Here is a 144,179-nt window from a genome sequence, read left to right as displayed (position 1 = left end):
ATGGGCATTGATGGACCCATTCAGTTTCTTAATTCTGATTTGTATTAACGACCTCACTGCCTTAATCCATTCGGATAGAGTGTCTACGTCTTCCTTTTCACGTTTAGCCCATTGCCTGGCATAATCCTCGACTGAATCCATCAATATTTTAAAGTTGTATTTCCAATTGATGGATTTAGGCTCACGATATTGTGGACCTTTCGATAACACATTTCGTAGAGAAGTGTTATTAACAATGTTAAGGTCACCGGTAATAACGTGGCCAGCAGGATTATATTTGAATTGGGAACTAGCACAAGTGCAATCAGGAGGTTTAGACTTGAAGTCGTCAATATCGAGATTCTGCAAAACGCGTTTGTAATTGAAAATTTTAGTTGCAATAGGTTTGGTATAGGTATAAGAAATTATTGGTACAGACTGGTCTTTGAAATAAGGAGGTATTTTCGATTGAACTAATTTATGATGAAGGATATTGTCTAGGTTGACGCCATCGAGACCTTTGTTGGCAAAGGAAAGATTTAGAAAAGATCTTTTCTCTTTTTCATCTTTTCCAATGCGAACTGGCTTGAAAAGTCTGTGACTTGCAATATCCGAAATTATAGCTAGAAGTTTGTATTGGTTTGAATGAGGGTTTGTAACAGTGGATTCCAAACATAAATTGAACAGAGAATGAAGTTTTGAAAGGGGTAATGAATAAAGTTTCGTGCGAATGTGATGAATACCTAACGGCTTTTGTATGAATGGCAGCAAGTCATTAATAGAGACATCATGCAGAGAAGGTGATGTATAATGACGATGACCATAACTGCGTCTACGTCGAGGAGTCGAGTTAAAAATATTCATCACATTCACCGAGTTACACGAAGGACTAGATAGAATACCTATACCATCAATTTTGTCATTGCAGCCATACGGTGTTGCAGTTCCCAATTGTCTAATCCAGTAGTCTTTTTTTTTGTCTACGGAGAGTCGTTGGAAGATTAGGATTGTTAGAGCTATGGTATATCTTTTCGATAATGCGAACTGTCATAGAAACGATGGAATGATCGGGCTGATTGAAATGCTGGTATAGAATGTCGTTAGCATTGAGGTTAATGTCTGATCTATGACCGCACATACGTTTGTTTAGCCTTCCTTTTGTTTCACCGACGTATACCAATCCGCAAAGGTTGCACTCTAATCCGTAGACTACATTTATCGATTTACAATTCAGATCATCGTACCTTCTGGTAAAATATGACTTCTTGGTCAAATTGCTAGTGAATTCAGCACCTGTAATTAAAATAGCACAAGTTTTGCAGCCTTTGGTCTCACATTTTGAAATGCGACAGTGTTGTACTGTGTCATCAAAAACCAAAATGTCTTTAAGGAGAACTGAACATGGCTGTATATGTGTAATATTGCTATTGTCACTAGGACGATGATCTGAATGAGTCGTGTTTGAGATATTTGTCATGTCTGGTGATGAGGGGACACCTGCCATATCAGACGACACCGTGTCCATGGTGACGTCTGTTTCGGACCTTTTTATACTGGGCGACGTCCGAGCCAGTTTCCTGTTTGATTTTCGTAAGTTCATGCAATTGTAGTTTTGCTACTGGGCGGATGATGTCCTCGGGGACAAAATGTCCACCAGCAGAGACATCGACCCAGTGGTAATAAAAGAGGGACGAAAGATACCAAAGGAACAGTCAAACTCATAAATCTAAAACAAACTGACAACGCCATGGCTAAAAATGAAAAAAGACCAACAGAAAAACAATAGTACACATGACACAACATAGAAAACTAAAGAATAAACAACACGAACCCCAACAAAAACTAGGGGTGATCTCAGGTGCTCCGGAAGGGTAAGCAGATCCTGCTCCACATGTGGCACCCGTTGTGTTGCTTATGTGATTACAAATCCGGTAAATAGTCTAATTCGGTAGGTCACATTCAGGAAAGGGAAGGGGATTGTAGTTACGACGTAAGGAACATATCCGATATCATTTGTGAAACGGTTATTCCATAACGGTCAACCAACTCGTGATGGCGTCCGTAAAATTTACGAAGGGATGATTTCAACTTCACCACTTGAAACTCTTGGTTTAATAGCTTCCTTGTGAGCAGTAACCCTCTATCACGAAAATCATGATAGGAAATGCAAGCACGGGAATATCGTATCAATTGGGAGATATATACCCCGTATGCAGGTGCTGCTGGAATGTTGCTACTTAGAAATGGAAAGTTCACAATTGGAAAGCTGAAATCATCTCTTTTGTCGTAAAGTTTTGTTTTCAACCGACCCTAATTGTCAATTTCTAGATGTAAGTCAAGATATGAAGCCGACTTAACTGTATCTATAGTATCCTTTATCTCCAATTTGATGGGATAGATGCGTTCCACATAGTCACCAAATTTTGAATTGCATATATTAGATCTGGTATTTAGTAAGTTTTAGTAATGATTTTGTACATATATTAGATCTGAAACAGAGACAATTCACACGGCCAGTACAGTTGATCTGGTATTTAGTAAGTTTTAGTAATGATTTTGTACATATATTAGATCTGAAACAGAGACAATTCACACCTGTACAGTTGATCTGGTATTTAGTAAGTTTTAGTAATGATTTTGTTCATATATTAGATCTGAAACAGAGACAATTCACACCAGTATAGTTGATCAGTTGATCTGGTATTTAGTAAGTTTTAGTAATGATTTTGTACATATATTAGATCTGAAACAGAGACAATTCACACCTGTACAGTTGATCTGGTATTTAGTAAGTTTTAGTAATGATTTTGTACATATATTAGATCTGAAACAGAGACAATTCACACCTGTACAGTTTATCTGGTATTTAGTAAGTTTTAGTAATGATTTTGTACATATATTAGATCTGAAACAGAGCCAATTCACACCAGTACAGTTGATCTGGTATTTAGTAAGATTCAGTAATGATTTTGTACATATATTAGATCTGAAACAGAGACAATTCACACCAGTACAGTTGATCTGGTATTTAGTAAGTTTTAGTAATGATTTTGTACATATATTAGATCTGAAACAGAGACAATTCACACCAGTACAGTTGATCTGGTATTTAGTAAGTTTTAGAAATGATTTTGTACATATATTAGATCTGAAAGAGAGACAATTCACACCAGTACAGTTGATCTGGTATTTAGTAATTTTGAGTAATGATTTTGTACATATATTAGATCTGGTATTTAGTAAGTTTTAGTGAATGATTTTGTACATATATTAGATCTGAAACAGAGACAATTCCTGCATGTCTGATTTTAAAATACCTGTTCTAATTAAACTCGTTTGTCCGACCCTCTTAAAATGGAAATGTTGCTAAACGGCGGAAATGGAAAACGGAACGGAAAGAGAAACGGAAAGGAAAACGGAAAGAAATATTTCTATGGACGGAATATAAGGGGGGGGGGGGGAATGGAAAGAACTACGAAAATCAATAACGACTGAATTAACGAAATCACACAAAAAATATGTTGACATTTCATCTAGGTCTGTGTGCATCTAAACAATGGGAACTCTCCAACATTATAGACTTGAATAAACCATGACAAAAATCACTCTATCTTTACTTTTTAACCCAAAACACAAGAGATGATTAAAAACGTGGACATTTAAGGGCACTCAGTTCTTGAAAAAGTCTACTTTACTATAACAAAACTTTGACTAGTATGTAGATCTTATCTTGTTGATCATTGGAATAACACCCGTCATCAACACCGGCGTAATACCTGAGCAGATATTTGTGCATTTGCGCTAATTATCTCAAACATGCATTACCTGTGATCATAAAGTATGATCCAACATAATGCGTAATCAGATAGATTATTATTAATGCTTTTCTTAAATATCCCAGTTGCAATTATGTGGCGTCATTAATGATTGCGCCAAAACATCGATAAGGACACGTTACAGACATATTAATGTTATGTTTTGAAAAAGCCCCATATAAACTGAAATTAAACAGTTACAGGAAACCAGATAAAACTCAATGTTGTGTTTATTCATTCTTATGCGTCCGCAAGCACAGAGTCGTGGTAAATTGGACAACATCAAACAGGTCCAACAGGACGTTGCTTCTGTGGAATCTCAAGGAACTGTTCTGGGTCCGGTGTTTTAAGTAAAAAGTAAAATCACAAAAATGTTGAACTCAGAGGAGAATCCAATCGGAAAGTCCATAATCACATGACAAAATCAAATGACAAAACACATCAAAAACGAATGGACATGAACTGTCATATTCCTGACTTGGAACAGGCATCTTTAAATGTAGAAAATGGTGGATTAAACCTGGTTTTAAAGCGCTAAACCTCTCACTTTGATGACAGTATCATCAAATTCCGTCATAATTACAATGATGCGTGAAATGAATAGACATAATAAATATAACAGTCAACATATGGATACAGCAGTCATCATCGTGTAACAAATTTAAAAGGAACACAAAAAAACATCTATCTACAAACAAATTCATTCATTCGCGTGTCTGACGTCAGAAAATTTAATACGTCTCATATATTTGTAGTTCAATGTATATATATACAAACAATTTAAAAATTTCACATGGGCAATGTTAGCATACAGGGTTTAAAAATCAAATTATGTAAGAATTAATTTCAAAAATAGAGCGAGATTTAAAATAGTCCAAAAGTTATATAGAATTTATAAGAATCCACAAATATTTCATCCCACTACGTGATTGAATAATTTTGACGTTTGTGGTTCAACGTATTTTCTAATTCATAATAGAAACATATCATAACAAGAAGTTATTGTAACAGGATGCTGTTACGAAGTCTCCCAAACAAAGCTCCCATAACTCGCCATTCATATGGTCCCATGTTCATTTGATTTGATTTTTTGTCCCACACAGGAATATATATGGATTACGAGTAGTGATCTCCACCATTTACAAGTATTCAAACAGGAGGGGGTGGTGGTGACCCCCAGGGAATTTACCTACATTTCATTTCATTTGTTTTATTGTCCTTTACAAGAATGTATATGGTTTAAGGGTGGGGATCTGGACCGTTTACAAGATAATAGCACATTCTCAAATTGAACGGGGTGGGGCAACCCCCAGGAACTTCCCTTTAATTTCATTTGATTAGCTTTATTGTCCCATACAAGAATATATATGGTTTAGGGGTGGGGATGTTGACCGTTTACAAGTTTTCAAACAAGAGGGGGTGGGGTGACACCCTAGGGACTTCCCTCTTATTTCATTTCATTTGTTTTATTGTCCCCTACAAGAATATATATGGTTTAGGGGTGGGGATGTTGACCGTTTACAAGTTTTCAAACAAGAGGGGGCGGGGTGACCCCCTAGGGACTTCCCTCTTATTTCATTTCATTTGTTTTATTGTCCCCTACAAGAATATATATAGTTTAGGGGTGGGGATGTTGACCGTTTACAAGTTTTCAAACAAGAGGGGGTGGGGTGACCCCCTACGGAATTGCCTTTTATTTCATTTCATTTGTTTTATTGTCCCCTACAAGAATATATATGGTTTAGGGGTAGGGATGTTGACCGTTTACAAGTTTTCAAATAAGAGGGGGTGGGGTGACCCCCTAGGAACTTCCCTTTAATTTCATTTCATTTGTTTTATTGTCCCCTACAAGAATATATATGGTTTAGGGGTGGGGATGTTGACCGTTTACAAGTTTTCAAACAAGAGGGGGTGGGGATGACCCCCTAGGGACTTCCCTTTAATTTAATTTAATTTATTTTATTGTCCCCTACAAGAATATATGTAGTTTAGGGGTGGGGATCTGGACTGTTTACAAGATAATAACACATTCTCAAATTGACTGGGGTGGGGATGACCCCCTGGGACCTCCCCATTAATTTCATTTGATTTGTTTTATCGTCCCATTCAAGAATATATATGGTTTAGGGGTGGGGATGTTGACCGTTTACAAAATATAAGCATATTCTCAAATTGAAGGGGGTGGGGATGAACTCCCAGGGACTCCCCCTATATTTCATGTGATTTGTTTTATTGTCCTATAATCAATTCTGAAGACTGCATGTATCTATCACTTACAATTTTCAAGTTATATTCATTTGAAAATTTTAGAAAATAAAATCCCATAGGGTTCTATAGTAAACCCCTTCCTCCTTTCAACCCCCCAAAATACCCCTTAATAGACCCCAATGCACAAACGAAAGATTGATGGCTCACCTAGACATATTAGTCTACCATTTTATGAAATTCTAAGTCAATCTGACAAGCGGTTTTGGAGAAACGCTGCGGACAAGTTCATTTTTTAAAGTGGCGGAAGAAGAAGAAGAAGAAGAATAACTAGAATTGCCATTGCAAGCAATAGCGGATGTCACCCTTCCCCCCAATTGCCACTAAGCGGCAGCCATTTCAAAAACTTTTAACAGTGAATGCACATATTTGCATGGCTATGCATTTTTCTGTAAATTTTCAGTACATTTAGATCATTTTTAAAAACATGACATTTTTGCTGTTTCCATGGCAACGGCAGCCATTTTGAAATTTTCAAAGTCAAAAGTCTCATCTATACATGCCATTTTACAATAATATTAAGTTTCATTAAGTTTGGAGCATTTTGAAAATATTTGACAAATTTTCCAGTTTCCATGGCAACGGTAGCCATCTTAGAAATTCCAACTTCAAAAGTCTCATCCAGACTTGCCAGTCTACAATCGTATGAAGTTTCATCAATTTTGGAGCATTTTGAAACTTTTGAAATTTTTGACATTTTGATTGGTTCCTATGGCAACAGAGACCATTCCCAAAATCTAATGGCATATACCACATTGGTACATGGGAGGGACCATACCATCAAAGTTTCGATCCATTTGACCTACCATATTAAGAAAGTTAATGCCACTTTAAGGTTTTTGGACCATTTTGACCTGTTTTGCATTGTTTCCATGGTAACGGCAGACATTTTCAAAATTCCAACGCCAAATTCCACAATTTACAATGTTGCTCATCGTTACTGTGAAGTTTCATAAAATTTGGAGCATTTCCATATTTTGGAAATTTTTGGTGTAGTATCCATGGCAACATAGCAGTTCCAATGATTGCCAAAATCATCCCAAAGCAGTATATAGTGGGCACCTACATTGTATTAAAATCTAAAGATTTTAAGGTTAAGCATTCTCAAACAATTCACCTAACTCTAAAATTATATTTTTTCACCATTTTTCAGTTTCCATGGTGATGGCAGCCATTTTTTTAGTGCCAATATTAAAAAGCAACAGGAAAGTCAGGGTTCCTTGTTATAGTGCACCATCATTCAGATTGGTTCCTTTGGCTCTGAGAAAGCGGGCGGACAAAATTAGGTGGAAGAAAAATAATAATAATAATAATACGGAAAAAGAAACAGAGGAAAAGCAATATGTCACCCGACATTGTCGATCGGGTGACATAATAACTAGAATTGCCATTGCAAGCAATAGCGGATGTCACCCTTCCCCCTATTGCCACTAAGCGGCAGCCATTTCAAACTTGTTTAACAGTAAATGCACAAATATGCATGGCTATTCATCTTTCTGTAAATTTTCAGTATATTTTGAGCATTTAAAAGTATTTCACATTTCTGCCGTTTCCATGGCAACGGCAGCCATTTTGAAAATTTCAAAGTCAAAAGCCTCATTATTACTTGTCAGTTAACAATAATATCAAGTTTTATTAAGTTCAAAGCATTTTGAGAATTTTGACTTTTTTGCAGTTTCCATGGCAACGGTGGCCATTTTGGAAATTCCAAAGTCAAAAGTCTCATCCAGACTTGGTAGTTAACAATAATATTAAAGTTCATCAATTTTGCAGCATTTTGAAATTTTTGAAATATTTGATCCTGTATCCATGGTAACAGAGTAGTTCCAATGATTGTCATAATCATTCAAAACCTGTATATAGTGGACAACTATATTGTACAAAAATTTGATGATTTTAAGTTAAAGCATACCAAAGTTATTCACCAAACCCTGAAGTTTTTGGAGCATTTTGACCTTTTTGCATTGTTTCCATGGAAACGGCAGACATTTTGGAAATTCCAACGCCAAATTCCACATCTACCAAAGTTGCTCATCGTTATGCTAGAATTTCAAAAAATTTGGAGCATTTTCATATTTTTGAAATTTTTGGTGTAGTATCCATGGCAACATAGCAGTTCCAATGATTGCCAAAATCATCCCAAAGCAGTATATAGTGGGCACCTACATTGTATTAAAATCTAAAGATTTTAAGGTTAAGCATTCTCAAACAATTCAAGGAACTCCAAAATTATATTTTTTCACCATTTTTCGGTTTCCATGGTGATGGCAGCCATTTTTTAGTTCCAAAGTTTCACAGACTCTGGGGAGTCAGGGTTCCTTGTTATAGTGCACCACCATTTGGATTGGTACTTTTGGCTCTGAGAAAGCTGGCGGACAAAATTAGGTGGAAGTATAATAATAATAATAATACAGAAAAAGAAACAGAGGAAAAGCAATATGTCACCCGACATTGTCGATCGGGTGACATAAAAATAATAAGAACTGAGCAAAAACAATAAGTCTCCAAACTTTGTTTGGGAGACTTAATGACATATAATACAACAATATCATATTGACGGGATCTTTTAAAGTAAAGAGTCACGTTATAAGAACCAAAGAAACAAAACACACCAGCAAAAAATGAAAGATAATACAAACACATTGACGGGATGTTTAAGTACCGAGCCACGTTAAATGGATATCACATAAAACAATCCAACAGTAAAAGTAATATTAATAATAGAACAAAGACAAATGAAAGAACAATATAACACGTTGTTAAGATGATAAACAACATCAGTAAATGATAAATGATATCAGTGATATCTTCAATATTACCGGTGTTTGGCCAGTAGAAACATCCAAACGTTCAGATGCATAGTGTAAATTAAAGTATTATTTCCGTCAACAAAAAAAGAACAGAGAAGAATGGGTTTTCAGTTGTCTTGACATAGCATCCAAATCTTTTAAAACTACCAATATAATAAAAGTGAATTTCAAATTTCAACTTTCCTCTAGTGTGAATGAATATATATCCATGTCTATGTTGGAAGGCGTCACATGTGAAGCTGGATATGTTTATCTTTCCGGAGCCACTGAGATTTCCCCCAATTTTGGTGGGATTCGTGTTGATCAGCCTTAAGTTTTTATGTTGTGTTTTGTGTAGACTAAGTATTGTTTGTCTGGTTGTCTTTTAGTCTTTCTGTCTTTTTTGTCTTTTTATTAATCATGGCGTTGTCAGTTTAGAATGAAATTCAAAACAGTGTGGCTGTGGCCATTGATTGACACATAAAATTCATCCAGGTCAGGGTAAGTCTTGCATCTTCTTCGCCTTTGTTCCAACGATTTCTATTATAAGTAATTGAGCATCTTGCTAATTATAAGTTATACTTGCTTACACTTAATCATAGTGTTTATTTATTCATCTCATTCGTTCTGGGCCATCTCTAATAAATGTCTGTTTGTTACCCTAAATTCATGTTGGTGGTGTTTTCTTCCACAAATTCAATAAATTGTGTTTCGCGTGAACGTTTAGAACGAAAGTCGTCACGGTTGTTATGGGTAGAGAATTTGGTAGCTTTCTGCATGGTTCATGCTGTGGCTTGTGTTTAGAAGTTTGCAGTAGATGCAGGTCAAATATATTGATCGATAGTTCTCTACTCTATACCTCTCTTCTTTCATGAATACGTGATACCACTCTTCTTACATGAATACTTGACTAATGTTGGCATTGTTGCAGTCAGGTTTCAATCGATATTTTAAAAAAAATGATTGTAAGAAATTGAGCTTTTTCTATTGATAATTCTTTCTGTAATCATGGTCTGATATTGTCTATTCCAGGTACTTTAAAATGAATTTTGAATTTATGCTATGGAACACTAGTTGAATTGAATGTATGAAAAGCCAATAAATGAAAAATGTAAAAAAATCTGAAAATAAGCTTAAATTTGAAAATGTTTTATCTATTTCTATTTTATCTATTACTCATGATGTAAATTAGTTCTTAAAAATACCATGTATACATTTCTAACGACTTCTTTTGACCCCATGTGTAATGGTTTTTCTTCAACGACAACTCTAAATAAGATTTCCATATGGAACGCCACGACTGCCTTATGTTAATAATCAGCATTATACGCAGTGTTCACAGCATTATAAATAAATTAAGTGTTTTTACTGTCTTCTGATTGGTTAAAATTATTAGTTTTATTTTCAATGTTGTCAATTTTGATGGCGACACGCCCACTCTGACGTTTAGTATTCATACGCCAACATGTGTGTACGTTGTTATTGTTAATATAAATAATATAAAAAGTTCTTTGAGCCCTAATTTTTGATAGAAATTTATTTATAATGAATGGCAATAATTTATTTTGATTTTATTGAACCATAAAACTAATTTTTGACTCTTCACATTTTACATAATCCGCTTCGCGGATTATTCAATGTGAAGAGTCAAAAATTAGTTTTATGGTTCAATAAAATCAAAATAAATAATAGCCATTCATTAAATATGAAGTGATCACAGCATTATATGTAGTGCTCACAACATTATATGAAGTGATCACAGCATTATATGCAGTGCTCACAGCATTATATGCAGTGTTCACAACATTATATGAAGTGCTCACAACATTATATTAAGTGCTCACAACATTATATTAAGTGCTCACAACAGTATATTAAGTGCTCACAACATTATATTAAGTGTTCACAACATTATACGTTTTTTGTTGTATGATGAGATTGATGTATGATGAGATTTATGAATGATGAGATCATTCGGTAAACTTCGTTTTTTAGCGGAAATTACCGAATCCATAATTGGTATATTACGGTAATGCCCAGCAAACAAATTTAAAAAGTTATTAAAATCATGTTATCATAAGGTAGTATACAATATTTAAAACTGATTGAAATAAGTAAGGAAAAGATGAAACTGAGAGGTGAATGATTGAAGTAGTTCTGTTCGTCGTAAGAAATACGAATGGCAAAATGTAAGTTAAATAATAAAAAGTTTATTTAATGAACTATCGTAGGAAAATTTGTATGATATATTCTCGAGTTCATTTCCTACTGAAGAAATTTAGCAAGGTGCCACTTTATAGTCCGTACTCAGTTTTAAAAAGCTTAATTACCTTTTAAATAAAACAGTCAGCTTTCTATAACACATAGGTGCCATATTACGCTAGCTTATATATGTCATGATAGAGTCATTTTTGGCATCGATTTTCAGAATTTGGCATTTTTACATGAATAAGTATCTAACAGATATGGAAAATGCAGTTTAAAGCATTTCACTGTAGGTGTTAAACATAACTTTACATCAATTATTCCATTTTGTTACAAGCTTTTTAGCACGGCAAGTACTAAAATTGTCTTCTAAATATGATCAGCAGTCTTATATAGAAATTTAAACTTTCATAGAAAAAGTTACCCTTTCAAGACCCTGTTTAACATTTTCATTTAAAGTTATCATATCTTATGAAAATTCAGTTTGTGGGGGTGAATAAAACGTTTACTACGTTTGTTCGTCAGTTTGCACGGTACATACATGTATATATATAAAAGTGGTATGCTTGCCAATGAAACAACTTTCCACAAGAGACAAAATGACATCACAGAAATTTTAAACAGCTAAACGGCCACAGTACGACCTTCAACAATGAGGAAAGCCCATACCGGATAGTCAGCTATAGAAGGCCCCGAAATGATAAACGAAAAATATTCCTAATTTATGTACAAACAAACGATCGAAAAACTAACATGTATATAACACATTAATTAACAAACGACAACCACTGAAATAAAGGCTCCTCCTGACTTGGGACGGCCACATATATGCAAAATGTGGCGGGTTTTAACATGTTAGCGGGATGTTGGTATCCTCCCTCTAGCCTGGGACAGTGGCGTAACAGAACAACATAAGAACGAACTATGAAAATCAGTTGTAAAAGGCTTGTTAGTTTTCTCGTTTGAATTGTTTTACATGGTCGTATCGGGGCCTTTTATAGCTGACTATGCGGTATGGGCTTTGCTCATTGTTGAAGGCCGTACAGTGACCTATAGTTGTTAATGTTTGTGTCATTTTGGTATTTTGTGGATAGTTGTCTCATTGGCAATCATACCACATCTTCTTTTTTATATTAACTCATTAGATGGGTACAAATATAAATACATATGATCTAACAAGAAAATAGAGTGAACGTGCATGTGGGCGGGTACTTGTATATCCCAACAATAAAAAGACACTATAAGTACTGATCTGAGAGTATATATAACTAATATAGTACCATGCTGTTGATTAAAAATAACATCACTCCAGACCCTTTTGTTTTCCACATAATTAATATTGCCCATAATTAAGAAGTTCCGGGTCGAATCGATACCAATAATATATTCACCTGTTAACTATTACATTATCTGTACGTTCCGCATCAGTTTCAACAAGAATGCTTTGCATTTGTTGCCGAATCACCTAAAACTTTATGCTATCGTATTTTTAAAAATAATTTTCAATTGGAAAAATATTCTTTTATGTTTGAAAGAAAGAAATTTTCACCTACATACATAGTGGTCTAACCCTAATATCTATAAGTTTGATCAACTGTTTAATTCATGTAATATTGTAATATTAGAAAAACTATGTAAATTTATCAAAGTTATAAATGTGAAAGTCAGTCCTCCAAGTTAATTTCATTGTATTGTTCACACATGCTTGTGAAAATTGTACCTTATAGTTATATTTATGTATGTTCTCTATAACTATGTAATTGTAGTTTTATGAGAAATAAAGTATTCGTATTCGCATCTGACAGGAGTACCACGCAACGCTGTATTTAAGATTTTGCTATATACACGGGTCGTAATCACAGGGTTGAAACTACTTAATTCAATCATTGTCACATTGTTCCCGATTGTAGTACTTTAATCAGTATGATTTTCTAAGATGACAATACGAATAATAAAAATCTGGACTTAAAATAAGGTGTATAGGTACAGCATGTACAGTTTTCAATTTGTTAGACGTAAAACAGCGAATCAAAGATTCAATTTTATTCATAACTCATATAGGACAAAACTGTTGATTAAAAAATACTCCTTTCCAGAGACTTTTGTTTTCCAAACAAAATCAATAATACCAATATTAAATTGACAAGTTCCAGGTCGAAGGGTTCAAACAGAAAGATGTTAAAAGCAGAGAAAACTTCATCTTATAATCGGCATGACTTTATCAGATGACAATACCAATACTAAAATAAGGCTTACGCATAGTTATATTCTTTAATTCAGTCACAGACCCGCGATATCACGGATGTGTTCTAGTAAATATATATACATATTAAGTTGTGAATATGGTGAAACTAATCCTCAAAATAAGTTTAAAATGCCCTGGTGTGGAATAAACTTGGGTTAAATTGATCATACTTCTTAATTTACTTATTTCAATCCGTTTTAAATATTGTATACTGCCTTAATGATCACATATATAAATTTGTTTGCTGGGCATTAATTTACCGTAATTTACCAATTATCGATTCGGTAATTTCCGCTAAAAAACGAAGTTTACCGAATGATCTCATCATTCATAAATCTCATCATACATCAATCTCATCATACAACAAAAAACGTATAATGTTGTGAACACTTAATATAATGTTGTGAGCACTTAATATAATGTTGTGAGCACTTAATATAATGTTGTGAGCACTTAATATAATGTTGTGAGCACTTAATATAATGTTGTGAACACTGCATATAATGCTGTGAGCACTGCATATAATGCTGTGATCACTTCATATAATGTTGTGAGCACTACATATAATGCTGTGATCACTTCATATAATGCTGTGAACACTGCGTATAATGCTGATTATTAACATAAGGCAGTCGTGGCGTTCCATACTTCCACCTTCTACGAGTTTGTGTCAGAACTATACTAGTTAAACATCGGAGGTTAAGAGAAACATATTTCAATTGTTTCATAATTCCACTACGTTCCAGATATTATTACTCTAGAACAATTGAAGTCAAAATCATTTAGTACTAACAAAATAATCATGCATTCACAGTTTTGCGTTAAGTCAACTCAATCGATGGCATGGGTAATACTAAAAGTCTATTGTAAGTGGTTCCCCTAGTAATGGACTTCTGGTAATACTGACTGAGCAAATCAATCATAACAGAATAAGGGATATTACATAATTCAAATTTCCAAAGTATATCACAAATACAAATATAAGAAATGATTTTTAAAAGAACGTTTTGGGTATTTTAATAAAAAATCACAAAAAAACTCCGAGGACAATTCAAAACGGAAAGTCCCTAATAAAATGGCAAAATCAAAAGCTCAAACAAATCAAACGAATGGATAACAACTGTCATATTCCTGACTTGATACCGGCATTTTCTTATTAAGATAATGGTGAATTAAACCTGGTTTTATAGCTAGCTAAACCTCTCACTTATATGACAGTCGCATCAAATTCCATTATATTGACAACGATATGTGAAGAAAACAAACCGACACAATCAGTGGCGGATTCAGAACTTTTCATATGGGGGGGAGGGGGGCTGACTGACCTAAGGGAGGTCCGCTCTAGTCATGCTTCATTGATCATGATTCCCTATATAATCAACTAAATATTTCCCACGTAAGAGGGGCCCGGGCCCCCCAACCGCCCCTGGACCTGCCTATGATAATAGACATAATAACTCTCTCCAGAAAAGATACTTTATCTAGTTCAGGGAATTTTTCAAAAACCAATTGAACAATGACTGGCTCTTCAACATCATGAATTCGATTGCTACATAACTTTCTATATCTCAGGCAAATGTCTTACGTAGTGCACTTTTAAACTTCATATTTCTATATTTTACATTTAGATAATTGGATCTTACATCATTATAACACCCACACGACGAAATACCTCTTTTTCTTCTAGTGTATAAGCTTCCTGGTCGTCTTAAAATACTTGTATTCATACGACAACTTGAATACATTTTACGGTTAAGTATGTAATAGCTTTGAAGCATGTATATTTAAGAGACAGTCTCATAAAGTGTTGAGCTGTTTGATTTAGCTGTGCACAATGTAGGAGAAAAATGTAGGGTTATCTTTGTCTGCAATAGTGAACAAAATGGTTAATCAAGATTTGTCAACTCGTACAAGATCGTGATTTTGAAGGCAAAAAAACCCGATGCCGTTACGAATGAACATAATGTGCATGGCTTACTTCAATGAACCAGTTCTAATTAGGACCAGTTCAACATTTCATTCCAAATGATATACTTGAGTTAATAATAAATTTGGTATGCAGAAAACGCAGAGTTTAGTTATTTTGTTTATCAGTTGATTCAGTAATCACTCTTTTTTTTTTTTTTTAACCTTTTTCCATTTTGTATTTCCAATTTTAGCAACCCTTTATTCTGTATTCTTTATTTTTGCCCACTTTTCTTTATATCCTCTCTTTTTTTTTGGGAAGGACATGGTTCTCTATTCTGTACACCCCATCCACAATCTCATATATCTTGGGTTATTTCAAATAAATATCTGACACTCAAACTCCCATTAGTGGGATAGGATGCATAATACGATAAGAGTATCTACAAGGAGATTTTTGGTGGTCTCTTTTAAAAGTCGGTGAGAATAATATGATACAACCAACCAACAATGCACCGAATATAGAGAAACCGGGACCACTGAAGATAATACATAATGTACTGCAAATAATAATCAATCTACTGAACATTATGAAAAATGCACTGCATAGAACGTCAGGATGACCGAACATAAACTAAATACCACTGCATATGATAATAAATAAATTTTGTGTTTTTACTGTCTTCTGATTGGTTAAAATTATTAGTTTTATTTTCAATGTTGTCAATTTTGATGGCGACACGCCCACTCTGACGTTGTGTATTCATACGCTAACACGTGTGTACGTTGTAATTGTTAATATGAATATTATAAAAAGTTCTTTGAGCCTTATTTTTGATAGAAATTTATTTATAATGAATGGCAATAATTTATTTTGATTTTTATTGAACCATAAAACTAATTTTTGACTCTTCACATTTGACATAATAAGATTTAAAATCTAAATTTTAAATCAGTTATCGGTTGTGCTCAGGCACCATGTCCGTTATACTACTTCGTCAATTATTATTAATATTTGGTTTTTAATTGGATTATCGATCTTCCCAAGTGATTGATTTACCCATAATCCTCCTTTTACCGTCGACATTTGGCAAAAGAAGACGCTTTTTAGAGCAAGAAGCAAATCTGCACAAATCTGACACATAAGTTGTTAAAAACGTTATTTATTTTTAAAGTATTTCAAGCAATTTTGTTCATGGAATTGATTATCGTTTATTTTGACTCGATTGATACAATTGTCGAAGCGCCAGGGCGAAACAAAAATTTTCATGCAGCAGACGGCATGGCATGGTTTTGAAAATTTTGACTTTTTGAACAAGTTTATGTCTAGCAGAAGTTTAATTTTTTTAAACATTATATTGGATAGATACAGTGAACACATCAAATATTGGAGATAGCAGAATTCCAATATTATTTGTTTGAGGTGGATGCAAATCTAATTTTTTTTTCATCGATCGGCCAAAGCAGAATCGGGCAATTGTCTTTCTTTTACATTGTCTCATATCATATATTATCTGTTATATAATCAAATATTTACATAAGTTAACATATTGTGTCTTTTTCAGTTTAAAATGCTTAGAGCTTCTAAAAGAAAAAGGGTGGTGCCCAAGGGAAGAGGAGATAGCGTGGCTCCGGTCGCTAAGAGAAGTGTCTCGCGTCGAAAAGTTGGAGATGTCCATGAAATCAGATCAACAGGGAGTCCAGTGGTAACCAATACACTAGATACAGAAGTGATGACTATGGCTCCGGTCCCAACAACCGCTACTGAACCCATTACGCATTCAGGTAATTGTCCAGTATTTCAAAACCCAATTCCTTGCATTAAGGCCAGTGATGACCTTGCTAGAAATATCACTGTAAGCTTGAGGCAAAAAATTATTGCTGGAGAGTATATTGACCTGGCCTTACTGTTAGTAAATTCACAAGCCTCTGCAGGGGATAAACAAAAAGTAGTTATTTCGCAGGGAGAAATTTTGCTACAACCACGGCAGCAACAACAAAAAATTGACTCCATCGATACCTGGACAGACGCATATTTAGTGTATATAAGTATATATTGTACTGCTCACCCGCATGTATTTCAAGAATGACTAAAGTACATGCATAGTATTCGGTTAGGTGCTAAGCGGTGCTCACTAGGGTGGAAATCGTATGACGAACAATTCCGCCTCAGAATGTCACAGGATCCAGCAGGGTCTTGGGCTGTTGTTGACCCTGAGCTATGGCTGCTTTATATATATCCTCCGTCTTCTAATAGTAATGCGCCAGTAAGCACGGGGCGCTTTAAATGTTACGCATTCAATTACCAGGGCAATTGCGTGAATCAATCATGTCCTTATAATCATTCTTGTTTAAGATGTTCTGATTAGCACCCACTTATACAGTGCCAAAGACAAAACGTTTTTCCTAATAGGGTAGGTGGAAATGCAAGATATTAGCAACCTAGGCCTCAATTTAGACCGAGATTTCAAGCACGTGGTGGCAACCCAGTGCAGTATCCCAACAATACGAAATCGTATTCTGGTCACTATATGAAGTGATTCTTTAGCAGAATGTAATTAAAGTTGTGGCACATTTTTTTTTATGGTTCTATGTTAAAGAGATGTGTAAGAATTTATGACATTGTTCATATTGTTAATTTTGTATAGAATTAAGATTGTATTACTTTCAGAGTCCAAACTATTGCGCCACCTATGGGATAAAGGGTGGACTCCAATAAACATACTTGAATTAAACACGTATCTAGGTGATTATGCAAATAGGGTGGATGCTCAGCTCCTGCTTGAGGGGTTTACTTTTGGATTTAGGATACAATATGAAGGTCCACGTATTTCTACTACCGGTTTCTGCAGAAATACAAGTTCGAAACATTAGCAAAGTTGCACGACGAGGTCAAACTGGGTAGAATTTTGGGTCCATTTTCTAAAAAACCTATATCGACACTGCGAATTTCTCCAATTGGACTTGTTCAGAAACCAGATAAAGGTTGGCGTCTCATATCTCATTTGTCTTATCCAAGTGGAGGTAGCATTAATGATTTTATACCCGAAGATTACTGTAGTGTGAAGTACTCATCATTTGACAATGTTTTAAATATGATTGCAGCTCTCGGAGAGCGTGCAAAAATCGGTAAAATCGATATTCGCCAAGCATTTAGGCTTTTAATCATAAATCCTGCAGATTTTGATCTTATGGGTATCAAATTTCAGGATAAGTTTTACATAAATAAATTTCTACCCTTAGGATTAAGTAGTTCATGCCAGCTTTTTGAACGATTTTCGACCTTTTTACACTGTGTTGTTCAGTCAAAGACCGGTCTGGACACTTTGGATCATTATTTGGATGATTTTATATTTGCTGGACATGAGTCAAATAATAATTGTGAGTTGTTAATGGACACTTTTATGAAAGTTTGTAAGGATTTATGCGTGCCATTGGCAGACAACAAAACAATTGGTCCTACAACAACCTTGACATTTCTTGGTCTTGAAATTGATACTTTACTTATGTTGGTAAGAATTCCGGAAAAAAACAAGGTCATAAAGTTAAGGTCTGGTATTCTATACATGGTTGGTCGAAAAAAGATAAAATTGAAGGAACTAGAGTCAATCATTGGGCTAATGGCATTTTAATTTGCTCACGTGCAATTCCGTCATCAAGGGCTTTTACTAGAAGGTTTTATATTATTTCAAACCTCCAACACGGAAAGTCGTATTATTATGTAAAAAATTAATCAAGAGCTGAGATCTGATGCTTTAGTCTGGTTCGAGTTTTTAGAAAATTTTAATGGCGAATGCTTTATTTCGGAAAGTCTCAATCAAGTGAGACGCTTGAGCTGTTTACTGATAGTTCTGGAAATGCTGCTCTTGGTTGTGGGGCTTATTTTGACAAGCAATGGACTCAGTTTCGATGGCCTGTCGAGTGGAGGGATAAAGAGTTCATGTCCGATATATCTTTTTTAGAGCTGGTGCCTATATTATTGGCCATGTTAATTTGATCCCCTCAATTTTGCAACAAGAAAATTTTATGAAGAATAGATAACCAAGCACTAGTTTTGATAATTAACAAGCGAACATCAAAATCGAAGTACGTAATGAAGTTAATTCGTCCTCTAGTTTTGTTATTAATGAGAAAAAATATTCAGGTACGAGCGTTGCATATTCCAGGCGAAAGTAATGCAATTGCAGATTCTCTGTCTCGTTTTCAGGTGGTCCGTTTCCGTATATTGGCCCCGGAAGCAGATCAAACTCCATCAGACACTCCTGTGGAGTTTCACATGGTCATTTCGGAACTGAAGTAGAATTTTTAATAAACAATTCGGTAGCTCCTAGTACAGCAAAGTTGTACACCAGGGCTTTAAATTTTTTTTAACAGTTTCAGGAAAGATATCGGTCTTGCTAATGTATGGCCTGTGTCACTGCACGACATTGTTGCTTTTATTGCATATATGTATAAATCTGGATGCGCTCATTCAACAATTAATTCGTACACATCAGGCCTAAGTTTCTACAACAAACTAAATGATTATGAAGACTATACACCAAAATTTATTATAAGGAAATGATCGATGGTGTAAAGCGTACAAGGTCGCCTCAGATGGACACTAGACTGCCTATTTCAAGAGAGTTATTGGGTCGTATTTTGTCCATATTATCTTGTATCTGCAGTTTTGCATACGAGGTAAGGCTATTCAAGGCAGTTTTTTCCTTGGCCTTTCATGGTCTTTTTAGGGTTGGGGAGTTGACAGTTCAAACTATGAGTAATACATGTTATTCAAATCATGCTTTAAACATGAATGATGTACAAATTTACAAAAAATATTTAGACATTCGTTTGGTTTCGTCTAAGACCGATCAGTTTGGTAGGGGCGTAACCATACACATTCCGGAGCAATTAGACAAATGTATTTGTCCGGTGGTTTTATTGCCTTGCTATTTGCGAGACAGACCTGTAGTAGAGGGACCGCTATTTTGTCAATTTGACGGTAAACCATTGACTAAATACCAGTTTTCTGCAATACTCAAAAAGTCACTACATGTTTTAGGTATTGATAACGCTCGTTGGTCGTCTCACTCCTTCAGAATAGGTATGGCTACAGCCTGTGCCATTGAAGGGTTATCCGTCGAAAAGATTAAAAGTTTAGGTCGTTGGAAATCAGGTGCATATTTGCGTTACATACGAACTCCCGTTTAATTGTTTATTTATATTGCTGTTAGTTTCAGATTCTCCTATAAGGGTTTGGATTGTTGGGTCGTCAATTATTAAGAATGTGGAATCAAGGCAACGCCCGGGAGGAGCTAATTTGGCTTTGAATAGGTTGGGAGTAAATATCTGGTGGCAAGGAACCGGTGGACTAACTCTCTCTAAGATGAAAAATCGCATTAGATTAATGCTGAGATTTGAAGATCCTCCCAGCTATATTATAGTGCACATTGGGGGAAATGATATAGGTAACGCGGATTATTCAATGTGAAGAGTCAAAAATTAGTTTTATGGTTCAATAAATTCAAAATAGATAATAGCCATTCATTAAATGAAACTACTGAACGTAATAACCAAAGCACCGAACATAATGTCGAAACTACTGAACATGATATAAATACTACTGAACATAATGCATAAATCACAAAACATATTAAACAATGAACATGAGAAAACAGTCATGGCTTTCCATAGAAGTACGTACGTTTTTTTTTAGTAAGTTAGTGTTCTTAATGAATGTGGTTTGATTTTATCGACATAATATTGTGGTATTCTTTAACAGGTCGGGACCACTACCTTATATGGAAATGCATAAATTAGCATACTTATGTTCTCGCACATGTAATTATTTATTTACATGTGACGCAATTTGTTTTTACCTAGGTTTTTGACCAATCCACTAAATGAGTCACAATGCATGATGGACTACTACGTGTTTACAATCAACCAAGAACACGTGTTATTTACTGAAATACAACACATTTTTCGTGCAATGCGGGATTCACAATTTCGCTTAATTTTTCATTTGGTGTATCCTCATTTATAGTTCGTGATATAAAGTATTACTTCCATGCTCAGATTAACGAAGAGTTGTTTCTATGCGAAGAAAAAATGGTTTGAATTACCCGATATATAGCCATTAACATGTTTGATGATGGCACAGAGATTTCATGTATTTGTCCACCAGAAGCAACGAAACAACAGCGAAAAAACACAATTATCCATGAGACAAACTTACTGGTGTAAAGTAAGCCGTCGATAACAGCCGGTGCTGATATTCAAGAGTACAGCAATGTTCGTATAGATGAATCATAGATAATTAAAGGCAAATGTGAGATCCTTGAATTTTGTGTTCGTAAAAAAGGTGAAGAAATATTTACATACATGGCAGTGTTAACAAAATCTATAAGTATTTTTGTTGGTCACATTTCAGTATATGGGACTTCCAAACTGTTCCCTTTTTTTTTTAAGGTAGTGAAGTCAGCAACTGTAGTTTCAGTTTGTTCTTTTTTTAATGGGCTCGGACATTTGCCAAACTGAATAAAATCATTACAGCTGATTTCTTAAACCTACAAAGTAAAACTTTGGTTGGCTTGCTTGCTTTGTTTGTATAGTTGTTTATACAAGCTTTGAAAATAAGATTGACATCTTTAAACAATATATATATAGGCATAGTTTAACTTGTATATTTTATATTTTGTACAATATACAAACAAAGCAAGTAAGCTAACCAAAGTTTTGCTCCACATGCATTAGGAAATAAGCTGTAATGATTTTATCCATATGTATGTGCGACAAGGTGGAAAATTTGATATGTTTTGTGAAAATTGCAGCGTTGGATCTATAACAAAAAAGAAGATGTGGTATGATTTCCAATGAGACAGCTGTCCACAAGAGACCAACATGACACAGAAATTAACATTTATAGATCACCGTACGGCCTTCAACAATGAGCAAAGCCCATACCGCATAGTCAGCTATAAAAGTCCCCGATATGACAATGTAAAACAATTCAAACGAGAAAATTAACAACCTTAATTATATAAAAAAAAAAATGAACGAAAAACAAATATGTAACACATAAACAAACGACAACCACTGAAATACAGGCTCCTATACAATATATTTTTTTTTATGGGATAGATTTCTTGTCCTTTTATATATTTAATTGGGTCGTTTTTTGTTGTTGTTTGGATTGTTTTACACAAGTAAATTTTGGGTCATTAATAGCTTACTTTTCAGCATTGGACCTATGACTGCTTACTTTACTAAATTATGTCTTTGTTGGATAGATGTCCCATTTGGCACTCATACCTCATCTTCTTATTTCTATATACAAAGCACGTTTTAGAAAAAAAATAATAGGTAATATGGCACCCACTATGATCCAGAGACTTTTAATATTGGAGATATTTTACATGTCAACAGGACAGCAGCCGAACGATAAAAAAAACTCTGAGGTATATTTTGTGATAAAATTAGCAACAAACGGATATTATCGATGGATGAAACTATAAAAAATGTATTGAGCTATATACCGTACCCGCTCGGTGGCGGATCCAGGGGCGGGGGTTCCGTGGGATGGACCCCCTTTTTTGGACGATCAGTGCATTTGGATGGGAACGTGTAGTTGGAACCCCCTCCCCTTTTGTCCAGGGTTAGGACCCCCCTTTTTAAATGACTGGACCCGCCCCTGCCGCTTGCATAACACTTCTTTTTAGCATACTGAATATTATGATGTTCTTACTATTAGTTCAGGTCCTGATAAAAAAAATACACATTCAGTACAGAAAGAAGTGTTTCAATGAAAGTTTCGTGTTTTTCTAGGCAGAAATGATTTTGCAATGACATTATACAGGTTTAAAAGAGCTCAAATGATTTTCTTACTGGACAATGGTCACTTCATTGGATATTTCACTGTGTCATGTCGTGAAATTAATGCAGGTTCAATTCATAACAATGCACAAAACCGGTTCAACTACTTTTGCAAGGCGAAAAAGAAAGTCGAATCGTGAAGCCAATAAACAATATTTTTTTAATCGGAGCATGCAAATTGAAGATTACGTTATATATTTTACATTAAATATATTTGCAGAATAAAAACTGGTAATGAGAGTCCCAGACAATATATTAATTGACTGTTTTCCCACTAATTCCACGTGTTTTAAGTAGTAGTTTACTCGTAGTAGCCCACAATGCATTGTAGTTCATTGAGTCGATTGGTCAGTTTTTCAAGGCCATATTGGCCTTGTGTTTTGGAAATTACTATGCAAATATATTCTGACGTCAGAAAATCTAGAGTTCTCGACCTGTTTAATTCATAGGTTGTCGTTTGTTGTTGTATATCGGCAAATTTGTTTTCGTTTATTGGTTTGTACAATGAAATCCCAGGCCTTAGATTTATTTTTCGTTTGCATAGACCTCCTTCAATAGTCTGATGTTTTTTGGAAGCCTTCTAATTGTCTTTGCTATAAATACACGGCCGACACTCGGCTAACCGAGAGATTGGTCGGTTAATCTATATTGAGTATGCGGCTATATGGGCGATTGGTCTGTTAATCGGGTTGGTTATACGTCTGTTAAGAGTAAAACGCTTTATTTAATGTTAAACTCTATCAAATATACAGATTTTTGGCATGTTATAAGAACCAAATCAAAAAAAGAAAAGTGTCTGACAAAATGATATCTATCATAGAACATTTTGCACTTGTAAAAACATTTCTTAGTCTGCGCAGTTTTCAGTAAAACTAAAAGGCGTCGCGCAAGTATGTAGTATTTATGCTTATACGCATAGCAATTTTGTTAATAAAAGGCGAAACAAACAAATTTAGATATCATTTGAGGGACAAAAAATAGTACTGTGGTTCTAAAAAATAAATTTACATTAGTTAATATTTTTTAATTGTAAAATAACGTGAACAATACCACGTTTTAGTGAAAATTATGGGAATAAAGTCTGTTAATGGGTTGGACAATTGAAATTGTGTCAGTTAAGAGTTATTTAGTCACGACAATAATTTTGCTACCTTTATATTTTCCCCTTGAAAAATTTAAGAATGAGATGTTCCTGTGTAAACAAAAATGATAATACGGTGCCATAGTATCGGCATAGAAAGAGCATTTTAATTTTGACTTTCTTTGCATTTTTTTATTTACAAAAGTTATACAATGAAACATGCTTATGTTCTTTTTCACAGGTTCAACCGAACATAAAGCATTTCTTTTCTATACAAGGCTTAATAACACAAAACTTCATAGAAATTGATCCAATATCCACCCATTTAGGTGCGAATCATATCTCTGGCCTTACATTGATACTGTGCTATGTACGCAATGTTTCGGGTTATTTCGGAAATGTTTTTATTCCAGGGAAACCTTCATCAGAGACCACCCCTATTGTTTTTGTTTTGATTTGTTTTGATTTGTTTATTTTTGATTTTTGATTTATTTCTTTTTTATTACTATTTTACTTTAATTTATTTATTTTTTTTTTAATTCTAAATATTTTAAACCGTTTCTGAATTGTGTTTTTAATAATTCCACTTTTTGATTTGTTTTTTGTTTTTCTTAACTTTTTCAACCAATGTTGAATTAATTAATTAAGCGTTTCAGAGTACGAATTTGTCCTCAGAAGAATATCATTTTACATGTGTTGTTTACATGATGGTCATTAATTAGTTCCGCACAGTTAAATGTTTAGTAGGAACTGTGAGGTTTAGATAAATTATTTTATAGTTCGTTTAACTAATTCACCAATGTTTCTGTTTCTTTTGAAACCTATTGATAGGTTTTTATGGAATTTAGCACCTATTGTAGAATCCGTTTTAATAAGATGCCAGTATTTCCTGAATACTTTTTGAAGTTTTTCTGCTTGAGGATGATAATTTGTAATGAATGATACATTGTATTTATTTTCAACTTTGTTCTTTTTCTTTAATTTAATTTGCCTGTCTTGGAATTTGATTTTTGATAGAATTTGTTCTACCAATTTCCGTTTATATCCTCTTATTAACAGTTTTTCAATAAAAAGATTTTTTCTGGTTTGAAATTCACTTTCATTGTTGGTGTTTCTAAGTATGCGAATGCCTTCGCCTTTAATAAAAGATTTAAAGTTTGAGATGGGATGGTTTGAGTTTTTATGAAGATATTGGAATTTTTCAGTTTTCTTTGTAAAACATTTCAGGTCTAAAACACCAGTATTTTTGAAGCGTTCGCCCTTGAAGATTTCTAGGTCTAGAAATTTTATGGACTGTTTATTGCATTCGTAAGTGAACTTTAGCAGGTCATGTTGTTTATTTGCATTTTCAAACATAAAGTCAATTTCAGACTCTTTTGCTTTCACCATTAGAAGTCCATCATCTCTCATTCTTTTATGAAAAATTATTTTTTCAGAGATTGGAGAGTTTTTAAGGATTGAGTTTATGTGATTGTAAATAGCAATGTCACATATTTCAGGGGAAGCTGTTGCTCCCATTGATGCTCCAATGATTTGGCGATATGACTTTCCATGAAAGGTAAATTCATTATTGGAAAGGATGAGTTTTGTTATTTCAATCAAATAATTGTTGGTAGGTTTTGTTATAGAATATTCAATTTTGTCATGTTCATCAAGCGCTTTTTGTAATGCTTCTGTGATTTCTTCAAATCTGAGATTGGTATATAGTGATGTTATATCATATGTAACAAGTAGTACATTATTATCAAATGTACAGTTTTCAATATTTCTGATTAAGTCACCTGTATCAGATATGTATGTTTTTTGTGTTTTCACTAAGGGAAGCAAGAAATAATCTAAGTATCTTCCTAACCTTTCAAGTGGTCCATTACACTGTGATATTATTGGTCTACCAGGGACATTTATAGTTTTTATTTGATTGTTCTCGTTTTCAATGTTTTGTAAAACTTCACGGTCTAGTTTGTGAATTTTAGGGAGGAAGTATGCAAAAGGTGTTTTTATATAATTTTGTTCATTTTTAATGTATTTGAAAGATATTTCATCAATACAGTTTTCTTCTTTCATTTTGTAGATTATTTCATATACCTTTTTCTGAGTGTTTTTAAGATTTATATCTTGGATTTGTTCATAATGTATGTTATCATTCAATTGTTTTTCACCTTCTTCTAGGTAGTCAGAAAGATTTTGAATGACTGTTACATTGTTTTTATCTGCTTTATGAATGATGATATTTTCATCGTGTTTTAGATTCTTCAGACAATTCCTTTCTTGTAGTGAAAGGTTAAATTGAGTTTTAGGGACATATTTAGATAATTCCATTTTGGTATAGAAAATATATTTTTCAATAGGGTTGTCGGCAAATGCCGGCACCGAAAATTTTGATTTCTCCTTGAAAGGATGAATTTTACTGTGTATATTTCGATTTTCAAGGAAAAAGTATGAGAGTCTCAAATTTCTTTCCGTTTTTTTAAAGTCTATCATTATTTGTTTTGTGGATGTTTTTGTTGTTGGAACAAAGTTTAGTCCTTTAGCAAGAACTAATGTTTCTGGTTGTGATAATGTTTTAGAGGATAGGTTCAGCACAAATTGTTTTGCAATTTTAAGCTTGATTTCTTTTTTATGTAGTTTTATTTTATTTTTAACTGCTTTGAATTTTTCAATGTTTTTATACTTTTTCTTGTTTTTATTAAGTCTTCTATGTTTTCCCATGCTTTTCTTTTTGCATTGGTAATAATTTTATTTTGTAGTATTTCATATACTTAAATATGATTCTGTATCACTATTCTCATTGGATGTTTTTAATTGTGTAATGACCACAAGGGGTGTGTCCTTCTTCATTATTATTTGGTCAGTATCTATAATTGCTATCTAGATCAATCGTGGATACGCAGTAGGCAATAAATAAACAAACCTAGGGATAAAATATTCCCAGGTTTATTGGTTTACTGTCATTAATTTGCAATATATCAACAATCCAAGTAAAAGCAAAAGTAGAGTTTAGACATAATTTCATAGAAATTGATCCAATATCCACCCATTTAGGTGCGAATCATACCTCTGGCCTAGACATAATTTCATAGAAATTGATCTAGACATAATTTCATAGAAATTGATCCAATATCCACCCATTTAGGTGCGAATCATATCTCTGGCCTTACATTGATACTGTGCTATGTACGCAATGTTTCGGGTTATTTCGGAAATGTTTTTATTCCAGGGAAACCTTCATCAGAGACCACCCCTATTGTTTTTGTTTTGATTTGTTTTGATTTGTTTATTTTTGATTTTTGATTTATTTCTTTTTTATTACTATTTTACTTTAATTTATTTATTTTTTTTTTAATTCTAAATATTTTAAACCGTTTCTGAATTGTGTTTTTAATAATTCCACTTTTTGATTTGTTTTTTGTTTTTCTTAACTTTTTCAACCAATGTTGAATTAATTAATTAAGCGTTTCAGAGTACGAATTTGTCCTCAGAAGAATATCATTTTACATGTGTTGTTTACATGATGGTCATTAATTAGTTCCGCACAGTTAAATGTTTAGTAGGAACTGTGAGGTTTAGATAAATTATTTTATAGTTCGTTTAACTAATTCACCAATGTTTCTGTTTCTTTTGAAACCTATTGATAGGTTTTTATGGAATTTAGCACCTATTGTAGAATCCGTTTTAATAAGATGCCAGTATTTCCTGAATACTTTTTGAAGTTTTTCTGCTTGAGGATGATAATTTGTAATGAATGATACATTGTATTTATTTTCAACTTTGTTCTTTTTCTTTAATTTAATTTGCCTGTCTTGGAATTTGATTTTTGATAGAATTTGTTCTACCAATTTCCGTTTATATCCTCTTATTAACAGTTTTTCAATAAAAAGATTTTTTCTGGTTTGAAATTCACTTTCATTGTTGGTGTTTCTAAGTATGCGAATGCCTTCGCCTTTAATAAAAGATTTAAAGTTTGAGATGGGATGGTTTGAGTTTTTATGAAGATATTGGAATTTTTCAGTTTTCTTTGTAAAACATTTCAGGTCTAAAACACCAGTATTTTTGAAGCGTTCGCCCTTGAAGATTTCTAGGTCTAGAAATTTTATGGACTGTTTATTGCATTCGTAAGTGAACTTTAGCAGGTCATGTTGTTTATTTGCATTTTCAAACATAAAGTCAATTTCAGACTCTTTTGCTTTCACCATTAGAAGTCCATCATCTCTCATTCTTTTATGAAAAATTATTTTTTCAGAGATTGGAGAGTTTTTAAGGATTGAGTTTATGTGATTGTAAATAGCAATGTCACATATTTCAGGGGAAGCTGTTGCTCCCATTGATGCTCCAATGATTTGGCGATATGACTTTCCATGAAAGGTAAATTCATTATTGGAAAGGATGAGTTTTGTTATTTCAATCAAATAATTGTTGGTAGGTTTTGTTATAGAATATTCAATTTTGTCATGTTCATCAAGCGCTTTTTGTAATGCTTCTGTGATTTCTTCAAATCTGAGATTGGTATATAGTGATGTTATATCATATGTAACAAGTAGTACATTATTATCAAATGTACAGTTTTCAATATTTCTGATTAAGTCACCTGTATCAGATATGTATGTTTTTTGTGTTTTCACTAAGGGAAGCAAGAAATAATCTAAGTATCTTCCTAACCTTTCAAGTGGTCCATTACACTGTGATATTATTGGTCTACCAGGGACATTTATAGTTTTTATTTGATTGTTCTCGTTTTCAATGTTTTGTAAAACTTCACGGTCTAGTTTGTGAATTTTAGGGAGGAAGTATGCAAAAGGTGTTTTTATATAATTTTGTTCATTTTTAATGTATTTGAAAGATATTTCATCAATACAGTTTTCTTCTTTCATTTTGTAGATTATTTCATATACCTTTTTCTGAGTGTTTTTAAGATTTATATCTTGGATTTGTTCATAATGTATGTTATCATTCAATTGTTTTTCACCTTCTTCTAGGTAGTCAGAAAGATTTTGAATGACTGTTACATTGTTTTTATCTGCTTTATGAATGATGATATTTTCATCGTGTTTTAGATTCTTCAGACAATTCCTTTCTTGTAGTGAAAGGTTAAATTGAGTTTTAGGGACATATTTAGATAATTCCATTTTGGTATAGAAAATATATTTTTCAATAGGGTTGTCGGCAAATGCCGGCACCGAAAATTTTGATTTCTCCTTGAAAGGATGAATTTTACTGTGTATATTTCGATTTTCAAGGAAAAAGTATGAGAGTCTCAAATTTCTTTCCGTTTTTTTAAAGTCTATCATTATTTGTTTTGTGGATGTTTTTGTTGTTGGAACAAAGTTTAGTCCTTTAGCAAGAACTAATGTTTCTGGTTGTGATAATGTTTTAGAGGATAGGTTCAGCACAAATTGTTTTGCAATTTTAAGCTTGATTTCTTTTTTATGTAGTTTTATTTTATTTTTAACTGCTTTGAATTTTTCAATGTTTTTATACTTTTTCTTGTTTTTATTAAGTCTTCTATGTTTTCCCATGCTTTTCTTTTTGCATTGGTAATAATTTTATTTTGTAGTATTTCATATACTTAAATATGATTCTGTATCACTATTCTCATTGGATGTTTTTAATTGTGTAATGACCACAAGGGGTGTGTCCTTCTTCATTATTATTTGGTCAGTATCTATAATTGCTATCTAGATCAATCGTGGATACGCAGTAGGCAATAAATAAACAAACCTAGGGATAAAATATTCCCAGGTTTATTGGTTTACTGTCATTAATTTGCAATATATCAACAATCCAAGTAAAAGCAAAAGTAGAGTTTAGGTATTTTAGTAATCATTTGATAAAAGACAAAAGTTTGATATAGATTCTATATGGTTTAATTAGTAATGATTACCGATTTATCTCACATGAAATAATTATGAAATTTGTAATTACTGTTCGTTTTAATCCATATGGATAGGAATGAGATATTTCCTTGTTTATTCATAATTACTTTTCACTATATGCATGTAATCCGTTATTTGTGTTTGGCTAACAGTTTGGCTAGTTCATTCAATACTTTTTCATTTCCATTCTTCTTTGTTTCTGGTTTCCTTCTGCTAGGAGTATTCTTTCTGGTTTCATATTTTAAGCTTTTTGAATAGTTTCTTAAGCGTTTTTCGAACTCATCATTTATTTCCCTAGACTTTCTATTTAACATATTTCTTGCGTCACCACTTTTTTCCGTAGTTACTCCAATGGATTCTATTGTTTCAGTATATGTATCACTTAGCATCACATTCAGTTTATTAATATGTTCGTTCAGCACTTGTATTATAGAATCCTGAAGATTGTCTATTGCAGGTTTCAATGTTTTGTTGATATCTGCGTTGACCTCATTGTTGGTCTTCGGTCCTACGTTTCCATTGAAATGCACGGATATTATTCCAGATTTAATGGAGTGTTTCTTTTGGAACTCCAACAAAGTTTTCATTGTCAAAAGAGGATATCTTCTCTTACTGAGTTCTGTAATAGTTTGCACTCCCTCCTCAGCGATTTCGATTTCATCTTTAGGTTTTTGACTGTTTGGGATTTGACTGCAAGGTATGGTGAAGTCATCGTTTAAATCCAGATTTTCATCAGAGTACAGATTTTCTGTGGAAATACTAAAATCCATATTTTCAGCCATGGTGTCTTGCTTTGCGTTGGTTATACTTGAACTAGTGAAGTTTACAAAAGTTTTAAGCTTTAAAATTTGCAGCAACCTTAAATAGTGTCCTTGACCATTGTTATTTAGATGGGCGTGGTTTAGTATTACACATGATTTAATTGGTTAAGTCTATAAATGACTTTTGACCAGTTTTTTATTTTCAATATGGTTTTAATGTTAATAAGTGTTTTAATTTCAATTAAAATAATTATTAGGTTTTATTTTAGGATTTGTATTTTGTTTTTGATTTTGAGGATGAATTTTGATGTTTAAATTTAATTTTTCAATATTTGTTTGTATGTAGCACAGTATCAAGCTCAGAGATACAATTTTTAGCAGCCACAAACAGGGACCATGATCACAAGTGATCAGATGCACGGATGAGATCAATAAGATATAGACATAATTTCATAGAAATTGATCCAATATCCACCCATTTAGGTGCGAATCATATCTCTGGCCTAATTTCATAGAAATTGATCCAATATCCACCCATTTAGGTGCGAATCATACCTCTGGCCTTACATTGATACTGTGCTATGTACGCAATGTTTCGGGTTATTTCGGAAATGTTTTTATTCCAGGGAAACCTTCATCAGAGACCACCCCTATTGTTTTTGTTTTGATTTGTTTTGATTTGTTTTGATTTGTTTATTTTTTTTTTTTTTTTTTTTTTTTTTTTTTTTTTTTTTTTTTTTTTTTAATTCTAAATATTTTACACCGTTTATGAATTGTGTTTTAAATAATTCCACTGTTTGATTTGTTTTTTGTTTTTCTTAACTTTTTCAACCAATGTTGAATTAATTAATTAAGCGTTTCAGAGTACGAACTTGTCCTCAGAAGAATATCAGTTTACATGTGTTGTTTACATGATGGTCATTAATTAGTTCCGCACAGTTAGATGTTTAGTAGGAACTGTGAGGTTTAGATAAATTATTTTATAGTTCGTTTAACTAATTCACCAATGTTTCTGTTTCTTTTGAAACCTATTGATAGGTTTTTATGGAATTTAGCACCTATTGTAGAATCCGTTTTAATAAGATGCCAGTATTTCCTGAATACTTTTTGAAGTTTTTCTGCTTGAGGATGATAATTTGTAATGAATGATACATTGTATTTATTTTCAACTTTGTTCTTTTTCTTTAATTTAATTTGTCTGTCTTGGAATTTGATTTTTAATAGAGTTTGTTCTACCAATTTCCGTTTATATCCTCTTACTAACAGTTTTTCAATAAAGAGATTTTTTCTGGTTTGAAATTCACTTTCATTGTTGGTGTTTCTAAGTATACGAATGCCTTCACCTTTAATAAAAGATTTAAAGTTTGAGATGGGATGGTTTGAGTTTTTATGAAGATATTGGAATTTTTCAGTTTTCTTTGTAAAACATTTCAGGTCTAAAACACCAGTATTTTTGAAGCGTTCGCCCTTGAAGATTTCTAGGTCTAGAAATTTTATGGACTGTTTATTGCATTCGTAAGTGAACTTTAGCAGGTCATGTTGTTTATTTGCATTTTCAAACATAAAGTCAATTTCAGACTCTTTTGCTTTCACCATTAGAAGTCCATCATCTCTCATTCTTTTATGAAAAATTATTTTTTCAGAGATTGGAGAGTTTTTAAGGATTGAGTTTATGTGATTGTAAATAGCAATGTCACATATTTCAGGGGAAGCTGTTGCTCCCATTGATGCTCCAATGATTTGGCGATATGAATTTCCATGAAAGGTAAATTCATTATTGGAAAGGATGAGTTTTGTTATTTCAATCAAAAAATTGTTGGTAGGTTTTGTTATAGAATATTCAATTTTGTCATGTTCATCAAGCGCTTTTTGTAATGCTTCTGTGCATAATTTCATAGAAATTGATCCAATATCCACCCATTTAGGTGCGAATCATATCTCTGGCCTTACATTGATACTGTGCTATGTAATTTCATAATTTCATAGAAATTTCTATGAAATCAATGTAAGGCCAGAGATATGATTCGCACCTAAATGGGTGGATATTGGATCAATTTCTATGAAATTATGGATATTGGATCAATTTCTATGAAATTATGTCTTGAAAAATTCAAAGCAGTTAAAAATAAAATAAAACTACATAAAAAAGAAATCAAGCTTAAAATTGCAAAACAATTTGTGCTGAACCTATCCTCTAAAACATTATCACAACCAGAAACATTAGTTCTTGCTAAAGGACTAAACTTTGTTCCAACAACAAAAACATCCACAAAACAAATAATGATAGACTTTAAAAAAACGGAAAGAAATTTGAGACTCTCATACTTTTTCCTTGAAAATCGAAATATACACAGTAAAATTCATCCTTTCAAGGAGAAATCAAAATTTTCGGTGCCGGCATTTGCCGACAACCCTATTGAAAAATATATTTTCTATACCAAAATGGAATTATCTAAATATGTCCCTAAAACTCAATTTAACCTTTCACTACAAGAAAGGAATTGTCTGAAGAATCTAAAACACGATGAAAATATCATCATTCATAAAGCAGATAAAAACAATGTAACAGTCATTCAAAATCTTTCTGACTACCTAGAAGAAGGTGAAAAACAATTGAATGATAACATACATTATGAACAAATCCAAGATATAAATCTTAAAAACACTCAGAAAAAGGTATATGAAATAATCTACAAAATGAAAGAAGAAAACTGTATTGATGAAATATCTTTCAAATACATTAAAAATGAACAAAATTATATAAAAACACCTTTTGCATACTTCCTCCCTAAAATTCACAAACTAGACCGTGAAGTTTTACAAAACATTGAAAACGAGAACAATCAAATAAAAACTATAAATGTCCCTGGTAGACCAATAATATCACAGTGTAATGGACCACTTGAAAGGTTAGGAAGATACTTAGATTATTTCTTGCTTCCCTTAGTGAAAACACAAAAAACATACATATCTGATACAGGTGACTTAATCAGAAATATTGAAAACTGTACATTTGATAATAATGTACTACTTGTTACATATGATATAACATCACTATATACCAATCTCAGATTTGAAGAAATCACAGAAGCATTACAAAAAGCGCTTGATGAACATGACAAAATTGAATATTCTATAACAAAACCTACCAACAATTATTTGATTGAAATAACAAAACTCATCCTTTCCAATAATGAATTTACCTTTCATGGAAAGTCATATCGCCAAATCATTGGAGCATCAATGGGAGCAACAGCTTCCCCTGAAATATGTGACATTGCTATTTACAATCACATAAACTCAATCCTTAAAAACTCTCCAATCTCTGAAAAAATAATTTTTCATAAAAGAATGAGAGATGATGGACTTCTAATGGTGAAAGCAAAAGAGTCTGAAATTGACTTTATGTTTGAAAATGCAAATAAACAACATGACCTGCTAAAGTTCACTTACGAATGCAATAAACAGTCCATAAAATTTCTAGACCTAGAAATCTTCAAGGGCGAACGCTTCAAAAATACTGGTGTTTTAGACCTGAAATGTTTTACAAAGAAAACTGAAAAATTCCAATATCTTCATAAAAACTCAAACCATCCCATCTCAAACTTTAAATCTTTTATTAAAGGCGAAGGCATTCGCATACTTAGAAACACCAACAATGAAAGTGAATTTCAAACCAGAAAAAATCTTTTTATTGAAAAACTGTTAATAAGAGGATATAAACGGAAATTGGTAGAACAAATTCTATCAAAAATCAAATTCCAAGACAGGCAAATTAAATTAAAGAAAAAGAACAAAGTTGAAAATAAATACAATGTATCATTCATTACAAATTATCATCCTCAAGCAGAAAAACTTCAAAAAGTATTCAGGAAATACTGGCATCTTATTAAAACGGATTCTACAATAGGTGCTAAATTCCATAAAAACCTATCAATAGGTTTCAAAAGAAACAGAAACATTGGTGAATTAGTTAAACGAACTATAAAATAATTTATCTAAACCTCACAGTTCCTACTAAACATTTAACTGTGCGGAACTAATTAATGACCATCATGTAAACAACACATGTAAAATGATATTCTTCTGAGGACAAATTCGTACTCTGAAACGCTTAATTAATTAATTCAACATTGGTTGAAAAAGTTAAGAAAAACAAAAAACAAATCAAAAAGTGGAATTATTAAAAACACAATTCAGAAACGGTTTAAAATATTTAGAATTAAAAAAAAAAAATAAATAAATTAAAGTAAAATAGTAATAAAAAAGAAATAAATCAAAAATCAAAAATAAACAAATCAAAACAAATCAAAACAAAAACAATAGGGGTGGTCTCTGATGAAGGTTTCCCTGGAATAAAAACATTTCCGAAATAACCCGAAACATTGCGTACATAGCACAGTATCAATGTAAGGCCAGAGATATGATTCGCACCTAAATGGGTGGATATTGGATCAATTTCTATGAAATTCAATTTCTATGAAATTATGTCTACATAGCACAGTATCAATGTAAGGCCAGAGGTATGATTCGCACCTAAATGGGTGGATATTGGATCAATTTCTATGAAATTATGTCTAGATCTTATCTTATTGATCTCATCCGTGCATCTGATCACTTGTGATCATGGTCCCTGTTTGTGGCTGCTAAAAATTGTATCTCTGAGCTTGATACTGTGCTACATACAAACAAATATTGAACAAATTAAATTTAAACATAAAAATTCATCCTGAAAATCAAAAACAAAATCCTAAAATAAAAACATTAAAACCATATTGAAAATAAAAAACTGGTCAAAAGTCATTTATAGACTTAACCAATTAAATCATGTGTAATACTAAACCACGCCCATCTAAATAACAATGGTCAAGGACACTATTTAAGGTTGCTGCAAATTTTAAAACTTAAAACTTTTGTAAACTTCACTAGTTCAAGTATAACCAACGCAAAGCAACACACCATGGCTGAAAATATGGATTTTAGTATTTCCACAGAAAATCTGTACTCTGATGAAAATCTGGATTTAAACGATGACTTCACCATACCTTGCAGTCAAATCCCAAACAGTCAAAAGCCTAAAGATGAAGTTGAAATCGCTGAGGAGGGAGTGCAAACTATTACAGAACTCAGTAAGAGAAGATATCCTCTTTTGACAATGAAAACTTTGTTGGAGTTCCAAAAGAAACACTCCATTAAATCTGGAATAGTATCCGTGCATTTCAATGGAAACGTAGGACCGAAGACCAACAATGAGGTCAACGCAGATATCAACAAAACATTGAAACCTGCAATAGACAATCTTCAGGATTCTATAATACAAGTGCTGAACGAACATATTAATAAACTGAATGTGATGCTAAGTGAAGCATATACTGAAACAATAGAATCTATTGGAGTAACTACGGAAAAAAGTGGTGACGCAAGAAATATGTTGAATAGAAAGTCTAGGGAAATAAATGATGAGTTCGAAAAACGCTTAAGAAACTATTCAAAAAGCTTAAAATATGAAACCAGAAAGAATACTCCTAGCAGAAGGAAACCAGAAACTAAGAAGAATGGAAATGAAAAAGTATTGAATGAACTAGCCAAACTGTTAGCCAAACACAAATAATGGATTACATGCTTGAAGTGAAAAGTAATTATGAATAAACAAGGAAATATCTCATTCCTATCCATATGGATTAAAACGAACAGTAATTACAAATTTCATAATTATTTCATGTGAGATAAATCTGTAATCATTACTAATTAAACCATATAGAATCTATGTCAAACTTTTGTCTTTTATCAAATGATTACTAAAATACCTAAACTCTACTTTTGCTTTTACTTGAATTGTTGATATATTGCAAATTAATGACAGTAAACCAATAAACCTGGGAATATTTTATCCCTAGGTTTGTTTATTTATTGCCTACTGCGTATCCACGATTGATCTAGATAGCAATTATAGATACTGACCAAACTATAATGAAGAAGGACACACCCCTTGTGGTCATTACACAATTAAAAACATCCAATGAGAATAGTGATACAGAATCATATTTAAGTATATGAAATACTACAAAATAAAATTATTACCAATGCAAAAAGAAAAGCATGGGAAAACATAGAAGACTTAATAAAAACAAGAAAAAGTATAAAAACATTGAAAAATTCAAAGCAGTTAAAAATAAAATAAAACTACATCAAAAAGAAATCAAGCTTAAAATTGCAAAACAATTTGTGCTGAACCTATCCTCTAAAACATTATCACAACCAGAAACATTAGTTCTTGCTAAAGGACTAAACTTTGTTCCAACAACAAAAACATCCACAAAACAAATAATGAAAGATTTTAAAAAAAACGGAAAGAAATTTGAGACTCTCATACTTTTTCCTTGAAAATCGAAATATACACAGTAAAATTCATCCTTTTAAGGAGAAATCAAAATTTTCGGTGCCGGCATTTGCCGACAACCCTATTGAAAAATATATTTTCTATACGAAAATGGAATTATCTAAATATGTCCCTAAAACTGAATTTAACCTTTCACTACAAGAAAGGATTTGTCTGAAGAATCTAAAACACGATGAAAATATCATCATTCATAAAGCAGATAAAAACAATGTAACAGTCATTCAAAATCTTTCTGACTACCTAGAAGAAGGTGAAAAACAATTGAATGATAACATACATTATGAACAAATCCAAGATATAAATCTTAAAAACACTCAGATAAAGGTATATGAAATAATCTACAAAATGAAAGAAGAAAACTGTATTGATGAAATATCTTTCAAATACATTAAAAATGAACAAAATTATATAAAAACACCTTTTGCATACTTCCTCCCTAAAATTCACAAACTAGAACGTGAAGTTTTACAAAACATTGAAAACGAGAAAAATCAAATAAAAACTATAAATGTCCCTGGTAGACCAATAATATCACAGTGTAATGGACCACTTGAAAGGTTAGGGAGATACTTAGATTATTTCTTGCTTCCCTTAGTGAAAACACAAAAAACATACATATCTGATACAGGTGACTTAATCAGAAATATTGAAAACTGTACATTTGATAATAATGTACTACTTGTTACATATGATATAACATCACTATATACCAATCTCAGATTTGAAGAAATCACAGAAGCATTACAAAAAGCGCTTGATGAACATGACAAAATTGAATATTCTATAACAAAACCTACCAACAATTTTTTGATTGAAATAACAAAACTCATCCTTTCCAATAATGAATTTACCTTTCATGGAAATTCATATCGCCAAATCATTGGAGCATCAATGGGAGCAACAGCTTCCCCTGAAATATGTGACATTGCTATTTACAATCACATAAACTCAATCCTTAAAAACTCTCCAATCTCTGAAAAAATAATTTTTCATAAAAGAATGAGAGATGATGGACTTCTAATGGTGAAAGCAAAAGAGTCTGAAATTGACTTTATGTTTGAAAATGCAAATAAACAACATGACCTGCTAAAGTTCACTTACGAATGCAATAAACAGTCCATAAAATTTCTAGACCTAGAAATCTTCAAGGGCGAACGCTTCAAAAATACTGGTGTTTTAGACCTGAAATGTTTTACAAAGAAAACTGAAAAATTCCAATATCTTCATAAAAACTCAAACCATCCCATCTCAAACTTTAAATCTTTTATTAAAGGTGAAGGCATTCGTATACTTAGAAACACCAACAATGAAAGTGAATTTCAAACCAGAAAAAATCTCTTTATTGAAAAACTGTTAGTAAGAGGATATAAACGGAAATTGGTAGAACAAACTCTATTAAAAATCAAATTCCAAGACAGACAAATTAAATTAAAGAAAAAGAACAAAGTTGAAAATAAATACAATGTATCATTCATTACAAATTATCATCCTCAAGCAGAAAAACTTCAAAAAGTATTCAGGAAATACTGGCATCTTATTAAAACGGATTCTACAATAGGTGCTAAATTCCATAAAAACCTATCAATAGGTTTCAAAAGAAACAGAAACATTGGTGAATTAGTTAAACGAACTATAAAATAATTTATCTAAACCTCACAGTTCCTACTAAACATCTAACTGTGCGGAACTAATTAATGACCATCATGTAAACAACACATGTAAACTGATATTCTTCTGAGGACAAGTTCGTACTCTGAAACGCTTAATTAATTAATTCAACATTGGTTGAAAAAGTTAAGAAAAACAAAAAACAAATCAAACAGTGGAATTATTTAAAACACAATTCATAAACGGTGTAAAATATTTAGAATTAAAAAAAAAAAAAAAAAAAAAAAAAAAAAAAAAAAAAAAAAAAAAAAATAAACAAATCAAAACAAATCAAAACAAATCAAAACAAAAACAATAGGGGTGGTCTCTGATGAAGGTTTCCCTGGAATAAAAACATTTCCGAAATAACCCGAAACATTGCGTACATAGCACAGTATCAATGTAAGGCCAGAGGTATGATTCGCACCTAAATGGGTGGATATTGGATCAATTTCTATGAAATTAGGCCAGAGATATGATTCGCACCTAAATGGGTGGATATTGGATCAATTTCTATGAAATTATGTCTATATCTTATTGATCTCATCCGTGCATCTGATCACTTGTGATCATGGTCCCTGTTTGTGGCTGCTAAAAATTGTATCTCTGAGCTTGATACTGTGCTACATACAAACAAATATTGAAAAATTAAATTTAAACATCAAAATTCATCCTCAAAATCAAAAACAAAATACAAATCCTAAAATAAAACCTAATAATTATTTTAATTGAAATTAAAACACTTATTAACATTAAAACCATATTGAAAATAAAAAACTGGTCAAAAGTCATTTATAGACTTAACCAATTAAATCATGTGTAATACTAAACCACGCCCATCTAAATAACAATGGTCAAGGACACTATTTAAGGTTGCTGCAAATTTTAAAGCTTAAAACTTTTGTAAACTTCACTAGTTCAAGTATAACCAACGCAAAGCAAGACACCATGGCTGAAAATATGGATTTTAGTATTTCCACAGAAAATCTGTACTCTGATGAAAATCTGGATTTAAACGATGACTTCACCATACCTTGCAGTCAAATCCCAAACAGTCAAAAACCTAAAGATGAAATCGAAATCGCTGAGGAGGGAGTGCAAACTATTACAGAACTCAGTAAGAGAAGATATCCTCTTTTGACAATGAAAACTTTGTTGGAGTTCCAAAAGAAACACTCCATTAAATCTGGAATAATATCCGTGCATTTCAATGGAAACGTAGGACCGAAGACCAACAATGAGGTCAACGCAGATATCAACAAAACATTGAAACCTGCAATAGACAATCTTCAGGATTCTATAATACAAGTGCTGAACGAACATATTAATAAACTGAATGTGATGCTAAGTGATACATATACTGAAACAATAGAATCCATTGGAGTAACTACGGAAAAAAGTGGTGACGCAAGAAATATGTTAAATAGAAAGTCTAGGGAAATAAATGATGAGTTCGAAAAACGCTTAAGAAACTATTCAAAAAGCTTAAAATATGAAACCAGAAAGAATACTCCTAGCAGAAGGAAACCAGAAACAAAGAAGAATGGAAATGAAAAAGTATTGAATGAACTAGCCAAACTGTTAGCCAAACACAAATAACGGATTACATGCATATAGTGAAAAGTAATTATGAATAAACAAGGAAATATCTCATTCCTATCCATATGGATTAAAACGAACAGTAATTACAAATTTCATAATTATTTCATGTGAGATAAATCGGTAATCATTACTAATTAAACCATATAGAATCTATATCAAACTTTTGTCTTTTATCAAATGATTACTAAAATACCTAAACTCTACTTTTGCTTTTACTTGGATTGTTGATATATTGCAAATTAATGACAGTAAACCAATAAACCTGGGAATATTTTATCCCTAGGTTTGTTTATTTATTGCCTACTGCGTATCCACGATTGATCTAGATAGCAATTATAGATACTGACCAAATAATAATGAAGAAGGACACACCCCTTGTGGTCATTACACAATTAAAAACATCCAATGAGAATAGTGATACAGAATCATATTTAAGTATATGAAATACTACAAAATAAAATTATTACCAATGCAAAAAGAAAAGCATGGGAAAACATAGAAGACTTAATAAAAACAAGAAAAAGTATAAAAACATTGAAAAATTCAAAGCAGTTAAAAATAAAATAAAACTACATAAAAAAGAAATCAAGCTTAAAATTGCAAAACAATTTGTGCTGAACCTATCCTCTAAAACATTATCACAACCAGAAACATTAGTTCTTGCTAAAGGACTAAACTTTGTTCCAACAACAAAAACATCCACAAAACAAATAATGATAGACTTTAAAAAAACGGAAAGAAATTTGAGACTCTCATACTTTTTCCTTGAAAATCGAAATATACACAGTAAAATTCATCCTTTCAAGGAGAAATCAAAATTTTCGGTGCCGGCATTTGCCGACAACCCTATTGAAAAATATATTTTCTATACCAAAATGGAATTATCTAAATATGTCCCTAAAACTCAATTTAACCTTTCACTACAAGAAAGGAATTGTCTGAAGAATCTAAAACACGATGAAAATATCATCATTCATAAAGCAGATAAAAACAATGTAACAGTCATTCAAAATCTTTCTGAATACCTAGAAGAAGGTGAAAAACAATTGAATGATAACATACATTATGAACAAATCCAAGATATAAATCTTAAAAACACTCAGAAAAAGGTATATGAAATAATCTACAAAATGAAAGAAGAAAACTGTATTGATGAAATATCTTTCAAATACATTAAAAATGAACAAAATTATATAAAAACACCTTTTGCATACTTCCTCCCTAAAATTCACAAACTAGACCGTGAAGTTTTACAAAACATTGAAAACGAGAACAATCAAATAAAAACTATAAATGTCCCTGGTAGACCAATAATATCACAGTGTAATGGACCACTTGAAAGGTTAGGAAGATACTTAGATTATTTCTTGCTTCCCTTAGTGAAAACACAAAAAACATACATATCTGCTACAGGTGACTTAATCAGAAATATTGAAAACTGTACATTTGATAATAATGTACTACTTGTTACATATGATATAACATCACTATATACCAATCTCAGATTTGAAGAAATCACAGAAGCATTACAAAAAGCGCTTGATGAACATGACAAAATTGAATATTCTATAACAAAACCTACCAACAATTATTTGATTGAAATAACAAAACTCATCCTTTCCAATAATGAATTTACCTTTCATGGAAAGTCATATCGCCAAATCATTGGAGCATCAATGGGAGCAACAGCTTCCCCTGAAATATGTGACATTGCTATTTACAATCACATAAACTCAATCCTTAAAAACTCTCCAATCTCTGAAAAAATAATTTTTCATAAAAGAATGAGAGATGATGGACTTCTAATGGTGAAAGCAAAAGAGTCTGAAATTGACTTTATGTTTGAAAATGCAAATAAACAACATGACCTGCTAAAGTTCACTTACGAATGCAATAAACAGTCCATAAAATTTCTAGACCTAGAAATCTTCAAGGGCGAACGCTTCAAAAATACTGGTGTTTTAGACCTGAAATGTTTTACAAAGAAAACTGAAAAATTCCAATATCTTCATAAAAACTCAAACCATCCCATCTCAAACTTTAAATCTTTTATTAAAGGCGAAGGCATTCGCATACTTAGAAACACCAACAATGAAAGTGAATTTCAAACCAGAAAAAATCTTTTTATTGAAAAACTGTTAATAAGAGGATATAAACGGAAATTGGTAGAACAAATTCTATCAAAAATCAAATTCCAAGACAGGCAAATTAAATTAAAGAAAAAGAACAAAGTTGAAAATAAATACAATGTATCATTCATTACAAATTATCATCCTCAAGCAGAAAAACTTCAAAAAGTATTCAGGAAATACTGGCATCTTATTAAAACGGATTCTACAATAGGTGCTAAATTCCATAAAAACCTATCAATAGGTTTCAAAAGAAACAGAAACATTGGTGAATTAGTTAAACGAACTATAAAATAATTTATCTAAACCTCACAGTTCCTACTAAACATTTAACTGTGCGGAACTAATTAATGACCATCATGTAAACAACACATGTAAAATGATATTCTTCTGAGGACAAATTCGTACTCTGAAACGCTTAATTAATTAATTCAACATTGGTTGAAAAAGTTAAGAAAAACAAAAAACAAATCAAAAAGTGGAATTATTAAAAACACAATTCAGAAACGGTTTAAAATATTTAGAATTAAAAAAAAAAATAAATAAATTAAAGTAAAATAGTAATAAAAAAGAAATAAATCAAAAATCAAAAATAAACAAATCAAAACAAATCAAAACAAAAACAATAGGGGTGGTCTCTGATGAAGGTTTCCCTGGAATAAAAACATTTCCGAAATAACCCGAAACATTGCGTACATAGCACAGTATCAATGTAAGGCCAGAGATATGATTCGCACCTAAATGGGTGGATATTGGATCAATTTCTATGAAAAACAATTGAATGATAACATACATTATGAACAAATCCAAGATATAAATCTTAAAAACACTCAGATAAAGGTATATGAAATAATCTACAAAATGAAAGAAGAAAACTGTATTGATGAAATATCTTTCAAATACATTAAAAATGAACAAAATTATATAAAAACACCTTTTGCATACTTCCTCCCTAAAATTCACAAACTAGAACGTGAAGTTTTACAAAACATTGAAAACGAGAAAAATCAAATAAAAACTATAAATGTCCCTGGTAGACCAATAATATCACAGTGTAATGGACCACTTGAAAGGTTAGGGAGATACTTAGATTATTTCTTGCTTCCCTTAGTGAAAACACAAAAAACATACATATCTGATACAGGTGACTTAATCAGAAATATTGAAAACTGTACATTTGATAATAATGTACTACTTGTTACATATGATATAACATCACTATATACCAATCTCAGATTTGAAGAAATCACAGAAGCATTACAAAAAGCGCTTGATGAACATGACAAAATTGAATATTCTATAACAAAACCTACCAACAATTTTTTGATTGAAATAACAAAACTCATCCTTTCCAATAATGAATTTACCTTTCATGGAAATTCATATCGCCAAATCATTGGAGCATCAATGGGAGCAACAGCTTCCCCTGAAATATGTGACATTGCTATTTACAATCACATAAACTCAATCCTTAAAAACTCTCCAATCTCTGAAAAAATAATTTTTCATAAAAGAATGAGAGATGATGGACTTCTAATGGTGAAAGCAAAAGAGTCTGAAATTGACTTTATGTTTGAAAATGCAAATAAACAACATGACCTGCTAAAGTTCACTTACGAATGCAATAAACAGTCCATAAAATTTCTAGACCTAGAAATCTTCAAGGGCGAACGCTTCAAAAATACTGGTGTTTTAGACCTGAAATGTTTTACAAAGAAAACTGAAAAATTCCAATATCTTCATAAAAACTCAAACCATCCCATCTCAAACTTTAAATCTTTTATTAAAGGTGAAGGCATTCGTATACTTAGAAACACCAACAATGAAAGTGAATTTCAAACCAGAAAAAATCTCTTTATTGAAAAACTGTTAGTAAGAGGATATAAACGGAAATTGGTAGAACAAACTCTATTAAAAATCAAATTCCAAGACAGACAAATTAAATTAAAGAAAAAGAACAAAGTTGAAAATAAATACAATGTATCATTCATTACAAATTATCATCCTCAAGCAGAAAAACTTCAAAAAGTATTCAGGAAATACTGGCATCTTATTAAAACGGATTCTACAATAGGTGCTAAATTCCATAAAAACCTATCAATAGGTTTCAAAAGAAACAGAAACATTGGTGAATTAGTTAAACGAACTATAAAATAATTTATCTAAACCTCACAGTTCCTACTAAACATCTAACTGTGCGGAACTAATTAATGACCATCATGTAAACAACACATGTAAACTGATATTCTTCTGAGGACAAGTTCGTACTCTGAAACGCTTAATTAATTAATTCAACATTGGTTGAAAAAGTTAAGAAAAACAAAAAACAAATCAAACAGTGGAATTATTTAAAACACAATTCATAAACGGTGTAAAATATTTAGAATTAAAAAAAAAAAAAAAAAAAAAAAAAAAAAAAAAAAAAAAAAAAAAAAAAAATAAACAAATCAAAACAAATCAAAACAAATCAAAACAAAAACAATAGGGGTGGTCTCTGATGAAGGTTTCCCTGGAATAAAAACATTTCCGAAATAACCCGAAACATTGCGTACATAGCACAGTATCAATGTAAGGCCAGAGGTATGATTCGCACCTAAATGGGTGGATATTGGATCAATTTCTATGAAATTATTTTAATTGAAATTAAAACACTTATTAACATTAAAACCATATTGAAAATAAAAAACTGGTCAAAAGTCATTTATAGACTTAACCAATTAAATCATGTGTAATACTAAACCACGCCCATCTAAATAACAATGGTCAAGGACACTATTTAAGGTTGCTGCAAATTTTAAAGCTTAAAACTTTTGTAAACTTCACTAGTTCAAGTATAACCAACGCAAAGCAAGACACCATGGCTGAAAATATGGATTTTAGTATTTCCACAGAAAATCTGTACTCTGATGAAAATCTGGATTTAAACGATGACTTCACCATACCTTGCAGTCAAATCCCAAACAGTCAAAAACCTAAAGATGAAATCGAAATCGCTGAGGAGGGAGTGCAAACTATTACAGAACTCAGTAAGAGAAGATATCCTCTTTTGACAATGAAAACTTTGTTGGAGTTCCAAAAGAAACACTCCATTAAATCTGGAATAATATCCGTGCATTTCAATGGAAACGTAGGACCGAAGACCAACAATGAGGTCAACGCAGATATCAACAAAACATTGAAACCTGCAATAGACAATCTTCAGGATTCTATAATACAAGTGCTGAACGAACATATTAATAAACTGAATGTGATGCTAAGTGATACATATACTGAAACAATAGAATCCATTGGAGTAACTACGGAAAAAAGTGGTGACGCAAGAAATATGTTAAATAGAAAGTCTAGGGAAATAAATGATGAGTTCGAAAAACGCTTAAGAAACTATTCAAAAAGCTTAAAATATGAAACCAGAAAGAATACTCCTAGCAGAAGGAAACCAGAAACAAAGAAGAATGGAAATGAAAAAGTATTGAATGAACTAGCCAAACTGTTAGCCAAACACAAATAACGGATTACATGCATATAGTGAAAAGTAATTATGAATAAACAAGGAAATATCTCATTCCTATCCATATGGATTAAAACGAACAGTAATTACAAATTTCATAATTATTTCATGTGAGATAAATCGGTAATCATTACTAATTAAACCATATAGAATCTATATCAAACTTTTGTCTTTTATCAAATGATTACTAAAATACCTAAACTCTACTTTTGCTTTTACTTGGATTGTTGATATATTGCAAATTAATGACAGTAAACCAATAAACCTGGGAATATTTTATCCCTAGGTTTGTTTATTTATTGCCTACTGCGTATCCACGATTGATCTAGATAGCAATTATAGATACTGACCAAATAATAATGAAGAAGGACACACCCCTTGTGGTCATTACACAATTAAAAACATCCAATGAGAATAGTGATACAGAATCATATTTAAGTATATGAAATACTACAAAATAAAATTATTACCAATGCAAAAAGAAAAGCATGGGAAAACATAGAAGACTTAATAAAAACAAGAAAAAGTATAAAAACATTGAAAAATTCAAAGCAGTTAAAAATAAAATAAAACTACATAAAAAAGAAATCAAGCTTAAAATTGCAAAACAATTTGTGCTGAACCTATCCTCTAAAACATTATCACAACCAGAAACATTAGTTCTTGCTAAAGGACTAAACTTTGTTCCAACAACAAAAACATCCACAAAACAAATAATGATAGACTTTAAAAAAACGGAAAGAAATTTGAGACTCTCATACTTTTTCCTTGAAAATCGAAATATACACAGTAAAATTCATCCTTTCAAGGAGAAATCAAAATTTTCGGTGCCGGCATTTGCCGACAACCCTATTGAAAAATATATTTTCTATACCAAAATGGAATTATCTAAATATGTCCCTAAAACTCAATTTAACCTTTCACTACAAGAAAGGAATTGTCTGAAGAATCTAAAACACGATGAAAATATCATCATTCATAAAGCAGATAAAAACAATGTAACAGTCATTCAAAATCTTTCTGACTACCTAGAAGAAGGTGAAAAACAATTGAATGATAACATACATTATGAACAAATCCAAGATATAAATCTTAAAAACACTCAGAAAAAGGTATATGAAATAATCTACAAAATGAAAGAAGAAAACTGTATTGATGAAATATCTTTCAAATACATTAAAAATGAACAAAATTATATAAAAACACCTTTTGCATACTTCCTCCCTAAAATTCACAAACTAGACCGTGAAGTTTTACAAAACATTGAAAACGAGAACAATCAAATAAAAACTATAAATGTCCCTGGTAGACCAATAATATCACAGTGTAATGGACCACTTGAAAGGTTAGGAAGATACTTAGATTATTTCTTGCTTCCCTTAGTGAAAACACAAAAAACATACATATCTGATACAGGTGACTTAATCAGAAATATTGAAAACTGTACATTTGATAATAATGTACTACTTGTTACATATGATATAACATCACTATATACCAATCTCAGATTTGAAGAAATCACAGAAGCATTACAAAAAGCGCTTGATGAACATGACAAAATTGAATATTCTATAACAAAACCTACCAACAATTATTTGATTGAAATAACAAAACTCATCCTTTCCAATAATGAATTTACCTTTCATGGAAAGTCATATCGCCAAATCATTGGAGCATCAATGGGAGCAACAGCTTCCCCTGAAATATGTGACATTGCTATTTACAATCACATAAACTCAATCCTTAAAAACTCTCCAATCTCTGAAAAAATAATTTTTCATAAAAGAATGAGAGATGATGGACTTCTAATGGTGAAAGCAAAAGAGTCTGAAATTGACTTTATGTTTGAAAATGCAAATAAACAACATGACCTGCTAAAGTTCACTTACGAATGCAATAAACAGTCCATAAAATTTCTAGACCTAGAAATCTTCAAGGGCGAACGCTTCAAAAATACTGGTGTTTTAGACCTGAAATGTTTTACAAAGAAAACTGAAAAATTCCAATATCTTCATAAAAACTCAAACCATCCCATCTCAAACTTTAAATCTTTTATTAAAGGCGAAGGCATTCGCATACTTAGAAACACCAACAATGAAAGTGAATTTCAAACCAGAAAAAATCTTTTTATTGAAAAACTGTTAATAAGAGGATATAAACGGAAATTGGTAGAACAAATTCTATCAAAAATCAAATTCCAAGACAGGCAAATTAAATTAAAGAAAAAGAACAAAGTTGAAAATAAATACAATGTATCATTCATTACAAATTATCATCCTCAAGCAGAAAAACTTCAAAAAGTATTCAGGAAATACTGGCATCTTATTAAAACGGATTCTACAATAGGTGCTAAATTCCATAAAAACCTATCAATAGGTTTCAAAAGAAACAGAAACATTGGTGAATTAGTTAAACGAACTATAAAATAATTTATCTAAACCTCACAGTTCCTACTAAACATTTAACTGTGCGGAACTAATTAATGACCATCATGTAAACAACACATGTAAAATGATATTCTTCTGAGGACAAATTCGTACTCTGAAACGCTTAATTAATTAATTCAACATTGGTTGAAAAAGTTAAGAAAAACAAAAAACAAATCAAAAAGTGGAATTATTAAAAACACAATTCAGAAACGGTTTAAAATATTTAGAATTAAAAAAAAAATAAATAAATTAAAGTAAAATAGTAATAAAAAAGAAATAAATCAAAAATCAAAAATAAACAAATCAAAACAAATCAAAACAAAAACAATAGGGGTGGTCTCTGATGAAGGTTTCCCTGGAATAAAAACATTTCCGAAATAACCCGAAACATTGCGTACATAGCACAGTATCAATGTAAGGCCAGAGATATGATTCGCACCTAAATGGGTGGATATTGGATCAATTTCTATGAAATTAGGCCAGAGATATGATTCGCACCTAAATGGGTGGATATTGGATCAATTTCTATGAAATTATGTCTAAATGGGTGGATATTGGATCAATTTCTATGAAAAAATAGTACTGTGGTTCTAAAAAATAAATTTACATTAGTTAATATTTTTTAATTGTAAAATAACGTGAACAATACCACGTTTTAGTGAAAATTATGGGAATAAAGTCTGTTAATGGGTTGGACAATTGAAATTGTGTCAGTTAAGAGTTATTTAGTCACGACAATAATTTTGCTACCTTTATATTTTCCCCTTGAAAAATTTAAGAATGAGATGTTCCTGTGTAAACAAAAATGATAATACGGTGCCATAGTATCGGCATAGAAAGAGCATTTTAATTTTGACTTTCTTTGCATTTTTTTATTTACAAAAGTTATACAATGAAACATGCTTATGTTCTTTTTCACAGGTTCAACCGAACATAAAGCATTTCTTTTCTATACAAGGCTTAATAACACAAAACACAAATATACTATGGGATGTAGGTTTGCAGCATCCAGTCTTTTATTAATACATTCGGAACATAATAACATGTGGAAAATAAATTAGAATGGCAGGTGTTACGCCAAAAACGGTCCTTATCACATTCTCTTCCCTGGAGTATGATCAACAGCCTGAACAATCTACAAAATATGATTACAAAAATTAGAAACAATTCACAACTACATGTAAATGAGTCAGTACTGTAACTTTGGACAGTATACATGTGCATCTATTGAATTGTACAATTCTATAAGAATAATCTTAATATACGTGTGAAAGACAGTACCTATAGAACAACAAGTGTTTTTTAAACAAAAACAAAATAAAAGTCAAACAGACCTTCACAGCAATTGAATTAAACGTGTAGACTGATTGAATGCAAACCGTCGAATGATTTAATTCCCGCTTAGATATGCACGGGTGAATTTACCCGTGCAAATTACTACTCATAACGGTATTCGTTAAGCCTTATAACGAAAAGAAATTTATTGAACTTTCAATGATTTTCTCGATAACACCTGATTAACAGACTTTAGCCAACCCGATTAACAGACCAACCGCCGATATAGCCGCATACTCAATATAGATTAACCGACCAATCTCTCGGTTAGCCGAGTTTCGGCCGTGAAATACGAAAGCTATTGTGATAGTCTACTTTTTTGATAGATCGCGTCATTCGTAATCTACTGGTTTCTTTGACAGCAACAAATTCACATCAACATTGACCATGCATGTTTGTCATTGAATTGGATTTATACATTTTCCGGTCCGAATAGACTGTTTATCGCTCATTCAATTGTCAACACTTTTATATATGGATGTTTTGACCGTGTTTTTCGAAAATATCAGAAACAAGTTTTATAATAAGGTATAAGGACAGCATTCGTAAATATAGCTCAACATGCAGACTTCTTATACGTTCAGGTATTTCACATCCAATATTTTATGGAAATATTCTTTATAAAGCACAAAGGTGTCAGTATTCACCTCAAAAACTAACAAAACCTTTGAATAGACTTATTAAGAAGGGATATAGTTACGATACTGTTGTCAGGTCATTAAAGATTGCATATTTTGGCGTTAATATTGATTCACTTATAGGGTCTTTGCATCGGAACTAAACACGTTTATTCAAAAACCAGTTGTTGGCATGACACGGGTTATGTTCTTCTCGTATATGTTATGATGGTATGATACTTGACCTCTAACGGGAAGGATTGTCCTCGATATTCATATGATAAAATCATAATCTTTCAGTCAGTTTAATTGAAGTCTGGAGCTGGCATGTCAGTTAACTGCTAGTAGTCTGTTGTTATTTATGTATTATTGTCATTTTGTTTATTTTCTTTGGTTACATCTTCTGACATCAGACTCGGACTTCTCTTGAACTGAATTTTAATGTGCGTATTGTTATGCGTTTACTTTTCTACATTGGCTAGAGCTATAGGGGGAGGGTTGAGATCTCACAAACATGTTTAACCCCGCCGCATTTTTGCGCCTGTCCCAAGTCGGGAGTCTCTGGCCTTTGTTAGTCTTGTATTATTTTAATTTTAGTTTCTTGTGTACAATTTGGAAATTAGTATGGCGTTCATTATCACTGAACTAGTATATATTTGTTTAGGGGCCAGTTGAAGGACGCCTCCGGGTGCAGGAATTTCTCGCTACATTGAAGACATGTTGGTGACCTTCTGCTGTTGTTTTTTTCTATGGTCGGGTTGTTGTCTATTTGGCACATTCCCCATTTCCATTCTCAATTTTATTTAAGATGCTAATTCACATAAATATTACCTGCATTAGGCAGCAACCGTTTGATTTTCTGGGAGGGGGGGGGGGGGTCTATGGTTTTTTTTGGAAAAAAAAAGTTTGTTTTTAGTTTTTGGAGAAAAAAATAATTTGTTTTTGATTCTGAGAAAAAAAAATTGTTTGTTTCACCCTCAGCTGCCACTATATGTAATGCTTAAATTGAAAGAAAAAAATTGTTTTCGACTTGTCGCGAAAAAAATAGATTGTTTTTCGCCAAAGGCGAAAAAAAAAATTGTCCAGAAAGAAAAACCATACCCCCCCCCCCCCCCCAGAAAATCAAATGGTTGCTGCCTTAGTACTTTTCACCCAACAGTCCAATATCGCTTTCAGTAATGATAGTTTAGATTAACCTTCAGACAAAGAAAATGATTTCAGGTTTCAACTTTGTAGCAACATTCCAACAGAGCATAGTATGAAATTCAAAACAGTGTAGCTGTGGCCATTGATTGACACATTAAAATCATTCATTGACTGGGACAATTTAGGTGAACGTTTGTATGTAACGACCAATGCTCACTATGTACTTTTAAAGACACTTAAACTATGGGGTCACCAAAGGTTCTCAACACCTAATTAAGTAATTCGAAAAATTAATCAGAAATAACACGATATTTTGATTTATATCAATTATATAAATCAAAACACAAAGGTTATTCCTGATTAATTTTTCGAATTATTTTATAATTAAAGGCGTTAAGAAACCTTTGGTGACCCCACAGTTTAAATGTCTATCGTAGGTACGTCATGAACAGTGGTTGTTACAGACAAACGTTCACGTAAATTGTCCCAGTCAATGGATGATTTTGATGGGTCAATCAATGGCCACAGCTACACTGTTTTGAATTTCATACTATGTGTTACCTCTTATTTCACGACAGCGTTTCCTGGTTCGATTTAAGTTTACAAAGATTTGCTGCTAATCAAAAAACTATTTAACTATAATTTCTATTTTAACAATAAACAAATATTAACCTTTAGTGGTTCATTCTATACTTAGATATATCTACACTCGGATGTCATAATTGTGATCATTCGTATTTTACACCATTTAAATCTTAAAATAGTTCAGACAGATCAGATTTTATCAGGTATTTTTTGGTAGCTGATATCAAAACAGCTGCCCTTTCGAGCATGAAATTTCTTGTTATGCATTGTCATATTAAACTTCCATTCATGTGACTTCCACGAAAACTATAAAAGAAACCAAACAGACGTGTTTTGCCATTTTGTTTTATACGAAATAGCTTCTTACACAACAGTTTTTAAAAGCTGGAATTATACTGTGAATTTCGAAAACTTTGGTAAGTATTGAAATAGAAACATAATGCTTAATTTTATTTTATTTTGATACAATTTTCGATGAAACTATTCATTCACTAGATAACATATACTAGTGAAGGGGGCGAACATTTGATATTCCGGGGATGAACAACGCAGCTAGCTTGTGTTTTGTTGTGAAAGCGAATGAAAAGAAATTATCATGAGGTACAGGTTTTACAATACATTATGAATCCGACTCGAGTCCGATACTTAAAGAGATATGTCTCTTGGAAATCAAATTTTCTAGAAAATAGAACCTGGTTTTATGGCTAGCCAAACCTCCGCGCTAAATGGCAATGTTAAATATACCACTAAAATGACATCACTACATGACGGGAACAAAGTACAAATAAATGCAAAAAACACCAAAGTCAGAGAAATACATATTAAATATAAATATAATAGTACATTTCGACATGTTAACCACAAAGTAACAACGAGTAACTAAACTAATTTAGGACAGTACATAAAAACAGCTTAATAGAATTACGAAGTGTGTGTCTGTAACACGAATGGATTAACGCCACAAAAAGTAATGTCACAGGTAATTTTGTTTGAATTTGGATATAAATCATGATTAGGTTTCTAATTATGTTATTTGATGCATTTTATGATAATAATTACAAGAATATTAATATAGAATAGTATAAGTAATAGTTCAGCTACCTTTATCGGCATTTCTTCAAAATCAAACTGTATAAAACAAATAGAATGAAATTCAAAACAGTGTGGCTGTGGCCATTGATTGACACATTAAATTCATCCATTGACTGGGACAATTTACATGAACGTTTGTCTGTAACGACCACTGTTCACGACGTACCTACAATAGACATTTAAACTGTGAGGTCACCAAAGGTTTCTTAACGCCTTTAATTATAAAATAATTCAAAAAATTAATCAGGAATAACCTTTATGTTTTGATTTATATAATTGATATAAATCAAAACATCGTGTTATTTCTGATTAGTTTTTCGAATTACTTTATTAAGGTGGTGAGAACCGTTGGTGACCCCATAGTTTAAGTGTCTTTAAAAAGTACATAGTGAGCAGTGGTCGTTACATACAAACGTTCACCTAAATTGTCCCAGTCAATGGATGAATTTAATGTGTCAATCAATGGCCACAGCCACACTGTTTTGAATTTCATTCTAAATATTGTGCACATGGTTGCTTTAAACTAAAATCATACAAATGAATTGGGTGATTAATTATCTTTACTTTTACATACGAATAGAAAATATAAGGGAAAACGGTACTATTTATTCTACCAAATGCGACAATACTAACATTTTCTAAATTTACCACTTTTTTTAATAATAACCTGGATAAAACAGTTATGTGTGGTGTTAGTAATCTAGTATTCTGTTTTAAAAATTGAAGCCAAATAGTATCATGACCAACTTCAAACAGAGCTTGTTTATGTTATCCATGCCCACCGTAATTTTACACCAAATTTATTAAAATTTGGAAGTCTTTTCGAATAATTCTCTAGAAAATATATCAAAAGGTTTCAAAAATTATATTGTAAATAAACAGACCGGTTATTCATGGATAAATATTTTTTTTTTATTGTACCCTTACAACCAATCACAGCGCCCCCCAAAAACTGTCGGCTTTAGGGCTGATATCATGACCTACCTAGGGCTGCTAAGGGGTCTGATATGAAAAATGGCATGTTAATCTATATATATCATATGTAATGGAGCCTGTAATTTAGTGATGGCCGCTTTTTGCTTTATTAAATAAAAACAATGGTTCATAGTTATGTTTATAGATCAGTGTTTCTAGTTTGAAATATTTCACATTCATCACTGTGATAATATATCCCAATCATTGTCACATTTACTTATTCTGTCTTTTTTTTGTTGCTCACACTTAATTTGTTTGAATTTAATGCAACTGTCATACAAGTTTGAGGTTTAGCTAGCTATGAAGCCAGAATTAACCCACCAAACCATGAATATGACGGTTGTTTTCCAGTCATTCTGTTAATTTATGTGTTCGAGCATTTGGTTTTGCCAGTTGTTTATGGACTTTCCCCTATTTTTGGATTTCCCCCGGAGTTCGGTATTTATGGTACATGTATCTCCTTTTTTTCTCTATACCTTGTTATGACAAAAACGAGCTTTTGAAGTGCATTGAAGACCGTATGATTACCTATACTAGTTGCTTGTATCGAATTAAAAAAAAAACATGATGTCAATCATACCCTCCATTCTTAAACATTTGTTGATGAAGTACAAACTTATACCTCTAATGAAGCAAGCTTTTAATATACTTTTTATTAATCTTAAATTTTGGTAATACTCAAACATTATACAAATTTTTGAATCTGATCGTTGCTGATGAGAATGAAAATCCCGGAAAGCGCTTCGAAAGCAATGAAATTTACGTATTGACCATAGTGTTTATTATTTCATTTTGCCTTATATTTCAGATGTAGCCATGTCAAACGACGACTCGAAAGAAATATCAAAACTTGTAAGCAAAGCATTGTGCATTGATGGCATTAATGGCATTAGTGAGAAGTTAACACGCCTTTCGAAGTCTTCGACACAAGTCATTGAGTTTATGAACAAACACAGGATTGATACAATATATGCTGGTAGTCGGGCAGAAGGCACTGAAACGAAAGAGAGTGACTTTGATCAAATGACGGTAGTACCTGATATAACTGTTTGTATGTCGAAAGAAAAAACAACACTTGTTCATGGCCATGTTTTTGAATTGAATGCGAATGTTAGCCAACCTGGATATTGCAGACTTAAAGTAAACCACTTGGCAGATGAAGAATGCGTTTTTTTACAAGCGTGTCAGGGCAGTATTAAAAATTTACTTGAGGAACAAAACGATGGTATATTTCTTTCCAGCGACAAGTTTGTAAAATTTTTTGTCAACTTACCGAAACGTCTTGGTTTTTGTGTGCCTCCGAATGTACGACATGGCCCATGCACAATGTTCGAGGTACATTCTTCGTTAGGAAGATATATAGGAAAGCTTAAAGAGGAGAAGGACCATGTTTATGGCCTCCAATGTGAAGAGTGGCCTCATGAGGCCAAAGAGTGGTTCAGAAGAAAACGCCTTCATGATTGGCCGAAAACTGAAATGATAGATACAATTAAAACGCAAAGTTGTCACGCGGTTCCCGTGGGAGATAGAATTTCTTCTAATTTTTCTCGGGAGTGGCGAATATCTTTTCTCCTGCAAGAAAGAGAATTGGTGTGGAGCTTCAATGACACACAACTCCATTGTTATATTTTAATGAAAAAAATGTTGAAAAAATACATTGAGCCGACTATCTCTGATGAGCTGAGTTCTTATCAACTAAAAACTAACTTGTTTTGGCTATTAGAAGAACAAGGCATATCTTTATGGAAACAAGAAAATCTTTTGCAGTGTATGACCATCTGCTTTGAAAGACTTTTATGGTGCATAGAGAATGAGGCGTTAGAACATTATTTTCATAGAAAAAGAAACTTGTTTGCAAATAAATTAAAAATTGAAGAAGACAAAAAATTTGCTCTAGATACAATAAGAGAAATAATGAAAAATATAGAAAACAGTGTGCTTGAATGTTTGAATGATATAAAAGATCTTGCAGACATATGGGAAACCAGTGAAAAAGATACAACAGTTTTTTTGCAACGATGTAAACTTCTCCCTCGTCTGAATGAATTGTATTTTGCAATTGAAGAAATGTATCAAGATATTCATTTGCACGTGTTTGAATTTGATATATGTTTAAGTAGTTTTCAATACGACGAAAAGGAAATAGCAGGACTGATAGTAAAGGATTTCTTTACATTGGATAAAAAACTGTCATTTCAAGGAATTACATCAGAGGAGAAGATGTTCATACCGGCATGGTATTTTTATAGTATCAGAGTTGGAATGCTTTATTATAGATATGTCAAAAGTCCAATAAATTACGATAGATATCGGGAGTGTATCGATGAAAGTTGTTTCACGGTAGAGGCAGCTATTCATAGTATTGGACGTGGATGTCCCATTGATCATATGTCCGGAATGCTTTATATTGCCTCGGTTCACCTAAACGAAGGTCATGTTGCCATTGCAAACAAACAGGTTCTGGAAATCCTGAAAGTCGACAACGTCTTAATGTATGTTGGACGTTGTTCTGAGAAAAGATGTATACAGCTGACAATAGAAGGAATTCCGGAACAACGACAAAATCTAAAAAAAAAGATGAAAAAAGAGATGCCCCATACTTTTGATGTTGTATTTTCTCCAAATGATATACACTGTGTTCCAATACCTGTTGGATACGAATGCTATGTTACACAATTAAACCAAGACAAAAAATATAAGGATACCATTTTATTTCATCCATGTGTTTACGCACAATTTTTACTTTGTTTTGGATACTATAAAATCGGAAATAGAAAGGAATTAGAAAATACATTAGAACAATTACAGTCAACTATTGAAAGCATTAAGGGCGGATATCAAAGGTATCGTGCTCTTAATCTTCTTGGGAACTGTTATTATTTGAATGGAAAATATCAACAGGCTTTTAGTTGCTTTCAGGAGTCAATTTCTTTAGCGGACAATAGAGTACAAAATGCAGCAACTTACCACATATGTATAATGCTTATGCATATTCTGTCCGTCTTTGAAGAAATAAGTCGTGAGCTTAAAATTTATTGAGATGAATAATGACTCGTCTGGTTTGGGTTGTTACTGATTGAGACTCTGACTTAGAATTAGAAACATTAGAGTAAAGACGAAATAACGCATATTAAGCTTTTTCTGTTTCATAATGTTTTAATGGGATGACATCTACATACTTATACTTTAAACTCATTTTGGATTACACCAATTTTCAATAAGGCTCTCTTAATACAATAATAATTACATTACAAATAAACAATGCATCAATAATAATGGTAAATAAAGATTATGTACAATTCAAAATACAATAAACAATTATGATATGGCATTACAGTAAAAATATGATGGTAATGTTAAAAGTACATAAATTTGTATTTATGTTTAAATTCGGATACTGTATTTGATTTTTTTTTATTGAATTAGGAACAGCATTCCACACTTTTGGTCCATTGTACGAGAAACTAGACTTATACAACTCTGTATTTGGTTTTGGAATAATAAAATTATCTGAGGATGAAAATCTCGTATTATATTTTTGGTTTTCAGAAGCTGATACAATAAGACTGGACATATATTCTGGAGCTAAGCCATGTTTTGCCTTATACATTAGTAATGATTTGTGATAAAGTATTCTTTGTGTGATTGGCACAATGTTACATTCGTGAAATAATTCTCTTGAAGGTTTGGTGTTTAAATCATGTTCGTCTAAAATTATTCTTGCTGCCCTTTTTTGCAGTTTTAGTAAACTATCTAATAGAAAGTTATTACAGTTTCCCCATATTGAACAACAATAATCTAAGTGAGGTAAAACGTAAGCGTTATAGTACATTTGTCTAGCTTTATGATTTAAATAATTCTTTATCCTTTTTAGTAAAGCTAAAGAAGAGTTAACTTTTTTGATTATATAATCGATATGAGAAGACCAAGATAGAGATGCATCAATAAAAACACCTAGAACTTTTTCACATGTACTTTCTATAATTTGTTGTCCATTTAAAGCAAGATTAATGTTTTCATTTGATGTAACGGAAAGCTTTTGTTTAGATCCAATGCATATAGCTTTCGTTTTAGATACATTTACAGCCATTTTATTGTCATCACACCAGCGAAAAATATCTTGTAAAACCGTATTAAGTTTTTGACTGATGCAACTTTTGTTTTGTCCAATGACTGATATGGTGCTATCATCAGCAAATAAATCGGTGTTATGATTAGGATTAGACAAAGGAAGATCATTAATAAAAATCAAAAACAACACCGGTCCTCATACGGATCCTTGAGGTACACCCGTTTTTTGTTTTTGTACGTCTGATAATGTATTTGAAATAGATACTTTCTGATATCTGTCAGCCAAATATGATGTAAACCAACGTAATGAAGTATAAGCTAATTTGTAGTTGTTTAATTTTTGAATAAGCAGTTCATGATTGAGAAGATCAAAGGCTTTTGCTAGATCTAGAAATACTGCTCCAACAAGATCGCCATCATCAATGGCTCATGGCTTTAAGCCATTTATCTATTAAAGCTGTTAAAGCAGTTTGACAAGAATGGTTTGCACGAAAGCCTGACTGCATTCTATACAATAACTTGTATTTATTGAGATATTTTACTAAGTGTGTTTTCACATGTTTTTCAAGGATTTTAGAAATGAGTGGTAAAATTGCAATTGGTCTATTATAATTAAAAACATCCTGTTTTGAGCCTTTGTTCTTATAAACTGGTATGACTTTTGTCAGTTTAAATGAGGATGGAAAAATACATTTTTTTGATACTCAAATTAAAAATATGACAAAGTGGTAGTGAAATAGCATGAGAAGACATCTTTAAAAATTTTGCACTTATGGTAATAAGGCCTGTTGCTTTTGATTCATCTAGTGCTTTTAGTTGTAAACACACAAAATCATAACTCCTAAGTGGTATAGAAAAATACACGTCATCTGGTACATGACCCGTTATAAAATCACCAAGTTTGTTAAAACAACTACTAGAATTGTTGATGTTTTGATCTATATTAAGATTATCTGTGATATTTGTGAAATAAGCATTAAAAACATCAGCAATGCCTTTTGGTTCTAAAATTTCCTTTTTGTTACAATCACTTATGATTTTTATACTGGTATGATCGTCGGTACCGCTGACAGTATGTAGGTGCTTCCATAATTTACTGCTGTTGCTCTTTTTTTGTTCTATGATATTGGTATAATAATTTTAATTAGAGTTTTCGATGAGATATTTGACTTTATTTCTCCAAAGTCTATAACTATACATATCTTTTTTCTTATGATAAAAATCACGTTTTCTCATGCTATCTAGAATTTCATCATTCATCCACTCATTTTGATACAAACGTTTTACTCTCTTTTTAATGAGTGGAGCATGATGATTTAATACTTTAGTAAAAATATTCAAAAAAGACAACAGTGCTTCTTCGGGGTCATCAATTTCTAATACACAATTAAATGAATACTGTGATATGTGATTGACAAAATCATTTTCATTAAAATGTTTAGAAGATCTGAACGTAATATATTCATGAATTTTCTTTTTCGATTTTAACCCTCTTTTGTGAGAAATGCATACTGGATAATGGTCACTGATAGAATACTTCGGAACCGATATAAAATGAATATTATGTGGTTCATTGCTATAAATATGGTCTACCAAAGAGGAAGATGTTTGTGTGACTCGAGTAGGAACTGAGACTATTTGAGACAAGTTAAAAATGTTTTTTAAATGTGACTATTTAGCTGGAATCTTTCTCGACGACAAATTAATATTAAAGTCACCCAAAATAATCATTTCCTTATCTTCAATATCGACATTTGTTAACATTAATTCAAATTTTGTAACCCACTCTGCATTACTTTTTGGTGGTCTATAAATGTTACCAATTAATATAGGTTTTTGATGAACAAAAATAATTTCGATCCACATTGATTCTAAATCATCATTTTCCAAATTATATCGTCTTATTGTGGTTAACATGTTAGAAATATGAATTAAAAACCCACCGCCAGATTTTCCAATTCTGTCTTTTCTGTTTGTATCATAACCCTTAATATCTATTTCTTTGTTTTGGACAGAATCTGACAAAAATGTTTCACTTAAACACAGCACATCTGTGTTAGATTTTGATAGCAAATATTTAATTTCAGAAAACTTTGGCAATATATGATTTATGTTTAAGTGACATATATTAAGTGACTTGTGTGGAAATATAAAAGGGTTTGTAAATGGAGATGATTTGGAATTAGATGATAGAATATGTGTTGCAGTACATAAATACAAAATAACAATACTGACAATATTTCCTAAAAATAGAATTACATGTTCTGGTAGTAGAAAAGTTATTGGTTAAATTTACCTCCAGTACGTTTGACTGGACACACTTTGTTCTTGAGTTGTTGTGTTGTTGAATGGTATAAATCTCCTCCCTGTTGACCTAACCGATTGAAAATTTGATTCAGTTTCTGATGTACAATTTGAGAATTGAAACAAATTGTTGACGCAGGAGATAATGTTGTGGCTTAAAACTTTGGCACCAGCAACATTTGTGTGAACATGGTCTGCAAATAAAGTAAGATTGGGCTGGTCTCCATATAGAAAGTCTAAAGTATTGTCCAAAATTTCCACATGTTGTTCCTTTAGAGAGAACAGATGATTATTGACATTGTAAATTGTACGATTAGCTTGAGAATTGGTTGGCCTTGGTAGAATTGAGGAAATTACCAGCTTAGTTCTTGGTAAGCTTTGCCTGACTGTCCATAATAGCATGAACAGAGTCTCCATCTGATACATTGTTAGTGCCCACATGAATAACAATAACATCAACACAATCAAGTCTGCCTTCTGATATGTACTGAATTAGGCAATCTTCAATGTCTCTGATCCGTCCTCCCCGGATAGTCTTTATTTTGGTATTGATTTGTTGAGTTGACATTTTCCTAGGAGACATCTTTTTAAGAGTTGAACTCCCAATAAGAAATAAGTTTTTCTTGTCAAAAGACCGATGAAAATGTGGATAAGTAGAGTTGACTTCACGGTCCGTGTATTTTGTATTTATTGGTGACCTTTGTTTTTCCACATAAGTAGGACTTTGAGCATTATGCTTGTTACCTAGATTTGTTCTATTTAAAGAAACTGGCTTATTAGAGCTGCTTGGTAAACCACTTCTTACAGCGTTGCTGTATGTTCCAGGTGTTGGTTTATTTGAAGCTGAAATTCTTTCCTCTCTTTTGCGATTTGGTGTTTCTGTCACAGTTTTTGTTAAATCGTTGACGTGAGATGATTTTAAATTTACAGATTTAATCTCATTTGAAACGGCATTTAATTTGTCCCACAAACTGTTGGATTTATTTAGTATGAAATTCAAAACAGTGTAGCTGTGGCCATTGATTGACCCATCAAAATCATCCATTGACTGGGACTATTTACGTGAACGTTTGTCTGTAACAACCACTGTTCATGACGTACCTACGATAGACATTTAAACTGTGGGGTCACCAAAGGTTTCTTAACGCCTTTAATTATAAAATAATTCGAAAAATTAATCAGGAATAACCTTTGTGTTTTGATTTATATAATTGATATAAATCAAAATATCGTGTTATTTCTGATTAATTTTTCGAATTACTTAATTAGGTGTTGAGAACCTTTGGTGACCCCATAGTTTAAGTGTCTTTAAAAGTACATAGTGAGCATTGGTCGTTACATACAAACGTTCACCTAAATTGTCCCAGTCAATGAATAATTTTAATGTGTCAATCAATGGCCACAGCTACACTGTTTTGAATTTCATACTATAAATGCCTTATTGTTTACATTTATATCCGATTTAATGACCTGTGTTTGTGTAAAAACTTCTTGGACGGAGGTTAAAGCTGAATTGGTTTGAACTTTAACCGTATTTGTTAGTGATACAAACTTGTCTTTCATCTCTTGAAATTGATTGTTTGACGAGTCAATATGACAGTTAAGGGCATCATTTAAATTTAAAACTTCCTCAGAAGTTGACAATAAAAGACTTTCAATTCTCCTGAGTGTTGACATGGTACAGAAAGTCGGAGAGTTTGCCTTATTATTATTTTTGCGAAATTTATTGGTGGAGATACTTCGACGCGGGGTTGTAAACTTCATCGGTATAGTTTCCTCTTCATCGTCGGTCCATTCAATGTTGTTACACACATTCACGATACTATGATTTTTTGCTTGAACGGTATTTCCAGACGTTTGACCGATTTCAGAATCACGAGCAACGTGCGCCCACGTTACTTTTATATTTGATAACAAATGATCTATCTCTGACCAGAGTTCTTTGTTTTTCACATAAAGCATAAAAGATTTATTTAAAGTCGGTTATACATATAACAATACAACATAAGCTCTGTAGAGCTTTTATCCGACATACATATAAGACAAGCACAATACATAAAACACATAAAACATGCAAAATAAATAATGTTATCAAGCACAACAATTAATTAGCACAATTAAAGCATATAAGCAAACATAAAATGCAGATAAACTAACATTCATGCAATAGCAATTATAAAGCACTAAAAGTAATTCAAGCATTAAGAACACATATAAAAAAAAATTATGCCAAATAATTTAAAAGCCAGAGTATACATGATAAATAAATAAACTGATCTACAGCTCATTGAGATCTGCAGGAGGAACACTGACACGAACTGCCCTCCCAATTACCAACCAAACTTTTGAACTGACCCAATGGCATTTCGTCCCTCATTTTATTTGGCAGTTCGTTCAAGAGTTTGGCTCCTGCATATCTAAATGAGTGTAGCCCATGGGTAGTTGTCCTTACCCTGGGAACATCTGCTATGTTGTTATTTCTAAAAGAGTAATTACATTTTTTAATTTCAATAAGTTCATGTAGATATAATGGACATTGTTTATTAATAATTTTATATACCTCTATTGCTATCATTCTAATTCTTCTGATTTCTAAGCTTGGTAATTTTGATTTAATTAATAGTTGTTCATAGGTACTACAATAGTCTTCATATATAAATCTAAGGGCACGCTCCTGTATTTTCTCTATTTTTCTGGTGTTACACTCACCACAGAAGTGCCATATTACAGGACAATAATTAAAGTTTGACATTATAAATGAATAATATATAGTAAGTCTACCTAATTTTGTTAAATTTTTACCAATACGTTTAAGTACATGTAATTGTCTTGATGCCTTTTTACAAATATTGGAAATATGGGCATCAAACTTAAGTTGATAATCAATTGTTACACCCAATAATTTTACTTCTTTTTCACAATGTATAATATTACCATCTAAATTAAATGAAATGTTTTTATTTTCAGTTTTCTTGCCTATGGCTATTGCATCATTTCCGGAAGATTTAAGTTTCCAGGTGTTGCTTTTCCAATAAACAATGTCATTTGTTATACCTCTAACTAAATATTCACTGTCGGTTTTAATGATAATGTTTGATAATTGATTTTCGTGTATTTGTAGAAGGCATTTTACGGCAGCATACAGTTCCCCCGTATTGTTTGTTTGCTTGTAAGATTCAGGAACTGGACCATTTATATTTTTGATGTATATACATCTCTAAAAAATCTAAAATTTTGGTTTCATGGTGCCCCCCAGACATCAAGGTTCTGGATCCGCCCCTGTTGTCTGCAACTCGTCTCAAATGTAGAATACACTATAGGAGTGTCCAGTAATAACAAATAACTTCGAACAATGTTAAACGATGCTTCAGAAAATAATTTCAACACTTTAAAAGTCCTGTGATCAACGGAAATAGATAATAATCCTGCATTGAATGATCGTGTATTTTTTAGGCAGCCATTAGACCTTCGTGACTCACAACTCGTCCTATTACTTATAATTTGTCAATTATTAGAGGTTTTAAATATAAACAGGTATACAGCATGCGCGTAGCTACGTTTACGTCAAAACGCCCGGGCAATATAATAATGCAATAATATCTTTAATTAAGGACAAAATGTATTTCTTTCTGCAATTAATAAGTGGTCGCAGTTTGGGCTTACATTTTGTTATTTTTCAATTACATTAACTACTTGTCGAACCTTCATCGAATTTTATGAAAATGCCGAAGAAGCTTTTTCTATGACTATTTAATGTCTAAAGCTAAAATTTTGAAAGCATTTGTTTTCGTTCATTTTTCTGTTCTTTTCTGATAGACAGATAGCTATAGCCGGACTCTTCTTTACGCAATTAATTGTTTTACATGCTCAATTTATAAACCTTCATAAATGTTCCAGATTAAGAAAAATTATCAAAAGAAAATTTTAGATTTTTTTTTTTAAATCCCTATAAAGGAATGATAAATTGATTCACTCTTTGTGGGAAGAAATCCTAGGTGTTCCAGAATTTTTTTTATATTGCACCTCTTAGAAATATTTTTTTTCTCGTGTTCATTACAAGGTGCTTTTGTCGATTGTATGCTCACTCACGGCACCCTTTAAACTTATTTAAAAGTAATATTTGTTTGGACGTTTTCTCTAAAACCAATGACCATTAGGCTAGCTTCCAGTTTAACACGATGAATAAGTTAACATATTACAAAATTTAAGTAAAACAAATAAACCATTTAGATTCAAAAGTATGTTGCTATCAATGATTTTTTACTGACAGGAATCATTACGGTATTTCATTCTCGATAGCTTTCAGGGGCTTCGTCCCTTTCGAACCCACTACCAGCAGGTGATTTAACATTGAGCGGTTGGCTACTCTCATATTCCTCGCCAAGGTTCGGGCGTACACTTAAAAATGACCCAGCTATGCCACTGAGTGTCATTGTCTTATACTCTAGTTATTGTCTGGAAATCAGAAAATATTTGACCCTAATTCCTAAACAGTTAGGACATAACCCTCAAAATCAATCCCAACCTTCCATTTTTGGAATGGAACCTTGCAGTACCAAATGCCTTAGACTTATAAATACTGAAGTAATCATCTGGAAACCAAATTTCTTCGGACAACAAAGATCACATTTAAAGGCCTTAAATTTTGGGAAAAATTATCATAAAGAGCAGTAACTTTGAAGAAGTTGACTACCATAACAATTTTGGTCATAATGACTTATTAATAGATCTAGTCTTGCCAATCATATTTGCTTCTAAAGTTCTATTCCTTGTAACAATTTTAAAGATATTAGGCAAAAATGCCCCTAAAATTGTGAAAATTTATCATTAAAAAGCATTTCTTCAATAAGTAGTTGATTAAAGATTGTATTCATGTTAACACTTACCTACATGGGCCGTATTATTATGTCTGTACCCAAACCACTGTCATTTGGCTCAAATGACTTTAAATACTTTTTGAGATCAACTTTATGACATTTCTTTAGAAGTGTATGCATATAACATCAATCTTACATTAATTTTGTCATGTAATACAGTACAAAAGTAATGCACCTGACACAGACAGACATACACATATAACTATATTAGGTACATGTAAGCTGTACAGTAGACATTATGATCCATTATAATATCCTCCAAATATGTGACTGTTGTGTGGGACCATTATCAGAGTTCTTTGAATACATGTAGTTATTTCCATTATTGGAACAAAGTAGTAATTGGTTCCATGCAATAAAGTAATCTTATATAAACTTGATGCACCTCATGATGACGTTGGTCAATTTCTAATTCATCCTGCAGTTTAGAATTTCTTATTAAGAAGAAAAGAAGATGTTTGGCATGTGTTATAGAGATAATTTATTCTTATTACCTAAGTTTCTTGTTAAAACAAAATTTTATTTTCATCCATAAAAAGTGAAAAGCGAAAATTTAAGATTCGCCCTCTGTGACTCACACTGACATACTTTTTATTTCAAAATTTGGACAAAATTTCTTATGAAATCCATCTCTGACAAGGATAACCATAGACATACATTCAGATATAAATTTCAAAATGTAGCTTATTTAGAGCCTCACTAATACTTGAGCAACAGGCACAGTTGAACTCAATTTGAAGAAATTTCTTGTTCTTATTATATAATCACATTTATAACTTAGACATCTGTTGAAGATCATATCAACATCTCTTAACAATGTTTTTGTGTTGTTATGATGTGTCTCATTGTCATATATTCTACATCTTTTTTTAAATTTCTTGATTCAAGCTATTATTTCAATTTTGAAACTAAAAGAATCGTAGTGAGCATGCTTACATACCCCATGCCCCCACATTGTCACTGGGCAAACAAAATCTCACCAGAATCCAAAATTCAAGGACTCATAACTCCTACAAAAGATGTGTTATAAAAGTTTCTTGTGGTTATGCACCACATATTATGTCCTATTTAACTACAAAGTTTCATGAAATTCTGTGTTATGTAGTTGCTATAACTAACTGTTGCATTAGTATATTTCGACCAAAATTCTAAGTTCAAAGGGGCATAACTATAGAAGAATAAAATTGAATCATAATTTCCTGTCATTAATCGATATACACATCTATTTAGTATGTCCTTATTATCTATAAAGTTTAATTTTGGTATGATTTCAGAGGGGTTGGATGACAAGAACAGGACTGATAAATAGACAGACAGACACACTTTCAATATTATTATTTTCTTTGCATTTTCGCCTAAACATCAATTGTTTTGTGTCTTTTTTTCCACACAGTGTTGAAAAATGCATGAATTTTGTATTGATAATTGGTAGAAGGCATAATAGTGACAATTAACAGAATGATGAAATATTTATTATCTAAAGCATTTTTGGTGGTTGAATTCTGTATTCTTGTTTTCCCCCAATTCTCTTTCCTCTGAAAGCCTTAATATTAGGCAACAATGCTGGTTCTCTTAAATATAGACCTCTAGCTCCTGGTGTGTAGGCTCTTAATCGTACATCATTGTTTTCACTCTTAGTAACAGAAACCCAGCCTGTAAATAGAAATAATAAACAAGGTGAAATTTCATTTTATATTTCTAGAGAGTGCATACCGGTAGTTAAAGGGAGTACTGTAAACCAACTTATTTTCATGGATACTTTATTTTGCGTTTCGGTGTTTCAAGCTCACTTTGGGCGATTAATGTTTTAGCGTTTTTCACATTTTCTTGATGTATGTGAATAAGGCATGCTCCCAACTTTTATATATTCAGGACAATTTATTTTCACATTATTTTTCTATGTATGTGCACAGATGAACTTGAGATAAAATGGCCATTTCATAATAGGAAAATTAAAAAATAGCTTACATGTTGCTTTTTTACAAAGAAAAACAATTGTGATGTGATCTTTATTCTATTAAACCTTTACACAACAGTAAACTTGACTTGGACGGGCCAAATAATCTCCATGAAAATGAGATGTGCCAATGCTTATACAACAGCATACTAAATATCATTGACCTACCACTATAAACTGACCTAATCACAAACTAATACATGAAAACTAAGCAAAAATTTCAGTCAATAATAGACCATAACTGAGGGGGCGTGGCCAAATTATCTCCATGGCAATGCTATGTGCCAATACTAATACAACTACATACCAAATATCTTTGACCTACGACTAGTGGTTCACCATAAACTAGACCTAATCACAAACTAATACATTGTTAATGCCTTTGCCGCCGCCACCGCTGCTTGAAACAGCATACCTATGTCCCTCTTTTTGACTCCATCAAGCAAAACAAAAATCAATGTAGTTTGCCTGATAAATTCTTTATTCATTAATATTACAAAGTAACGTTTCTTCAACATTCTCTTATTAGCCAAACATGTCAAGTTCACTAAACAGTTACTTTGTGGTAGTTAGCAGGTGCTTTTTAATAATTGTAATAAAGATTTTACAGATTGCAAATAGAATCTGTCCTGTGGCAATTTTCACAAAAAAACACCATGACCAAAATATTTCTGCCATTAAAATAAATCTCTTGAAAAAAATTTCTCAATGGGTGAGACCCTCCTTTTAAAAGTATGAAAAAAATCTTGATATTAACTGAAACAAAATCCACATGTGTCTGGTTTCAGTTTTTGAACACAAAATGACAAGAAACTGGTATGAACTAGATTCACCCTAAACACATTTCAAAAATTGATTACTTGCAAGTACAGCAAAAATATAGAAAACCTGTTTGGATCATGTTTAAACCAGTCAGACTTACTGTGATTGGTTGAAGAAAAAAGACTTACCTAGTGATGAAAGCTGAATGTCTGCAATGGCATGGTCATTAGACACAAAGTTTGTCAAATGGTACTCTCTTCCAACTAGTGATGGTATACTGTCAAGTCTTTCTTCATCAATAGGTACCTTAAAAAAATAGCTAAATGATATATTTAAGCAATAAGTAAAAAAAGTCTACATTTTTACAGGGAAATTTACATTCAAACTGCTAAATAGGATCAACAATAATGTAGGTCAAAATATGATCAGAATATAGAATATAACTTTTATTTTACTAATTCTAAATGAAAAAGCTGGAGTGAAAAAAGGAACTAAAATTCTTACAACAGAAAAATAAGCTATGAATTTTAAAAGCTTTTTGGAGTAACCAGCTTTTATAATCTTCAGGCATGGAATGTTTATTGAAAATAAACACAGCAGAATTCATTTGACACATGTTTTTCTCTGTAAATCTGGTATGAGTCTTTTTGTATTTCATCATCAATATAATTCTTAAGATTCAAATTTTTACTGGAAAGGTAACAAATGTATTTTATTCCAAAATAAGACTCATGGTGTATTATTTCATAATGAAACAAATACCCTCAAACATTATATTATACCTGCATGCATGTACAAGAAATCAAAAACATACAAGAATGACAAAAATTAAAGTCTCATTCATATTTTTTGCTAAACACCTCTATCCCATGCATGCTGGAGGTTAGGTGTCCACATACATGTTAAGCCCCACCTCCTTCAGGTTTTGTTTGTCCCAAATAAGGAGCCAGTAATTCAGTGGTTGTCATTTATTGTTGTATACTATGTATTATATTTATTTATTGTTTTTTGGATAAATCAGGCTATTAGATTCAATGTTTAGTGAATTGTTTTACATTTGTCATGTCAGACCTAAATTCTATAGCTTACTATGCAGTATGGGTTTAGCTCAAAGTTGAAGGCCATCTGGTGACCTTCTGTTGCTTAGAATTCTACATCATTTGGTTTCTGTGGAAACTTGTCTCATTTGGAAATCATAAACAGTGAGTACATATATTTGAGAATATTTTTTATCTTGGATTTGCCCAAACCTGCATTGTCTACAGAAAATTTGCACTTATTTGAATACAATATATAAGTACTTATATATTGTATTCAAATAAGTACACATTTTCGGCAGACAATGCTGATTTGGGCAAACCCAAGATAAAAAATATCCTCAAAATAACATTTTTTTTTTTAATCCACAAAAATTAGTATTCACCAAAATAAATGAATCCACAGTATTATTTTTTTCTTATTTTTATATAACAACAATCCAGATATTTACATTTAAAATAAATTGCTTCAACGAGCGCAGCTGGATAAGACTGCAGAGGTACAATTACCCTGAACCGTTGGGGCAAAAAATGAACACAATATGTTCGCTTGATACAGGTCTGAATTTGGATTGTAATTAAATATTTGACACATAAGAGGTTTCTAACACAGAATAACTGTAGTCAAAGAACAAAGAATTGGTTATATGATTTGAATTGATACTTATTTTTTTGCTTTAGCACTTCGCTGTTGTGAATTGCCCCCCCCCCCCTCCCCTGTTTTTTATTTTGTGCAATACAGTATGCTGTTGCAAATTGACCCCAACCACAAAAAGAAAAAAGAAATTGTATACCCACCCCCTTTTTTTTTGCAAAAAATAAATAATATGCAGAAATTTTCTTTTTATTTCTAAAATATGTAATGAGAAAACAATTTCTTTATACGTTAAAGTTATTGACCAAGCAAGTCAGTATATAGAATTTAATCTGCACAGCTCAGGTGACCCTTATTAACCAGAACGACGTAGGAGTTCGGGTTAAAGGGTCATCCTGAGCGCGTGCAGATTAAATTCTATATACCGATTTGATTGGCCAATAACTGTTTTAACACATGACGTCATTAATTTATGTGATTGTTTTAGATGTGGACGATATTCCGCAATCTACGGATCCTAGGAAAGTTTATTGTAGGGTAAAGAAAGGGGGAAATACGACTTTCATTGGTAAGTTTTAAATTGATAACTTTTTTTATAGGTTTAGACTTATTGTAAAATTGCAATTTAATGGTAGATTTTTTTTTTAATGTTTCTATTCTATCTATTCCCATTTATTTTTTAATAAATGACGATTAAGACTTTGACAAATTGAGTACTTTCAAATCGTTGTATTAAAAAAAATCATAACTGAAAGGGTTATTGAGTTTAGATTAATTGCTTTTGAATTTCTTTCCACCAATGATATGCTTTAATAGAGAAAGATAAACCGAGGAAGAATTAGATGTTATATTTTAAATTTTAAATGTTGAATATACAGAAAATACGTTTCTCTTTCCAATCTTTTATTCCCCCCTCCCCCAAATTTCTTTGTATCTACTGACACGTCCATCTAAATGAAGTCTGATTGATCTCTAGCTAATCTCCCTGTTTTAAAACAAACTTAAATATGACCCCCTTTAAATTCGATCCAAAAATATGGGGAATAGATATTCAAGAAGTCGTTATAAATTCCATTGAATCTAAAACTAGTCCAAATCAGATTTCTTTTATTCGGATATTCTTAGATACATTTCTTTTTTGGCGGAAGTTACCAAAAATTGTTTTAACTTTCTTTCTGACTTTAAAACACTGATTTAAGATTTATGTTGTACGCAAAAAATAATACTGAAACATTTTATGTTCAAGCTAAGATGAAACTAGAGGCTCTAAAGAGCCTGTGTCGCTCACCTTGGTCTTGTGCATATTAAACAATGGACACAGATAAATTCATGACATAATTGTGTTTTGGTGATAGTGATGTGTTTGTAGATCTTACTTTACTGAACATTCTTGTTGCTACAATTATCTCTATCTATAATGAACTTGGCCCAGTAATTAAAGTGGAAAATATTTTCTAAAAATTAACAAAAATTTATGAAAAATGTTAACTAGAGGCTATAAAGAGCCTGTGTCGCTCACCTTGGTCTTGTGCATATTAAATAATTGACACGGATAAATTCATGACATAATTGTGTTTTGGTGATAGTGATGTGTTTGTAGATCTTACTTTACTGAACATTCTTGTTGCTACAATTATCTCTGTCTATAATGAACTTGGCCCAGTAATTACAGTGGAAAATATTTTCTACAAATTTACAAAAATTTATGAAAAATGTTAAAAATTAACTATAAAGGACAATAACTCCTTAAGGGGTCAATTGACCATTTTGGTCATGCTGACTTATTTGTAAATCTTACTTTGCTGAACATTATTGCTGTTTACAGTTTATCTCTATCTATAATAATATTCAAGATAATAACCAAAAACAGCAAAATTTCCTTAAAATTACCAATTCAGGGGCAGCAACCAAACAACAGGTTGTCCAATTCATCTGAAAATTTCAGGACAGATAGATCTTGACCTTATAAACACTTTAACTGCATGTCAGATTTGCTTTAAATGCTTTGGTTTTTGAGTTATAAGCTAAAAACTGCATTTTACCCCTATGTTCTATTTTTAGCCATGGAGGCCATCTTGGTTGGTTGGCCGGGTCATGCCACACATTTTTTAAACTAGATATCCCAAAGATGATTGTGGCCAAGTTTGGATTAATTTGGCCCAGTAGTTTCAGAGGAGAAGATTTTTGTAAAAGATTACTAAGATTTACGAAAAATGGTTAAAAATTGACTATAAAGGTCAATAACTCCTAAAGGGGTCAACTGACCATTTTGGTCATGTTGACTTATATGTAAATCTTACTTTGCTGAACATTATTGCTGTTTACAGTTTATCTCTATCTATAATAATATTCAAGATAATAGCCAAAAACAGCAAAAATTCCCTAAAATTACCAGTTCAGGGGCAGCAACCCAATAACGGGTTGTCGGATTCATCTGAAAATTTCAGGGCAGATAGATCTTCACCTGATAAACAATTTTACCCTATGTCAGATTTGCTCTAAATGCATTTTACCCCTATGTTCTATTTTTAGCCATGGCGGCCATCTTGGTTGGTTGGCCGGGTCACACCACACATTTTTTAAACTAGATACCCCAATGATGATTGTGGCCAAGTTTGGTTTAATTTGGCCCAGTAGTTTCAGAGGAGAAGACTTTTGTAAAAGTTAACGACGACGGACGACGGACGACGACGCCGACGCCGGACGCCGGACGCCAAGTGATGGGAAAAGCTCACTTGGCCCTTCGGGCCAGGTGAGCTAAAAATTAACTATAATGGGCAATAACTCCTTAAGGGGTCAATTGACTATTTTGGTCATGTAAACTTATTTGTAGATCTTATTTTGCTGAACATTATTGCTGTATACAGTTTATCTCTATCTATAATAATATTCAAGATAATAACAAACAAGAGGCTCTCAAGAGCCTGAATCGCTCACCTGAATTTTTTTGGTTTAATCTCTCATCAATGATTATTTTGGCTTTTCAATTTATTTAAATGTTCTTTGAATCGTCCTATTTTCTTCAAAAGCCAAAAAAAAAATCATTTTCTCCTATGTTCTATTTTAGCCATAGGAGCTATGTTTCTTGACATACAAGGAAATGAAATATAAAATTTATACTAGATACTCTGAAACTCTAAAACTCATTTAGCCTAAGTTTGGCTGAAATTGATACAGCAGTTTCAAAGGAGAAGATTTTTTAAAGTAAGTCAACATGATGAACAAATTGTGAAAAAAGTCTTTAAAGGGCAATAACTCCTTAAGAGGTCAATTGACAATTTTGGTCAAATTGACTTATTTGTAGATCTTACTTTGCTTAACATTTTTGCTATTAACAGTTTATCTGTATCTATAATAATATTCAAGATGATGACCAAAAACTGCAAAATTTCCTTAAAATTACCAATTAAGTGGCAGCAACCCAACAATGGTTTGTTTGATTCATCTGAAAATTTCAGGGCTGATAGATCTTGACCTAATGAACATTTTTACCCCGTCAGATTTGCTCTAAATGCTTTCGTTTTTGAGATATAAGCCAAAAACTGCATTTGACCCCTTTGTTCTATTTTAAGTAACGGCGGCCATGTTTTTTGACAGATCAAAAATCGAAGCACACACTTTGTGCAGGATAATCTAAGGAACAAACATGCTAAGTTTCATCCAAATCCATTCAGCAGTTTCAGAGGAGAAGATTTTTTAAAGTTAGCAAATATGATGAACAAATTGTGAAAAATTGTCATTAAAGGACAATAACCCCTTAAGGGGTCAATTGACAATTTTGGTCATATTGACTTATTTGTAGATCTTACTTTGCTGATCATTTTTGCTGTTTACAGTTTATCTTTATCTATAATAATATTCAAGATAATGACCAAAAACTGCAAAATTTCCTTAAAATTACCAATTAAGTGGCAGCAACCCAACAATGGTTTGTTTGATTCATCTGAAAATTTCAGGGCTGATAGATCTTGACCTAATGAACATTTTTACCCCATGTCAGATTTGCTCTAAATGCTTTTGTTTTTGAGATATAAGCCAAAAACTGCATTTGACCCCTATGTTCTATTTTAAGTAACGGCGGCCATGTTTTTTGACGGATCAAAAATCGAAGCACACACTTTGTGCAGGATACTCTAAGGAACAATCATGCTAAGTTTCATTCAAATCCATTCAGTAGTTTCAGAGGAGAAGATGTTTGAAAAATTGTTAACGACAACAGACGACGACGACGACGACGGACGCCAAGTGATGAGAAAAGCTCACATGGCCTTTTAGGCCAGGTGAGCTAAAAACGGCAAAATTTCCTTAAAATTACCAATTCAGGTCAGTATTCTAACAACGGATTATCCGATCCATGTGAAAACATCAGGGCAGATAGATCTTGACCTGATAAACAATTAAACCCTGTCAGATTTTCTCTTAATGCTTCGGTTTTTGAGTTATAAGCCAAAAACTGCATTTTACCCCTATGTTCTATTATTAGCCGTGGCAGCCATTTTGGTTGATTGGCCAGGTCACGCCACACATTTTTTAAACAACTTACCCCAATGATGACTGTGGCCAAGTTTAGTTTAATTTGGCCCAGTAGTTTCAGAGAAGAAGATTTTTGTAAAAGATTACTAAGATTTACGAAAAAATGGTTAAAAATTGACTATAAAGGGCAATAACTCCTTCAGGGGTCAACTGACCATTTTGGTCAAGCTGACTTATTTGTAAATCTTACTTTGCTGAACATAATTACTGTTTACAGTTTATCTCTATCTATAATAATATTCAAGATAATAACCAAAAACAGCAAAATTTCCTTAAAATTACCAATTCAGGGGCAGCAACCCAACAACAGGTTGTTTGATTCATCTGAAAATTTCAGGACAGATAGATCTTGACCTGATAAACACTTTATCGGCGTCATATTTGCTGTAAATGCTTTGGTTTTTGAGTTATAAGCCAAAAACTGCATTTTACCCCTATATTCTATTTTTAGCCATGGCAGCCATCTTGGTTGGTTGACCGGGTCACGCCACACATTTTTTAAACTAGATATCCCAAAGATAATTGTGGCCAAGTTTGGATTAATTTGGCCCAGTAGTTTCAGAGGAGAAGATTTTTGTAAAAGATTACTAAGATTTAGGAAAAATGGTTAAAAATTGACTATAAAGGTCAATAACTCCTAAAGGGGTCAACTGACCATTTTGGTCATGTTGACTTATTTGTAAATCTTACTTTGCTGAACATTATTGCTGTTTACAGTTTATCTCTATCTATAATAATATTCAAGATAATAGTCAAAAACAGCAAAAATTACCTAAAATTACCAGTTCAGGGGCAGCAACCCAATCATGCCAATAACGGGTTGTCGGATTCATCTGAAAATTTGAGGGCAGATAGATCTTGACCTGATAAACAATTTTACCACAGTCAGATTTGCTCTTAATGCTTTGGTTTTTGAGTTATAAGCCAAAAACTGCATTTTACCCCTATGTTCTATTTTTAGCCATGGCGGCCATCTTGGTTGGTTGGCCGGGTCACGCCACACATTTTTTAAACAAGATACCCCAATGATGATTGTGGCCAAGTTTGGTTTAATTTGGCCCAGTAGTTTCAGAGGAGAAGATTTTTGTAAAAGTTAACGACGACGGACGACGACGGACGACAGACGACGACAGACGACGGATGCCAAGTGATGGGAAAAGCTCACTTGGCCCTTCGGGCCAGGTGAGCTAAAAAAGGAATGAGAAACCTTTTTTTATCCTATTCTGAAACTATGATGTTTGTACAAAGTTCAGTTTTGTCGTAATTTCAAGGCAGATGGCGGATTCGGGGGTAGGGATGAACATGTCGTTCACCCTAGGATTGGACAAATTATTGTGTTTGCCTTAAAATCGTCAATATTATTTTTAGTCTCGCTACGCTCGGTGATATATTTTTTTAATTTGATAGAATAACGCCCCTTTTTTAAATCTAGGAACCGCCACTAAAGGTAAAAATAGATTTGAACTGTGCAGTATATCTGAGGTAGTTTATGCACACCTTTGCAGTGCATTATCCAGATTATAGCACAGTAAAAACAAAGAGATTTTACCCATACCATGTGTTAAATAATTTTAAAGCAGTGTAAGGGAGATCTCTTCACTTTAACTAAAGTTATTGTCCGGAAACTAAGTGTCTTCAGACGACCCAGACGATGTTGCCAGACGTGATACCAATATACAACCAAAAAGTGGTCGTATAAAAATAAACATGTTTTAGTGTAATAACTCAGGTTTGTGATTTTGTGATAATCTATTTATTAAACCATCTTTTCTGTTGATCGTTTGATGTGTTTTCTTAAAACTAATGTTATGTCTTAACAGGGCATACTTGTATTTTTGTAATTATTTGGTCTGTTATCAAAACACTAATCGTATCATTTGTCATTTAGAAAAAACTTTGAGGTGTATAACTTTTTTTCTTTGTGCATATATTCATATGTTGTCTGATCATAAATCACTGATAAAAACAGTTATATTCAAGTGATTCAAAAAAAGCAATATTATTTCTATTTTAAAGTTTTAAATCTTTATTTGTGAAACATCATAAGTTCAATAAGAAATCATGAAACCAGAAAACATATCAAAGTTGTTGTTAGAATCTGAATACAGGCGTCCTTGAAAGCTTGACTTGATGTATACTCTGTCTGCTTTCTGAAGCTGTAAAACCATATTTAATGTACCAATATCAATACCATTGAAATTGGAAGGATATAATGCCACAGTTTTCATATCATTCCTAAACAGGAGAACATTAACAACCTCGTTGTCCCTCATAACAGTACATGCAAACTGATAAACACCTGCTTCAGGTGCAATAAAAACACCTGTGTTTGGATCATAACCACTGCCAATATTTGTCCATACTTTATCAAATTTCACAATTTCACCTGGTGAGTATCTTGTTGTTTTAGTAAGAGAAGCAGAAAAGGCTGGAACTACTGCAAAAAAAAAAAAAAAACATAAATATAATGCAACTTTGACCTGTTCATTAACTTGTGAAACACATACACTGCATTATATGTATTTAAGAGAATCATATTTCATTTCAGAGGTTCAAAATACTATTATATGCTTCTTGGTTTTTTTTATTATTTATAATTTGCATGATACTTCATAAATATGTTCCTTTTACATGCATGCTTATAACATCTTCAATGTCCTGACAATATTATCTTCAATTTATTTTTATTGAGGACAATATTTTGGTCTTTTTCACATTGTTCCTGAACAATGTTGAGGTCCCCTAAATTACATGGACATAGGAATCATATGTAAACTTTTATGTTCTAATTTGATAATGTGTTCTTATGTTGTGCTGTTAATGTTAAACCATTGTGCTGTTAATGTTAAACCATTGTGCTGTTAATGTTAAACCATTGTGCTGTTAATGTTAAACCATTGTGCTGTTCAACACTGTCAGGTTCTATATATGCCTATTCCAAGTCGGGACATTGTAATATAGTGTTTGTTGTTGTATATCTTATTTGTCTTATATATATTTTTTTAATTATGAGTAAAGGGGCTCTTGAATTAAGTTTGACATCTTCAGACATACTTATTTTTATGCCCCACCTACGATAGTGGGGCATCCATGTACTACGGACATGCACATTCTTATTTACCTTTTACAACAGGATCAAATCACTACTTTATCCTTAAATTCATGACAAAATTGTGTTTACAGTGTAATTTCTACTTGCTATTTGATGCATAAAACATGAAGAAATAAATTGGGAAGGTATATGAATAAATTCACAAGTAATTCACTGACCACACCAGCACACATATTCGTAGACAACAAACATAAAAGGACAATATCTGATCCCAAATCAAACTTCTGATTTTCTTTGACTTAGTAATGCTCTGGTACAATATTATAAAAAAATAATCATGAGCAGGTACAAAAATGTATATAAATGATTAAAATCTGATAGACAATTGACAGATAAATGGATGTCCCTGCACCACATTGCACTTGAGACAAAAAGTGTATATCGAAAGCTAGTGAGGGCACACTCTTATGCTTTATTTATAAAGCTGGACACAATAACAAAGGTGCAAGGGTTCAAGCTCAGTATAACAGATAAGAAAAATATAAAGAAAAGTCAATGTTCAATAATCATGATAATGGAAACCATAAATCACTTAGATAAAAAAAAAAAAAAAAAAAATCACAAATGGATATTCACTTCTTTTGAAATAGTTATGTCAGTTTTTTTTTTAAATTAACCACTAAAGTATCTTAATCATGCTAATCCACTTTCCTTACCTTTGTTAATCACATTAATCCTTTGCTGAATGGTTCTGTTCATTGCTGATATAGATGTGTGCAGATCATTTGTAATGCTTGCAGTTTTATTAATAAGTGTTTGAATTTGTCCTTCTTCTTTCTGCAGACCATCTTTAATGCTTAAAGTTTCATTATTCAGTGTTTGAATTTGTCCTTGCGAGCTAATTACCTTCTGGAGAAGTGCTAGAAAATCCTGTTTTCTAGCATTATTTTCAGAAATGATTACTGCCTGCCTATTGTTAGTCTGTCCTATTTCCTGAGATAAATCATTGGCCTGCTTTTGCAAATTCAAAACAATCTGCAAGTCAGAGACACTTTTCAGTTGTTTCACTTCCCGTAATTCCCTTATAACTGATCCGATTTATTAACAACCAATGAATAATCACTCTTCAGTTGTGTCGACTGTACTTTCAATAATTCCATATCTTTTTGCAGAGAATTAATCTTTAGATTTTTAAGGTCAAACAGCTCATTTTCCAACTGAATTGACCTATTTACAACCACTGAATATTCATTCTCAAGTTTCTCAAATTTACTATTGAGTGTTTTAAACTTAGTTTCCAAAGCAGCAGTGTTGTTTACGGGAGATGTAATACTGGTACCGGTACAGCCACAAAGTTGTAAATGGCTCACATCAGATTGTAACTTGGTAATGTACGCCTCTAAATTACGACGGGATTGACGTTCCTCTATCAACATGTCCAGCAAAAAATTATAATGTTTATCAGTAATTTGTGAAGCTGGTGTGGATTGCATTAGAAATCCATGACAACTTATCATGAAGAAGAATAGGAAAATTATTCCTCGAACCATTTTGATCTTAATTTGACACAGCTGATGATAGTTTGTCCTAACTATTTAAAGTTGTTAAATCTATACTTGTGTTTAAAAACACCAAGGTCTTGAAAAAAAGGTTGAACATTACTTGGTTTCTAAACTACTTAAAATATTTATCATAAAGTAAATAAAAATATCAGTATGTTTTGGCTTATTGATTAAATATAAGATAAGAGAGGCTTCTTGTTATTCATATAAAATATTTTAATAAATTGCTTTGCCGAGCCCAGTTGGATACGATCGCAGAAGTTCAACCCTGAATAGGTGTGGCAAAAAAAGACACAATATTCGTGCTTAATACAGGTCTGAATTTGGATTGTAATTAAATATTTGACACATAATAGGTTTCTGACACAGAATAACTGTAGTAAAAGAACTTAGAATTGGTTATATGATTTGAATTTATATTTATTGTTAGCTTTTGTTTGCTTTTGTGCAATACACTATGGTGTTGAGTGAGAAGTGCCCCCCCTCCCCCCCCCTGTTTTTTTTAAACCCCTCTTTTTTAAAATGATTTTTCAATAATGATTTTAGACATTTTCTTTTAAATTTCTGAAATCTTCAGGAGAAAAAATTGTCCCCCACAATTTCTTTTTTACCCCACCCTCTTTTCCAAAATAGATAATAATTCTTTCCCTCAAGATATGGTCATAATCTCACTTTAAAGGAGTAGGTTCAGTAAGACCCCTTTTTGGCCCCAAAATATAGCAGTTTTACAAAATTGTTAAAATGTAAACCTTTAGTTATTTATTGGACAGTAGAATGCCTCTGCTACATAAATATGGGCTGTTTTTGACAATACAATGCACATATATCCGGTACTAGCACCATTAAGTCATGCTAAATTACTGAAATCCTCATAATTCTAGCATTTTAGTTAAATTTTAGACGGTTTTCGTGTAAAACGAAAGTGGCCGCATTCGTGTTCATCCTTAATATTGAAATGTAAGTTGTATTTTATGATAATACATAACATATATAAAGGTTGAGGATGAACACGGATGCGGCCACTTTCATTTTTACCAAAAACCATATGAAAAGTGACATTTTTCAGCATAATAGGTAGATTTTTCATATTTGAGCTTGAATCGGATTGTTTTTAATGACGAAATCTGTTAAAATCTTTCACATAAACTAATTAATTCAAATAAAATAGACACTTAAGTGTTTAAAAAGTGGTCAAAATCTTTCTTCAGATGAACCTGAAATTTGAGGCCAAAATTGGTCCTTACCGGACCTACTCCTTTCCAATGGAGTTTGCAACCATAATTATTACCCACTTAAATACATCATAAAAATATTAAAATAGAAAATGACATATATAATCATGGCTAAATTTAAAATACCTCAATCAGCATTTTTAATAGTAACTTCTTAAAATAAATTGACAGCTAATCACATTAAGACAATACAACATTTCTTCATTCATACATGTCATTTAAAGCAGTGCAAGGGAGGTAATTCAAACATAGCATTGTATAAAGTAATTGTTCATTAACCAGAAAACCCTTGTTTTCCCCCTTTTTGCCCCTAATTCCTAAACAGTTTGTGCCATAACCCACCAAAGCCAATCCTAACCATTCCTTTGTGGTATGGAAACTTGTGGTATAATTTCAGAGAGATCCATACACCATTCCACAAGTTATTGTCTAGAAACTAGAAAAGTGCTTATTTGGGCTCCTTTTGACCCGTTATTCCTAAACTGATTGGACCATAACCCCCAAAATTCATCCCAACCTTCCTTTTGTGGTTATAAATAAACCTTATGTTTAAATTTATAGATTATTTTTTTTCTTATACTAAAGTTATTGTCCGGAAACCAAATGTCTTTGGATGATGATGACGCCGTCCTCAACACTGAGGTGATAATAATATACTACCACAATTTTTTTTGCGGTCGTATAAAAAGGAAAAAACATAAGTTTTAAGTTTACTTTATGCTGTAAAATAGGATAAAAAAAACCATATATCATTTTAAATTAATAGGTACGGATAACAAGCAAATTATTTGCACTTTTTCATTACAAAAGTTAATAATACCCCTGATATCAGTATTCTGTGAAGAGGAAGTTGGTGACTAACAGATATAAAAAAGCATCATACAGTATAGTATGATGTCATGAAACTTGGTATTAAATTTGAAAGAGATCTGATTTGCAGTTCTTGAGAGCAATGGGACAAGAGATTTCATAAATGTCTATTATGTGCAATACTATAAACTATTCAATAAATAGGAAGTTGATGAGCTATGAATGCTCACATAGAGTTGCCAATATTATTCCAGGAAGATCTAATTGTATTTTCTGAGAAAAATGCAGAGAAAATTTTTATACATGGACATTATGCGTCATTTATATCCAGATACAAGTATTGGGTAAACATGAAGTTGAGGCACAATACATGTGAGAAAAATAAAACCACAGCATTACATATATGCATGCTCACATGTATCCTGGTACCAAAATTCAGGACACTCTAGTTTTTTGTTCCTGTGAAAAACAGCAATACAAATTATAATTCGAACTTACCTGTAAAACACTTGTTCCATAAGCTTTGTCATAGAATTCATCAGCCTCTTCTTTATCTTTAATGTGAACCTTTATATTGGAAGTTACATGTACTGTCATGAACACTGGCTTGTTTCCCTATAAAAACAATGACTGTGTACATATAAACAGGATTTAAATATCAAGAAATATGTAATAATTATTACAGGCATTTGAAATTTATATGTCCCTTTACAACAGGTTTGATGTCACTGTTTTACTAAATTTACAAAATGATGAAATGTAAGAGTCACTAAGAGAAGAGAAATATTTTATTTATGTAAGACACAGAATGAAATTTTTAAACAAACATTTTTACCTCAATAAAATCTATTCTCCCTAAGGCTGTAATAAACATAGACTGCCCAGGTTTTAACAAATACACCCTAGGTGGCACCACATCAGTTGGTAGCAGTTTTATAAGCTCAGTAGGTGTCAATAAGTTGATTATCTGTAAAACATATAACATTTTTCAAATTCAGAAATGACAACTCTAAGCATGTTAAAAGAGTGCACCTGATATGCTAAGTTTTGGATCTTTACAAAAAAACTTTATCAAACTCAACTGTTAATTTTAATAACAATTACAGTATTCAAGTTTTAAAAGTTTTATGTAACAAAATTCTAATAATACGAAAAAAATAAATGTATTTATTGTCTACAGGCTAAAAATTTCTCTACATTAAAAGCAAAAGGCAAACAAACATCAATCAAAATAAAAAAAATTAAATAATAAGACATTTCAGTACAAATACAGAATGACCACAAATTTAAATGTCAAACAAATACAAATTATCTGTAAGCAGCTTGTACATAGAATTTGCCAAAACCATGAAATCAAGTATATACAAAAATAAAATTGTTTCTTAATCCATGAAAATTGGTACCGATCAAAATAAATGTGGCATTAACAGTAATTAGAATGGTGTCTCAGACTTACCTGCTGTTCACATATAACACCAGGTGAATCTAAAAGCCAACGGTTTTGTTGCTGATATTCAACATCATCAAAGTTTATACTAGTAGGTAGATCTAAGAGATGGTCACGTCCACTCTTAGAAACCAGAGAGTCATGCTTCATTTCAAAAGTAGACATGTCATAACGAGGAGGCTCTTGGTAGTCTTCTCCAAAGTCTGTTACACCTAAATAGCCTTCAATTAAATATAAACAGTGAGGAATTTTAATAATGTATTGTGGAGTTAAATTCATTTTTAAAGATAATAAATCTTTATGAACCAAAACTATTGACTTCTTTGTTATTTTGTTTGTGGTATACATCTACAAAACAAATAAAATATTGTTGATTTACTTTAGATTTAGAAGAAAAAATATCTATGAAGATACATGTATTAATTGTATATATGCATCAAACAGTTAGAATGAACACTTCAATAATAAATATATATTGATTATGAAATCAAACTATTTATTGATGATAAAACTGACAATCACATTGAAAATTTTGATAGCATTATTTGCCATATCAATTTGTATTGGTTTGCAACATTTCCAGAAATCACAATAATAACTGCAGGCAAAAACTTCTGAAGTTACAGTATTTTATAGCTATAAATACGTTACCATCATAAATTCTGAGTGTAACCCCAATTGCGTCATAGGTCAGATGGAAAATCCCTACTAAAAATAAACGTACTCTCACTGGTCCGGACATATACCCCTGTTTGCCCATATTCTTCCATTCAATTTCCATCTGCGACATCGGTCACACGTGCACATCAAGTTTTACAGATTCAACAGAGAAGTGTTTAGTTTGTTTTGAATAGCTTAATTGCTTTTCATATATATTGTGTATTTTATTGGAAATATATTCCCTTGTTTTGTTTAAATTTCTAAACAAATTATTTGTGTTTTTTTTTTACTAAAGTAAAATTTATTATGGACTTTAATTTGAATAGTCCGTATGTAAGTATTCCTGGTTCGGACTATCTCTTAGATGGGTCACTACCTTTAAGTCCCCCCCAAACTACCAGTACATTGACCGGAGTTTCGACAACGGTGTCTGGTATTGCTACCTATCCGACCCTTTCACAAGGTTCGGCCATGCATTTTGGGGGGGTACCTACGTCAACTTCGGTGACTCATACTTTATCTAGGCCTGTTAATTCAGCGGGTACTATTAGTTCTGTCCCAGGTACAGCTATGGGCTTGAACTTGCCAGGTTCTAGACCCCCATTATCCTATTGTGGGTATATGCTTCCCAACACGGGCACACAACCTTTACCCTCATGGTCTCAGCCACCTTGGCCACAGTCTTACCCTTATGGTGGGTTTATGCCAAACCAACCTGGTTTTTGGCCTTATAGGGACAATTTCTATGGTCCCCCTTCTGGGGTAGCTACTGCACCACCTTTAGCTCCTGCTCTACCCGTAGCAGTATCTTTGACTTCTGCAGTAGCTCCTTCTACCACCGTACCTGACTCTCAAGCTCCTAGTTCTTCTCATGGTACTCAGGTTTCTGATCATGCATCACCTATGGATGGGTTACAGAAGTTACTTTTGGACTTTGGTGAGTCTTTCAAGGCTGAATTTAGCACTCTATCCAGTCGTATGACTCTACTGGAGAATAGAGTTTCTTCTCATCAACCTTCTCCAGCTAAGTCTGTAGAATGTGATGAGAGGGAGGATGACGAGCTTTCTGTTTCCCCTGGGAGTCATGAAAGGGCTTTCCTCACTGATGAGGATGTTGAAAGTTCTTCTTCTCCCAAGGTATCGAAGACGGCCCCTGAGCCTTCTTCTAAGTCAGCTCAACAACCTCCCACCAAGGAGACTGAGGATCCTCCTTCCTTGAAGGATCTTAGGGATAAGGTGTATACCTTGATGAGGGATGAAGCACATATCCCTTTTGCCTCTCCTTCCAAGCCGAAGAAACCTTCTTCAACTTTTGAAGCTTCCTGTGGTATTTCTCAGGATACTGTGACTTCTCACAATTCTTTTCCTGAATCTGGCCATATGGCTTTTGCTTTACAATTTATTAATGAAGGTATCGCTAATTCTGCTAGTGAAAAGGTTGCTAATAACAATATCTCAGGATTTGGAATGTCATCCTTTTCTGATCAGGTTAAGTACAAGGATTTTGATATCTTTGATTCTTCACTGGGTAGACTTGTTCCCAATTGTGACAAATCTATGTCATCTTTATTGGGAAAAAAGCCAGTAGATGGTCTTCGTCTCACTCAACCTGTTTGGTCAAAGACTGAGAATCTCCTTCGTAGTGCTTCTCAAGTTCTTGGCACAGCCGAACATTTTCTAGCTGCAACCGGACATTTGCTTAACAGCGAAGATTCGGTTGTTCCAGCAGAAGTACGATCCTTCTTACTTCAACTGGATAAAGCTTTAGGTTCATCTCAGTTGCTTTTAATGGGTTCTATTGCTAATTGCACCCTATCTAAAAGAGCAGAGTTTCTTGAAAACATTTCTATCGCTGAGCCTTTGAAAGATTCTTTACTGAAATCTCCACTCTCTGACAAGATGTTTGGTTTACCCTTACAGCGGGTTCAAGAGGAACTCAGCAAAAACCCTCCTCCAGTCAAAGTTAGTGTACAAGTTACTAATGGCAAGAGGTCGGTTAATGCTACATCTAGTTCTACTAGTACTTCTGCTTCAGGTGGTCCTCCTTCTTCTGCTAAGAAAAGGAAGAATAACTACGGCAAACCGCAGAACAAACCCAATAACTCAGGAAAAAGCTCAGGTAAGCCTTCTGGTGGTTTTAAGGGTTCCAAGAAACCTGGGTCTAGTACCTAGGTTCTTGCCCCCTCGTACGTTATTGACAGCTTCCCCAGGGGAAAATTTACAACAAGTTCCTCAAAAATCAATACCAGTAGGGGGGAGGTTAAGTTTTTTCCTAAATCAGTGGAAGAAAATTACCTCAGACTGTTATGTGCTGTCAATAATTCGAGGGGGATTAACACTTCAGTTCAAGAACCCACCTCCTCTGTCTGCAGTTCCAATAAGTTTGTCTCATACTCAAGACCCAGTAAAGTGTCAACTTCTATCAGTAGAAGTGGACACAATGTTACAAAAAGCTGCAATAGAGGAGGTGTCGATCTTAACTCTGTCTCCGGGATTTTATTCCCGTCTTTTTCTGGTTCCAAAGAAGACTGGAGGAATGAGGCCGGTCATAGACCTATCTATTCTGAACAAATTTCTTATTGTTCCCCACTTCAAAATGGAAACAAACAGATCCATCAGGGCTTCAATCCTTCCAGGAATGTGGACTACTTCTCTGGATCTTTCAGACGCGTATTTCCACATTCCCATTTCCCAAACTTACAGGAAATACCTTCGCTTCGTTTGGAACAACAAAGTTTTCCAGTTCAAGGCTCTCCCTTTTGGCCTGTCTACAGCCCCTTTGGCTTTTACAAAAATCATGCAGGCAGCTATAGCTCACCTACATTCCCTGTCTATTCAGATTCATTCCTACCTGGACGATTCCCTTCTCAAGGAATTTTGCCCAATCAAATTGAGGGTTCAGACAGATTTGGTCATCAATTGTTTTCTGTCCCTAGGTTTCCTTATCTCTTGGAAAAAGTCAGAGATAATTCCGTCTCAAGACTTTGTTTTCCTGGGAGAACATTTCCTAACCAGTGTAGGCCTAGTCCTCCCACCAGAGGAGAAATTTACAAAACTATGTCAGAAAATACATTTATTCCTGACGGTTCAATCAGTCACAGCACATCAATTCTTGCAACTTCTGGGTCTATTGAACTCTCTGGCAGATGTAATTCCATTGGGACGACTTCACATTCGTCCGCTTCAGTTTTATCTGCACAAGTTATGGATTGCAGCTTCACAAGAATGGGAAGCATTGATTCCAATCACTCAGCCTTTATTTCCACACCTTCAATGGTGGTTAGTACGGGAAAATGTAATGAGGGGCCTATGTCTGTTCCCTCAAGTTCCCAGTCTAACATTATTCACAGATGCCTCCACCCTCGGTTGGGGAGCATATCTGGAGGGGCTTACAATCTCGGGAGTCTGGAGTCCAGATCTTTTGGAAGAGCATATCAATGTATTGGAAATGAAAGCAGTTCTGTTTGCACTGAATCATTTCCAAATGTCTCTAAAGAATCAGTCTGTCATTCTGGCCACGGACAACACAACAGTTGTAGCTTATCTCAAGAATCAGGGAGGAACTCATTCACCTTCTCTTTATCAGATAGCCAGAGACATTCTCCTTCTGTGTTTTCAACTCCAGGTTCATCTAGTGGTGAGACATATTGCGGGGCACCTCAATATTCTAGCCGACACTCTATCCAGATCCCTTGCTCCAGTAAACACGGAGTGGGAACTACTTCAAGTAGTTTTCAAAGCTGTGACTCTTCATTGGGGGTCACCTCAGATAGATCTGTTTGCGACCAGTCTCAATCACAAACTTCTAACATTTGTGTCTCCGGTTCCAGATCCAAAATCTTTTGCGGTAGACGCAATGAGCCTATCTTGGAAAGGAATGTTCGGGTACGCCTTCCCTCCTTTCAGGTTTCTCTCCCCAGTACTTCAGAAAATAGCAGGGGAAAATTGCAAGATCATAGTTATTGCTCCAGCATGGCCAAAACAGTCTTGGTTTCCAGACCTTCTGCGCCTTTCATGTGCTTGTCCTCTAGTTCTACCTCTGAGACCAGACCTTCTGTCTCAAATCAAGGGCAAGGTTCTTTATCAAAATCCAGAAAACTTCATCTACACGCCTGGCTTCTCTCAGGGTTAGCCTCAGAAAGAGAGGTTTTTCTGAAGGAGCAACCAAGCATCTCACAAAGTCTGTCAGAGACTCCACTAGCATTGTCTATGATGCAAAATGGTCAATCTTCTCAGATTGGTGTAGTGAGCGGGAAATTGATCCTTTCCAAGTCACTGTACAACAATTAGCAGACTTTCTAGTTTTTCTTTTTGAATCCAAAGGATTATGTCCCTCTACTATTAAGGGATATAGATCAGCTATCTCAAGAACTATTCATATTTCTGGTGGCCCAGATTTTGGAATCAATGAGCATATTTCTCTTTTGGTTCGTAGTTTTAGTCTTGAAAGACCAAGACAAAAAACTTTAGTTCCTAAGTGGGACCTTGGACTAGTTTTATCCTTTTTAAAACTTCCTCCTTTTGAACCAGCAGAAACAATAGATTTAAGGTTTCTTTCCTATAAATGCTGTTTTCTTTTAGCTTTGGCTTCTGGACGGAGAAGGAGTGAAATCCATGCCTTCTCTATTTCTGATGCTTGCCTTCGATTTAACAGGGATAAATCTTCTGTTACTCTTTTAACGGATCCTGCTTTTTTGGCAAAGAATCAGATTCCAGATAAGGGTGCAGAACCAGTTGTGATTCCTGCACTCCCTAGCGATTCTATTTCTGTACTTTTATGTCCAGTAAGAATCCTTTCTATTTATCTGGAAAGAACGTGTAGTTTACATTCTGTTTCTAACTCAAGACTCTTTATTCCTATTAAAAAAGGAATCTCAGATCTTTCTGTTAAAACTATTTCTACTTGGATATGCAAATGCATATCTTTAGCTTATGGTTCTTCTAAGGCAGAACTTTTAAATAGTTTTAATGTTAAAGCCCATGATGTTAGGGGTATCTCTAGATCTACATCCTGGGCTCTGTTTAACAGTGCTTCTTTAGAAGAGGTACTGTCTGCAGGTTTCTGGAGAAACGAGAACTCTTTTATATCTCACTACCTCCAATCTATGGCTACTTTTGCCGAGAGTTTATACTCTCTTGGACCTATAGTTTCAGCACAAAGATTGAACTTTCCTCCTGTTTCTTCTGTTATAGGGGATTCAGCTTTACGTTAGATTCTGTTACTCAGAATTTATGATGGTAACGTATTTATAGCTATAAAATATTCAAATTTTAAAGTAAATTTGGATTTTATTAAATAAATACTTACCATCATAAATTATAGGTCCCACCCACCTCCCCTTCATCCCCTTTCCTTATGTTTCTGTCTTGAGGAAATTGAATGGAAGAATATGGGCAAACAGGGGTATATGTCCGGACCAGTGAGAGTACGTTTATTTTTAGTAGGGATTTTCCATCTGACCTATGACGCAATTGGGGTTACACTCAGAATTTATGATGGTAAGTATTTATTTAATAAAATCCAAATTTACTTTAAAATTTGAATAATCAAGGTAATACAAATTTTGAAACACATGAAATTGTGATTTACCTGACAAAGTTGAAGATTTCCATTTATTCCTTAAGTTTTCTTTTTCTTGCACAATAGATTTCTGGAGATTTCTTTCTTCAACTAAAATCTGCTTGTCTTGTTTTAACCTTGCTTCACGCATTTGCATTCTCCAAGTTTTTGGGTTCAATATCGGAAATTTCAATGTACTGATTGTTGTTCCTACATACAATATGTATCAAAATTAAAGAAAACATCATATTGTTGAATTACTTGTGACACAATTGACATTTAAAATTATTCAAAAGACTTATCAAATTTTTATTGACAGTCATTCAATAATTAAAAAAAATTAATCTAATAAATGTGTTTACCAATATAATTACAATATTGTTATCATGGTTATTGACCATAGTACAAGTCAATTCAAGCATGATAACATAACATTGCAGTACACAAAAAGGTGAATATAATTGTACACACATTAGATATCCTGAAGAGAGGGAGAAAAATAAAACTTTTGAACAGTTAAAAATCTTATAAAAATTTTGGTTTAATATCTCCTTTTGCACAAAAAATCATATGCCATAAACATGATAAAGCATTTTTTTAATATGGAAAGTCTATATACGTGATCCATGCTACATACATATGTATGTACATGTACCAGTAATATAATTACTCTATCTACATGATCTAGGGCATATTTTAATTTATTTTTTACTTTTCTAACCCATATATACCATCACAAACTTTAATTTCTATCAATATATAATATATTTAAAGCCTTGTATTTTTGGTGTATTAAGCATGTTTAGACATTTAACAGGCATTTATACTCCTTTGAGGACATTTAAATTCTCAAATCCTTATATGTATCGCTCATCCATGCTACATACATATGAATGTACATGTACCAGTAATATGGAAGAAACCTAGGTTAATTTTTGTTAATCAAGACGATCAAAAGACATTATGATAGATACAATATTTTCAAATTTTGTTTAAAGATCATTTTAATTCTGTTTGATATACATCATGTATATGATATATTTGCTTAAAAGCATTGATGGAACCAAATATTACAAACTTAATACTGATTTAAACAGAAATTTTTATAGTTATCAACTTATCACCCCTAACCAGATCAACCACTGCAGCTATTTATTCTCTACCAAAAAGACAAACATGTGTTCTTACCTGGCCATACTGAAACTGTAGCTCTATGGACTATTTCCCTGGCTCTAGATTTACAATAATCTGACTGTAGGAGTGCATTAAACAAGGTAGATTTCCCAGCATTTGTATTTCCAAGTAAATAAACATTCCCTGAAAGAAATAATAATCTTTAAATGAATAAAAAATGCAATATTTTAGTATTTATCACATCTAAAGACAATTGTAAATGATAGAAGTACATAAATACATGTATTTGCAAGGGTCTCCTCCATAGGTTAAAATCTAGATTTTTGTAAAAATGTATCTCCTTGTACAAATGTATATATCTAATCCTTAGACCTATCATTAATAACATAAGTCGATAATGTCTCATTGGCAATCATGCATGTTCATATTCCCACCACATGTGACATCTCCATATATTATATGAAAAATAGAGCAAATTTCTGAAGTTATTTTTCATTGATTCTTACTTTAAAATAGTTGTTATAATATTGTTACAAACAATATTAATTGCAAAATTAAGTATGTACATGTAAAGAACATTATAAACATGTTAAACATCATTACCATTGTGTTTCCACTGAACCATTAAGTTTGATATTAGGTCTTCTATTCCATACCCAGTTTTAGCACTTATTAGTCCACAGTACTTTATATTGTTACCATTAGGATTGAGACCAGCCTCTTTACATTCTTGAAATAAATAACTTTTTATTCGTTTCAAATAGCCAGATGCATCCATTGGAATTGAATCTACTTTGTTTCCAATTATAAATATTGGACGACTCTGTTTTTTTAATAGTTTAAATAAGTTTGGCATTAAACTATTTCTGACATCAGTAACATCAACAACTAACACTAAAAGAGCCATCTCTTCATTTATTGTTTCAATAATTTTATGAAATTCTTCCTCAGATGATCTTACATTAAGACATATATTGTGATTATGCATTAGACTACATTTTTGACACAGACTTCTTCTTAATTGCTGTTTTGTTAGAGACAAAAACCTTTCACTTGGTAAGTATCCTGGAATGGAAGGATCTTTACAATGATAAAAGGCTCCACAGCCTTGACAAGTGATATTGCTCATGGGAACTGCAGGATCTGGCTTTCCCATTTTGATGTCTTCATTACTCTGTGTAAAAGTAATATTTTCAGTTTTATCTACATGTATTTGTTGACTAGCTATGACATCCTCTATATGATCTTCTAATGCTCCTTCAGCATACATCAACGGATTCTGTTCTTCAAGATCATACTCATCTTCTAATCCATCTTCAAGTTCGTAAATTGTAGGATCGTTTTGCTTTGATGAAATAAAAGTTTGCTTTTGTTTCACTTCAAATCCTCTTTTCTTTAACATAAATTCTGTAATTGCAGACAGGTTTCTTGATTTGTTAGTTTCTGTGGAATATGTTCGTGAAATTTGTACTAATTTCTTTGTAACACAGTATGATCTGTTTATTTCCGTTAATGTACCCGACAGTTTACAAGGGAGTGAAATGCAATGACTGACATATCTTCCAAACATGTCGAAATCTTCTTTTTCTAGACCAAAACAAATTTTCACGTTTTTCTTTGAAGCGGATCCATTTGGTATTCTCTAGACTTACTAAAAAGTCAAAATAATAAATAAACAACGAAACGTGTCCGGAAAGGAAACGCCCATTTTCTGTTGAATTACAATTACCTAGCTCCAGAAATGAGTGAACATGAATACTATGGAGGAGTTGAAGGGTAAATTAACACATAACACCAATATATCTTTTTGAATAAGACAAGTTTTAGTCAAAAATTTCCAAAGAGATATTTATTTTTCTTCAACATATCTTGCAAACAATTTTTGGGTAAGGCCTAAGCCAAGAGCTTAACCTGAGGCTGTCACTCAGGCTTTGGCAAGATTCTCACTTATAAAAGCATTGCATATCCATGTTGCCATCATTATTTTATGACAATGCTTTACTTTTTATTTGTACATGGGTCTTAAACAGTTAAAAAGAGCCATTTTTGGTACATTGTCAACTTGAAGAAGTCAATACTTGTAACATTTTATTTATAAACAAGGAACTATTTGAAATATTTCAATCTAGAATAATTTTTAACTCTTCATAATTTATAAGTAATGTATGATGAAAACTAATCCAATTATGGACGGTTAACAAGGCGTGAATCTGGGTACGTTCACCCTGATTCAGATTTGCCTACCTGTTGGAGGTCATCAAATAGTTACTATGCCTAATCAAAAACTTCATGATAAGTTCAGTTTAAGGGGAACCACTAATGGTACATCTTATTTTTATGGAGTTTATTCAGCCCCAATATGCATTTAAATTGATACAAAATTTTTTTCAGAGGAGCCACAAAGTCTAAGATGGTTTTGATCAGATCTGATGGAAAGATTGTTGCATGGAGTGAAGGACCATGTACTAATCAGTGGGTATGTATATATATTTTATGTATATAAACATGATAAAACTACAGGTTTCATATAAACCAATGAGAGTTGAATATTGTATATTGCTTGAAATTAATTAAAATCATATAAGTTTGACTTCCATAAATATTTTATAAATATATACGGTATTTGAAAGTTTAAAGGAACAGATTTAAAAATATGAAGATGTGGTATGATTTACCAAATGACCAATGAGTCGACTATCCACTAAAGACCAAAGGATGAGAGTTTCAACAACTTTTGGTCACTGTATGGCCTTCAAGAATAGAGCAACACCCAGACAATTTATTATTTAAACTATAAAATGTCAAAACAACAGCCTGATTTAACAACAGTCTCTGAATTTCAGGCTTCTGGCTCGAAGACAGACACAAAAAGCATGTGGTGGGTGGGGTCAAACATGTTTGTGAGCTCTCAATCCTTCCTTTACCTGACTGGAAAAATAAGAAGATGGGGTATGATTTCCAATGAGACAACTCTTCACAAGAGTCCAAATGACACAGAAATTAGTTATAAAAGGCCACCTTGAACATTGAAGTTGAACATTGAACAATGAGCAAAACCCATACCCAATTTTAATCTATATAATATGTCCATTAATATTGCTGAATGAAATTCTTTTCTATTTCAACAGTGGACTTAACGAAAGATTTTGGTTGACCACATATGATTTAAAGCATTACACACTATTGTGGCATACTTTTATATTATGTTGATTAGTAAAATATTTTAAGTTTACATCTTTTTACAGCTGATTGGTCAAGACGAATGTCTGAAGAGAGTCAATGATATGACACAGGAAGCTAAGAAATCTGCTGGTTTAGATTCAGATAAACCAATTAGATCTTTGGTGTGTATAGAAATAAAAAAAAATGTTTTAACATTTCTCACATATTAGGATGCAGCTCTCTAGCACCAGCGCAATTTTGTTTGCTAGCTGTTGATCCAACTCTATCTATGCATTGAAGTACACAATAACTATGATAACTGTTGTGGGGTAAAATTCAAGTTATTATTTATTGTATCTATGGCAAAGAAATCAAACAATTACTGTCATAAATTGCCTGACAATCTAACTAAATTCAATGGGCCTGATCAAGGTATACATGTATTTTAGATCATTTGGTAAAAATGTAAAATATGTAAAGGCAAATAATTTTGATAGACTGCATACACACAAACTGGCCAAAAGCAAGAAAATGAAAAAAACAAAAATGAAGATTATAAAATAGCCATAACTGTTAAAAAATTATACATTCATCTCAAGCATGGAAAAATTTGTTACTGCTTAATAACAGTAGGAGAGAAAATCTCTTTTAATTAAATGGAAAAGAAGTGATACTGATTAATAGATTTTTAATATGCTTAGTTATTTTATTGAAGGGTTTATGTATGAGTGGAGCTGACCAGAAAGAGGCACAACAACAGTTGATAGATGGAATGAAGTCAAAATATCCCAATGCAAGTCAAGATGTGTCTGTATCTAGTGATACAACAGGTGCCATAGCAACTGCTACTGCATTAGGTTATTATCTTTATTTCATGGTTACTGAGGATGATTGTTTATATAATACTGAATTCAATAATATATATATTTTGTAGTTTATGTGTATTTTCATTTAAAATAAGCGAGGTAATTAGCTATTTCCAGTTTATATAAATGTCACTTCTGGTGTCATTTGATCATTTTCTTTATACTGATTCCAAAAATATATACAATCCAGGTATCATCACTTTTGTGTGAAAAAATTGTTGAAACATGGTTAGTTTCAAATACTCAATAACTGTGCAATATCATATATCAAATATTTTATCGACATGACGCAAAACAAATATGAATTTTTACATATATAAGTTAAAGTGGCAGAAGAAGTAAAAAATATAACAGTAATAAGAACAAAATAAATAGTTTTCTCTTCTTTCTTACAGGGGGTATAGTGCTTATATCGGGGACTGGGTCTAATTGCCAGTTAAACAATGAAGATGGAAGCATGTATAGGTGTGGTGGTTGGGGTCATCTTCTTGGTGATGAAGGGTCAGGTAGGTTGTACAAAATAATTTTACATATTCATGAGTGTGTACTTGCAACATTTGGTAACATGTTTCTAAATATTCATGGTTTGTCTGTAATAATGATAATGGTTGGATATGTTGGGGCAGATCAAACTTAAAATTTAGGTCACCATTATTGAGGATGAGGTTGGATGCCATAATATGACCAACAAGGGAAATGGATAAACATGTATCTATCAAGCTGTGTTTTGTTGAAATCTCTGATAACATGCAATAGTTTATCACACCAGGTATAATCCAAGATTTTTAAATTCATATTTATCTCTGATCAATTGAACTTATTTGTTTCAATCTGAGTGAGCTTTGATTAATTTTGCAGTCTCCCTTTAGAAAATTTTACTCAAATAATCATAATTTGTTCAAGTTAGAATACAAGAAAATCTTGACAAGAGGCTTGTGTTGTTTATTAATATAACAAAAGTTATTCAAACAAATTAATTTTTTTATTCAGAAATTGATTATTTGTTTGTCCTTTATTATGATACATAATACATTGGGACTTTTTATCTTTTTCTTCCATAATTTAGCTTACTGGATTGCACAGAGAGCCATAAAAACCATATTTGACCACGAGGACAATCTTTGTGTTTGTCCATTTGATTGTACATTTGTATGGAATACTATCAAGACATATTTTAAGGTAAAAACTTATTTTAAATTCATATATCTTTTTTAAACACATGTTTGATTGATTGTTAATGCTAAACACCACTTTCAGCACATATTATTACGTGACGACGGAGGTTTTTAATGACCCTGACTGGCTTTACAACCCTTGCACGGTCAGTAAACAAACCAGGTTCTGGCAAGGGACAATTTTGATTGTTTGAGATATATTTAGAGATAACATAGATTTGTACTAAAATTTAGACCATGTACATAATAATTTTGTTCTAGGGTACCTTTTTGTATGCCATTCAATGGTTTAGATTATGTTCTAATTTACATTGGTTCTAATGTGATAATACTTCTAGTTTCTGATTTTGTGATTTTTTTAAACCTGAAAATGTGTGTTTTTTTGTAAAGAAAATTTCATGGCTTTAGTAAACTTCAGAAAATTGAAATGATGCCCTTCAATGGCTTCTAGTTACCTTGAAAAGTAATGAATTTACATTTTTTTTTATCTGAGATTTTTTTTAATTTCATTATTATACAGATACAAGACAGGAACCAAATACTTGGAAGTTTCTACACAAATTTTGACAAGTCGTTCATCGCAGGAATGTGTAAAGAATTAGCAAGAGGTCAGTGGTATGTATAAAATGGCAAATGAAATACTAGCAATAAAATAAAAAAAAGTAGTGTGTGTTGCCTTAATATGTACTTGTTATAAGTTTGAAACAAGGGTCTGGAAATGCTATTTTCTTTTTACCAATCACAAAAGACTTAAAAACAGATGACAAAAATGAAATTTCAAATTTTCTCAAATTGAATTAAAAATTTCCAAAATTTACCAATAGCTTTTTGTCAGAATTTTTTAAATTTTTTATTTATAAGTTACCAAATCTGGATTGTACATGTTAATCTTTTCTGGTAAGCAAACTGCAACAGGGTATTGTATGATAATCTACAAGGCCATCCAAGTTACTGTGAAAGTACTTTAATTTGTGAGTTTTAATTTTCGTGTTTTGAGCAACATTTAAATGTTTGTGGGTTTTTAAATTCGTGGATTTTAGTTTTCTAGAAACGAAGGTTACAAATTGTCTGCATTGAAGGAAATTGCAAAGTAAACATTGACCCGTGTAAATCGTGTTAATCGTAGTGATTACACTAATCAACCTGAGATAGATTGATCAACAGATAAAGACCATCAAAGGTGTTAATTAGGCCATAAATGTGTCTTCTAAAGAAAACAGTTACTTAAAAAAATGCTATAAACTTAATTTTAATTGCAAATTAATTCTTATCAAAAGCAACCCCAGCATAATATTATTATTACCCATACGTTTGAGAACTATGGGATATGAAATGAACACTTTATCATAGCATATCAATACCGGAAAACTGACTTTCATCCATCACAAACAGTTTTTCTGAGAATTAAAAGATCAAAAGTTGTACAGTTTAGGATTTTTAAGATTAAATGGGATCAATCCTGTCTGCAGTTGTAGTTCATAGTACCTGTGCCCTGTCACTACTAATATAGTACTCTCAGATTCGGCAATATTCAATACATTCTCTAGATCATTTCAGTAGTCAAACCTACATGGGGATCTTTCCATGTCTAGATATGGACAGCGGTTGTTTTATTTCGTTGGACACTTTAATTCGTGGATAAATTCATCCACGAAATCCATGAAAATTGGTTCCCCACAAATAAAAGTACTTTCACAGTACTACCATTTTGATAGTCAGAAGAAACTATGTATTGTAATTGTGAATTCCTCAATAATTTGTCATCATCTTGAAGCACCTCGTTTATAGAAATCAAGAATATTAAATTGTTACATGTTTCTTATTATTGATGGACAAAACAAATACATTTGTTTTTCATTACAAGGGATCAAAAACCAGCCTTATCATACCTTCTCCTTTGTCAATTACACTAAGACTGAGTTAGCGCAAAAAAAACAAAAAAACACAGAGCAAAAATGATTAAATTTGGAGAAAAAATGTATATGATAAAAGTATAAATTTTGCTGAAGAGAAGTGAACTTTTATAGTTTTATTAACTGTCAACAGATATGTAGGTATTCAAGTAAAAAGCAGAGAAGACATAATATTGTGTGTCTATTAAATAAATGTCCTTACAGGTTCGTTCTAAACCTTCAGTAATTTTTCAGGTGCTTCAGAAGAGAAGGATAAATTATGTTTACAGTTATTCTGTGATGCAGGAGATATTCTTGCCAGACATATTGTTGGCTTGGAACCAAAGATAGACCAGGTTAGATTTTATTTTGCACCTTGTTGAGGCATCATACCACCATTAGAATTTATCCTGAAACTTAAAAGCTACAAAAGTAATATAAGACAAGATCTATGAATAAGTTAAACATGAGCAAAATAGTGGGTCGACTTTTTGTTTAAATTATTTCGCTCAATAGATGGTTTTATCCCATTTTTTTTATTTTTGGCAAAATAAATTACACAGAAAAACTGAATAGAGAAAAATTATCAAGAGAGCTATGTCATGAATAATATTCTAGTCTTAATTTTGGAGAGTGGTCATTGTTGAAAGGCACATAGATCAAGTTGAACAACAAAGGCTTATGCATCTATATTACCAATTAACTTTCAGCTCAAAACAAAAAATAAATATATGTATTTGTAATGTTAAATAGTATATGTCTGCCTGTGTGTAGTGATGTTAAATAGTATATATACATTATATTTTTGTTGAAGCATTATAAATGGTAAATTTCCTTAACTATTTTTGTTATTTCTTTTTGATGATCAGTCTCTGCTGGATGGAGAAAATGGTCTGAATATTGTGTGTGTTGGTTCTGTATGGAAGAGTTGGGATCTACTACAACAAGGTAAATGTAATCATTGAAAGTCTAATCAATTGGTTCTCACAAAATTCATTCTCCAATGACATTTTGATACTACTGATATCATTTCAAAGGCTCTGTTGTTAACTTATCATTTTCCATAATTTAGAGAGGGTTGTAAAGGGTTATTTTTTGTTATATATTCATTCATTTTGAAATGGCCATTGCATTTCCTATTCTTTAATGCACATACCCCTCTTTTATGGCTCTATAAAGAGAAGTTGTGTTATTTAATAGAAAATATTTGATTGCTTGTTTGAATTTTATTCACAACTTTTATAAACATATGTCTATTGTGTAATACTGTCTATTACCTTAGGGATGTCTATTGTGTAATACTGTCTATTACCTTAGGGATGTCTATTGTGTAATACTGTCTATTACCTTAGGGATGTCTTTTGTATATTACTGTCTATTACCTTAGGGATGTCTTTTGTTTATTACTGTCTATTACCTTAGGGATGTCTATTGTTTATTACTGTCTATTACCTTAGGGATGTCTATTGTTTATTACTGTCTATTACCTTAGGGATGTCTTTTGTTTATTTGTGTAGTAGTGTTGGTGTCTGTTATTGGCATATACTGGTGCATCACCTTTTATTCATATGCAGAAAGCAGTACATAGCATGCATAGTGTATAAATCTGTGGACAAAGGGGAATCACTCCATAAAAAATATTGCTTAAATATTTCTTTACGTATTACAATGTTTAATACCACGTTCACAATACAAGTTAAGAACAATGGTTACCCACTTAGTGCTTTCAAGCATTTTAATTTATGTTTTTCTACTTGTAGGATTTACAAATGTTTTAAAGACAAATTGTGACAGAATACAAAAATTTTGTCTCCTTGATCTGACCCAATCGGCAGCTTTAGGAGCAGCCTGTCTCAGTGCCAAAGACGTTCAGTTTACACTTCCCATGGACTATAGTGCTAATGCCACAATCTTGCATAAAGCCGTATTATGATAGATGATGTGGAACAATCTGGGGAATAAACTGTTTTCTGACCAATCTATGTTACCAATGGACAAATAGTTTAATGCTAGTATTCGATGCGTCAGGGACATGTTTCGTACCATGCTAAATCATTTTAAAACTTTGAATGTCACAGATGCTTGTTATTTCTTTAGTAATAAACATGATAAAAGGTTTATAAGGAACCTGAAAATCTATGTAAATTTGATATATCAAACTTAAAAAAAAAAGAATTATATAAGACAAATTTTTGCTTATAATGCTGTCTTGTCATACTACTTATGTGCTCCTAACTGAATGTGTTTATGTACTAACCAAATTTGGGCAATTTTTAAATCCTTTTTAAAAGATTTTAGAAATATTGGGAATATTATCTAACTAAATTGTTTTTGTGATAAAGTCTATCGTACCATTATACAGTAATTTTGGTCATTAAATTAAATTCATAAGAGTTCTCTAAAAAGACATGTTGCATATAAATTGTAAAGGAATGTTTTCATGATCATTAAAACCATACAATATTTGGAGACATACTTCTAGGAATATGAAATTCCTGAATTAGATGTGTTTAATTTAACAAGTAGGACACTATACATTTTGTAAATGCTTTGATTTATGTTTTTTACTTGAAGGATTTACAAACAATTTAATGACAAATTGCAACAGAACTTAAAATGTTTGTCTCCTTGACCTAAATCATTTGGTCTCAGTGAAGAGATGTCTCATTGACAATCATAACTCCTCTTCTTATTGTTATAATAATAGATGAAAAAATAGGCTTCTTTGATCTTTAATGCCAACAAAAGGCTGTTCTTGGACATAGTCCTTGGTGCTATTGTTTTTATTTTATTTACACTTCGCTAAAGATTTTATACAGTTAAATGCATACCAGTTAATGCATTATTTATTGATTTGCAATTATAGTTCAATGAGCCAAGGTTGTATGCAAAATTTTATTATAATCTGTGACATAGTCCATTTACTGTATCAAATCTATGTTATCTCTAAATATATCTCAAACAATCAAAATTGTCCCTTGACAGAACCTGGTTTGTTTACTGACCGTGCAAGGGTTGTATAGCCAGTCAGGGTAATTAAAAACTTCAATCGTGTCCTTTCAGGAACTCTAAAAACAAGAAGTTAAAAAGTTTCAGCAGTTAACATGATTATGTGTGTTTGACAATATCATTAATTATATCATGTAGAGTAATTAATAGCTTTCTGTCTCTCACTTAACTAGCTTTTTGCTTAAAATTGCCAATTGTATTTTTAATGTATATTTTTTTTTATTCTGTAAGTTTTTTATGCAATTTTATGAACATCATGAAATGTTTTGGGTAATTTTTTATATATACATGTATAAGCCACACAAATCTATTAGATTAAAATATTCAGCTCTAAATCATATTGAGAAATCCTAATTCAGTCATCTCTTACATTTGATTTAAGCAGTATGTTGATATTATGTTTTGTTTTCATTGTGATGACTTTATACATAGCAGGGGAAGGTGCAATGCAACTTCTGTGAAACATAACAGATTTTAAATCAGTTCTTAAAATGCCAATAACAAAAATGTTAAAAAGTTCTAAGTGTGGATATAATATTTTTTTATGCAAAACTCAAGGATTAGATACTTGAAAAACCTTGGTAAATTAAACATTTTTTATTGGTCTGCCTCGATAAGTGTTACCATTTATCAATGAAGAAAAGCTTTACTAAAAAATGCCTTTCTAGGTACTGCCATATAGCATTACTGTAAATTCAGATTTTATTGCATGCATTTATTATTGTGATTTTGTCATTTAATACCAAAATGCAAGTTCAATTTATTGCGATTATAAACCTGTCACAATTTTTGCAATAATAAAAACCTCACAATAATTTATGAATTTACAGTAGTTACTTTCTTGGGTATTGACCTTTTAGTTTCTGTATATGATAATAATATAATAGCTAGTAAAGGTTATGGTACATTATTCAAGGAAATATAGAGGCTAGAGATGAGGAAAGAATAATCAATCTATTGTCACATTCGTTATTGATATTACTTACCGGTAGTAATGAATTTACAACTTTACATATAATTTGTTAATGAGACTTTGTTAGAGATGTAGTAAAGCAATTTAAATATTTACAGACTTGTGTTAGTTTTTTCTTGTTGAAAAATAGCAGGAGATTTATTTGAGGCAGTGTTAAATAATTATCATATGTTTGTTTGACTTGAAAACCACCTTATATCCAGTTGAATTTGCTGAGGAAGCTGGAGTACGCAGTGAGAACCATCTACTTCAGCAGGAAAGGTGGCAGTCCTGGTCAATAAGATTAGAGGACATACCTAGCATAGAGAGGGGCTCAATATAAACAGAAGATGTGGTATGATTGCCAATGAGACAACTCTCCACAAGAGATCAAATGACACAGAAATTAACAGCTATATGTACTGTACGACCTTCAATGAGCAAAGCCCATACTGCAAAGTCAGCTTGAAAAGGCTCAAAGTGACATAATGATACAATTCAAATGAAAAAACTAACATCCTAATTATTGTACAAAATAATGAACGAAAAACAAACATGTTACAGAGCAACAACAACAACCACTGAATAACAGGCTACCAACTTAGGAAAAGTACATACAGAATGTGGCAGGGTAAAGTTCACTTGAACTCTGAGGCCCCATCATACCATTATCACTTATATATCCTACCATAAGTTGAATCAGACTTTGTATGAATATTTTCATGCTGTGTAGCTGTCAACAAGTCATGACATATTTGGTTTTATTTTTATGTTATAATGATCAGGATTTTGACGCAGTTTGTTGCTCAGAAAATTATTTAGGCAAAGGGGAAGTTGAAGTTAATTTTTAAACTCTTTGTAACTATCAAAGGTACCACAACATTTTAGAGATGATTTATGATTTATGTATAAATATGCAAGACTTAAACCAAAAGGCGTTAATATAAGAAAGAACATGTGGTATGATTGCAAATGAGACAACGCCTCACAGGAGACCAAATAACACAGAAATTAACAACTTGAAGTTCAAACATTGAGTCAATGGAATGACCAAAATTATTTCTATTAAAATCTAAAATTTTCTTAATCAAATTACTCATTTAAGACAAATACTTTCAGTTTAGTACATGACAGGAAAATATATCTGTGTCTGGACCCTTGCAACTTCAAAGTGACTTTTCATGTTTTTGTTATGGGATTGAGGTTTGGCCATACTCACAAAACTTGACTTACATAGCCAGATATTTTTTTAGCCTGACCCAAAACAGGATATAAATTCTAATGGACTATATTTTATTAAACAAGTATTGTGTGCGAGATTTTGTGTCACGAGTTGACAAACCATTTCTTTTCATTTTGATAAAGAACTTTTAACGGTAAGGCAACAAATTATGTATATGATTACATCCAAAGTTCGATCTAGGGGATTTAAATCCATCTGCAGCCAAGAAGTGCATGGGACCACAGAACAAAGGCATTCAATATGGTTTTACAATATAACTAGTCAGAACAATTAAGGACACATGTCAGTCCATCATTTCATACTGTTACGCCCCGGTGATTTGAAAGCTGATATTTTTACTGTGGTCTCCGTTTCAAACTTGATACATGCAGATGTCCGTTGTTGTTTTCTGTCTCGTATTTTACAGAAGAAATAGCTTACTTTGACCTTATATTATATGCTGACTTCTTTAAATCTATATATCGACTCTATTTATATGTGTAAATATTCATTTTGTATTTGTTTATATACTTAGTTTCAGTATAGCGTGCCGAATGTAACATAACGTGTTCTTGTTTATGAAGAACTTGTGTATTAAGTCACACGTTGTATAAAATAAGGAACGCATGTTCCTACTTTGAGATTCTCTCCAACAACCTCCATGCAGTTAGCAGTCTCTCTTAAATGCAGTGCACCAAGTAGATTTGCTGCACCAAGTAAAGTTGCTTGGTGAAAGTATTTAAATGCAGTGCACCAAGTAGATTCCTGCACCAAGTAATGCAGTGCACCAAGTAGATTTGCAGCACCAAGTAAAGTTGCTTGGTGAGAGTTTTTAGATGCAGTGCACCAAGTAGATTTGCATGCACCGAGTACGCTGAGTATTCAAGTTGAATGCAGTGCACCAAGTAGATTTTCTTGCACCGAGCAATTGTTTTATTAATCTTAGTGCAAGTAATGCACCTTGCCGTATCACTTATTGTATATAATTATTAACGTATTTTGTTTCTTGAACCGCTGTATTTGATATATTGTTTAAATAGAAATAATACAATTAATGAACTTCCATTATGATCTTTATTATTACTTCCTTCACCAGAGGCCCACAAAAGTAACTACGGGTGTATATTCTGACAAGAAAACCCCGGAACGTTACAATACCATGTTGAACTTCAGATGTCTAGTTTGTAGGATGAGGCTGCCGTCTCGTTGGAGTTTATTCACTCTCTTTGTTCCTGCTTATATGTAAACCATTTTGCACATTATCACTTTAAAACAATCATCTTTAAGTGATATCTTGTAAAAAGCAGAGAGTGACCATGTACTAAATACATTAGAGATGTTATATTAGATTTTTTCTAGGAAAAACAAAACTGTGTATTCATTATTGTATACCAATTTTCATGGATTTCGTTGGTACAGGTAAATAACCAAATTGAATGTTCAATGAATTTTTTTTTTCTAAAGGCTAGTTATCAGACTTCTGCAAAACCACGAAATTAAATATCTATGAACATTTAAGTTTTCCTTAATCCACAAAAAGTTGATACCCACGAAAATAGATCCACATGTCAGATTATGTAAACCATACTGTTAATCAGTGAAAAAGCAAGTCAAATATAATTTTGTAAGTGTTTATTATAGAATGATTTACCATCAAATAAAATTTATAACAAATTGTACACATTATGATGATTTGGCACCAGTAGAATTGTAACAAAATAACTTCAAAACTTGCACTCAAATATTTATGAAAATATTTATGGATTGCCATTCAAATCAATTAATCATTAGATATTAAACTTCAGTATAAAATTTCCCTTTTGCCCTTTCATATCCTTTCAAAAATGTCCATAACCTGAACAAAATAGACCAAATTCCATAAATACTAGTTCTGTTTATTCATTGGACTTGATTTATAGAACTATGACAATGATAACCAAGTTTAGCAGTAATTTTTCAATTTTTAAAGGGGCATAACTCTAGAATGGTAAAAGTGACGCCACTAAACTTCAAACTTAATCTGTGTTTAGTGCATAAGTTTCATAACAATATTTTTGGTTGAGAGACAAAATAAAGTAAGAAAATGGAAACCAATTTGGGATCTACGAACTGATGGACAAGGGTAAATTTAATGCCCTCTCTGATATGAGGTGGCATCAAAGGTGCATAAATTTAAGATCTTTTGGACCATTCAATGTTTTTTTTTACTGAATTAACTATCAAATTTTCATTTATTTTAATTTAAATTGAAATTTCTCAAAAAATGTAATCCTACATCTTTTCTGTCTTATTTCTTAGGGCTAAACATTTCTGTTTTATCAATACAAAATTATGGATTTAATAAACTGTGTCCTTTTAGAGGCAAATTTGTACTCAAGATACCTAAGCTTTTATTACTGAGTAAAATACAAAAAACTATTGTATCATTATGTTTATTTTACATACTCTCATTAACCAAAATGTTCTTTTTAATTTTTTTCTACATGAATGGAAATTGGTCTATAGATATTGAAAAAAAAAACTGTTCACCCAAAAGCATTCCCTCAACAACAGTAGTTGTTGTATCTCTATACTACAAAATATTTAAAATAACTAAAAACAAACATTATAAACAGTGTATTGTGCATACTATAACACTAACTATGCAAAATGAGTATCCTTCAAACAATGACTAGATATTCACAGCAGTCTAAAATGGATTTCTATTATAACATAATACTGATAAAAAATAATCTTCAGAGTCGTGTGTTCTACATAACTATTCATTGCATATGGTCAATTCTAACAAGTTTTTAAAATGTAATAAATATACATGATCACAGTAAATACTGTGTTGCCTTGCTTATAATAAGATTGACACATTGTTGACTTTTCTTTATAAAAAAAATGACTTTTTTTCTTCCCAAGTAAGCAGAGAGTAAATTGATATGAAAATAGATCTCTCTTAAATAAATGTCACCCTTCAACTTTAAAGAGCAAAAGAAGCCAACAACCAACTATTCTCTCACAATTGTGACAAGATTTTTCATCTGTTATCAAAATTCTTGAATATATAAACCATAAGCCAATTTAAATTAGTTAAAGTGCCCATTCCTCCAAAGTTAAAAAATATAGATTTCTTGAATATTGAAAGATATTTAATAAATTTTGTATGCTGCTCATTTCATACTATTGAAATCAACAGCATATAGAATGTCAATATCGAAGAAATAAATGTATACTAATATATATTTTAACTTTGTTATATGAATCAATTTCTTTTTTATACAATATAATATGAAGAAATTTACAAGCAACAAAAAAAACCCAAATCAACAGTAGAGGATATATATTGATGATATACTCACTTCAGACAAAATTCGTGAACAAATTTGTGACCAATCGTGTAAATAAAACATGCTTATGTGCTAATTATCAAACTATAAAAACTAACAGTATATATAGGTAAGGCTTTAATACCATTAAAAATGTTTTAAGAACAGATTTTAAAAAGGAAAAAATTTCCACTCAGGTTCAAAAAATGATTTTTTTAACTGATGTGTTTACCAGGAAATGTCCTTCTAATACTCTATGATTAATCCATTGTTGACGAACTTTGCCAATGTCTTGGATATTTAAGCATCGCCAGGTAATATTTCAACATTATGTAGTAAATTCAATCTTAAATTGAAGAAAGGTAGGACAATAATTCAATTACTAGAATTACAGCACAGACTGTTATATAAAATAGTTTAACAGACAGCAATTATTATGTCTAAATTGATCTAAAATCAAAGTGCTCTGTTCAAAAACAAAAGTGTTGATTACATTGTTATCATTAAAATAGTGCAAAATTTATGGTTACAGGTAACACCTTCTGTGATCACTTTCACAATATAAGAAAAATAAAAAATAAAAATATTAAACAAAACTAAGATATCTAAAAGCACCATTTGATAAAGAAATATTGCACATAATAACAGTATCATTCATGCCAGAAAAAGTAAACCATTTCACAAGTTTAAAAAAACTAAACCTAGAGAAAGTAAAGCACAACATTTTTTTTATGCAATAAGATATGACAGCTCAGAACAACTTCTTTGCCCCATGTATTTTAATCAAATAAAGAAATCATTCACTTCCAAATTAAAAATGCCTGACTTTGCATGATCATGCCTTTTTTTTTTAGGGGTATGTTCTTATTCCTTACAATGCCCTGTACAAAATTTCACTAAACATTTGACTTAGCGCATGTTGTATCAAAAGCATTTTGACTGTTAGGGTGAAAAATGTCATAAAAACAGAAACATTTTGCAACTGGAATAACATGTTATAATTTATTTTTATGCATATTCAGATGAAATCCAATTCATCAAATTTTTTTAACCCCATATTCATTTATTTGTGAATAAATCTCATGTTTGTGACATTTTATATTCAATGAATTGCTTTCAAATATAGAGTTCTCATGATAAAAAGTAATTTGACCATTAACAAAACATTCTATTATTGGCAGATATATTCTAAAAATTGAGACAAAACAAAATGTATCATTGTATAACAAAGACAAGTAAAATAAAAATATCATTGTTAAGTGCAATCTCAAAACAAATATTCAACATGTAAAATAAAAAGCTTCAACAATCCTAGAACTATTTCTAAAGCAATATGAAAGAAAAACCAAAATACATCACAGTTCAAAAGGATACAAAAAAAAGACAATTAATTTACAATGTGATTTTAGATGAAATCATAAAAAAACAAGATATGTTGGGACGACTCAAATGCCTCCGTCTAAGAAATGACAGAAAGACTATGAAGTTTTAGAAAAGTAGATTGTATAGGACAAGGCATGTACTACTCTCTATCTTGAACTCATTTTTTTCTGTTATTAACTACAAAAGAGGCTCAATATCTTACAGGTATAATATAAAAGTCATTACAACTGTTTTGTTATTGAAAGACAGAAGTTTGAAAATGGGTAACAGTACATGCCCTAGCTACTGAGCGAGTGGACATACAAATTTTTGAGTTTCTCCTTAACTCTTCATACATAACAGATAACAATCGACAATTCACTGGTTTTCTGCATGATTCATAACAAACAATGTTTAACAACTTCCTGCATTGAAATTTTAAAATAAAATGATAGTTTTATGAGAATATTAAGTCTGTTGTGCTCAAGATCTGGACATGACAGCATGATGTTGTACAAATACAATGGCAGCCATTTCTTTACAGAATTCTTCAAATACAATAATAGCCTCTAATCTGCTCTGACCTTCAAGCCTACAAAATGTAAAATATATATGTTTAAAATTTAACATTGTAAAAATTGAATAAATATTTGTAAATATTTCAAATGCCCATACTGATATATTTAAAAAAATAAAATTGAATGGAAAATAATGTACAAAAGCTGAAATATTTTTTATTAATGCTACAGGTATATATCACATTTATCTCCATCTTAACATTTCTGATATTTTGTATATTTTTGGTAAAAGTTTGCTGATATATAAGCATCTAGTGTTACCTCAACTGGAGATATATTTTGAATTTGCTGAGATTGCCTAGTTATTTTGTAAACGATGTCCAGTGCAAAGGTAAAATTAGGGAAGCAAGCATGAAAACTGATTTTGCTCACATCAAAATTGATTATTATTCAGTTTTAATATTCACTATATAATACAAAAGAGATTAATATAATTTTTAACATAATTTTTTTTAAATGAGACAATATATGCATTGACAGAAATATAACGAAACCAAGCACTAACAGTAGCTTGCAATAATATTAGTGCACAGCTCCATCCTGTATAGCAGAACATGTTACCCTTCACTTACCCAGAGAATCATAAAAAAAAATTATACAGAAGATTTTGTGAAAAAAATACACAATTGTCATATTTTTGAGACATTTTGATGAATGTAAATAAATCCTATTTTGTATTTTAATGAAAAAATGGATCAATAGTCTCAAATGGGTGGGTTGAGCAGAATATTTCTTAAACAATTGAGAATGGTCTATAATGAATATTAAAATATGTAAAAAATGGATGAAACAATTTTGGTAAACAAAACTATTATGGGTGGTGCACAACATCAGAAGGTGCAAACATTTCTGTGAAGTTTCAAGGATCTAAGTTGAATACTGCAGATGGAGTTGATTTCGTTAAATTGGTACTTGGACAATATTTGATGGAAAAGAAACTCCACTGTCTGGCAAAATCAGAAAAAAATCCTCAACCAATTCTGAAAAGCACAACATCAAAATGATGGCTTCAATGCATAACACAAATTTTCTAGCTATAATCATGCAAGTATCCCATAAGGTTATAGTACAGAAGGAAGACAACTTTACTGTTTGTGCAGTAGCTAACAGGAGATAATAAGCCAGGCATCTGATTTTTTTAACCCATGCAAGTATTCCTGAAGCAAGATTACCATATGGCATAGTGCAGAAGGGAGACAACTGTACTGTTTGTGCAGTAGCTAAAGGGAGATAATAAGCCTGGTACATGATTTTTGTTTACCCATGCAAGTATCCCATAATGCATAGTGAAGAAGGGAGACAACTGTATGTGAAGGAGATATCACTTACCTGTTTTCATGCACATTCTGTCTCAAACTATTATACATAAATGCAGTATAGTACAATATTACAACTTATTCTATAATTTTCATGCTTTATTCACAATCTTGTCAAAATGCAATTAACTCTGACATGCATAGTTTTACAAATTAATGAAAGATAAAGAATATGCATAAATCTGTTGGTTATCATGCAATAATTCAACTGAAAAAATTCTAAGAGGATTATCAATGACATCAACACTATCTAAACTTACAAGTTAAATAAAATAATCAAATTTTAATGTTTGTTATAAATGTTTTAAGTAGGAGGTGCACTAAGGGTCATTATTGGTCTTTACAATTTAAAGTATTACAAAACTTATGAAGCTTTTGCACTAAATGATTCATATGTATGTGCAAATATTAAACATTAAGTGAAATAATGAAAAATCATCCAAATTTGTCAGATGATAGTTTACAATCGTTTTTTTTCTCTCTCAGAAAGTGACATTAATGCCTATTTTTTTTACACATATTTGATGGTTAAAAAATATTTAGCTCATGCCAAAGCCAAATAAATATTAACATGTAATGGGTTGGTCCATATTTTTCAGTCCAAATTTTTTTCAAAATTAATCTTCCATATATGTATATTTTGTCATTTAGACATTTTTCTATCAAACTTTTAATTTCAATAGTTTCATAACTGTAATTGATTGCTACTTTGGTTTTTAGTTTCGTATTGTTTATTTCAATAAACATATGAATGTAAATACTACTCTTCAAATATAAAAAAAAAATAATGCCATTATTACACCATATCCTTTACTTATATATTATTGTTTCAAATACAGTTAATAAAGAACCCCTTTGTGTAATTCCGTACCTGGTTATTGTTGGCATTACCCCCAACAGACTCTTTCTGGCTATCACCAGTTTCTTGCCTAATTCTGGATCATTGCCTAGCTGGGTTTTTATTTCATTAGCAACCTGTTAAAATATAATTCAACATGGACAATGCAATAAAGATCTGAGCTTTACATGTTTAATGTAGATGATGTACAACAAGAGCGGACACATTTGTCTATTAGTATTTCTTACTGTGACTTCCTTATTTTTTATGAATACAAATTTTCATATATTTCAGAACATATTGTACTTTTTTTGGTTTTAATAATTTCGGCAAACAATACTTTTATAAGATTTGCATTTTGTGAGACATTAAATTAAATTCATGGTATTTCCCTGAAAACTCAATCATATTAGTAATGAATCTGCAGTATAATCTATGACCCTTTACATTTTTTTTTATATAAGTTAAAGTAACCATTTTTTTTTCATCGCCATTGTCATAATTTTAAAAACACTTCCATCCTGGACCATAAAAAAGGAAAAACTGATACAGAATATCTAGTATAAGACTAGAAATATATTGTCTAAAAAAAAACATACCTTTTTTATTTCTATTGAAGTTTTAATTTGGTTCATTATATAGGATCCATAAAAATATACATAGGTAGGCACTTTGCAACACCTCAATTAAGGGTGGGGTCAAATACAGTGTAAATATACCTCTATAGATGGTTATCCCATTTAAAAGTACAATGTATGGTTAAATGGTACACCCTTACCTTTTGTAGTACATTGAATAGAGATTTAGCATTGTCTTTAAGACAAAGGTATGGATCCATAAAGAACTCCTGTAGGTTTGGATGTGGTATAGAGGCTAGTTTGGCTATCACTGATGTCAGCTGTAGATTTATCGTGTAACTCTGAAAATAATAAACATACAGTAAATTAACTGTCATGAACAGTATGTTGGTGTGCAATTGCTATGATTATGATGGTCTTTGTTCAGTAACAATTGAAAGAATTAACAGGCAAAGGTTTACTATGGAATATGTTTCCTAATTTATTTTCATAGATAACTAGAACACACCCATGATATCGCGGGTCTGTGACTGACTTAAGGTATAGAACTATGTGCAAGTCTTATTTTAGCCTGGAATATTTTAGTATTGGTATTGTCATCTGATAAAGTCATGCTGGTTTGAAGATGCTCAGTTTTCTCTACTTTCAAAATCTTTCTGTTTGAACCCCTCGATCTGGAACTTATCAATTATTGGTTATATTAATTATTTGGAAAACAAAAGGGCCTGGGAATTGAGTTAATTTTATTGAACAGCATTTTCCTATATTAGCTATAAATAAAGTTGAATTCTTTAATTCGCTGTTTTACTTCATGCCAGCTAACAAATTGGAAACTGTACCTATACGTCTTATTTTAAGTCTAAATTTTTAGTATTTTTAGCTGACAAATTATACCTCGTTATTTTAGTATTATAGATTATTTCCCTCAATTCATCGTATTTATATATTTTTACAATTTTCATTCATGAGTTGATGAGAAATACAACTTTTACAGTTCTAAATTTAAATATTTATATTAGCATGATTTTTTAATCAAGAAAGTTATCTAAATAAATCTCTGCAAAAAATAAGGGAGTTTTACATATAGTTTAAAATAAGAACTGCACTTATGAAACAGTCTAAAGCTGTAAATCGTACTGACCTGGTCTAACAGTCTGGACAGTTTGTCTAAAATCATCCTAAGAAATGATCCCTCATAGAATGTGGTCATGTGATAAACCTCTGATGTTACTGGTTCTTTAGGCCATGACCAGGGATGGCACATCTCACACATATCACTATACTGTAATACAGAATGGCATTTATTACATCTTGTACATTGCCTTTGGAAAAGAATTAACTTGAATTTTAGGTTAAAAAAGTTAGTGAATAAATTTTCTAAAATTATCCTTATAAAAAATTCTGATCTACATCGAAGGTGAATCTAAGCAGATTTCTTGAATATCAATAAGACAAACATAAAATATTTGGATTGTGCTATACAAAATTGACAAACAAAAACGCCATATCCTTAGATAGGAACAACAGAGTTAATTATAAATTGAGAAATTGTAAGCAGTATTAGAACAAACTAGTATTGAAATCATGCACCAAACACCATTGGTTTTAATGGTTATTATAGCATTACAAGTCCATATTTTTCACTTTGACGCTAAGAATATGGTAATAAAGAGTTATTATATTCAACATTACGTGATAATTAGCAACTTTGTATACTAAAAAAATAATCCTTTAAATGAGCACCTGTTTGTGGGCATCTTTGAGGTACATGTCATACCCACTATCAGCTGTTTGGTAACTGGATTTCAGATCTTCTGGTAGTAATGAAAAATAACTGAAATTAAATGTACATGCTTTGTTATCTATTTTAGGTAGTATTTAAAAACTGACCACTACATTGTATATCAAAGTCATTTTCTTCATGTTCTTTACAAGTTAAAAGATATTCTTGTATCAAATGTTTGAAGGCTACAGGGGTAAATTCAGTATATAAATATACGTCATCAGGGACCGCCTATTTAGAAGAGAGCTTTCTGTATAACACTGAAGTCATATGCTCTTCTGATTGGTAGATAATGTTTGTAATAAATATTTTTTGGCAGATGGATCAAAACTAGAGTTGAAAAAAAATAAAAAATAAATGCTGAAAGTACTAATTTTTTTTACTACAGGATTGAAATGTAATGGGGATCAGTCAGTATAGGAATTCAGTGTGAATCTACATTGTTTGTAAACAAGGCCATGTGAATGCCCAGAAATGGCGCATGACCCTATTTTTCTATTGTTGCAAAAGATAGGGCTACATTTGTACTTTCATGAATGTTATATGAAAGTTTCCAATTTCTATAGGTAAATCAGGTATAAATTTAATTCCATACATAGATTAGCATTAAAGTCAATGGGAGATTTTTTACTGAATTTACCCCTACACTGTAACAACAGATGAAAATACTGAAAACTAATGAATGTTTCTATAAAAATATATATCATACATCAATTTTCTTTTCCATAAATAAGAGTGTAGCAAGAGGCAATTAATATAAACAAAAACTGAACTCCTTGTAATGTGTCTAAATATAAAGTGATGATTATTCAAGGATCATATTTTATTCCATCTGATGTTTACATGATCTTGTCTCCTCATCAGCATTAAAAAAACAGAAATAAAATTTTCTTCATAAAATATCCTAAGTATCCAACATACCTATTAACAATTTTATGCACCTCTATCCTATTCCTACTAGTTGAGGGCACAGGACTGGAAGATGTCGATGAAAGAGGTGAAGACTTTTCGGATGTTGAATCTAAAATTATGAAAATGTCAATCATAGTAATAATTAGTGTTTACCGTCTTTTATTAGAAAAGCTTTTTCTTACAATGAAGAACTGATGTAAGAATTACTGTAAATTTAAAATTTATTGCAAGGAAAATAACTAGTAATCTAGATTTAAGTTCATTCTTCAAATATCTCAATAATAAACAGTGTTCTAGCTAGGCCGTTTTCACAGGGCGGTCCCCCCGCCCTTTTCAGAGTGCCGCCCTGTGCCCTTTTTACAGTTTCCGTAGCACCCTGCCTTTTTGAAGATTGATTTCATATTATTTTGTTTGTTTTGATATAATCCGCAAATTATGAAATTTTACCTGGCAACAACTTTATGACTGTTTACGACCCATAATTTCTGAATTTATATTAGTAGTCTTTCTGTTTTTTGTTTTTTTTAATCTTTGGTTGTTGTCTCTTTGACACATTCTCAATTCCATTCTCAATATTATTTCAGCTGTTTGGATTTGGAAAGTGAAATAATTGAATTCTCAACCATATTCAAAATGAGAGTATAATGAAGTAATATGAATAATAATCCTGATATGCATTTTGAATGAGCCACTCCACAAAGTAACACTTACAGTACCGGGAAGATAAGCTACCCCACCTAGACACAGAAAGCTGACCCGCCTTTGATTTTATTCTTAAATGTTTAACTATTAAGCTGTAAATAACATTTTTTTATTTGATATTGTAAGGAACTGAAACATTGCCACTATTCCAACTGACATCACTAGTTACCTCCCTTTAATTAAAATACCTGAAGATTGAGATTCTTCTTTGGTTCTGGAATCCTCCACCTTGACCATGACAGTGTCCTCTGTGTAATAATCTCGACCAATCAGATTCCTCAGCACCAGGTTATAGATAATAAATTCATTGTCTTTTTGTAACAGCATATCAAATAACTTCAGACTGGCTAGACTTAACTGAAATATACAAGGCCAACCTTAAAAATATGTTTGTTTGCAGTTTTCCGATTGTACCTTCAGACTGAAGGTTCGGTAGGTAGGAAAAATATTTTATTTTATCAGCCAAAAAGTTTAAACAAGCAGTTACACAAACCAAGTTTCTTGTTAAGAAAAAAAAAAACATTTTAAAACAACAAACACTGGACATGCTGAAAACCAACATCAAATGAACAGGCATTTTCAGATAAAAAAACTTTTTAACCAAAACTGAAACTTTAACATAGTGTCATTATCCAATTTATGACATAAAATATGGTATAATTATTAAATACTGGAACACTTATAAACAAGGAATGTCATTATGACTAGAACTGTTTTAAAGAAATATATTCAGACATGTATGCTTCAAGATGAAGATTGACTAGAATGTTTTCATGAGTAGAGTATTTTCATCAGAAAATATAGATATTAAAGATTTATAAGACAATGTATTAAAGAGTGTATTTTTAATAAAAAAAAAAACACCATTGAATCTTCCTCAATTGAAAAAAAGGCAACTTGAAAAAAAAGTATTGAGACATTCGATTGTTTTCATATTTCTAACAATATTTAATTATATGTGATAAGGTTATATTTTTGCCAGGCTTTAATGAAAACCAAAGAAATCTAAAGTTTGGGGTGAAATCCATAGCACCCCATTAAAAGTAAATGGTCTGTACTGAAATGTTTTAAATGCATAAAAAAAATTGGCAGCATAGCTCCTAAGGACATGTTTTAATTGAATTCACACAGGCCACACAGTTTGGGTATATTTAATATTGTAAGAAAGAGAATAATTGCAATGAGTGGGGCAGCCCCCCTTATCCTAAAGGAGCATACTCATTGCAATCAAAGATAGATTTAATATAGAGAGAGTATATTTATTTTTCAAGCTAACCATTCATTTTCTCTACATCTTTGTGTAGTTAGGGTTGCTTCTTATTGATTTGGCATGATCTATATCCATTAACATTTCAAATCAGCCCTTCCTCCGTACAGGCGTGTTTACAGATATCCATGAGGATTTAAGTCACGGAGGAGTGGTTTCATCTTTGTTGTCTTCACAACGATTTGTAGAAAATATGCCATACTTCAAGCTGCTGTCGAATTATTTAACCACTGAAATTGGTTCCATAAAGTCAGGCTCCACAGATTCTGTACCCGATTTGTTTGAGACAGAATGGTTATCGTGTCAGTTATGAATATCCGCTGCATCATTGTCAATGATATCATCACACATCATTACATGTGCCTGAATCTGTATAAACAGTTTACTAATAAACCTTTTTGTTTGTTATTTGTCTTAAAATTGACACGAGACGACAGCGTAAAGTACTCCTCCATGACTTCATGGATACCTGTAAACAATTTCCATGTGCTTTATCATTAAATGGTCACATGAACGCTTGACGGGGAGCTAAGAAAAACCGAACTTGAAATGCGTAATTGACCCAGACTTTAAATAATTTCCGGAAAGGACCCAAAGTTCCGGATCGCGTCAATAGAAGTATTAAAAAAAATTTCTTCAAATTTAAAGCAATAAAATTTTCACAGTCGGGAGGATTTTCAAGGGTCGGTCGGTAAACTGCAAACAAACAATATTTTAATTTAAGCCCTGAACAAATTATAAAATTGATTTTCCCATTAAAAATGGCAAATACATAAATTACAAAAAAATAGCTTTGGTATGTGTTACAAATTGGGTTGTCTCATTGGCACTCATACCACATCTTCCTATATCTAATTATTTAATACATTTAGGAAAAAGTGATATAATAATTTTACTTTTATCAAAATGTAATCTGATTTGGAAAGAAAAACAATGGGCTAATGTCTATTGGCTTTCCTTGTTTCTTGGAAAATCATAAATGGTACCACAAATCTATCAGTATGTACCGCATAGCAAAAATAAACAGAAACAAGAATGTGTCCTCAGTACACGAATGCCCCACTCACACTTTCATTTTCTATGTTCAGTGGACCGTGACATTGGGATAAAAACTCTAATTTGGCATTAAAATTAAAAAGATCATATCATAGGAAACATGTGTACTAAGTTTGAAGTTGATTGGACTTCAACTTCATCAAAAACTACCATGACCAAAAACTTTAACCTGAAGCGGGACGAACGAACGGACGAACGAACGGACGGCTAAACGGAGGCACAGACCAGAAAACATAATGCCCCTCTACTATCGTAGGTGGGGCATAAAAATACCATTGATCATAACAATATACAATATAAATAAATAAATTGTAACTGTTTTTATGGTGGTTACTTTTTTCATTTTTTTTAAGAACAGGTTTGGTAAGAGTTCAAGTCTCTTTGTCATTAGCAAAGTTATAATGTCTTGTAATTTTGGTCAGTCAAATTTATCAGTATTGTTGTTGTAAAACAAAATTCTGTTCAAGATGGACATTAAATGCCTTTAATATGGCTGCCAATTTTGCAGACATAAATTTCCAGTCCCATAAAAAATGATGGATCTAGTTTGGTTTTATAACTTTCTTCAATCAAAGAGCTGAAAGCTCTGAAGAAAAATGACGCCACTGTCTCTAATATTGGGATAGTTTTTATGCAAGTCTTGATTTTCACATACCGTAATTAGTTTAACAATGCAACATGTCTCGTAAGCATATAATTGATATTCGTATATGAGTGTGTGTGAAGTGAAGGTGCCAACTGGCTGGTTTTTTTTAAGACAAATGAATAGGTCAAGACTACCTGAATTGTACAAATAAATACTGTAGAAAGGCTTCTATATTTCTCACTGGTACATAGGCTGAATCTGGGTCCGTTCGTGCCCATTCACGTTTGCGCCAACTCATGTTCGCCCCCTTTCACTTTCACACCCTACATGTTCGCACCCAATCTTAATTGGTTTTGTGTTTAATAACTCTGTAAGCAAGTGTTTTCTTATAAGTATAATTGTTGTCATTGTCTCAAAATAAAGTGAGACAGCATTTTTTTTTGTGTTGAATAAATCTTAATCATGTTTTGGATAGCGTATTGTTAAAGATAATAATAATCCTTTCTAAATAAAGTGGTATTTTGTCAACGTTTTATTTAGCGTTGAATAACTCTTAATCATGTTTTGGTTATTGTATTGCTATACTTTGTTTCATTGACCTCTTTCATAATGAAGTGAGATTCTGACTAATTTTTTTTCTGTGTGTTGAATTAATTTTATCATGTTTTGGTTATAATAGTGGATTGCTATATTTTGGTTCCTATATTTTATTGTTTCGTTGTTTCAGATCAAAGGGCTTAAAAACAATTATCTTTTGTGTTTTTCCTTTAAAATCTTCAATGTTTTACTCATACCAAGCTATAAATACATTCAGTATTTACACCAAAGCAATTTAAAACAACAATCATGATTTTCCAATTATTCAACTTGAATTTGAATTAAAATTGGGCGCGAATGAGTAGAGTGCGAACGGACCTTGGGTGTGAACGTGTGAGGTGCGAAAGTGTATTGGGCGCAAACAGACCTGATACCACATAGTCTGAACCCCCTTCTCCCACAAAATATGAAGTAAATTAAAAACAAATTGTTCAGAGAACAATTGAAGTCTTTCCACTAGAAAAGATCTATTTTTATATTGAAATATGAAAAATCAGTTTAAAATGTTAGTTCCTATGGCTTTATGACGTCCTATTAACCTATGACCTTGACCTCAATTTCAAGGTCACAAACCATGGACCTTGAATCAAAATATCCTAGGTCTTTAATATGTTTGGTTAATGAGTACTACCACTTGACGCGTAATTTTAAATGTAAGATGGACAAAAACTCCCTTTTATTGTATGCGCAGCCTTTCAACCAAAATATACAAGTAAGGACATGTCGCAACTAATAATTTATGAAAAATTATTTGTCAAAATGTTATACAGTATTTGAAAAGAAGTGAAAATAAGCCAAAATCAAAATTTATAATATGACCTTGACCTTTGACATTGACCTCATTTTCATTTTTAGTACCAATGACCTCATGAAGACCCTAGGTCTCTATCAGTTATGGTTTACCAGTTGAAAATGCATATCGCTTGAATCAAATGAAAAAGGGGGAATAACTCTCATATGGAGTCCCCATAGAGCTAGGGTTCAAACGAATATTCTTATCCTAAATATGTAACGAGCAATTTGGTAAAATAAAATCTTTTACGGTTACGAAGGAGAGGTGGCCACAAGAAAAACAGTGTTTGGGGAGATAACTCTTACAACGTAATGTATTTTGTTATAATTAAATTTGATATATGTTTCATTATAATACTTTATTCTGATTGGCTAACTGCACATCACATGTTATTCCTCAAGCAATTGCATCACTCAATAAAACTTTTCATTCATGATAACACGTGGTCCCACAATAAAGTGCACAGATGAATTGAATAAAAAAGTTATAAAATTCGTGTTTTCATGATCCTAGCTAAAAAAAGTAATTATAAGTATTGAATGTTTCTTTTTGTAACCTCATAGGGTTGCAAAAGCGTTGACCGTGTGCACATTTTTAGAATGAAGCGCTTACGCTTACGCGCTTCATACAAAAAGTACTTCGGTCAACGCTTTTACACCTCAATGAATTTACAAAAAAAAAGCATTCAATACTTAAATGCAGTTGTAAATTTTTAAAGCAAAAAGAGTTAATACTAACTATCACTTTTTTGGATGTTCATGTACATTTTGTATGTATTTATTTTTCTCAACTACATGAATTTTTTGGTGTATTTTTAATGATATATATGAGTAGTCCAAATAATTATTACGTCTGGCAAGGCTTTTTAAATTTTATTCTGGGACACCTTCCTATGACCACAAGGCTATGTTAATTTTTTTCTGGGACGCCTTCTTACGAACGTCTTAGGAAGGCGTCCCAGAAAAAAATAAAATAGCCTTGTCAGACGTCATTATTATTTGGACTAATACATGAGATATTGGATATTTTTATGCATTATTTAACCAGTTGAGTCTTTTACAGGATTGTTTGTTTAATGCTGTTTAAACATTACTGAAAAAAAAACCACCTTAAATTTGCTAATTATTTGGCATGAAAGTTTGATTTATTGAAAGGGACTCATAGTTTTCCATTTAATTTTAATAATTGTCTAATGGTTAAAACAATAGCTTCGTTGTTTACTTTTATACACAACAACATATTCACTTTGGTTTCGTTGTTTACCTAATATTCACTATGTACTTGGTAACAGTTATTAATTAATTGAATAGAAAATATTATAATAAATATTATTGGAAGCCGAATTGACGTCAAATAGGTGCCGATTTGACTAGATGCCAATTTAACCAGGTGCCGACTTGACTTGTACGTTTCAATTCCTCTGCGATCGTTTGCGGTATTTTCTTGAGAAAACCTATTTTCCATCATCAAAGAGAAGAAGAAACTGTTTGAAATGATTCCCGAACGCTTCGTGATTGTTAAAATAAGTTTAATTCACTTAAAAAACAATTTTAAAACTTGCGATGTTTAAACAGGAAGTTTCAAAATCACGTGTAAAAGAAGAAATTAACCGGTGAGAGTGGAAATCCGTACATAACATATATCACTATAGTACGACTTTTAAAGCAAAACAGTTTCATCCTTTTGTAAAACAGTCTTTAATATACCTATCACATTAATGTTTGAAGGGTCTTAAGCTTATTCAAACCATATAAGTCGGTATGAAACACCAAAACGGAATGATAATAACCGATTACGTTTTGTAGTTTACAAAATTCTGGACTGGTTCCTGTCAAACTACAACACTTTGTTCGACTGTAGTGGAATACAAACAGAAACCAGTTAGTTTGTAAACTGGTTCCTGGCTGATTACTACACAATGCTCATGCATATTAATGATAACACAAGCACATTCCAGTTTGTATTGAAATTAGTAAATACGAAACCAAGCGCGGTAGGCAGAGAAATCAGGTCGGCAGTTATGGAACAATGACTGCGTCATTTTCCAAAAACAGAATATGCATGAGACGTTTAAAACTTTTTTTAATTGAAAAAATAAATGGGGAATGTGTCCATAGGGACACAGATGATGTCCACGCTAGCATATAACGTTATAAATGGACATAACGCAAGAACTGTAAAAGTGAAGCTGCCAAAATTTGAACGAACTTTAACTGAGTTTAGTGGTAATAAGAATTATATATACATTTCATTAAATTTAGTTGAGACAAACTTAAGTTAAGAGAACAGAAACGAAAAAATTTAGCCATTTTTCCATTTGTAAAGGGACATAACTCTAAAATGATAAAAGTGACACAACCAAAATTCAAGCTTGATCTGTATTTAGTGGTAATAAGCATTGTGTATAAGTTTCATAAAATTTGGTTGAGGCAAACTTCAGTTAGAGAACAAAAACCAACTTCAGGATGAACGTACAGACGGACAAGGGTAAAACTTACTGCTCCCTCCGCCATGGCTGGGGCATAAAAAAACACGGCTTAAAAGCTAACCTCTTCTGAAAGATGATCACATCTGTCTATTAAACGCCTTCTTACTCTCCATTTATCTGTTCCTTCTACTTCTGGTAGCATGTCATCTCCCAAAATAAATTTACAAAACTCTGCAAGTAAAATAAGTTATCAGTACCTTTATATGATAATCTAAATACTTGACACCACATAAGTGCTTTAACATTTTAGAGTGTAAAAATTCATTTTGGTTTATTAATCAAATTATTTATATGTTTTATTAATAAAAATAGAAATTAAATAATCTTGTTGTCAGCAGCAAACTCATTGATATAATATTTGGTTTTACTAGATTCTCTGTTTCAATCTTATAGAGATGTCTATGTCTGAAGGTCACATTAAATGTCAAGTTGTCAACACTTCAGTAGTATGTTAAGAAATAAGTAACAAATACAGGGTATAAAAGAACACCTAAACAAGAGAGCTACATATACAGGGTATAAAAGAACACCAGAGAACACCTAAACAAGAGAGCTACAAATACAGGGTATAAAAGAATACTAGAGGACACCTAAACAAGAGAGCTACAAATACAGGGTATAAAAGAATACTAGAAAACACCTAAACAAGAGAGCTACAAATACAGGGTATAAAAGAATCACCAAGAACACCCCTTAAAAAGAGGAGTTCTTAAAAAGTCACAGTTTACTGAATCATGAGGAACACCTAAACAAGAAGCAACTAGCTAAAGTTCTAAACAAGGTACATGAAGCATTATCAATATGCCACAGAAAATAAAATACATCCTTAACAATGAATAAGTCATCATTTGCTGCATCCGTCGTATTGTCAATGTCATGGTTACTTCTGTTAAGTCATGGATTCAGCCCCTGTTATATCCCTGGAGTCTTAGAATAAATCTTCTAGTCAACTTTTCACAACAAACTTATAACATTTATATCTATAATTTTTTTTTAAAATTATATAGGACATAGTTAAACAAATCCTCAAAAGATTTGTATGCAGAATTCGATAGACCCACACATTACAAAGCTTAATGAAAATTAATTTTTTCATAAATCCACAAAAAACCAGTACCTATAAAAACAAATAGATCCAGAATATAGTGCAGGGCTTCCAAAAAATATTCAATATACACTATGGTGACATATCTAAAGACATTTAAAAAGCAATCTGTTCTACAACATTCACCCTAATAATAATATGTGAACTACAAGAAGTCACAATTGTATTCAGTGGATGTTGTTTGTTGATGTGGTTCATAAGTGTTTCTCCTTTGTTAAATAGATAAGCCCTTTGGTGTTGCCATTTGAATGGTTTTTCACTAGTCATTTTTGGGGCCCTTTAAATCTTTCTGTTCAGTATGACCCAAGGCTCCGTGTTGAGGATCGTACTGTGACCTATGATTTACTTTTACAAATTGTGACTTGGATGGAGAGTTGTCTCATTGGCATTCATACCACATTTTCTTATATCAATTTTTGTACATACCTGCCAATAAGGGATGTGAACATACTGTCCTGAGACATCTTGTAAGGTAGGCAGTTGCTAGAACAGCTCCAGTTTCTGAGGTCTGTAGCAATGATGGTTCCATAATTACATCTAGGAATGTCTCTCGTATTGATTTTGACAAAGACTTTGCTACATAAGGATTAGCTACACCAATCAGTTGATCACAATAATCTAGCCATGAAAGGAAGGAAATCAGATGGCGTTTTCCTAAAAATGATTGTTGGTCTTCACTTTCTGTAATTACATCTAACCTGCAAAACAAACATTTTTATCAAATTTGGAATGAATTAATTAGTTGATTTAATTTAAATTGAAACAAGAACATGTGAGCCATGAAATCAGGGTCAAATCGTTAAATGTATTGAATTTAAATAATTAAAACAAAAATGAATATGGGTATTAAGTTTTAAGTTGATTTTACCAAAACTTAGTGGTTATCTTCCTTTACCCAAAGGTGTAACACCACTAATTAAGGCCCGGCCAGAAAGCACATACCAGAAAGTAGTACATATTTAACACAAAATAGTTCCTACGCATGGACATATCTTTTAAAATATGTAGAATATTTTATTAATTTTGGTATCAAATGAAAGCTGCATGACTGGTGATCAATGTAGAACAATTTTTGACTGATAAATTTGAATAATAAAAAAATGGCATGAAATTTAAAAAGGAGGGTACATTTTGCCTTTTTGTCAGATCGGAAGTACCTGTTTTGGTACATCCGAAGCTCCGGGAACCAGTTCTTTCTTATATGCAATTAAAGGTATGTTGATTTTTTCAGTACAGGATACCAGAAGGTGTTGCTTTGACATGCAATGATTGTCACTTTATTTGAACTTAAGATAAAAGAGCTGTGACCACTCGAAATTGAGGAATTTAACATAGAAAGCAATGGGGCCATTAATTAGTGGTGTACTTCCTATTACAGGAATCTGCACGTGCACCCTTGACATTGAGGTAAAAAAATTGAATGTTTTGATGAAAATTTTTGAATGATTTATTAAAAATGAATATTGAGGAGTGGAAAATCAAACAAAAAGACAGAATTTTAAATAATATGACTGTCCAGGGTCCACACAACTGTTGGATATGTGATCTTGGAGGGAAGGGGCAAAAATATTCCACCCTGTGTGTTAAAATGCCATGGGAGATGAAGAGAAAAACTGTGCTTAGCCATAGATTTGCCTACATGATATTTTATGATAATTTTGAACTTTCAGAAAGTTTACAGGTGTCACATTTGTGTCACCAGCACCATTGTGTGAACCCTGACCACCTATCATTAGAACCAAACCATATCAACATGGACCGACAAATTTGTCGTGGAATTTATCCACCTCGGTGTAAAAAACATGAACCGCACAGAGACTGCATATTATAAAATCTGAAAAAGGTACAAATAAAAGTAATTAACAATCCATATACAAAAAATAACCAATATTTACAAAAACAAACAGAGCATGCTGGAATTAATGAAGTTTTGGGTGTCGCTTTGGATGTGATTGATATGCATGGTCATTGGTCACAACATTTTTATTCACACAATTTTTATCATAGTGTGGATCTGCAATGCCTTTGGAATAAAAAGCAGGCTGCAAATAATGTATCAATGCATGAAGACGATACCTTCTGTTGCGACTTTTTGCACGTTGCAATTTTGCGACATGACTACGTTTATGTTTGTATATGTACAATTGACGCCTATCCCTTTGTTTCAGTTTCCTGATAACTTTTGGTGCTGTTATTTTAACACCAAGCTGTTCAGTGAGCAGGAGAGCAGAATTAGCAAACCTATGATTTATCATGTGAACAGCAGCATGTGCACGACCTGGGAAGTTACGCGGGAAGCTTACATTCTTCGGATTACAACGACTCAGCGCACGATTGAATGCTTCACTTTTCTGTGTCGAGGTAAGAAACCGTACTAGATTTAAACTATTGGGACCAAGTAAAATTCCTATGCAGTTTTCCAGTTTAACTTCATCATCACATGTCATTCTACATGTGCTACCATTTGGAATAAAATTCTTTATCCAATGATTTGAAGGCAAACCAGCACACACATAAGAGTTAACCTTACAAGAGGATCCACAATAACCTTTGTAACACATTACTATAGTCTTAATTACTTCAGGCATGTGCTGTTTAACTGTATACAGTTCACCCTGGTGCACATTAAAGCTTTGATTTAACTCTGCAACACACCTTGCTTTGATATCAAGTGCAAATCTATTCTTTTGATTAAGCTTGTTTGTACCAGCAAATAGATTGGGACTAAATGTGCACCTTGTAATAGCCCGTTTCATACTTGCTGATAAATGTCGAACATCACGAAGTGCCTCAACATTGGTACCGTGTACTTGTTTTACACCTTGAAATGCTCTACTATCCCCATCAGTTGTTATGTGGGAAATTTTCAAGTAATCACTGACCTCAGTTGCACACCAGCTGCTGTATGCTCCCTCATTACCAATGGAGGCATCTTCAGCAATATTTGCTGTACACACACCTTCATGATTAGGACAGACAATTTTAAAACCCTTCCCTTTTAATCTAGCAGCTACACTACAGAGTTTATTACCAGTAAACAATGAGACAATTTGTTTGGCCGAAGTATTGTTTTCGGACATTGTGCAAACCACCTGGGTACCAGCTTGAAACGGTGTAGTGCCACTATTTATAAGAGGATTGTTATATCGACAATCGGATTCAACTCTAACTAGTTTTTCATCGGATAGCCCACATATTCTATTTTCTTCAACCAATTTCTTTCTTATGTCTTGCATACTTTTTTTGTTTAATTCCTCAACCTGTTTTGCAACTTTATTAGCAGTCTTTTGCATGCCAGATGAGGAAGGTGGGACAATGTTAGAAATCATAAGAATATCTCGTAAATTCTTGTTTGATATCGGAGAAGTTATCAGACCACACTGGATCTGTACATTAAGCTTTGCAGCCTTCGGACCTCTTTTGTTTGATTCAACAGTATCATACAATCTGTGATATTTGCTTACATAATTACATTTTGGACATTTTAGTCTCTCACGCCATACACAACCCCACTGTTTTGAATTTTCAGTATCAAATCTTAAATGACCATCACAATCTGACTTATCATGTTTTCTAATTTCAGTGGTAAAAAGTTTTTCTACAAGCTGAGGATTGAACACTTTATTTGGACCAGCATCAATACAGTTATTAGCATCCTGAAGGTATTTGTCAACTACATCAGGATTTTTGGGCTTTGGTCGAAGGAGGATCTGTCTGACAGGAGTTCCATCAACATTATCAATTTTCATGACACCATTGTGACTTTGTATTACCCTTTGGTCAAAAACACTTTGAGAAAGCCGAACCAAGTGATTTTTCTTGGATATTGTGATAAATTCAAATTTTTTACCTCTATTCCAAGGGACATAACCCTTTTTAAAACCATGAATTTTTGATAACTTACTTCTTTTTCTAGTCATTTTTTACCTCCAAACTGCTTAAACTGACATCCAATGATGATCAAATTGTAGCCAATCTATCACTCTCTAATAAAAACTATTATAATATGTACAATTTCTTTTTATTTTATCAATTATAGCCTAAAATAGGACCCCTACCTCTGTTCTGATACATGGTTTAGAATTTATACCTGCTGAGGCAAATACATCCTAAGATATGATTGTTAATTGGATTAAAGATGACAAATGGACTTTTAATCTTTAGATAACCTATTCCTCTTGATAAACTGAATTTTATTTGAAAAAAGTATGAAATTGGCAGAAAAATTGGCAGAAATTCTTAAATAAAAACTTTTTTTTAGCAAAATTTAGAAAATTTAAGCAATTTAAATTAAATTCAAATAAATGATTTTAAAATTTTATGTTCTAGGCTGATGGTTTAATGTATGAAGTGAACTAGGAAAACAAAAAATTGCACTTAAATCCCTTTTTGAGGTTTTAATTCAAAGTTTAATGTAAGTGGTCATTTACCCCATTTTAAAGAATTATGTTATAGAAATTAGCTGATATAGGGGTTCTAGTTTTTTGTTTTTTTTCAGTAACCGTGTTATGTAGACATGTAAAATTTTAAACGCATGCTCAGAAATGATTTTGGAACATGACTGGTGCATTGAAATCTCTTAATTTAAGAAAAAAATCTGTTATAGGTGTAACACCACTAATTAAGGCCCGGCCAGAAAGCACATACCAGAAAGTAGTACATATTTAACACAAAATAGTTCCTACGCATGGACATATCTTTTAAAATATGTAGAATATTTTATTAATTTTGGTATCAAATGAAAGCTGCATGACTGGTGATCAATGTAGAACAATTTTTGACTGATAAATTTGAATAATAAAAAAATGGCATGAAATTTAAAAAGGAGGGTACATTTTGCCTTTTTGTCAGATCGGAAGTACCTGTTTTGGTACATCCGAAGCTCCGGGAACCAGTTCTTTCTTATATGCAATTAAAGGTATGTTGATTTTTTCAGTACAGGATACCAGAAGGTGTTGCTTTGACATGCAATGATTGTCACTTTATTTGAACTTAAGATAAAAGAGCTGTGACCACTCGAAATTGAGGAATTTAACATAGAAAGCAATGGGGCCATTAATTAGTGGTGTACTTCCCAAAACTTATTGGTTATCTTCCTTTACCCAAAACTTAGTGGTTATCTCCCTTTACCCAAAACTTATTGGTTATGGCCCAAGACCACAATTAATGACCCCGCTTTTCGTTGTCCACGAATATAGTTCCTTTTAATTAGAGTGTATTTTTCCTTAATTTTTTTTCTTTCCTTTCCTCACTCATTCCTTAAATCTTTTTGGGTGGAAATGAACGAAGAGAGGTCAAATAAATTTTTGGAGGTTGTATTTTAACTGATTTTGATATGGAATGAGTGATTAGGTCAAGTGCAAAAAGGTGATATTTACAGTTTTCGGAACATCTCTTGACTTGTCAATAGGGGTATGGATGTGTATTGGCTAAATTTGTAAAAGTGATTGCTTCAATCTTTCTGAATTTTGGATATATATTTGGACTAGGACAATACATTACACACACAAAAAATTGGACAAAAGTGCATGGTGCAATTTTTTTAATGATGCAAAAGGTTATAAAGAACTGATAGAGGAATTAATTGTGGTCTGTGGCCTAAGAGGTGCATTTCAGCAAATTTAGAATTTTTACTTTGGCATCTTTTCTGAATGATCTATTGGTATTGATTTGTCAAACTATATGAAAAGAAATGATTTTCACTTTCATTTGATAGAAATTTTGTGAAAAAGTCACTTTTCAGGTTAAATGCCTAAAATGTAGCTTTTTCACTTTTTTCACTATTTTTTCAAAAACAGCATGCTTAATTTCTCTCTGACAGTTTTTTTCTGATATCTATTTGTGTTTGTGGTATTTATTTCAGTTGTTTAACTTATTTGTGAACTCTGAACACAAAAAAAAGTAGATAAAAACATAAAAAGAGTGCAAAATGTGCTGTTTTAATAGTCTAAGTCTAACGGTCAGTGTACGCAGCAGGTGAAATGTGAAGTTCTATGCACTTAAAAGTTGTATTCCAAAACAGATTGCACTGAACCTACATCAAAAACACTTATTACTGGTTGCTTAACCATTTCTGTTTCACAGACTACCTTTACTTTCTTCTGTTGGATAGCTAGTGGTATAAATATTGGCCTTTTGAGGCTGACATTTCATTCAGTTTTTAAACAGTAAAGTTAATAAACTTTGCATCAGACCATACTGTCTGCATATATAGTTGAAAGTGACAGTCTTGTTACATCCAGGCTCCATGTTTTATCATATCTGAGCACAGATTTTAGCAAAAAGAAGTTTATCTCCCTCTCCCATATCATTTATATGCTTTTAAATATGCAAATGTGGGGAACGGCCTAAACTGGCAATCTGTTTTTTTAAGCATAACATTGCTAAAGACCATTTTATCCACATGCGTTATGCTATTTGAAACTTATATTTCCATCAAAAGTACATTTATAACCTGTTAAAGTTTGTTTGATAACTTAACAACTTCAGAAAATTGTGGTAAGTGAAAAATATTACATTTGATATAAGGCCTCACCCTAATTGAAAACCTCTATTTTTTGGCACAGGCTCATATAAAATTAACTTCTGGCCATTTTGCATAAGTCTGATACATGAAATATGCTTTCTGTTGCTTTAAATAGATGTTAACTTATACATAGAGACATTAAAAAGTGTTAGTTTTGGTATCTTTTGGTTTTTAGAAGCTCAAATTTGATAGTTTTAATTGTTCTAATTCAACGCCACAATTCAGCACCCAAAATTCAGATATAAAATATGCCACATTTTTTTTATTTGGTATCATATGGCTTTGAAACTTTGTAACCTGTTTTATAATATACTAAGCTTGAATCATGCCAAGTTTTATTAGAATTGGTCAAGTTTTAGGCCCCTAATAGGCCCAAGACCACAATTAATGACCCCGCTTTTCGTTGTCCACGAATATAGTTCCTTTTAATTAGAGTGTATTTTTCCTTAATTTTTTTTCTTTCCTTTCCTCACTCATTCCTTAAATCTTTTTGGGTGGAAATGAACGAAGAGAGGTCAAATAAATTTTTGGAGGTTGTATTTTAACTGATTTTGATATGGAATGAGTGATTAGGTCAAGTGCAAAAAGGTGATATTTACAGTTTTCGGAACATCTCTTGACTTGTCAATAGGGGTATGGATGTGTATTGGCTAAATTTGTAAAAGTGATTGCTTCAATCTTTCTGAATTTTGGATATATATTTGGACTAGGACAATACATTACACACACAAAAAATTGGACAAAAGTGCATGGTGCAATTTTTTTAATGATGCAAAAGGTTATAAAGAACTGATAGAGGAATTAATTGTGGTCTGTGGCCTTATCCTCCTTTACCCAAAACTTAGTGGTTATCTCCCTTTACCCAAAAATTAGTGGTTATCTCCCTTTACCCAAAACTTAGTGGTTATCTCCCTTTACCCAAAACTTAAACCTGTTAGAAGATGGACTAATGGACACAAATATGAACAGACCAGAAAACTGTATACCTCTCTACTATTCGGAACTGGACATAAAAAAGTTTATTTTATGGTTCATTTCAACCAATTGGTTTCTTGGAATCATGCAATTGACAAACGAACAATAAAAATCCTGGATTTACTATCCATATTGGCCTTTATCAGAATTAAGTGCCAGCATAGTAAAAGTGAGATACATGAATTGTGTACCTGTATTTTTTTATTTACATAAGTGCATATACAAATACTTACCCCCATTTTGCTTCCACCATGTCTAATTCACTTGGATGGACATTTGACGGAAGTTTGAGGTAAGATTCTATCAAACGTTGACTAACTTGTGTACAAAATTCTGTGTCATTTACCATGCTTACAGCAGCATTTTGTTCTGGAAGACTGGCACATAACATCAAACCTTCACACGATTTAACAGCTACTCGACTGTCCTATAATTAAATAGCAAGCATTCTAAAATTATCTTATTTCTGTATTTTCAGAGGCAAACTTTATATTTCTAATAATTAAATTTATATATTGTTGCTGTTCAACCACTGTTTATCTTATTTTCTGAATGTTTTATAATGCCTCTGAATCTCTGATAATTTTAACCTGATTGATCAAGCTGAGAATTGCATTTGATGAATACATTTTACCCAAGAAAAATACTGTTTAAGAGAACTAATTAAAGACCATTTATCAATTTAAAGTTTAGTAAATGAAAGTAATAAAAAGTAAAAACTGAATTGAAATCTTTTAAGGATCTAAGGACAAAATTATCATCTGCGACAATGTGTTTCCAGAAGTATAAAATAGACAGAATCGAATATTAAAAACGTTTTGAACATTTAACAGTAACTCAAGATGTCTGATGACAGGAATCTTGGATAAGTTGAACACAAATGTTTGGTCTCTTCTAATTATTCAGGTTTACCTGTACCATCTAATAATATTTTTTATATAACTTACAGCACTGTTAGATAAGGCAAGTAATGATTGAACTAAACTAAAATCACTTTTTGGCACTGGATCAGTAGAATCCGGACTTGGTTTTTCTTTTGACACCTAAAAAACCCAATCACAATAAATTATTCAAAGAAACTATAGATTAATACATTGTTTTCATTGAATTACTGTGATTTTTCTGTGAAATAAAAATCCTCTAACATCATACAAAAACAGTTGTTGTTAAGACATTGTCGATGGCATTACTGAAAATTGAGTCAGAAATTTTGCTCAAAAACATATTAGACCATAATCATTCTAATCTGTATATGTTGTGGGATAAAAATATACAACAATAAAAAACATGCAAAACATTCATTTATAGATAAATTATCAGTGATATATCCAAATGTAGGCTGCCTAAAAATATTTGTAATTCATGAGGGATTTTGTAAGAATTATGGGAATGAGTTGTAGTAATACTGCATCTATGACAATCACACAGACATCTTCCAATATTTACCTCAATAAAAAAATTGACTAGATATGGGTCTGTTTTAACAATTGCACAAACAGTACATAAAAACTGGATTTCTTCAGTCTCTGATGGACCAGCTTTTACCTCACCACAAGACTTTATCAATCTCTGGAAAAAAAATATCACAATTAAATCAGAATAAACAATATTGTGACTAGAAAAACTGCATTGCGAATAAATCCAGTTATAAAAGGAATAATTGTATGCATATTCTCATTGTTAATTTAGGGGGCCTTAGTGGGCGAGTGGTCTAATGAGTTACTACTGTAATCAACAGTCAAGACTGAAATTGTGAGTTTGAACCCCACTCATAAAGGTGCACTAGACTCCACTCTTAATTGATTAGGATTGTCAGTTTTCCTTTCAAAGGTTGGTGGTTTTCTCCGGGCACTCTTGTTTCCTCTAAATAGCCCAAAAGGGGTGCTCAAAATTGACGATAAAACACAGAAACTCAAATCAAATCATCGTTAATTTGAAATGAATAAATGTATACTATTGTTGTTGTATTGGGGTACCTGCAGACAAGGCCCAAACAATATCATTCATCATCTGTACATGCTGTTATGTCTTTGGACTTCAGCTTTTGTCCTTTTTTTTGTTCACTTTGTTGTTTTGTCTCTTTTTATTGCTGAATATTTACTATTCCATCCTATGGTTTGCTGTTTTTCTTATTATAATCATTATAACTTACATGAACAGCTCTGTGTACACTAATGTTTGGTAACAATGGTTGCTTCAATCTAGATAATAATTTAGTGAAGAAAGACAGTACAAGCTGTTTCATTCCTGGAGGATGCTACAAAAAATACAAACTGTATATCAACTATTCAAGGTTTAATCATTTTAATATGCAACACTCAAACAAGAGTGGTTTTAAATAAAACCCAACCCAAAGTAATTTTTTAATTTAAAGTCTAAATTCACACTGGCATAGATGTCTTTCTGTACAAGATACAAACAACAGCTATATGTTAAATGGTCTGAAATCCAAGGTGCTGTAGCCCAGGTAGCAGGTAGAGGGACACAGCTCTCATCTGCCCTATGCATAATTTTTTAGAAGGGAAAATGAAATACAATTAATGAAAAATAATCTATTAAACATTTTAAACTTTTATGGTCTTAGTGTGAGGCAGGATTGGCCGTCTTTTTGTAATGTGTGCAGCGGAATTGGCCGTCTTCTTAAAGCATGACATGTGAAAGTCAGTTTGTTAAGTGTTAAATGGGAATAGAAATCCGGTTGGACACGTGAAATAACAATCGTTATTATAACAATGATAATTGGTGTAAGGGTATCTAACAAACAATAAGAGGAATCAGGAAGCAGAACCCCCAATGAGACCCCCTTTAAATGTTATCCCTGATAAGAAATAAGAATACACTACAGATACATGTATATATTGCATGCAGCTTCTTAAGATGAGATAATTATTCAAGAATTGTTCAAAACCATAACTTACATCAGTTCTTCCAAGAGAATATAATGTTTCTAACAACTTATGCTGTAAAAGGTACTCCATACAAGGTCCTGTTCCCCCTCTTTCTATACTAGACTCTTCCTCTTGTAATAATACAATCATCTGGTCCAAGTGAGAAGATAGACTAGTCTGTTCTACATTTATTCTGTCACCTATGAGATAAATAGTTAAAATTGAGTGGTAAATATTTTCTGAAAATAACAAACAAAAGAAAAAAGACAGTTTAAAAACATATATGGCTAATTAATCATATGAACACAATATTTCATGTTCATCAACAAACATTTATGTTTATTGTTTAACATGTTTAAGGGAAAGAAAACGTATTATATTCATGGGATACAAATGCATGTAAATAAATAAAACTTTAACATGTTTAAAGTTAAAATCTTTTTAATCTTTAAAAATTGAAAATATAACATTGATGTATGCTGTGCAAAGTATTAGACTGCAAAACCAATAGGCACACAATAAAATAAAAGTTTTTTGTTAATTGATTACAACTTAAGCAATGCTGTAAGTCTACATACATGTACATGTATATTCTTTTATCAGTTAAATACGGAAAATAAAGATAAAAGTCTTTTCAATATATCTGTACATAGATATAGGAAGATGTGGTGTGAGTGCCAATGAGACAACTCTCCATCCAAATAACAATTTATAAAAGTAAACCATTATAGGTCAATGTAGGGCCTTCAACACGAAGCCTTGGCTCACACCAAACAAAAAGCTATAAAGGGCCTCAAAATTACTAGTGTAAAACCATTCAAACGGGAAAACCATTGGTCTAATCTTTATTAAAAACGAGAAACGAGAAACATGTACAAATTACATAAACAATTACATTTTTGTTTGAAAAGAAACTTTTATAAAAATTTCATAAATTCTATTAAAATTCGACGAAACTTAATGTCTATTTATAAAAACTATATGAACAGATGTCTGAACCTAAATGCTGAGGCCACCGACATCAACGCCTGTTAGAATGTAGGATTGCTATGTCTCCATTCCATAAATAAATGGTACAGGCTTCATAAAAATGAAGCAAGATGGCACCAGCAGATTCTAGGGAACCACTGCATCATTTTTTCTATTGAGTATTTCCTTTAATAACAGTCAGTCTAAGATACATATGTAGGCAAAGGAAAAACATGTACAAATGTAAAACTGGTTAAATTAAACCACCTCATATTCATGATATTGCTTGTACAAAGTCACGTTTTTTTTAACAATTTTTAAAAAGTTTGTTTGTCATTTATAAATTAATATTTCCAGGATCGGGATTTGTTTGTTGGTGTTGTCTGGTATACTTTTTAATACGTTGGTGATTTCTTGTTTCCTTCCACATTACAAATAGAACCCTATGGCACATTTACTTTTTTTTTTATAAAATTACCTTTGCTATCCATAAAGAATTCTGTTACAGATTTCCAATGATACATAAATTCTTCCTGCAAAGTCAGTTGAGGTGTTAACTGAAATATATAATATTCAGATTACAAATACACAACTGGACAAAGACACTAAATAGTAGTATTATACACTAGCACAACAAACATCAAGGAGGCTTTCTTGGAGGTGACTGGTCACCTAAAGGATTTCAATAATCATGATGATTGAACAATCCCTAATAGAACAATTTTAAAACAGAACTAATTATATAAGTCTGTACTTGATTTCAATTCCAAATCTTCATAGCACTAGTTTTCCAAAAAAATATAGCACCAAGGCCCCTATACCATGTATACATTCTATAATCAAATCATCTAAAATAGCACCATGGTACTATGGTGCTATTACATGTAGGCCCTGGGGAGAACACTGACACATATACTTTTATTTGGCGAAATTTTTTCAGGGAGAGGTCTTATTGGATATCATGGATATAGACATAGAGGAACCAAGAAATTCGCTACAATCGGCGAATATATTTTGCCTCACTTTATAAAGAGACTAGTTACGGCCCTGGACTGGAGCAATTTTCTGAATAGACTTCTTGGAACATTACCAAGTAACCTATTCAGAAAATTGCTCCTGATACAGAATCACAAAAATAATAAGCATACATACATGTCATTATGCATATGGTGAGATGGGATTATTATTTTGGTTTTAATTCAAAATTTCAGGATTGCTACCAAAAACACCTTATTGCATTGCTATTCCCGGCTGACCAGAGAATCGGTCCAGCTTGAACTTTTGACATCATACAACAATCACTTTTCCATTGTGACGTATTACAGACCAGGGGAATAGCTCTGGTAGCATGGATGGAGGCGATTACATAGGGACACATAAAAACACATCAGCTTCCATTTCTACATTTTAATCAGACAAAGATGACGTCACAAGCAAAAATACAAATAACTGACAAAAGGGGAACAACTCTCTCATACACACAGAAACATACTCCGACCATACATACTGATATATAACACCCCGCCCCTAAAACAAAAATTCACTAAATTTTTACAATGGTCAATATGTTTATGTGTTTAAAAAATAGAATTTATAATCATTTCCAAAATTGAAAGTTCACATGAATAAAGTTAATCTCTCTACACTCTAGTAACCATTTTAAAACACACGTATCAACGCTGCAAAACCGAAAGTCTGTCATCTCGGACTCCTCCCTCAGATGACCTTATGCACGCATTACTTTCACACAAACACTTACAGTGATACACACATATTAATGGCATTGCCTACTAGACAAACTAATATCATTATAAATAGCTGAATACAAATTTGATAATATCATCAGAGCCCTATAAATGTATAAACTCTTAAATTAAAGGTTTTATTTATGATAAATATCACACCGCTAAATGATAAACACATTCACATCAGATTTAATTCAAAGTAAACAAATAGCTTATATCAAAATTAACATGAAATTTATATGGATTAATAAAATCAACAAAATTATAAATAAAATGTTCTCAGCGTACAGAACTTTTCTTTAAAATAGGTCTTCTTGGAAATCTTCACAATCATGACGATATTCTTGGATCTCATAATTCAAATACGTTTTTAAGAGTCAATATATGTTACGGCGGAATGAAAAACAACAGCAATACAGTCTACATTATGCAATACACATCACACTTGTAGTTCAACGGATAAATCTTGGTCAAAGATTATTATGTAAAATGGCTCTTCTGATGAAATTGGAACTCAAGTATGCATGGCGATACAGTTATCACTGATACAAATTAAATTTTAAAATAGCACATATATACATGTATTAACAGGTTCCAAATGTTACGAAAATCAAATAATGTATGATGCAATGAGATAAATCTCACCTGCTTTCTGGTTGAAAACGGAATACATGTAGACATTCACTAATAAATCACAAAGACAGTACAGGAGACGAGACATGGTCTGTTCTTCAGTTCAAAAATCCATTTAAATTTTTGTATTATAATAAAAGTTCATGTATAAATTTTTAAAAAATAATGAAAAGTGTTCAGCATCATGGCGGCATATATCAGGATCCATCAGGAACGGTCGGTCAACTTTAGAGGTAAAAATGTCCAAAATCCATGAAAAATTAAACTCCAAAAAATGTAGACTTCTTTAACCACCGATCGTTTAGGGTCTCCACCATATTACAGACTAGGGGGAATACCTCTGGTAGCATGGATGAAGGCTATTACATACGGACACATACAAACACATCAGCTTCCATTTCTACATTTAAATCAGACAAAGATGATGTCAAAAGCAAAAATACAAATTACTGACAAAAGGGGAACAACTATCTCTTACACACAGAAACATTCTCCGACCATACATACTGATATATAACAGACGTCAGATGTTTTGTATTATTATGATTATGATGTTGTTGAGAATATAATGCAAATGTTAACGTTATCATGCAGGGTTTCTGCTGGCGGTCGCCATTTTCGCAATTTGCGAAAAAAAAACCCAATTTTGGCGATTAAAATTCGTCATTGGTGAAAGAATTTGGCGAAAGAAATATATATAACGATTTATTTTCAGCCATCTTGTTTATTTACTTTTTTCGGGTTTCTCTGACTTTACCGATGAGACAATACTCGGAATTCACCTTGAACTCGTTAAGATTTTGACAGAAAATCAATAATCAGCTGATTGCATTTATAGCTATAGACATCAAAGGACTAATTCATAAAGGTGTTGATTGTATGATATGACAAAATGATATGGTTAAATGGCTTGTCACTTGTTACAAAAGGGATGTATTAACCACTTTGCGACGCACGTGTTTGAAGCAAAATGTTTACGCTTCCTCTCCTTTTAATGATAGTCCAGAAAAGAAAACTCTTGTTATGACGAAAAATGTGCAAATGCAAGAAAGGTCTCTGATTAAAACTTTATCATTTAACATGCATATAGGTAATTGATTTGAGTGGGTACTTTATTTAAAAGTCGTTTCAGTGACACACGTGTTTCAAGCATATAGTTTTACTTATTTATGATGGTCTAGAAAAGAAAACAATCGTTATGAAGAAATCTATTCAAAAGGTTGGCATGAAAGTAACCCTTCAATGTAATGACTACACCTTCTACAAGGGATCAATTTCTAGTGATAAAATGTTTTGTTTTGTTGTAAAAACCACTTCTTATTTAGGGGGTGGGGGCTGGGAAAAAGGAAAATTTTAAAAGAAAAATACATTTGTGTTACTTGGCGAAAAAAATAATAAAGTGGCGAAAAATATATTGTTTCGGCGAAACAGGTGGCGAAAAAAATAATTGACCCAGGGGAAACCCTGCGTTATGGTTCCTGTATTTTACGTCTTATGTTTATGACGTTACTTTGTACCTTTGTATGGGCGCCTTCGATATAGATTATGAGCATAAAAGTAACACAAAGCAAAGTATCGTGTTTTATTCATTTATTACAATACAGATGTCAACATTTTATGGGAACCTGTGTGATGTCCAGTAATGGTGGACAAATAGCGATAAGGTGTATAAACTTTGCCTGATTTGGCTATACATAAATGTACAAACATATATCTGTCCACATTAAAAATTATGTACATTATGTGGTTGGTTTCATAGATTTAAAGACAACATTAGAAAACCAGCTCTTATTCAAAACCCTAAATAAATCTTTGGGTATCAATGCTGATACTCAATAATTGTTCTTCATCTAAAATAATCGTCGCCCATCAGTATATTTGTTTTTTTCAGTCAACGTAGAGTGGGGTGCTCATTTTCGCCACATCTTTCCATGTTTTCTAAAGTTTATGTTCAGGTCTAAATGTTTTTGAAGTATACTGATATTTCTATATGAAGATAACTTCAAATGCAAAATATACTTAAGCTTGAAAACCGGTTTGTTTTAAGAAAATCATCTGAAAAGTTAGATTAAAGGGTGTTTGAAATTTCTGGATGTTTTGTCAATGGGGGACACATATTCGCCGGTTTTACACATCTATTTAAAACCAAATAACCGCAGCTTTTAACAATTTTTATCAAATCAATTGCATTATAGATGGATAGCAGACATTTCAAAGGTATAAAGAATTCAAAATTAGGGCATTCAGTCAAACATTTACTTAGAAATACTTCTTTGAAATCGTGTTTTTTATTCAGGAAATTGTCCGAAAATCGTTGTCCGTTTTTCGGTCATTTTCGGTAGGAGCCGCAATTTTGTCTCAGTTTAAAAAAATATTATATTTTTATAAAAATATAATTTACGGGTACATTTCTTCCATTTCAGCCATCCTTTGAAGTTTTTACACCTCAAAATCCTTAAACGGCGAAATTGTGTCCCCGGCGAAAATGAGCACCCCACTCTAACCTGATCAGCTGATATAATCATTTTACTCTAGTAGCCTAAAGTAGGGTAATTATGTTCAATGTTTACATCGACTCATTAAACTTACAGCCTCAACTGCTTGATGCAGGTAATTGGAAAACTTGCTAAACATCCTTTTCTTCATTTGTGATTCATAGAAGAGTTCATAATTGTCTAGACATCAAGAAGAAGTGTATCAAAAATATCAACATTATGCGTAGCGAAAACAGGAAGTGAAATGATTACCGGAAACGCCGGATCAAAAGCGGGCCTCTCATGAATCTATTTGCGGAAATAAGATTTTATTTCATGTACAACAAATGTTGCCTGATTTCCGCATAGCAGACCATTTAACAATATTGGCATTATGTAATAACTTCCTCATTGGGGCAATGAGGCAACTGTCTCACTTAATGATTAAAGTACCAACTTAACTTGGCGAGAAAGATTTAGATGGTTTTTTTTTAAATTCAGGCCAAAAATCACTGTGTCGGTTAGATTTTTACATTTTTCAAATCTGCAACATAAAACTTATGTAACTTTGTTTATTTTTAGATAAATTCTTATTCTGTTTTTGTTGTCGTTGTTGTTCATAATAGCATGAGCTAGTTTATAAAATTAATATGAGGCAGGCATTACCTGTAAATGGGGACGAAGTCTGTATGAATTATTTTTTTGTAACTTAAATATTTGTTTAGAAACGGAAATACCGTAACGTTTCCGATTTTGGTGCTGTTGTTAGGGGCCAAGTTCGGATGGAACTAGAGTTCTGACTAGAGTTCCATATGAACAGTAAATAATTTTGAAGAGTAAGGTCTCTATATTACCGGAAGTACAAGGCCCCTACTCTGAATATGTTTACATTCAAATTTGATTGGATTGACGTCATAACATCCGGGATATCGAGTCGATCTCTTGGAACCCTGCCACAACCCAGGGTTCCTCGAGTGTTAATGGCGGAAAAGCTTTATCCAATCATAACAGGTGTTATATATGACCATGTCAATTCAATCTACTCTAGATATCCATCCGAACTTAGCCAGGGATTTAGTTGTGACGTTATTTAAATTATGACGTCATATGCAATGTAAACAAAGAAACGCTATCATCAGGTAACGTTTTTTTCATATCAAGGAATTATTAAAAATGAAATTGGTATTGCGCGTTCCTTCCTATTTTATACTAGACTGATAAATATATATTTTACTCAAAGTTTCATACAAACGAGACCGGAAAAAGGAAGTACATTTTACATTTCTGCGCAGGTCCGGGATTTCAAAACACGACAAAAAAAAATTGAACGATTTTGAGTTCATTAGTATACAATGAAAAATTCTGGAAATTTTCCCGTATTTTTTTTTTTATTGAATTTCTACTGTTATTGGGGACTCCGTCCCCATATAACATGTGATATCATGTGGCATACATACATAACTTTTTCCTGGAGTCTCTACCATAATCATGACTAAAATTCCACATAGAAATAGTTATGTTATAACTATTCATATAAAACAATTTCATTTTCACATCGCATAAAAAATACGAAGTATTGACTTAATAACGGTATGCATTATTTCACTGACGGAGTTGTAACATCAATTTTGCACACGGGCATACATTTTTCAAGTTAATTTAGCATATCTCTCAGGCAAGATCCAGAAAGCTTTTGTGTGTAAAGGTATTCAACATGAATGATTGGCAACTCTTGTTTACAGGACAATTTGGATCCTATAGGTTGCGTCCAAGAGTTTCGTCAAGCTTTCATGTACGAAAAGCCATGATTAACACACAAAATCATCGGATTTTGACAACATATAAAACGTGCTGAGTTTTAAGCCAAAACTGAACACTTATGAAAAGATTTCTTATAGGCTAAAAAAGAAGCAAATCTTTTGAAATAAATTTACTCTAAAAAATTGAAATTATTGCCATTCTGAAATTTTATGATGAAGTTGAAATTCAAGGCCATATTTGGCCCAAAGTGAGCCTTGTCATTTGACCACGAAGAACAATAATAGAGCAAGATATATAAATTATGACTCTTGTTTCTATAAAGTTTTCAATTCAGTGGCAAAATGTCTGGATTTCTACCTTTTTTTTCTATAATCCATTTTTTCCTTGAAACTGTATAAATCTAGAGTTCTAGGATCTTCCATAGCGTTTGAGAACACAATTGTCTGGAAATTCCAGTATTCTTGCGTCAAAGCATACAATAAAATAGATTTTCAAGACGTCATATATATTTGGACCGGAGGATAGAGGGTAACAAACAATATCTAGACAAATAGCCCTTTGAATGATTGGTTGATTATTGTGTGCCTTACGCAGCATCAACACAAAACGTCTTTATCGCAATGAGAGGTAATGGGCATGTAGATCATCAAGGTTATATAATATAGTCGAACTTCCCATTGATAGAAACAGGTGGATTGAATATACAACGTATATTGAAAAATAGAGAGAACCCATTGAAATTCTATACAATTTACACATTTTATTCATAACTAAAGAAGAAAATTAAAGATTGAGTAAAAGAAAAGCCTGGTGAACACTTGAAGTTTTAGTGAATGAGCCGTTGATGGAAAGGTTAAAGTACATGCATTTTTACACGACATTCCCATGAGAACTTGTATAAATTTCCTATCATGATTTACTTGATAGTGGGTAATAATTGCTACTAACAAAGAAGGAATTCAACCAAGATTTCCAACGTACATGGTTTAGTTGTAATCATGCATTGGAAAATTTAACGAACAGATGACGATGGATATATAGTATTTTGTCGTAACCATAATCCCGTCCTCTTTGCCTTCGAATGTGACCAACCGAATTAGACACATCACCGGGTTTACAGGTAATTGCACGAGCAACACGGCAGCTGCCACGTGTGGAACAGGATATGCTTATCTTTCCGGAGCATCTGAAATCACAACCGGCATAAGTCTTTAGTTTTCTCATTTCTATTTTTGTGGGTTTTTTTTTTGCATAGCCATACTGTTTGTCTTTTGATCGTTTTTCATTTTTGCCAAGGCATTGTCAGTTTGATTTTGATTCACGAGTTTGACTTTGATATTTCTGGTGTTTTTCGCCACTCTTTGATAACCGATATCACGGACACAACAGTTAAGTATAAACATTATAAATAAGAACCCACATCGTTTAAATGCCACAGTTTAAGGTAACTAATCGTTTTTAAAAGAAATTACAACGGATGATTTTTTTTATATAGGTACACTTCGATCGAATTATCATTGTCACGGTAGGCACTGGACCCACCACCCCTATGATGCCAAGACATAGCATATAAATATCAATAGTAAAACTCAAATAATTGAATTGTCAATTTATATTTTTTATATGACTGATTTAAAAACGTAATCTATCTAGAGTTATAATGCATTGCCAATATTTCTTTTCCAATCCAACATATGCAATTCTAGTTTTCCCCTCAAAGGCATTACCTATCTAGGTGATAGATATACTTGCATACCGGATATATTCATGATTAATATACCCTGCATGTTAACTGGGATATAGATATAAACAGACTGCATTGTACTAGTATATATATAATCATTTATTGTGTCAAATTTCAGTTATTGCCCTTTGAATTGTTAGTTTCCGTTGAAAAAAAAAATAATATAACGAAAAATATAAAGAATGAACAAGTTTAGCAAGTTCTTATGTAGTTTTGTTGGATATGTGACAGCGATATTTTCCGCTTTGTTTATTTCGTGGACATTCAAACTTTATCTAAAAGCAAGATACTATTGTTCTCAAAATTGTCAGCTTACATGTTAAGAAGTTAATCCATTTTAATCCTAGCATTGTCTATTTCTTGTTATCGTATATATGTTTTTAATTGTATTATTCGTTTATAGCATTACGTGACAAATTTCATTAGTACATGTAGTTATGATTAAGTAAGATTACGTAATTCATTTTATATTGTTTCTATGTAAATGGTCAGTTGGATACCAGCGGTCAAGCTGTACGGACGCCGTGCATTTACAGTGACATTCATTGTGTTTAGTATAGAACATTTATTGGAATTACCATTTGTTGTATCTTTCCGGAATATTTACCGTTGAACTTTTAGTGTAATTAATGTTTTGCACTATTGAAGAAGTTATATATAAACCATCGTAAAGCTTAACTTAGTTTTGTTGACTTTATCCAGTGACTTTCCCCCCGAATTCTAAATATAACAGGAACGACAAAATCCCCTGTTATAGATACGACAAAATTGGCGTTCCTTTTTTTGAGACTTTAATGAAATAAGTTTCCTCCATTTAGCCAAGATTTGGTTCATGTTTTTTTCCCGTATTATAGATCATTATACTGTAAGATTTTATGTTTTAGTGTGTTTGCTGTTTGCGTGTACATATATGCTGATCATCGATCGGGTTTACGAAGTCGACTGTAAGGCTTCTTTAGACCACAAGATACTTTTTGTGTTATGCATATATGCCTACTTTAATACTCACAGTGGCTCTCCATGCTAATGTACACTCTACCTAAACAAGTTGACGAATATAAATTTCGTCAACAACAAAATTAAAAACTGAAACATATCTTTTGTCTTGTAAAGAAATATATGTTGTATTTTTTAATTTAATTTAAAATAGAAATGTGCGCAAAAGTGCAACGAATAAAATGCAAGTAATGGTAAACACCAGTACCTGTCGATAAGATTGTGAGTTCCTTCCTTCTTAATATAAATCATGAAATAAGGGCAGTCGTGAAAGAAAAGGAAGGTTTCCAAAAAAGAGTAAACTCCACGGATCAAACGGAAAGTCCCTAATCAAATGACAAAATCCAAAGCTCAAACACATCAAATGAATGGATAACAACTGTCACATACCTAACTTGGTACAGGCATTTTCTTATTTAGAAAATGTTTGATTAAACCTGGTTTTAAAGCTAACTAAACCTCTCGCTTGTATGACAGTCGCATCGAATTCCATTTTATTAAATAAAAGACTACATAACAGTCACAGCCTCCTGTGCGATGTACGACGTTGTTAGTTTAACAAAAGGCATTATTTATTTTGAATAAGTATTAACAATTCTATGGAACTTCAAAGTAAATTAAAAAGGGGACATTTTAATTCGACTATATTGGTAAAATCGTTAAAAACAATCTTTTCTAGGGGCATGGTGCTTAGAAAATGGAATATGATCCTGTAACAGACAGTTGTAGAGTTTGTATTTAATTCTGTAAAATGTATTGAAAGTACACAGTAAATATTCTATACTTAAATAATATTAAGTATATTCTGACAAGACATAGTTTTGGAATGTTCAGTTCTCAGGTTTTTTCTACATATGGTTTTAAAGTGTATTTAGGGATAGCCTTGTAGACACATTAGTGTCCTGCATACTATTTTATTGTAATATCTTGTATTATACTTACAACGTCTTTTTATTATGAATTTCTATTTATGACAATCTATAATACTAAAATTACGAGGTCCAATTTGTCAGCCGTCATCACGTTAAAACGACGAATCAAAGAATTCAGCTTTATATATAACTAATATAGTACAAAGGTGTAGATTAAAAATTACACCACTCCAGGACCTTTTGTTTTCCACGTAATTAATATTGCCAATAATTAAGAAGTTCCGGGTCGAGTCCGATACCGATACCAATAGTATATTCACCTGTTTGTTACATATTACCTTATCTGTACGTTCCGCATCTAACAGGTGCACCACCAAACGGTGTTTTTAGGATTATGCTATATACACAGATCATAATCACAGGGTTGACACTACTAAATTCAATCATTGTCAAATTGTTACCTATTGTAGTATTTTAATCAGTAAGACTTTCTAAGATAATAATACGAATACTAAAAATCTGGACTAAAAATAAGGTGTATATTGGAACCGTTTTCAATTTGTTAGCGGGCATGACATAAAACAGTGAATCAAAGAATTCAACTTTATTTATAACTAACATAGGACAATGCTGTTGATTAAAAAATACTCCATTCCAGGACCTTTTGTTATCCAAATAATTAATATTACCAATGATTGATAAGTTCCAGTTCGACGGGTTCAAACAGAAATATTTGAAAGCTGAGAAAACTGTGTTTCTTATAATCGGCATGACTTATCAGATAAAAAATAATACTAAAATAAGGCTTGCGCATAGTTATATACTTTAATTCAGTCACGGACCCGCGATATCACGGGTGTGTTCTAGTATATAATATAAATACATATCAATGTGTTTATAAACTCTGACAATTTTGCATGATGTTGTATTCCGATACCTACCCAGTGCCGTTGATAACTACATCAACATATTATACCCTCGCTCTAAAAGTGGGAGCGAATCCTATATTGCATCAATCTTATCCAGTCGTCCATTTCATCACAATTTTAGCAGATGATACTGTCAGAATAGAATGACTTTATCTAGTTTGCAGCATTGACAGTTTAAGAGTTGTAACGTTTTGATAAGCACTTTTCGGACCTTTCGGACACTAACTCCTGTTTACCGATACTTTAAATACATTATATTGAATCAACGTGAAACAATTTCATTA

At 32.2% G+C, this 144,179-nt stretch overlaps 3 protein-coding genes and 3 long non-coding RNA genes across 8 annotated transcripts; 3 read left to right on the top strand and 3 right to left on the bottom strand.

The window, feature by feature from the left end:
- Positions 1–52,453: 52,453 nt before the first annotated feature.
- Positions 52,454–57,422, top strand: LOC143073207 (uncharacterized). Its single transcript, XR_012977430.1, has 2 exons — positions 52,454–52,586; positions 55,046–57,422. It is a non-coding gene; the product is annotated as an uncharacterized LOC143073207 (long non-coding RNA).
- Positions 57,423–66,945: 9,523 nt separating this feature from the next.
- On the bottom strand, positions 66,946–91,470 carry LOC143073204 (nitric oxide-associated protein 1-like). The gene is made up of 8 exons (XM_076248568.1): positions 90,434–91,470; positions 89,885–90,013; positions 88,727–88,906; positions 82,486–82,697; positions 81,865–81,996; positions 81,528–81,644; positions 68,397–68,514; positions 66,946–67,142 (listed from the first exon to the last, which is right to left on the bottom strand). The coding sequence occupies exons 1-8, from the start codon at positions 91,398–91,400 to the stop codon at positions 66,967–66,969; spliced, it is 2,031 nt and encodes a 676-aa protein (XP_076104683.1). The 5' UTR covers positions 91,401–91,470; the 3' UTR covers positions 66,946–66,966.
- On the bottom strand, positions 76,406–79,447 carry LOC143073206 (uncharacterized). Its single transcript, XR_012977429.1, has 2 exons — positions 78,142–79,447; positions 76,406–76,810 (listed from the first exon to the last, which is right to left on the bottom strand). It is a non-coding gene; the product is annotated as an uncharacterized LOC143073206 (long non-coding RNA).
- Positions 91,471–91,491: 21 nt separating the features above from the next.
- Positions 91,492–101,000, top strand: LOC143073205 (N-acetyl-D-glucosamine kinase-like). Its single transcript, XM_076248569.1, has 10 exons — positions 91,492–91,606; positions 92,222–92,306; positions 93,076–93,174; positions 93,708–93,849; positions 94,254–94,364; positions 94,925–95,037; positions 95,554–95,641; positions 97,181–97,281; positions 97,795–97,873; positions 98,686–101,000. The coding sequence occupies exons 1-10, from the start codon at positions 91,572–91,574 to the stop codon at positions 98,856–98,858; spliced, it is 1,026 nt and encodes a 341-aa protein (XP_076104684.1). The 5' UTR covers positions 91,492–91,571; the 3' UTR covers positions 98,859–101,000.
- Positions 101,001–103,725: 2,725 nt separating this feature from the next.
- On the bottom strand, positions 103,726–137,860 carry LOC143073208 (FHF complex subunit HOOK interacting protein 2A-like). 2 transcript variants are annotated; one of them, XM_076248570.1, is made up of 17 exons: positions 137,709–137,860; positions 133,220–133,298; positions 131,803–131,972; positions 131,037–131,141; positions 130,331–130,453; positions 129,832–129,927; positions 129,118–129,311; positions 121,810–122,081; positions 120,340–120,449; positions 113,680–113,848; positions 112,799–112,898; positions 111,838–111,928; positions 111,236–111,376; positions 110,295–110,435; positions 109,550–109,653; positions 108,692–108,718; positions 103,726–107,376 (listed from the first exon to the last, which is right to left on the bottom strand). In XM_076248570.1, exons 1-17 carry the CDS (start codon positions 137,763–137,765, stop codon positions 107,268–107,270), a joined length of 2,088 nt encoding a protein of 695 aa, XP_076104685.1. In that variant the 5' UTR covers positions 137,766–137,860; the 3' UTR covers positions 103,726–107,267. The 2 variants fall into 2 exon arrangements, with proteins under 2 accessions (XP_076104685.1, XP_076104686.1); XM_076248571.1 differs by lacking the exon at positions 108,692–108,718.
- On the top strand, positions 122,318–126,456 carry LOC143073211 (uncharacterized). Of its 2 annotated transcripts, XR_012977432.1 has the most exons (4): positions 122,318–122,790; positions 123,552–123,744; positions 124,967–125,045; positions 126,320–126,456. It is a non-coding gene; the product is annotated as an uncharacterized LOC143073211 (long non-coding RNA). The 2 variants fall into 2 exon arrangements; XR_012977431.1 differs by having other exon boundaries at positions 122,326–122,790; positions 124,967–126,456.
- Positions 137,861–144,179: the final 6,319 nt, after the last annotated feature.

Source organism: Mytilus galloprovincialis, chromosome 4 (assembly GCF_965363235.1).
Source record: "Mytilus galloprovincialis chromosome 4, xbMytGall1.hap1.1, whole genome shotgun sequence".
NCBI classification, from domain to species: domain Eukaryota; kingdom Metazoa; phylum Mollusca; class Bivalvia; order Mytilida; family Mytilidae; genus Mytilus; species Mytilus galloprovincialis.
This window is presented reverse-complemented; position numbering and strand designations above follow the sequence as displayed.

Coding starts and splice junctions, on each gene's coding strand:
- LOC143073204 (XM_076248568.1), bottom strand. CDS start 91,400: ATGTTTGGAAGATATGTCAGTCATTGCATTTCACTCCCTTGTAAACTG. Junction 90,014..90,433: donor GGTTCAGTGGAAACACAATG/GTAATGATGTTT, acceptor TATTTCTTTCAG/GGAATGTTTATTTACTTGGA. Junction 68,515..81,527: donor ATGGAACAAGTGTTTTACAG/GTAAGTTCGAAT, acceptor TATTTTTTTAAG/GTACCTATTGATGAAGAAAG.
- LOC143073205 (XM_076248569.1), top strand. CDS start 91,572: ATGAGTGAACATGAATACTATGGAGGAGTTGAAGG. Junction 95,038..95,553: donor CTATCAAGACATATTTTAAG/GTAAAAACTTAT, acceptor ATTATTATACAG/ATACAAGACAGGAACCAAAT. Junction 97,874..98,685: donor TTGGGATCTACTACAACAAG/GTAAATGTAATC, acceptor TTCTACTTGTAG/GATTTACAAATGTTTTAAAG.
- LOC143073208 (XM_076248570.1), bottom strand. CDS start 137,765: ATGAAGAAAAGGATGTTTAGCAAGTTTTCCAATTACCTGCATCAAGCA. Junction 120,450..121,809: donor TTCACATCCCTTATTGGCAG/GTATGTACAAAA, acceptor TTTTACTTGCAG/AGTTTTGTAAATTTATTTTG. Junction 111,929..112,798: donor GTGCATAAAATTGTTAATAG/GTATGTTGGATA, acceptor ATTTAATTTCAG/TTATTTTTCATTACTACCAG.